Consider the following 144,179-nt stretch of genomic DNA (forward strand, 5'->3'; position numbering starts at 1 on the left):
AGCTTCATGAAGAGAAGGAGAGAGAGCAAGAGAGGGAGGGAGGCTAGAATGAGTACAATAAGAAGAAAATGTTTCTGCGTCTTCACTTGGTGCTTCCTTGTCACAACTTTGTGCTTCTACCCTTTTAAAGCTGATATTTTTATTGTTTCATGTGAATGTGCATTTATATATTATTTGTTATTTCTTGTTGTATATCAGCCTGTTCAATCTGTGTCTGTTCCCACTGTATAGCTTGAGTCTGAAGTTAATGAAGGGAATGATACTTCTATTGAGGGGTTTGGGCTGGAATTAAGTGTTAACGAGAGGCCTGAGCAGCCAGAATCAAGTGTAGATGAGCAAGGTTCAGATGAGAGGCTTGAGCCAGGTGAAGTGTCGGGGGAAGACCTTTCACCGAGTTCTGCAGAGCTACAGTCTGATAGTGACTCAGAGGCTGTTTCCTCAGGTGGCAGCGAGAAGATAACCTTGAAGCAAAGGCAGTTTTACAGTAAAGATAGGGAAGTCTCTCAAAAACTCAGGCGCCCTGCTCGTTTACAACAGAAAAGAGATAATAATCAGTCAGCTGCCTGGAAAGGCAAAAATAATGCCTTTCTCACGGTCTGGGATTTTGGAGAAGGCTTTTACTAATTGATGTAGCTTTTGGTTTTCAGTCGAGGCAACTTTGCTTTACCTCCAGGGTCCTGTTTCCAAGTGCTACATGTTTCCAGGGATATTTTCTAGTTACAGTTGGCCTTTGGGATTTACTGTTTTTTTTTTTTAAATTATTTTATCCTAGTTTTGCCTATGGTTTTGTTTTGCTATGTTTTCTGTTTTCACCTGCCTTGCTCCATGGAAGTTCTACAGCTTGATGGTTTGGATTTAAACTGAAACATTAAAGGCATTCTTTACTGACTAATTTTTGGATTGTACTTTTTACTATTTTTACTGTTTTGCTATATATATATATTCTACAATAAACTGCTTGCTGATTTACCAATTGGTGTGCTGTTTACAGCCAAAGGGATTTCTGCCTTGAGTGTGACATTTATAAAGAACATTTTCTTATTTAAAAAACATGTAACAAAAATGGAGGGGGGATGGTTAGGGGCCGGAATGGGTTAATATTTCACTGCATTTCAATGGGAAAATTTGCTTTATCTTGTTTGTAACTTGGGGACTGCCTGTATAGACCTGGCATGTGCAAACTTCGGCCCTCTAGGTGTTTTGGGCTACAACTCCTACAATTCCTAACAGTGTATCGGCTGTTAGGAATTGTGGGAGTTGAAGTCCAAAACACCTGGAGGGGCCCAGCTTGCCCATGCCTGGTATAAACACACAAACTAAAATCCGGCATCACACCAGAGCTGAAAGAGTAGGCAAAGAGTCTGCATCCTGTCTGAACTGCTGTGGCTGCCTCCTGCAGGACTCTGGGGCTTGTAGTTTAGGGAGGCGCCTTTGAAATCCTCAGCCAGAGAGGGCCTGGGTCTCAATAAACTACAAGACCCAGAGTGCTTCAGGAGGCAGCCACAGGATTTCAGATAGGACACAGACCCTTTACTGACTCTGTCAGTACTAGAGGAAGTTAATGTAATACACAATATTGTGCATCACTGTGTTCATGAAGCAAGGTTTGTAACCTCAGGAGCCCCCGGTGGTTCAGTTGGTTAAACCTTTGTGCCAGCAGGACTGATGACTTGAAGGCTGGGTTGCTGACCTGAAGGTTACAGGTTCGAATCCAAGGCGGGGAGAGCGTGGATGAGCTCCCTCTATCAACTCCAGCTCCATGCGGGACATGAGAGAAGCTTGCCACAAGGATGGTAAAAACATCAAAGCATCCGAGCATCCTTGCAGGTGGCCAGTTCTCTCACACCAGAAGCGACTTGCAGTTTCTCAAGTCACTCCTGACACTAAAATGCTGTGAGTTTTCCAGGCTGTATGGCCATGTTCCAAAAGCATTCTTTCCTGATGTTTCACCTACATCTATGGTAGGCATCCACAGAGGTTGTGAGGTCTGCTGGAAATTAGCCAATTGGGATTTACATATCTGTGGAAGGTCCAGGGTGGGAGAAAGAACTCTTGTCTGAGGAAAGTTGCAATTGGCCACCTTGATTGGCATTGAATGGCCTTTCAGCTTCAAGGCCTGGCTGCTTCCTGCCTGGGGGAATCCTTTGTTGCGAGGTTAGCTGGCCTTGATTGTTTCCTGTGTGGAATTCCCCTGTTTTCAGAGTGTTGTTCTTTATTTACTGTCCTGATTTTAGATTTTTTTTTTAATGCTGGTAGCCAGATTGTGTTCATTTTCATGGTTTCCTCCTTTCTGTTGAAATTGTCCACATTCTTTTTGTGGATTTCAATGGGGGCTGCTACTTCAGCCACCCAGGTGGACACCTTTTCGAATTTAAAGCAAAAGGCCGCGCAGCCTGCGGAACAGGTGAGGCGCCGGCCCCTGAGAAGGAGAACTACAGCGCCCAGAATGCACCGCGCCCCGCCTTACCGCCTCCTCAGCGGCGAGGCAGGCGGACGCAAGAGGCAGAGGCCTGGCTGCGGCGGAAAGCGGACTACGCTTCCCGGCGTCCTCTGCGGCTCGGGGCGGCCTCGAGGAGCCTCGAGGGGAGCCCGGCGGCCTACTGAGGGTGGGTTTGGTTCTCTGAAGCGGCGGGGGGTGGAGGAGGGTTGGGGTGGCAGGCCTCGGCCTTCTCCACCAGGCCTCTCGCTCTCTCTCTGGCCTGGCGGAAGAGGAAGAAAAGAAGCCAAAGAGGGGGAGGAATTGCCTAGGGTAGGCTGTTGCTGTTGTTTGTGCCGCCGCCTTGGCAAGTTTTGGCCCGGTGGGGGCCTGAAGCGGCCTTTGCACCTGTCACTCCATCTCCTGCCTTAAAGGTCGCTCTCCTTCTCTGTGTGTTTCCACTTTGGCATCGCTGCATCTTATCCCATTAAGGCTTGTGTGGAAGAAAAGTGTCCAACTTTTACCTGGTTGTGTTACTTTGGCCCCTTCCGAAATGTCTTTTTGTATGGCTTCAAGTCACCTGCCCACTTGGGCCCCATCATGTCAAAATCCAGATTATCTGCTTTGAACTGGATGATATGGTAGTGTAGACTCATAATCCAGTTCAAAGCAAATAATGTGTATTATCTGCTTTGATAATCTGGATTATAAAGCAGTGTAGGACCCATCTAGACAGCCATTTTAAATCCAGATTATCAGTTTTGAACTGAATTATATGGCAGTGTAAACTCATAATCCAGTTCAAAGCAGATAATGTGGACTATTTGCATTGATAATCTTTATCAAACAGTTTAGGCTCTACCTACACAGCCATATGAAATACAGATTATCTGCTTTTAGCTGGATTATATGGCTGTGGGGACTCTCGCAATCAAGTTCAAAGCAAATAATGTGGATTATCTGTTTTGACAATCTGGATTATATGGCCATGTAGAAAGGGGCGTACATCCAGCCTTAGAATCTCTCAGGGTTTCCTTTGGCAAAGAAGACCCCTTCCACACAGCTATATAAAATCCACATTGATCCACACTGTCCCTATATCCCAAAATCTGATCCCACATTATCTTCTTATCCCAGATTATTTGGCAGTGAAGGGCCCTCCAGGCCCCTTCCACACAGCTAAATAAATTTCCACATTATCTCCTTTGAACTGGAATATATAACAGTAAGACCTGAAGGCCCAGGAATGGCAATGCAGTGTAGTGTAGCAATTAGATCTTCATGGAGGATGGTATTTGACCAGTTGTAGTGTTATAATTAATAATAATTTTTATTTCTTACCTGCCTCTTCTCGTGGTAGGGTGCAACACAGATTTCTCTTTAACCCTTATGCCTGCCTCCTATGAAGTTCCCCTAGAGTTGGGTATTTATTTATTTATTTATTTATCGTGTCAAAAGCAAACCAAGGGTATAAGTTGTAATGTATTTGAAAACACAAACCAAGTAAAAAAAAAAACCTTGGCATTATACTAAATGTCCTTTGACCAGTAGCTGGCCACTTGGAGTGCCTCTGGTGTTGTTATAAGAAGACCCTCCATTGTGCATGTGGCAGGGCTCTGACTGACCTGACAGTATAATATCTCCAGTGATGTAGGGCATAGACACCCGGTGATGATGTGGCATGTCTCGTTAAGAGCCACATTCACTGTTTTAATGTGGTGAGATGTATTCCACACTGGGCATGCGTATTCAACAGCAGAGTAGCAAAGTGCAAGGGTAGATGTTTTCACTGTGTGTGGTTGTGATCCTCAGGTTGTGCCAGTCAGCTTTCATATAATATTATTTCTAGCACCCATTTTTTGCTTGATAGCCCACCTTTTGCTTGGAGTTGGGTAGTTTGGTCAGACACACCAGAGGAATATTATCTGACTGAAGATATCAAAGTCCTTTCCTTCGATGGCCTATCCCAGCATCTCATGAAATCATGGAAGTTCAAGTGGAATAATAGCATTATAATTTCCTGGTGTGAATAAGCCTGTGGGGTCAGTCCAAGTGGTAGTAAGTAGTCAAGCCAGTGGGGTTTATATCCCTGTGGAATAATGTCCAGGGTGGGAGAAAGAAATCTTGTCTGTTGGAGGCAAGTATGAATGCTGCAATTAGCCAGAATGATTAGCATTTAGTGGCTTTTCAGCTTCAAAGCCTGGCTGCTTCCTCGCTGGGGGAATCCTTTGCTGGGAGGTGTTAGCTGGCCCTGATTGTTTCCTGTCTGGAATTCCCCTGTTTTCAGAGTGTTGTTCTTTATTTACTGTTCTGATTTAAGAGTTTTTTAAATACTTGGAGCCAAATTGTGTTCATTTTCATGGTTCCCAGCAACACGATAATAATATTAATAATAACAATAATAATAATGACTCTGATAATACACACTATTTCTCTCCCTGCTCGGCTTCCTCCTTGGGGGAATCTTTTGTTGGGCGGTGTTAACTGGCCCTGATTGTTTCCTGTCTGGAATTCCCCTGTTTTCAGACTGTTGTTCTTTATTTACTGTCCTGATTTTAGAGATTATATGTTCTGTTTTATTATACCACAGTAATTTTTTATAATAAATTTATAATCTTATATTATCTGTTTTGAACTGGATTATATGAGGCCCCTTCTACACAGCTATATAAAATCCACACTGAATTGGATTATATGGCAGTGTAGACTTAAGATCAAAGCGGATACTGTGGATTATCTGCCTTGGCATTCTGGGTTATATAGCTGTGTGGAAGGGCCTTGATTCTACATTGCTATATAATACAGTTTAAATCAGATAATCTGTATTTTATAGGCAATGTGGAAGAGGCTTAAGTGAAGCCTGCCTGTACCCCAGGTGTCGTTATGGCTAAGGGGGTTGCTATGACACTAAGTGGGTAGAACCTAACGGAGGTTGACTGGCAGCCAGGAGGAAATGGCTCTTCGTCATCTTTCTCAGCCCCCCCCCCCCCCCGCTTTTTGGCGTTTTTTTTTTATTGGACTTTATATTCCTAGGTTTATTTGATTGAAAGACATAGATTGGATGACTATGTCTTTTGTGGTCAAATTTGGTGTGATTTGGTTCTGTGGTTTTGTTGTTTACTCCATGGGAAAAATGCACATTACATTTATATATATCTATGCAACCCTGTGCATGTCTGTTTAGAGTTAAACCTCATTCAGCTCAGTTGGATTTCCTTTCTCTATGAAGATGTATCAGTTCAAAAGTTGCGCGTATGTTTTAAATTTTTCATGGTAGTAGCATAACCTATGTGATGAAAATACAAAATGCTGCAATAATTAACTATTTTTATTTATTTTTATTTTCAAGGACTGTGTCATAAATTCGCAATGTTTGGGGATTTATTTGATGAAGACTTCTCTATTTTGTCAAGCAATCAGTGTGGGAAGCCTAAGTCAAAACGCAAAGATCCTGAACTTCCAAATCCTAGAGAAAACACCAATTTAAGTGGAATAAAAAATCAGGGTGGGACCTGCTACCTTAATTCACTTCTTCAAACCCTGCTCTTCACACCAGAATTTAGGGGTACAGTATTAAAATTAACTCCATTTAAATTCCAGATGGATCCATAGTAATTGAGATTAGTTTGTCATTTATTGAACTCAGGAGATAAGTAAAAAATCTCTTTCAAAAATGATACTTTGTGTATATTGTTTGTTACCTTTTGGAATTGATTGCAGGCCAAGGATTGTAAATAAGAATTTACAATAAGAATTTACAATTTACGGCAAGCAGGGCAAATCAAGCGCTATGTCCTAGCACACTGATTCTTCACGTCAGTCCAGGGTTTATGTGGATCAAGTTTCATGGGGCTTGTGGAACACTCCTTGTGTGAAGAAGTAGAAGTCCATGGGCATATATAGGGTTACTACAAAAGAATTCCCTGATTTCAAAAATGGTAAACATTTTAGTGAATGTTTTAGTGAAACTACATCCATGTAAAGGGGAAGTCTTCAAGTTTTTTTTCCACATATATGTGCCCCTTGGACGACCAGCCACCAGGCAGCATTCGTGAGTCAGGCAGTGCAAAATGGCTGTAACCCAGCAGGAGAAGGCGTTCTGTGTCCAACAGTTGCGAAGCACGAGGTCCGTAATTACCATGGAACGGGCATTTAGAATGCACTATCGGAAAGTGGTGCCAGATGGAGAGGCGATTAGATACTGATTCACACAGTTTAAAGAAACGAGCTATTTGCGCAAAAAGATATCACCCGGCTACCCGAGCTATGAGTGCCATTGACCACAATATGTTGCAATGTGTGTGACAGGAGCTGGACTACTGTTTAGATGTGTCCTGTGTGACTGGTTGTAGCTATATTGAAAATATTTGAACGTGGAATAAAACTTGAAGACTTCCCCTTCACATTGGTGTAGGTTTTATATGTGTGCGTTCGCTAAAACGTTTACCATGAATTTTTGAAATCGGAGCATTCTTTTGTAATAACCCTGCAACATCATATGTCATTTCATTCTGGTTTGATTTCAAGCTTCTTTTCCTTAGTGCACAGCTGATCACCATTTCTTTCGCCCTTGGATAACATTCTCCCACTGTTTCTTAATTGTTGTTTTGGTGGTGGTGTGCCTTCAAATTCATTTCACACTTATGGTAACCCAAAAACAAGACTATCACAGGTTTTCTGGAGCTGAGACTTGCTCAAGGTCACTCGGTGGATTTACATGGCCAAGTGGGAATGCAAACCCAGTTCTCCAAGTTGTAGATCCATGCCCAAAACCCTACACTACTCTAGCACTTTTGCATTATGTCAAATTATATGGAAATATACATTTCTCTACCGATGCATGAACTGTTTACTTCAAGCCCATTCAAACTTTCATATTGTTTCAAATCTTTTAGAAGAAACATTCTTACTGTATTGAAATATCATAGTTAAAACATATTATTGGATTGTAAAAGGAACAACAACAAAGGCACAGATGTGGAAGATACTTGTTTAATTGTTCTGGGAAACAGATAAAAACAACATGAAGAAATGTTCCTCTCCTGTATGAGCCTGCAGAATTAGTCGGATCATTCAGGATGTTGTAGTTTACAAGGACATGTCTTTTCTTTGCACAAGAGTGCTGGTGTCTTGCCAAAGTCCCAGGATTCCATTGCATTGAAACATGGTAGTTCAAGTGGTATCAAATTACATTAATTCTATAATGCAGGCGCATCCTCAGTGGCATGTTTCTTGTGAACATGAAAGAAGTCGTTCTTAGTTGTTCCCAGGCTATGGAACTGCTTCCGTAGCAAGGGTCATTGACCCTTTGAGAGGTTTTTTTATTCGGGCAAATATTTGGCAGCTAGTCTAGGTTACTTAATTTGGGACTGGCATCCTATCGGTTATTCCTAGTTATGGTACACTCACTCAGTTATTGAATGGTAAATCAACACAGTGGTAAATCCGATTGATTGAGTGAGTCTGTTTCTCTTTATCTTTCCAGAAGCGTTGTTTTCCATAGGCCCTGAAGAACTTGGCTCCTTGGAGGACACGCATAAGCCTGAATCAAAGGTGTTGAGTTCTACTTGAAATATTCTCAGCTTCAATTACTGCATAAAGAATAAACATCTTGTTATTGCAAAATGCATTTTACTTCACGTGTTTGCCTGAGCCTCAGAACAAAGATCTTTCATTATTGATACTTTTTCAGTATATTCAGGATAGTTTTTACAATCCCCTATTGGGCATCAGAAAGATTTATAGTGCTGCAATCCCGGTTTTGAATTTATGTGTTCAAGCTGCTTTTTTTTTTTTTTTTTTTGGTGGGGGGTTTGTGTCAGTTTATCTCTCTCTGCATGTAAGATAGCAGTATTGAGGCATCCTGACCAGAGATACCTTGCATTGCAAAGGTTTCACTAGACAGCAGGAGTGACTGTGTTTGTTTCCTGCCTTTTTTATTTTTAGGAAGAAAATTACCTTTAAATAAGTTTGAATCTTTTTTATAGTTACAGTTTTTCACTAGTTTGTGTATTTCATTTTGATTGTTATAACTTTTCATAAAGAAACCTTATGGAGTAGTCATACTTTAAAGAACAAGATTTTTCACCTAATTCTAGAATATGAATACATTGACCTCAAATAAACGGTCTCAAGGTAAGAGATACATAGTTTTTTAAAAAAAATTCCCAGTAAAATGAGTGGAAGTTTAAAAGTGTTTACTTTTGCCTGGATTGGGTTCTAAATTTCTAGGTGACTGTTGATTCATTTAAAATAAATTAAATGTATTTTATGTTTAAAGTATGTTGTCATTTCTGTTTAGGTTAGAGTAATCCCATTACAGCTGCAAAGATTGTTTGCCCAGCTTTTGCTTTTAGACCAACATGCTGCATCCACAGCCGATCTCACTGACAGCTTTGGGTGGAATGGTAATGAGGTACAATCTAACATTCATTGTTCACTGCTCAGTGGGGCTTCTTTGAGTTACTTAAATTGTAATATCTCCCACTTCAGCACTATAGTTTCTTCCAATTTTTTTTACACTGAGATGATGCTAAGTTTTGTTTGCTCTTCCTTTTTTGCAGGAAATGAGACAGCATGATGTGCAGGAGTTAAATCGGATTCTGTTCAGTGCTTTAGAAACTTCCCTTGTGGGAACCTCTGGCCATAATCTTATAAACCAACTGTACCATGGGACATTAGTTAATCAGATTGTTTGCAAAGAGTGCAAGAATGTCAGTGAGAGGCAGGTAAATCCTTAGACAAATACTATCATTGTGTTTCTCTGTAAAGGAGAATGTGGAATAAGGAGAATCTCCATGAATGTATCATGCCACCATCCCTTTTACTTTGATCATATGTGTGTCTCTCTCTCTCTTCGTGGAAAAGTTTCAAATATTTAATGAAAGGCACTTCAAATAGTTCCTCTGTCACAGTGAGTTAGCTTTAATGACCTAGCATGAATAGATTTTTGATCATTTGGAATGTTTGCATTTGCAAACAAGTCCAATTTCCAACCTTTCAGTTGTCGTGTTGCTGAGCTGAAGCACAAACTTCTATATTTAAAAAAATGCACAGAAACAGCTATAATGTATTAAGATAATGGTTAATTGGTACTAGACCTTTGTTTTATTTTAGGTTCAGATAAATTAATCACAATTATCTAAATATTTTTCAGGAAATTATATCACACTGTGCATTTAGAGGTCTACTTTAGGCCACATGACAGCAAAATAAGGAGAATGATTTTTAAAATGCTTCCAGTGGTTAATATTAGAATCCCCAGTTCTAGCCACACCGCATGCTGACTTTTATAGTATGCTGTAATGTTCTGCTATGATTAATTAACACTTTCATACTGAATATGCAAAATCTTGCAGTGTTTTAAAAATATGTGGCAGAGAAGATAGTTTTTAATAGTTTGCTTCCTAATTTGACATTTGAGGTGAAGTGATATGCATAGGGCCATCTATCATGGTATTTAGACTTTTACTGCTGAATTGTAGATACTGACAGAGACACAGACTGCATCTTTAATAAGCTGTGTCAGAATGTCTTCCCATTTCAGCTAAATCAAGACACTATGGATAAAGCTTTGGAACTTGCCGGAAGATTAAGACAGTTTCAAACTGTAATTTGATATCCTGGTTTCTAACAAAACTATTAGCAATGTTCATTCAGCATGGTTGTTCTTTAAAAGTTTTTTTATTATTGCTTTTGATCTTCGTAGATATTGTAATATTTTTCACTGATATTTTAAAGGGGCTTTTCCCCACCCCCCTTCCCACAATTTTACTTTATAGGAGGATTTCCTGGATCTAACCGTTGCTGTGAAGGATGTGTCTGGGTTGGAGGAAGCCTTATGGAACATGTATGTGGAAGAGGAACATTTTGAGAGAGAGAACCTGTATCGATGTGGAGCATGTAATAAACTGGTTGAAGCCATAAAGGTAGTATTTTGTATGTATTTTATCTCTATGTGTGTTATTTACTTAGCAGAGTATCTTGAGACAGCTGCTCATTTTTTGTTCTCTACAAAATTCATTTAAGGGTAGAATTCATCTGTTACATCATGCAGGCATACTCTTACATTCTAGATGAAACTAATAATTTCTGTAATAGAGGAAATAACCAGTGAACCAATTGCTGTACCAGTGAACATATCAGCAAAACTCAGTGGTGAAAGCTGATTGTTGCTATTTACTTTTACTTATACTGTACTATTTTTTTCTCCAAGATTGCTTACAGTTTTTTTAAAGCCACATACAAGTACATTAAGCCTTTGGCATCCATTAAGGTTTGGATTTATTTATTTATTTATTTATTTACTTACTTACTATATTTATATACTGCCCTTCTCATCCCGAAGGGGACTGAGAGTGGCTTATAAGTAGGCAATAATTCAATGTTGCATATACAAAACATACAATAAAATAAACATATATTTAAAGCCATAGAATTATAAACATCTAAACATTAAAACCGCATAATCTAAAATCATAGTCCAGGAGCCGTTCCAGTCATAATTGCACTTATTCCATATCGCTGTTGCACTGAATTTACTGTCCAAAGGCTTCCAGTGCCTACCATGGATACCCAAATTCTTGGATGCTCAAGCCCCAGTCTATACAATGGAATAGTAAGATGGTATTCCCTTATATTAAATAACAAAATCAAGGTTGATTTTTTTTGCTTTTTTTTAATTGAAAAAGAATTTGGATCTTTGAATTTATGAATGCAGAATGCGTGAATATGGAGGAGTGTCATTAGAACATACAAAAGAGATGTGTGTTTATTAACCTTTGCCACTTTTCTTTGTATATAAGAAAAGAACCTGCCTCATAAAAATCATAGATCTGTAGCAGTGATTTGCATCCATTCATCCTCCAGATGTTTTGAATTTCAGCTCCCAGAGTCCATGAACTTTGGCCAATCTAGTGAAGACCTTTGGGAGCTGAAGTGCAAAACAGCTTGAAGACCAAAGATTGATCTAGAAAGCTGGAAAGTTAGAAGGGGCCTCAGCTAAACTGTATTTGACAGATAGTCATCCAACCCTGTTTAAAACCTCCAACAAAGGTTCAAGTAGTAATTTTCCTTTTTTATGGAAGAGCATAAGATGCTTCTGTTAGTTTCATGTCTGATACAATAGGTTGTGTTTCCTAATTTAATTTTAGTTGTTAAGTTACAATGTGCTTATATATCTTGAGTTGTCAACTTTCATAATTTATATGTTTATTACTTGTTATGCTCAGGTGTTGAATGTATGCTTTTTATGATTGGAATCCGCCCTGAGTCCTTTCGGGGAGATAGGGCAGAATATAAATAAAGTTGTTGTTGTTGTTGTTGTTGTTGTTATTTATTAATCCTCAATTGCTTTGCTGGCTGTTTTACATATTTTCATACACTAAGGGCAGGTACTTCAGCTTGGTTTTTATTAATAAAACCATATGTTCCATATCCTTCCTTCCCTAAAATTACCTTGCTGCCTTTAAGTTTTGTCTTCTTGAATTATAACTGTCGGTGATGAGCTGCTTGACTTTCTGTCATCTGCACATCGATCATGGATACTTAACAGTATTTGTGAACATTGACTTCTTAAGATTTGCACATTCTTTAAAGAGTTTCATGGGATAGATTATGAGCAAACCTGGATTTGCCTACAAAAATTGCCTCCAGAAATAAGGAACAAATTGCATGGTTAATTCCATCAAAAATAGATCTGTAGAAAGAATAGAATTTGTATTGATTCAAATAGTTTTCTTTAGTTGGTATTAACAGTTGGATTTAGGTCATGGTTTGATTTTAAACTCATTTTATGCAGGATATTTACAAAGTGTTTCGATTTTTAGAAACAGTATCTGTTAGTTTTGATATTTTGTTTCGATTTTGATGTATGATAGATTTACTTCTAGTCTGATATATTTGCTGTGGATTCTTTCTTAGTATGGAAAAATCTCTGTATTTTTTAGAAGTATCTTTAAATTCTGAATTTCCTTAAATGGACCTCAAGCTGTAGAAATTACTATTTTTCAAATGTGAACATATTAAAAAACATTCTGGTCATTTTACAGTCTGCTAAACTACGCAAGCTGCCTCCATTCCTCACCGTCTCCCTCTTGAGATTTAACTTCGATTTTGAGAAGTGTGAACGCTACAAAGAGACGAGATGCTATACATTCCCAATTCAGATAAACCTCAAGCCTTTTTGTGAGCAGGTTGAACTTATTTTCTCTTTTGATATCTAAATGTTCTTGTGTATTTGTATAACTATTTCAGATTTGCAGTAGATTGACTCAGTAGTACTTCATTCGTAATTGCGTACGATATCCTCACTTAAGCCTGTGCCCTGGTGTGATTGTGTAGCACAGATCCAATTAATTCGTGCAAAGGTTAACAGAGTTGTGGTGTTCCTTAGCACTGTTTAGCCAGGTATTTCAGAGTTCATGGCAATGCTGACAATTTCTTTATCCCTTTATGAAAGTTGGCTTTCATTTGATATGCTAGAATTAAACATGTATATAGGGCTGCAATCTAGCTGAGCAAACTTAGATCCTCTCAAGCTTAATCTTGTTATGCTCCTCATAAGGATATTTGGACAATGAGAACTGATATAGCACAGATCTCTCATAACTGGAGACTAGAGACTTGCAGTGGTTTAAGACTTTAGGGAGTAAGTAAGGATGTTTTCCAGAGAGCCGATTCACAACCAGAGGAGCCATAGACATACACTGATGCAGCATCCTCTAGTGAATTGATGCATAAGTCATGGAGTTTAGAAGCAAGAGGCTGAAACACATTCCCCTCCACCCCCGAATGGCCCCACTCATCTGTTGCCTGCCTGGCCAAGAGCAATTGCATCATGAGACTAGAAGTCACCCTCAAGCTACAAAGCAGCTCTGTAATAACTCAGTCCAACCAGCACAGACTATGCACACGTGCCACACAACCCTAACGCAGTCGATTTTGCACACTTCATGTGGGATTGGTCTCTCCTACAATCCCACTCTCAGTCATAGCACAGAGAATGCAGGAGGAGCCCTAACTTGCATTTTGTGATTAGAGAGCCTTCAATCTGAATTTTAAAGCATAACCTCAGAGTAGAAAATGTATAAGAAAGACACTCATATGCAGATATAACTGAGCCAGTGAGAAAGAACATTGCATTGAGCTATATTCCGACATCTGAATAGGTCAGCTAGCCTTTTTGTCTCAACTTCCCCTTCCACATCCTTTACCCATCCCCCCCTCCCGCCTCCAATCATCTGTCTCTGAAATAGCATTCAGCTTCCTCAGTCTGTTCAAGTCTTCCTGAAAATGATGAAGATTGAACATCAAATCTGCTTGAAAAACAGATTCTTCTCTCACACAGTTCTATTCGCACAAGCAAAATTAATGACCAATTACACCATGTAATACAGTTTTTGTTCCCGGGTTATAAATGTAATTTCCTGATTGGTTCAATCATAAAACATGGGAAATTTTATTAAATTGCAAAAACTTTGTTTTAGTGGAACATTTTGCAGCACATTTTGCTATACTTTTTCAGTGAATAGTCTCATTGAATCTCAACCAATTCAAGAGAGTTTGTGGCAGCCACAAAAACAAAGTTTCTGGAGTATAACAACTAGCTACCTTCAACTAAGTACCGCACAATTAAACAGGAAATAACACTTTCAAACCAGGAACAGCAGTTTTTTCAAATTTTGTTACATAGTGTTATGGTTGAAATACATACATCTGGGATGAAGAGGATCCAGAAAGAGAAAGATTGATAGTGGGTTTGCAATAGAGGTCCTGTATCTTATAATAATAATAATAATAATAATAATAATAATAATAATAATAATAATAATAATAATAATGTATTTATACCCCGCCACCATCTCCCCGTGGGGACTCGGGGCAGCTTACAATGTTACAAAAGTAACAGCGCAAATACATTAACAATATACACAGTTTAAAACACTAGAAGATGATAAAACAGAAGTTAAAACAAAGGTTTATACAACAGTAATAATATCAAACAACCACCAATGCCATTCAGTCAACTTCAAAGGTGGGGGGGGGAGTATAGCAGCAATATAAGATAAAATCATTAGATTTTATCTACAGTGGCTTGAACAGTGGCTTGACAGATGTCAGGGTAGCAAATACAGTGTATCTTGCCTTCCACGTTAGAAAGACCATCTACGGTATTACATAACTGCCTTACATAAAAAGTGCAGATTTGCACAATCCTGGAATAAGTAGTTTATCAATCTTATGGAGAAGGAATTTGGCTCGTCCTGATCACTGGTGGTGGTCGCAAAAGTTTGTGGGATGAATTCTGTAGCTATTGGAGTCTGAATTGTGTAGAATAAGTGAGGCAGGAGGATGGACAGGAGAGAGAAGAGGAGAGTGTATTAAGCAATGGCAGCTGGATCAAATCGCTCCTGAGCCTGATGGCATGGTGCATGTTTGAGAAGGAGTCAAAAAGACATGGCAAGGGTATTGGAATAAATGAGCAACCTGTGTTTACACTTCCTCCCAAGGGAAGACTGCAGTGACTTTCAGTATATCTGGCCACTCCCCTGCAAGTGGAATGCTGGCCCCTTGGAGCCCTGAACCAATGTTGGCCTCATTTCATCACCCTATTAAGATCTGTCTCTTCACTCAAGTATTTGAGCCCTGGTGTTCACAGCTTGGTTTGATATAATTCAGTGCACTATTTTTAAGTATGAGTTTGCTTTAAAATAAAATAGGCTTCCAAATAATACTTTCTTAGAATTGCATGTGTGATGAGATCTATTTTTCCCCCTCCACACATCTTCACTGCCTCCAAAGCTGATCTCCAGACACTGACAGGACTGTACATTAAAACGCAATCCTACAGATGTCCCCAAAGTGTTTAAAGTTTTGAGGGTCTTGAGGCTGTGCTCTCTGAACCTTCATTTGCTTTCTGATTTTTAGACTTTTAACCCTTCTTTTGTTCACAAAATTAGCACATTTATACTTTATTCAAAAGTGCTTGTTCTTGAAGGAAGGCTGGGGATGTTGAGCTGTACTTTATAGAGCAGGCCTGCATGACATATACCTCACGGGCAGCATGCAGCCCACACAAACCATTGGTGAGGCTTGCCACCCCCCCCCCTTCCAGCCACTTCCCCTCTTCCCCATTGCTCCAACCACTCACCTCAGCTGTTTTCCTTCCCTCTCTTCACCCCTGGGAAGGAAGGGTGGAGTGAAGGAGAAAGGGAAAGAAAGAACAGAAGGCAGGAAAAGGAGGGAAGGAAGGTGGGTGGGAGAAAAGGAAGAAAGAAAGTGAGGCAAGAAACAGAGAAGGAAATAATTCAGAATTCAGAAACCTTGATGTAGTGGTTTGAACCTTGGACTATGACTCTAAACCCACTGGGTGACTTTAGGCAAGCTACATTCTCAGCCTCAGAGGTTGACAAAGGCAAATCCGCTTTGACTAACTCTTGACAAGAAAACATCTGAGGGCCTCCCTAAGTCTGGAACATAGGCACAACGACAACAATCCTAATTAATAATTAATAATTCTCCCTTACTTGGAAAGTGAGGTGATTAAAACTTATTTGCGGCACCAAGAAGCTTAGCCTATCTAATTTTGGCCCCTTGCTGCTCACAAGATGTGCAGGCGTGTTTTAGAGCAATAATATATGGCGGGCCGGGGCGGGGGGGGGGGGGGGATGGCTTACTCTTGAAATGTTTTCTCCATCATGAGAATTTCTTTTGACTTTATTATTGCATTTTGTTTCTAGACTCAATTGGATGATCTGGAATACATGTATGAACTCTTTTCTGTTATAATACACAAAGGTGGCTGCTATGGAGGACATTATCATGTTTATATCAGAGATATTGATGAACTGGGAAACTGGCAGGTGCTAGTAAGTCTACCTGTTTGTCATCTGATATTTATTTCTGTTGATAATGGTTGGTAGAAATGGGGAAATCAAACATCTTTGCATCCTTTATAAAGTAAATGTAGAGTTCTCTGTTCAAACCAATGGCATGAGTTTGAAAAGTATTGTGTAGAAAAATGCCCAGCTTTACTTTCCTTCATGTTTACTAGATGACGTTTTTGAGTCTAATTATTGTAAAGTTGTTGCTTTTTCTCCATCTTGTAGTCAGCACTTCTTTGATGTTTTTTAGTGTATTTATGATTATGACATTCCATATGAGGCATTTTATATGAGATTATTTAGATAAGAAAAAAAATGATTTACATGAAAGTCCATTGAGAGGAGAGAGAGAAAGTGGGATATCAGTACTACTACTACTCATCAGGACTGAGTATGATTCCAAGTGTAGAGTCTTGGTGGTGGGTCCATAGGTGACTGTAAAGATCTATTCTTGATCCACATGTTCTTTTGCAGAGAGGACATCCGTTTTCAGATGGAAGGTGGTCCCGACAAGGGTTGGCTTGATGCGCGTTCCTCTTCTACTGCTACTACTATTAATATAATTAATGGTTTGAGTGTTGAACATAGACACTGGGAGACCAAATTCTGCCCATAATAGGTTTGCCTTAGGGTTGCTTTAAGTCAGAAATGACTTGAAGGTGCACAGCAGCAATTGCTGGTGTTAATGTATGCAGCATTTCCTAAACTGCTTCAGCATCAAAACTTCATTTTATGTAAACTGTGTGAAAGAGCTGAATCTCTAAATTGTAGAGTTTGGGGAATTGTAAATGCTAGATTTTATACAAATGTAAAAGACTGTGAAATAAATAGTAACACTTTCTTATGTTTAAAATGGTGTTCATCTGCCAGTAGAATGAACCCTTCTGGTGAAATTGACTCCTCCTTGTCCTATGTGTCCCACATATTTGCTCCAGAAAGACTGGGGCAGATTTGGGGGATGGCATAGAGGGAGTCCCATGGATGACCAGAAATTTAGCATCATGAAATTTACAGTTTCTTTCTTTTTGGTTTTCAATATGATTCTTTGTTTCCCTTGGAGGAGGATGGCAGCTTGAATGATGAAGATAAAGATTTGAAAGAAACTGAGAATGACAAAGAAAAGGACAACCCATTAACAATTCTGAAAAACATATTATTAGAGGTATTGTATATTAGAATATGCTTTGCACTCTTTCATGACATTTGAACAAATACATGTTTTAATGTTTCTGTTTAAGTGCAGAATGTCCCCACAATTTAGTGCAATGCTATGCCTGAAAATTCTGGAGTAAAAAGTCAAATCTGCTTTTGCAACTCACAATGGATTATAGCAGGTTAAAGGGGCCCTTTTCTGTCTCAGAATGGGCAAAATGATGGATAATTCATGCTTGGGACTAGCCATATTGCCTCTTTTTGTCCCCACTTTTGATAGTAGTTCTTTTTTTTCTTGCAGGTAGAGTCTACAGAAATGGCTGTGGATTGCTTGGCACAAAAGTTTTGGGAAAAGAAAAGTGTGTCCTGGAATAAGAAGTATCGCAAGCAGTATGGGCCAATTCGGAAGGTATTGTTTTATGGGATCCTCTTTGTACATAGATCAATTTGTTGTTGTTGTGTGCCTTCAGAAGCAAACATAAGGTGTTTTCAATATTTGATCCCCCATCCTATCTCCCCCCCCACCTTTACCTCCCCAGTATTTACAGAACAATTCCCAAGATTTTCTTCTTAGTTCTGATGGAAGCAAAGTCAGGTTGAATGACCAAAGCCACTACCTCAGTTTCGGATCACAATCTCAAAGCCATTTGCGGAATGAAGATGAGAAGATGTCATTGGGAAAAGCATCAACAAATTTAAAGGAACATTTCTCTGAATCTCATTGGTTTGATTTGAACGACTCCAAAGTTCAGCCAATCAGGGAAAGAGAGATTCAGAAGCAGTTTCAGGGTAATGAGAGTGCCTACATGCTGTTTTATCGGAAATCCCAAATGATGAGACCATCTGAAGGTAAAGTTATCCAGATGCTTGGAGTTTGCATATTGTTTGCTCTTTATTAAGCAGTCATGGAATTTTATATTTATTTAAGCTTGAATAGAAGACGTGTGAAAGTTGTTGCTGCATGATAGCAGCTCCTTTCCATTTTATGCTGACCCTATCACAGGGTTTTCTTAGTAGATTTGGTCACAGTGGATTTTTTGTTTGAGGTTGAGAAATCTGCCCAGAATCCATGGCTGAGTGACTGTTTGAATCCTATTCTCCAGAGTTAGTTAACTACATAACATAACGTCCCCCATTCCTTGCATATTTTCTTTGCTTCCGAAGAAAATTATGCTACAGTAGGGTCTCACTTATCCAACATAAATGGGCCAGCAGAACTTTGGATAAGCGAAAACGTTGGATAATAAGGAGGGATTAAGGAAAAGGCTATTAAACGTCAATTACATTGTGATTTTGCAAATTAAGAACCAAGACATTATGTTTTACAACAAATCGACAGAAAAAGCAGTTCAATACACGGTAACATTATGTAGCAATTACTGTATTTATTAATTTAGCACCAAAACATTGCAATGTATTGAAAACATTGACTACAAAAATATTGATTACTGAAAGGCAGACTGTGTTGGATCATACAGAGTGTTGGATAAGTGAAGTTTGGATAAGCGAAACTCTACTTGATTTGTGACTAATGTATCATCATTATATCATAAATGTATTGTTACTCCAAAGAAGAGGCCAGGCATCTTCTGTTCCATCAAAACCTACTTGTCCTTTTAGTGTAATTATTTTGTAGTTGATGCTCAGTCAGCTTCTTTTGAATGCAGCTCGAGGAAATCCAAGGTATCGGGTTCCAAGCCACCTCTTGAATGAAATGGATACTGCTAACATCAAATTGCAAAAAAAGCGGTGAGTAAATTATTTCCACTCTGTTAAATGTATAGGCTGTAGTCTCATAAAGAACATTAATATTCTAGATATGAAAAGTGGAAGTTATCTGCAGTTGTGGTAGTTGTGTGACTAGCAGTTAGAGAGAAAGTGAGCAGCAAAGCACTATACGCAGTTGGTTTAAGGTCCAAGGGATGCTCTCTAATTCCTTACATAGTCTTTCCTTTACCACTCTTACATGCCAGTGAATAATGTTTTAGAGAACTCAATTATGTGTTTTTAAAAACAAGAGCATAGAATCCTAGAATAATAGAGTTGGAAGAGACCTCGTGGACCATTCATTCCAACCCCCTGCCAAGAAACAGGAAATCACATTCAAAGCACCCCCGACAGATGGCCAATCCAGCCTCTGCTTAAAAGCCTCCAAAGAAGGAGCTTCCACCACAGTCCGGGGGAGAGAGTACTACTGCCGGACTGTGGTGGAGGCTCCTTCTTTGGAGGCTTTTAAGCAGAGGCTGGATGGTTCTCTAGTTCCTTCCATAGTCTTTCCTCTTCCACTTTTACATGCCAGTGAATAATGTTTTAGACAACTCAATTATGTCTTTTTAAAAACAAGATATTTTAACTATAGTGTTATGTTATGATTTGAGAAGCATTATTCTGTGGGAAGGAACAGTGCCTTTTATCCTTCATAGCTACTTTCCCAAGAGACAGCTAAGACGTCTAATGTCAAATGTCAAGATTCTGTTTGCAATCAGGATGCTTATGTGTAGAGTGATGGATTTTTTTAAATCACTGGAAAAGCAGGCACTATACAAAAATATAAAATTTCAAGATCTCCAATAAATAATCCGCATTGGTTTTATTATATTGTAAGTTATTTTGAGAGCCAATGTTTGGGGGAAAAGGCAAGACTTAAATGAGTAAAAATATTGTAGTAATAGTTACAATTACATTTATAATTATTTTCTGTGATAATTGGGGGGATTCTCATTTTGACTCCCCTAAGTACATCCCTAGTATATACATGTTTTTTAACTTATGAATTATATGTAATACTGGTGACTTGGCAGGAAGGGCTTGAACAATATTTCTTAAGATGCTCATGTTTTCATCAGTTTTTACAGTGGGAGGTTTCTAAAGATAAAATATGTACTATGAGAAACTGAAAGTTTTGTTCATTTAAATTTAGACTTTTTTCTCCTTTACACGCTAAAGGGAAGAATGTGACTTGGCAGACAATAATATCGATTTGCATCTCCATATATGTTCTCATTACAAATTTTGCAATGGGGCTCTTCATCCTTTGCATTCCCAGAAGGAAAGTGTTCTAGATCTAACATTCGATAAGAGAAAAACATTGGGAGAACTTCAACAAGCAGTTTTTCAGGTATCTGCTCTTATATATTTTTTTCAAATCTGCTGGGCTTGTTTTTTTTCTCATAACAATAATAAAATTATACAAAATTTGTTATTCTGTTTATTCATATATACGTCTAGAATTTTTTGTCAAAAAACTCAAAAACTGGGTTAACTTATTTATGTGTCAGTGTGATTACTGTACCTTAACTCTTATAAAAAAGAAATCATCCCCTTCTCTGCATAGAGTGGCAAAGATGAAAGCACAATCAATCCAGAAAGGACCTAATTGATGCACCAACCCCTCTGCCCTCTCCAGCATGGCACTATTTTTTGGCTTTGAACACGTGGGTGGGAAAATGGTGGGGGCAGCCAGGGACAACTAGCCCCATAAGGCTATGCTGGCATTTTCCCTTCATAGAACAGTGGTTCTCAGCCTGTGGGTCCCCAGATGTTTTGGCCTTCAACTCCCAGAAATCATAACAGCACATAAACTGGCTGGAATTTCTGGGAATTGTAGGCCAAAACATCTGGGGATCCACAGGTTGAGAACCATTGCCATAAATAATCCTCTATTTATCCATTGGTCATACCAAAATCCATAATTCTGGCCCCCAAACCTACCCTCGACTTACACATGAGGTTGACTTATACACAGGTTAATATGGTAGTATGCGAAGCAAAACAAACCAAATTTGCGTGTGTGTAATATATGTGTGTATATTTATGCTTTCGGGTGATGTGCATTGCTGACATCTGGAGCAGATTTCCTACCATGTTTAAAGGTCATATTAAAGTTTAGCTTGACCTAAACTTTGTCCACAAATATGTACAGTAGACTCTCACTTATCCAAGCCTCGCTTATCCAAGTTTCTGGATTATCCAAGCCATTTTTGTAGTCAATATTTTTAATACATCGTGATATTTTGGTGCTAAATTCGTAAATACAGAAATTACAACATAACATTACTGCGTATTGAACTGCTTTTTCTGTCAAATTTGTTGTAAAACATGATGTTTTGGTGCTTAATTTGTAAAATCATAACCTAATTTGATGTTTAATAGGCTTTTCCTTAATCCCTCCTTATTATCCAAGATATTCGCTTATCCAAGCTTCTGCCGGCCCGTTTAGCTTGGATAAGTGAGACTCTACTGTACCTACAAATCTAGGACCTCTAGTTCTGTTTGCCAAACCACGACTTGCCCTATTGTCAAAACCAGAATCAATGTTCATATAAGCTATTTTGTTTCAATGACAACTGTCACTAAGCAGACTCTTTAGGTGCAAAATAAACTCTGTCTGTGGTAGCCTGGCAGTACAGGTTGAGCATCCCGTATCCAGAAATTCAAAATCAGAAATATTAAGAAATTGTCTACATATGTAGCTAAGAGGGTTAAACTTTGCTTTTACATTGTTCAGTATATGCAAACTTTGTTTCATTCACACAAAATTATTAAAAATATTGTGTATTAAAATTCTTTCAAGTTATGTGGACAAGGTGTATATGAAAAGTAAATGAATTTTGTGTTTAGGCTGAGATGCGATCTAGCTATCTCATCATGTATACACATATATTCCAAAATCTAAATAAATCAGAAATACAAAAATACTTCTGATTCCAATCATTTCAGATAAGGGACACTCAACCTATACATGGTAAGATAAAATACCAACCCTATAATCGACCTTTCAGCTGCAAATAAAATATGAATACATTTTAACTTTAAGATGATATGTCCCCATTCACTTCAGAAATATTTCAATATTTTATTATTAGTTGCTGGAATTTTGGGAAGGAGATCTGGTTCTCAGCCTTGCAAAGTCTTTTCCAGCTGGACTGCATATATACCAAATCCTTGAGGGTAAGATATATATATTTAAAAGGCATTAAAATTCCATACATGGACATAAGCATGAACACATGTCATAGCATTACCTCCTCCTAAGTATAAAGCAGAATACTTATGTGGAAAAAGCACAAGATTGCTACAACTGACGAGGAACATGTTTGTACTAGTCCCTAGTGCTTTATTTCTCAGTCCCTGATGGAAAATTTGATCTTAATATTCCTTTGTTTCATGACTAAATCATTTGGAGAAAGAATTCTAAATTTAGGCACAGTTGATACTTCTGAATAAATTAAGCAGTTGAATTCAGTAGATCAAATGGTATGCATATACCAATATTCAAAGTGTATAATTGTAGTTTTGAATCATGTTGTACTGAGTTGTTGGTGCAGAATTTTTCTTTCTTTTTGTTTCATAGGGAAAGATTGTTTGCTTAGATTTGTCTTTAATACAGTTACATTTTGCTATGTTATGAATCAAATCAAATGTCACTGTAGAGTGTCTTTTATGCTGTAATGAGCCAATATAATTTAAAAGGCACTGATTTTTAAAAAATTTAAAAATTCTTGTTTGATCTTGACAGGTGATGATTCCACTTTAAGTAGCACTGGGCTTTTCGATGGAGCTGATATATTTGTGTGGAATGGAAAAGAGGTAATCACACCCTGCATTGTGGATAAGATAACTATTTTAAGGCTTCTTTAAAGCTCGTGGATGCTTTTGACTTATTTAAATGAATGACAAAAAATAATTATAAATATCTATTTATTCATGAAGGAAGTGCTTTTTTATCCCTTTGTATTAGGATTCTGATTGCTAAGCAGCAGTCATTATTGAGCGATTTACTTGATTTGGGAGAATAGAACTTTGCAGATGAATTTGTATTATTTCAGTTTCCACAAAACTAAATTTTTTAAAAAAATAATCATAATTGAGCCTTACAAAAGAGTGGCACCCACAAATCATTCCTTGTAAGATCACATATCATCTTTTGATGGAGAAACGATATTCCAATGTAGTCCAGAAAAATCTCCCATGCTCCAGTGCCACCCTCTTTTTTGTACTGTGCAGTTCTTTTGAAACCTGTATCATGAGGGAAGACGAGTGAGACATATGAGAGAAATCCACAGCTGCTTTCTTTCTGGGCTCACTTTACTATGAGCACCCAATATATCTGAATATTTACAAAATGAAAGATATTATTTAGAAGTCTGGATCATGATATGTTCCATGGAGTGGATGAGGAAAGCCATGTGTCATCAGTGACAAGAGTCCTGCAGTTGAAAAGTTCATCTTTTGAAATGTGCCCCTTATTTGTTTTCAGACTTTTACATTTTCTTTCTGTAGGTTGATGGAGTGGAAGTTCAGACTGGCATTGACCATGAACCTTTTCTCATAAATGTTCTTCGTTTAGCTGGACATAACGAAGGGCGAAAAGGGCAACAGTTTATGGAGTCCCAGCATGTTTTTTCATGTAGTTTAAGCCTGAGAATGATTTGCGAAGCTTTAACGTCTTCTAAAGGGATAATCTTAAAAAGTCACTCAGGGTCTGAGAAAGAAGCTGACAACTGGAAAGTCATTCCTGAGGAAGATATGGAAAAAACTCTCAGGGCAGTTGGCCTTACTGATGGATGCTCAATTCTAGTTTTAGACAGCCATGACCAAAGGTACATGTCACAAATTGATCTCCCATTACATGAGTGTTTCTAATTTCACTGTATAATTCAATTCATGATGCTTGCTTGGCAAGCCAGATAAGCTATTTGTTTTTGTTTATTTTCTAGAGCAGTGCTTAAGGCTAGAAATATTTTAGAATCAACAGATTCAATTTCTTGTACGATGGCATCAGGTGTATACCATTTTTTCATAGAAGATTGAACCTATAAAAAAATCTGAGTTGATTTTTGCAAGTTGCATAGGCATTGTGTGACTTTTACAAAATCCTACTAGGATTTTTCTAACAACCTTAGCCAGTAGTAGTTGTTTGAGATCATAATTCATCCCTAATCTAAACTTGATCACCTGGCATTTGCTAATTTAGCAGCAAAGCAAGGCCGCTGGTGAAGATACTCTGCTTTTTGTATCTTGTGAGAACAGGTCAACTACAGTTGGCCCTCGATATTCGTGGGCTTTGCATCCACAAATTCGTACCTTAATAAATATTAGGAAAAAATAACCCTCAGAACTCATTTGAGTTGCTTGATGTTTTATAGAAGGGATACCAATATATATAACAGGACTTGGGCATCCACTGATTGTGAGCACAAAGGGTCCTGGAACCAAACTCCAGCAGATACTGAAGGGTCAGTGTATGTAGAAATTAGAAATAGAAAGGCTGGAAACCCCCCCCCCCCCAGAAAAAATGGGAAAAATGAAAAAAAAACTCAGAAAAAAGTGCAGAAAAATTGGGGAAACAAGTGGAAAATACTGGTTTCCCCCAGTTTTTTCTGGTTTTTTTTTCCAGGCCTTCCCATTTCTAGTTAAAACACATAAATATGTAAGTTCAAAAGGACAGGAGAATCCAGCATAGTATAGTGCAGTGTCTTCCAGGGAAGTTGAGAATTGTAAGTATTCGTTAGGGAGACAGAACAAAACAATGGGGATTGGCATGTTCAGGTCCTTCATAGTGTTAGATATCTTGAAAGAGAACCAAAATGGTAGTGGGTGGTTCATGCTGAAGTTAAAAAGTTCCCCTGTTGATTTTATATAGGCAAAAAATAGTGGCAAAGAGGCTAGGGTTTTCCTCCCTATGCCAAAGATGTTTCCTGACAAGAAACAAGGGATATGAAAAATTAGTGTATCTAGATGTAACCAGGCTGATCCGCTCTGAATGAGGCTGACATAACTAGTTTTCATAAGCTAGTTTTTTAAAAGCTGATTTCCCTTTGGAACTAGAGTTGCCTTCCAAGATGTTCCTTTCAAGGTTATGGTGCTACTTCTTTCATTTTCCCCCACAGACCTTTTTCTGAGAGGGAACGTACATGTCATTTTGTTCTTGCGTTTATTTTGTAAAAACATGATTACAATGTTTTTGATATTTTATAGTTTAATTTTTTCAGCAACAAAGGTGTAATATGCAAATGTGTATGCTGAAATATATATTTCTAGAGATTTTTGATGACACTTTGCAATGATGATAATATAGATGTTATCATGCTTTGGATAGATCCAAAAATATATCCCACCCCAGATGATGTCATACTTGAATTTAAGCAATATGAATTTCTTTGAAATTAGCATTCACAGGATACACTTTTAGAAATTCTTACCAGGATGTAAACAGATGCATTAATCCAGCATGGGCTGAGGTACATAGGAAGTTACCTTATGTGGAATCATACCATTGTCCATTTATCCTGGGATTGTTAATTTTGGCCAGTGATATCTGGGGTTTTAGGAAGGATTCCTCCATAACTGTACATGGGCTCTGGTACAACCTAATGGTTTGACTCTACACTTCCAAAATTAGATGAGATTATGAGTACTTGGGAGGTATGCTGCTGTATGAAGGAGCATGCCTCCCAAGAATGTCTTTCAATGATCACATTCACCAAAATATTTCAAAAGCCAATAGTGTTCTTAATCACACAATCAGTTCATCCAGTAGCACTGTGCCTGGAAATCACCATGAACAGAATTGAAGCCACAGCTGCCATGTTTTCAGTATGGTCTTCAATTTTTTACTTCGAACATCAGCTCCCTGTGCTGTGTTAGTTATTTGATATGATCAGAAGAGAGATTGCTTTGCAGTGGACTAGGCAAGGTTTAATATTTAGATAGGCAAACAGACACTGTTTGGATTTGCAAAAGTATTTATATAGTTTGGATACCAACCTATAGGTTGAAATGCTATATGAATTTTCCTTCGGCATATATACATGTATTGTTTTCTTTAGTGATCTTGATAGGGAGTTCCTTTTGTTTTCTTCCCTATAGATAGTTTGTGAGACATGCCTTTTAGAGACTGGACCTCTGTCTCACATTTATATTAGTCACATTAGTACTCATTTATAGCAGTATCGAGATAACAGGAGGAGAAGGGGAAAGGTGGATGGAAGGGCATCTTACAAGAACACAATATTGACTATATTCAGATTTCTGATACAGTAGAGTCTCACTTATCCAAGCCTCACTTATCCAAGTTTCTGGATTATCCAAGCCATTTTCGTAGTCAATGTTTTCAATATATCATGATATTTTGGTGCTAAATTCGTAAATACAGTAATTACTACATAGCATTACTGCGCATTGAACTACTTTTTCTGTCAAATTTCTTGTATAACATGATGTTGTGGTGCTTAATTTGTAAAATCATAACCTAATTTGATGTTTAATAGGCTTTTCCTTAATCCCTCCTTATTATCCAAGATATTCGCTTATCCAAGCTTCTGCCGGCCCGTTTAGCTTGGATACGTGAGACTCTACTGTATTTGTATATCTATTGCCTGTCACTTGGCATTGAGGGAGAGTATTGTGCTGTGATAGTTATTTGTTTCAAGAGCTGTTTGCATAAGACCATATCCTGCTGGATCTTAATTTGCGTACATTAGTATAGTTGTTCAGAATACATTTCCTTGCATTTTGTCTTACATGTGGTGCATAATTATGCATTCTAAGCATGTGTTGTTTGCAGCATGGTGAATGTGACAGGCGGCAATTTGACTGCTTTTACGCATGATATCAGCTGGTTACAAGTTAAAAAAATCTGTAATTTGGAGGCTGAAGAGATGCAAGTTAAAATTACTGCAACCGTTGAAACAGTAAGTAACAGACATTGTGATTGTGCATGGCTCTGAGAAATTACATCTTCTGTGATTCACTGCCTTCCATTCTGGCCAGTCAGTCCAGCTACTTTATTTTGTTTTCGTTCTTAACTTGTCCAGTTCCAGGAAACTGCTTCTCCTGTTATTTTTGCTGCTTGTGTTCCTAGGTGCTTATAGGGAAGGAAGCTAGGACCTAAAGACGTCTCTGTGTTTGTAACAACATCTGGGGCTGATTCACACTTTGCTTCCTAAATTGATATCAAAACTACCCAAATTTAAGGTGAAAAATATATGTGCAGGGGAGATATTTACCTGACTGGGTGGGGTTCTCTAGATTAATTTTTTTTGTTGCTGTGCTTACTTTATGTACTCAGACAACTGACAGCACTCAAGAAAAATGTGTCAAAATTATACTGCATATTTGCACCCATATTTTTACTGGGTATTTTACCAAGTTGGCATGCAAAAAAGAAAAGCGTAAATTATAGTCTTAGGATGCATAAGAATGTTCATAATGCCATGACATGTTGCATAGCACAGAAAAACTATGCAAGTTAAATTGAAATTAATTGACTAGTCGATATCTTATGGTGAAAAATAGTAAAATACAAAAAGTGGGGATTTTAATAGTCAGTCGACCATATTTGCTAGGGATAGCAGCACAGGATCCCCTACAAATACTAAAATTGCTATTTTTCCAGATTTTCCAGCATGGCTATGGTTAACCTCTGCTGAAAGTTTACCACAGAAACATACTGCAGGACCTAGAGATTCCTAGAGAAATATTTCTTCTATGAATCTATAGATCCCTTCAGCATCACCCTATGATCAACTTCCAGTAGAAATTGACTGTAGAATTGCCTGTACCCCTAATAATCCTAATGCCAGATCCTTCTTTCCAAATTAAGGTGAGTTTCTTCACACATTTAATTTCTTTATGACATCGATGATACAAAAGTGATTAATCTGATTTCTGCTTTCACAATGAAAAACAATGTCTAGATAAAAAATACTGTCTGTACCCCTTCAGCTTATTATCTCTTGGAAATAGATTATTTTTTTATTTTTAGATGATGTCAGATATCCGAATTAAGGCCATTGAGGAAATGCAGTTGGACAAGGAGCTAGGTAAAATAGTTTTCCATATGTAAATTAAGTTAGTTGCCTTTGTTTTTCAGAGTTGGCATTGAACAGTTGAACTATTGTAAGAGCACACAGGATGAGATTAAAGTTGAACCCAGAGGGTCCCTTCTAGAAACAGAAATACTCTTTCTGTTTGCAAAAGGCTAACTTACTCTCTAGATGGGAAAACAGAAAGATACCTATTTTTTTCTATTGTCGAAGGCTTCCATGGCCGGAATAAATTGGGTGTTGTGTGGTTTTCAGGCTGTATGGCTATTTTCTAGCAGCATTTTTGCCTGACATTTCGCCTGCATCTGAGGCAGGTGAATTGTCAGGAAAAAAATGCTGCTAAAACATGGCCACACAGCAGCTTGGAAGCCACACAACATTCTCGCCTATTCGCAGCCTCCCAGAATTCCCCACTTTAGTTGTGACAAGGCCCTGTTGCGCAAAGGCACCTGTATGATACAGAAACAACCTTCTGCCATTTTCATAACAGGAATAGGGAACTTTTGACTTGCCAGGGTGGCCCATCCAGCCCCTGGAAATTCCAAGTGAGGCTCCTTTCCCAACCCTTTTATTAGTAGGGTAAAAGGTAGGAGCTGCAGGTTTGAAAAGGGCTTATTGAAGTGGTAGCAGTGTTTGCTTTGCTCTGTGCTGTCTTCCCAAATCGGTGAAGTCCCCACAGTAAAGCTGGCTTGGGATTCAGTTGACATCTGGAGGAGGGTCTCCTCCAAGCAAAAACAGAGTCCTTGGCCCAGTATTTAGCATCCAAATCAGACAGCAAAGCTAAGCAGCTGGGAACTCCCCTCTACTTGGTATCAACTGAGTCCATTTACCCAGGATACATATTGGAGCTTGACAGAGTCCAGAAGAGCTATGAAAGAGATTAATTAATATTGGAAATCTACATATCGCTGTCACAGGAATTGTATAGTAGTTGAATAGATATTAGAGATGCATCTATTATTTTCCAGAACACAATAAAGAGAGAAGTTGGACATACTGCAAAGTACAATGTTAACATAACTAGCAGAACGAAGAAAGTGCTTTGCTTTCTAGTTCAGTTTCTAGAGCATTTCAGTCCTTATTTCCATATCTTACCAGTTGTCTTTCTAATGCTTGCAATCTTGAGTTAAATTGATTGCTATTCCCCACATGGATGTATTTATTTCATTTTAAAATTCTTTTTTCAAATTTCAGTTAATAATAGCTGCCTCAGACCCATTGGCAAAAATGGAAAACTCCTCTGTCCAGGTAATGTAATGTATAAATCAGAGCCATCCTGGCCCTGTTGGTGGTTTGGAACCAGAATTCCATAATCTCATACTGTTAGCTATGCTTAGAGATAAAACACATAGAGGAGAGTCCAAATTTTTGTAAAGAAATGAAACATAGTTCAATTGTGTCATGAAATAATTAGGATTTTTTATCAGATTAATCACATGAGACCTCAATCAGCCATGCTTTTGTCTGCTTTAGATTCTTTCTGCATTCTCTTCTTAGGCTTTCCTCCCCAACACAGCCATTTCTATATCATGGTGGGGGGACACAAATCAATGCAACATCAGGAGCTAGTTCCCTTTTTCTGGAGATGTTGAAAAGACGTCATCTGCAGAGCCCTCCCAAGGACTTTTTGGTGGTCCTTTTGAGTGACTGTTGTAGTGCTAAAGGGATGTAAATGGATGTACATGTTACAACTGATTGCCCTGATAGAGAAATAACTGTTCAGGGAGAGTCACAAGAATGAAAATGTGGGCTTTGTGGAGGATTGTGTTGAATAGACTTACATAGTTCTGTAAGTTCTGAACTACATCTCAATGCAAGATTCTGGCTGCTATTTTACATGGTTTTAGCTTTCTAATATGTATTAACATATATTTTTGTGATTTTTAAAAATACTTTCTGCACCTATTTTTCATTTTTTAAATGTATGTTTTTTTTTTAATTCTGCCCGTTAAGTGCCTGAGGACTATACGGTTAAAGAAGCAGAACTCAAAATGGGAAGCTTACTAGGCCTTTGCTCTGGAAAAGCTCCAACAGCCACTCAGGTAAAATAAGCAATATAAGTAATTTTTGCAAGAGTATTCCTATTTTAAGTACTTTAATTTATTTATACTTTGTTGTAAATATTGAGACTAAAGTTAGTATCATTAATTTTCATTTTGATAAAAAAAATTATTACAATGTGATGGAATTTCATAACCTCAGACTTAATTTGTTGATATGCACACTGTTTGTAATGTATTTAGGCATAGGCTGATTTTGAGAACTATAGTCCAAAAGTAATTTTCCTTAGCTGTGATCTCAACTATCTTGATTCACAGCTAGAGTACTGTGAGTGATAATATCTGTCCTGTTATATATCTAGCCCTCTTAAATACCAGTTGTAACCATTTTACTTTGAAATATTATTAAAACAAAAGGATCCAGATTTCAAGTCAATTTTTGACATACCATTACCTATCCTCTTACGAGGGGGATTTACTTTAACACTGTCTTATTAAACATTGCTTACTATTTATTGAACCTATGAATTAACAGAAGCTACTTTTATTATCAATATTGTGAATTATTATGCACAACAGCTCCTGCTCACAATAGTCTCAGAATCATAGAATCATAGAATATTAGAGTTGGAAGAGACCTCATGGGCCATCTAGTCCAACTCCCTGCCAAGAAGCAGAAAATTGCATCAAAGCACCCCCGACAGATAGCCATCCAGCCTCTGCTTAAAAGCTTCCAAAGAAGGCACCTCCACCACACTCTGGGGCAGAGAGTTCCACTGCCGAAGAGCTCTCACGGTGAGGAAGTTCTTCCTGATGTTCAGGTGGAATCTCCTTTCCTATAGTTTAAAGCCATTGTTCCGCGTCCTAGTCTCCAGGGCAGCAGAAAACAAGTCTGCTCCCTCCTTCCTATGACTTCCTCTCACATATTTATACATGGCTATCATGTCTCCTCTCAGCCTTCTCTTCTGCAGGCTAAACATGCCCAGCTCTTTAAGCCGCTCCTCGTAGGGCTTGTTCTCCAGAGCCTTGATCATTTTAGTTGCCCTCTTCTGGACACTTTCCAGCTTGTCAACATCTCCCTTCAATTGCGGTGCCCAGAATTGGACACAGTGTGATTCCAGGTGTGGTCTGACCAAGGCAGAATAGAGGGGTAGCATGACTTCCCTGGATCTAGACACTGTACTCCTATAGATGCAGGCCAAAATCCCATTGGCTTTTTTAGCTGCCGCATCACATTGTTGGCTCATGTTTAATTTGTTGTCTACGAGGACTCCAAGGTCTTTTTTGCACATACTGCTGTCAAGCCAGGCGTCCCCCATTCTGTATCTTTGCATTCCATTTTTTCTGCCTAAGTGTGGAGTATCTTGCATTTGTCCCTGTTGAACTTCATTTTGTTAGTTTCAGCCCATCTCTCTAGTCTGTTAAGATCATTTTGAATTCTGTTCCTGTCTTCTGGAGAAACAGAAAAGGAAATTCTAACCTACTGCCTGACAGCTTTTATTTAGCGAAGATAAGACAGTTGAATCTATATCATTTGCATGGGAAGTCAATATGCAAAACAAAAGAATAAATAACCTTTGTTTTGATAATGAATCTTAAACCCAATTCAATATCCGTAATAATTTTTTTAAAGTCAAGTATTCATATTTTAGATACATATGTAGATTTTTTCATAACTAGGATGTGTATTCCTCCTCAAATGATCAGGCAGGAAAGCTGTAGTAAGACGAGCAGATTGCTTCTTTGTCTCAGGCTATGAGTTATTCGTTTTCATAACTTTCATTTGTGAGACTGCTATATTGCATGCTGCAATATTTGGACATAAAGGGTCTCTTGTGAACAGTCCTGTACATAACTAATTCAGAAGTAAACTCTACCAGATGGAATTGAGCTGAACTCTGTATCTGAAAATGTTCCATAGTGAGCAGCCGGCAGCTTTCTATGTGTTGATGGAGTCTCCCGGTCATTTCTGGCTTTTGACATACTGTCTTGGGCTGATCGAAGCTGGAGTCTAAGTTGCCCCACTTTGAATTTATTATTTATCAAATTAAAATTTGCTTGAAGAATGAGGAAAACTTATTTTTTAAAATTTGATATGTTATCTTTCTCTTAGCTTTTCCTGTATTTTATTGTTGGTCATGATCTTCAGTGTAGTCCAGAAAAAGAAATAGTGGTGGAGGAGACTGCCACTGTAAAAGAGGTAAATTACATGAAAATGTTGTAGAAAGCTTCCTGTTCTTTTACTATAGCCTCTACATTACCATACCTTACCTTCCTACACTGTTCTTGAAAATGTCAAAATAAATAGATGTATTAGGACTACCATGCTAATCTGTCTAATCAAAGTGCAGTTAACTAAAGTCCCTGTTAACTAATTTGTGTGGGAAGGGATAATGCACGAGATTGTTTTGGCATTTATGGTTTTAAATCTGTATCTTCCATCATAAACTACCATATCGAGCCTTATTTTTAATCCACATGATATGTTTTATTACATATTATTATAAAATAACACTGATCATATTAGTGAGAAGTATATTTGTTTGTTTATTAATTATTTATTTCTATTGTGGTGATGGAATCAAGAGTGAAAAATAAAATAAGGGTCCAACTAGCCGAAATGGGGGAGGGGGGGGCTCTTTGCAATTCTTCAATCCCACTGCTACTTTCCACTCTTGTAAGATGTGCCAGCTGTATATTGTGAAAGCAGCAGCCACCTGCCTATTCCCCTCTTTGAAACAAGAAGCACTTTGCTAGTAACACTATGTAACAAAATTAGAAACATTTCTAGGAAATGACATTTATAACCCAGGAATAGAAATCATGTTGCATAGTGTAATCAGCGTTGCTTGAGAAGTTGGAATCTTTATTTGTTTGGGGCTCAAATAGCAGTAATGGCTGCTGTGCAAAAATACATGTATAATAATTTATTTGTATTTGGAACCTTTTTGTAATTTTTTCATAAAGTAGTTTGTGCAGAAAATGTTTTCTATTCCAAAAGTTTTCTTTTGAAAAATGTTATTTTCCACAAAACACTTGTTAAGCAAAAATAATGTGTTTTTGTATAAGCTACAATGTTGTTTTTTTACTCAAACAAATCCTTTGCAAAATTTCCACAAAGGGCTGAATTTTCAGGGGGAAGAAAAAAGTTTATCTTAGCATTTTCCCCTATGGGGACTATCTTATAGTCTTGAGGCACCCATTCTCATTAAAGATGAAAAGTTTTCTGATTATCTTTACATCCTTACAAAGAAGTATGGTATAAATGGGCAGCAAATGCAATTTCACATTAGAACTGAAAGGTAGCCATATTTCAGAGTTTTATACATGCCTGTTTTATTGTCACTAAATATTCAGAAAAGAATATTGTCAGGATGCACTTGGTTTCTAGTGACGAAATTCTGTCATATTCAGTACGTAAATTGTACAAATTTCACAAACTGTTTTTTTTTTCAGTGTCTAAACCTAATACTGAAGAAATCTGACTTAACAGGTTAGTATAACTATTATGTAGAAGCCTTTTAATAGAAAATCATATATTTTTTTGTAATCTCATGATGCATTTGGATTGCTCAGTGATGGATTGAATAAAATTGAAGAAAATAATATTATCCTTTGATAGCAGTCAAAGATTACAACAATTCTGAACTTTAGCAGAATTAGCAGGTTTAGCTCAGATGTGAATTGCACCTCACACATGAAAAATCTAAAACTGAAGTATAAACATCTCAATCATTGGTTAATGCTGACAAAATCATCTGAGATATTATCAGTTTCTAGAATTTTGTCTACTAAAGAATCCCTCGTATCTATAGTAGTGTTTTTGTAGATTCAATACTATTGAAAAGGAGGCAACAGATCTGTCTCAAAACCTCTGTGTATTGTCCTTCATAATAAAATAATGTGTGCTGCTGTGTGTCTGTCTCTGACACAGCTCTGAAACTGTGAAGTCATCTACAATTTTGGCCTCGACTTATACATGGGGTCAGTTTATACATGAGGATATATGGCAATTACCTCAGGTTCCTTAAAATCCAGCCTGTGGCCTTTAGCCCTGTTGTCAATGGTAAGCAGCAAAGCAGAAAGTGCAGTTAGGCCGAGAATATTAATTGCTCCATAAAGCCTTTGGGCAGTTTTTAGTACTGTACTTTCAAAGCTGTATACTCTTGTGGGCTTTAATATTGATATATGTGTGTATGCACATGAGAGTATATTTTCTGTATGAATTTAAATTGTCTGTTTTGTATTCAGGAGACGACTGGCATTTGAGAAAGATTGATTGGTGTTATGAAGCTGGGGAACCATTAAACGAGGAGGTAAAAGGGATAATTGTTTTACACATAATCAAGTGGTCATTTCAGTGTCATTTTTAGAAGACTTCATGAAAATTGCACTATGCAACAAAATTTGAAAAAAAATTCTGTTCCTTGTTTAATAGTGCTATTTCCTGTTTAATTGTGCGGTACTTACGGTACTTTGAAAGTAGTTATAGACTCCAGAAACTTCATTTTTGTTGCTGCCACAAACTATATTGAATTGGTTGAAACTCCATGCAAAATGTGCCATAGGATGTCCCGCAAAAACAAAGTTTTTGCATTTTATTTAAAAAATGTCCATGTTTTCATGATAGAACCAATTAGGAAATGATATTTATAACCCAGGAACAAAAACCAGGTTACGTGGTATTATTAGCTGTAAACTATAACACAGTTCAATAGCTGATTATTCAGTTAGTTGAAAACAAAAATAGTGTCCTGTATCAAATAGGTACCTGCCATGGAAAAATGCAGCTCCGTCACTGTACTGTTTTGACTTTTATCTTTAAAAAAAAAATCATTTGTTTGACTCTTATTGTGTACACTTTTGTACAATTCTTTTGTCTTCCTTTTGTTTTCACAGAATGCTACACTAAAGGAACTTAGTATCTGCAATGGAGACATTTTGAATGTTGCTGAGGGGAAGCTTCCACCAAAGGTAAAGTAAATGTGTTTGCATTGTATTACAATAGTTAACATTTTAATCAAGACTAGGGAGACTTGTGTTCAGCTTACTTCTACTACTCATCCTTGAAATTCATTGGGTGACTTTAAGCCAGTCACTAATTGGGAGAGGACACTTCTCTCTCTTTTGCTCACCCCCTTCCCTTTCTAACACATTAAGCCCACCTATTTTATAAAGGAAAGAAGCAATATTAAGCTTCTTATTAAGCAATATTAAGCTTTTTTCTTTGAAAAAAATTAGTCACGAAATTGAAGCAATTACAGCTTTAGGCTGGTTCATTCTGTGTGGCTTTCTTCACATAAGCTCTGTTTCTGGACTTCGAGTATGTGTCTACAAGTTGCCTGTTGACCTATGGAAACCCCGTGAATCCCATAAGTTGGTTTTAGGCAAGGAATACTCAAATGTGGTTTTGCCAGTTCCCTTTCTCAAATTCAGCCTACACCCCCTGGTGTGCATTGATAGCCTCCAATCGAGGTTCTGGCTCTGCATAGCTTCCAAAATCATTCTTTTTTCACTTCCTCTGATTGAACCCAGTGTAAATGAGATCAAGGCATTGGGAGATATTGACAGCCTCTCTATGTTCCTTCTTATCTATGATTCTCTCCACTATCATGTTCTCACTCAAATAACAGAAAGGGAAGTTCCTGAGACTTGACTGCCATTAAGTTTTTCTCTGTAAGATTGCTTTAAAAAAAAACAGAGAGTACCCATCCCCACTATCCCTTACAGGTAAAATATGCCATTGAAAAAAATTCTTTGTGGAATTGGACAAGGATCATAACTGGAATATAGTCGAGCAGAGCAGCTCTAGGAATCTTCTGCAGGAGAATATGCAGATCATGTACGCCCAACCCACATCTCAGATCTCACTTCAGAAGGGTTCCATGTTAGAGTTTAGTAAAACAAGTCTGTGGGATATGTTCTGTTTGGTCCCTTCCACCACAAGCTGACTTGCAAAGACTTGGGGAATTCGCTTCCTGTAGAGCACCCATTTGTTTAATCTTTTGTTCAGATGTGTTGCAGCCAGTATCTCCTCTAAAGCCAAGATCTTTTGCTCTAGTTAGCTGTACATCATATATATTTTTTATTAATTCTCAAAGGGATTCTTGAAAGTACCTGTCTGGTGGTACAGACCTTTCTCTCAGGTGAAGCATATAAATAATATTCAAGACCAAGTAAACTGTATCAGCAAAAAAGTGGGACCATCTGCATCTAGAGGTAAGCTATAAATACATGAAGGGAAAAACTGTAGCAATGTTTCCAGAATAGAAAAAGCTATTGTTTAGCTAATGTTGTTTCATTGTTGCAATACATAATTTACTTGTATGAGTATTTTGGTGTATCTTAGCTGTATTTTAACTTGTATCCATGACACAAATATTTAATTGGGGAGGGGGTTGTATTTGCCATGTGCTTAAATTTATTGGGTTGTGCCATGTTATTGGACAATGGTGGGGTAGAAATAAAGTTAACAATAACAACAATAATAATATAACAGTTACTACAACAATAGAAATAGATAATAAATATATGTCGGTAAGGCATCTCACACAATATTAGGAAATACAAAGTCATCCAAAAAAAGAAGGTATACACACAGAACACACATCTAGCCTATTTTAGAGTAGAGGTTCTCACTTATCAGCATGGTATGCGCTAGGAAAAGCATTATCAGCATCAAGGAATAGTTATCTTGGTATTTGGGAGATTGGTGCTTAGATCAATCTGACCACTTTATCTTAAGCCGGTTCTATATACTTCCCTGCCTCCAGTTGTTCAATCAGTTCAGATGTCTTAACTGTTTTCCATTTATTTATTTATTAGCAACATTTATATCCCATCCTTCTGACCCCGAAGGGGACTCAGGGCGTCTTACAAGTTATAGGTACATACAATATATTATTTTATTGGTATAGCACAATATTAGCATTATATATTACTATATTGTACTATACCACTATGCTGCAATATTATTAGTAATATTACATGTTAATTAGTAATATTTATGTATCAAAATACTCTCTCCCAACTAGACCAAAAGAACTAGTCCTTACAATATAATGTTACACTTGGAAGACTAGTTTCTCTTTTCTGCCTAACATCAGACTGCTTCGATCAATAACCCTTTTATGCAGTACTAGTAATCTTCTAATGCAGAGCTCCTCAAACTTTAAACAAAGAACCAGTTCACAGTCCCTCAAGACTGTTGTGGGGACCAGACTGTAGTTTGGGGAAAAAAATGAACAAATTGCTATGCACACAGCACATATTTTATCTGTAGTGTAAAAACATGAAAGAACAATACAATATTTAAAGAACAATTTTAACCAACATAAACTTACCAGTATTTCAGTGGCAAGTGTGGGTTTGCCTTTGACTTGTGAAAGAGTCAAGTAATTAGGATTGTTGTTATGTACCTTCAAACCGTTTCAGACTTAGGGCAACTTTAAGTCTAAATTTTAGGTTGAGGGCCAGATTAATGCTCTTGGACAGCCGCATCCAGCCCATGGGCCTTAGTTTGGAGAATTTGCTCTAATGCCCTACCTTTCTCTTATTAATTAGAAGTCACTCGTTTTTGGGTTTTGTTTTTTTTTTACTTTCAGACCTATTGTTTTTCTTTGGTTGCCTTCATTTCTGGAAGTACCTAATAGTTATATTCTTAGTGTTACACCCAAGTATTGCTGCTTTATTATTTATGCTTTATACAATCTTTATACTTTACAAACATTCATTTGAATTTTACAAGATATAAATTCCCAGTTGGTGCTCAGCCTGAGACATATAGGCAGTCCCAAGGTTACGAACAAGATAGGTTCTGTAGGCTTGTTCTTAAGTTGAATTTGTGTGTAAGCAGGAACAGAGACTTTTTTTAAGTTAATACAGCCAAAAACCTTTTTTTAGTTTTCGCTAGCTTAGGGATGGGTTAGCACCCCCGTGACATTAGTTTGCTGTCTGTGTCCCTGACCAAAAGATTTCATCTCATTTTCTGCCCCTATAACAACTGGATTTTGAAACTTTTGTGTTGCTGTGGAAACAAGGGTTCAGTGGAGATACTTTTTTTCCCCATGATAACTTTACAAGAGTGAATTTCCTCTGACTTCCTGTTGTCTGAACCCCATTTGTAACTAGGAGTCATATGTAAGTCAGATGTTTGTAACTCGGGATTGCCTGAACTGAAATATGAGATGAGCCAATACCTCAGTAAATGATGTGTGGGAGGGATGATATCCAAATATTGCAAATAAGATTTAAGTTAATCTTTGTTACTGTGAGATGCCATGTGCCTTATAAGCTATAGTTCTGTTGACATAATATGCCTAGACAGAAAATAGACATAATGTGATATGATGATCCTTCACAATGAGGGGAGGGGACTCGATAAACATTATTTTATACATGAGAAACATATAATCCCATTTCGTTCTCACCCACCTCAGCAAACTAACATGCAAGGGAACATATGAGTGCTTTTCCTCCTTACTTTCGCCCATCCCACACGAATGCACAAGGAAGCAACAGTTGCAAGCATGCAGCCTTCGTTCCACCCTCTTCTCCCCATATACTCTAGTGAATGAACAAAGGAATACACACATCCTTCCTCCATTCTTGCATTCATGCTTCTCACCCATCCTCACTACCCATTATACAAATGCAGCTGTTGTGTTTACTGAGATATTATGACAGTTTCTGTAAATGAGTAAAATCTGATTTGTTGTGATAGTAAATAATGTGGGGTCGGCAGGTGGCTTGGCCATTGAACCAAAGGAGTGTTTGTACATTTTACTAACTATAGCTGGGAAGAAACCTACCTTTCTTTATAATTACAAACTTCTGATATTTTTTTAAAGATTTACCAACATTTTTGCAAAGTGAAGTTGACCTATGTTATGTGGGTGACATAGAAATCTCAGGAGAAGCTTTTTTAGAAGACTTGAAGATTCAGGTTAGACATTATTTATTTTTTCCTGAATGCTACCTTTCCTTTATATATATTAAAATATTGATATATAGATGTCTAGGTGTAATAAGATTCTAATAACATATTTTCTGTGATTTTACTTTCAATGCATTCATGCATTCCTGACTGTAAGATTAATGAAAAACCATAATCAGAAAAGCTTCTTAGGGAGTACAGTTGTTACACATCTTATCATATGTGGAAGTTACTTATTTTTAAGGACTTTCTTTGTATGTTGCAATTGTTCTTTTAATAGCTGTGGAGGGCATCACAAATGTTGTATTGTACCATTGAGAGCGCAGTAATTATTAAATAGTTTTAAAAATGAGCTTTCACTGATTTGGCAGACATATTGGCTGTGCCATTGAGAGCCATCTCTTTTAGTGTGACTCAAAGCCTAAGTTTTTCATATTGTGTGGAAAAATACATAAATTACAATGTATAAAGCTGAGTATTCCTTATCATAAATGCTTAAGACCAGAAGTATTTTAGAGGTTTTGGATTCTGAAATACTTGTATTTGTATATTTGTACATAATACAATACCTTGAAGATGAGACTCAAATCTCAACACAGAATTCATTTACGTTTCATATACACCTTATATACATAGCTGGAACATAGTTTTATACAATATTTTAATGATTTTGTGCATGAAACAAAGTTTGCATATACTGAGCTGTATTCATATCAGAAAGCGAAGATGTCACTATCTCAGCCACTCATGTGGACTATTTGGAATTGCTATTTCAGATTTAAGAATCCTGAATAAGGGATGCTCAGCCTATATTTGAGACATAGCTAATCAAAGTGGGAAGCCCACTGGGCATTTCTTCCCAATAACAATGTTTATAAGGCTCTTGGCTTAAGTTATTCAAAGAAAGTCTTTGAATCCTTAAAGACAATATTCCTTGCCTTTGAATGTCTGAATGCTGTAAGCTTGGAGTATAACATGAAAAACATGGAGATTCGTGGTTCAAATCAATATGGAACATATCTTTTGTAGCCATGTCCCAGTTGCACACTTACACCTGTTGATGGAGAATGAATGTAATATGAAAGAGAATTATGTTAACAAAATGCCCTGGGATATGCATTTTTGGATTTTAACAGAAAAAATGATAACTTGATGGTGGTGATATGCCTCTTTGTTAATTTCACTTTCCCTGTTGTGAAACTGTCAACAACTCATGCATTGAGTAGATTGGAAAACTACTTAATTTGTGAAAAGCAATGTAACATTAAACACATTTATACTGTGTTAGAAAATTCCCAAGGATGTAGTCTTTCATTTTTCAAATAAATTGTAATTGCTGGGAAACCTTTTTTCTTTTCAGGTGATGACTTTGCCATCCATTCAAGAGTTTAGTATTCCACTGCCAGAATTCCTCCGTGTTTGGACAATGGAAAAGAAGCAGCCTTGCAAACTTTTACGAAGCAACAAAGAGAAACTCCAGTAAGACCATAATTATTTCCCCTATTTCTTGGAAGTAAGGCCCTGCAACATAATGGGAGTGACCTCTTGATAGGCATGTATGAGAGTACACTCCAAATTAAATTAAATGTTACTGTAATAAGTATTGAATTGAAATACGCTAAATCTCATCCCAAACCAAATAACTTATTGCCATGTAAAATCCAAATTATCTGCTTTGAACTGGACTATGTGATGTTGTAGACTCATATAATTCAGTTCAAAGCAGGTAATCTTGATTTTATATGGCAGTGTAGATGGGGCCTTAGTTTTAAAGACACTGCTTGATTCTTTCTTTCCTCCTTCTCTTTTATATAATAGAGTTTTATCAATAGTTTCAAAGTTAGATATTCTTCCCCATTTTTTATTGTACAGTAGATTTATATTTAAATTCAACTGATTTCTGCTTAGACTGATGTTTGAATTGTAGGTCTCAGGAAGGAAAGCTAGTCTTTACATGGGTTTGAAGATTATTTGCTTTCAAACTCTTACAATGTTGGCAACACTAATTTCATAACACCACCTTTTTAAACATATGACTACTTTTATCGCCTACTTTCTCCCTATTGTCTACTGAAATTAACTTGCCTATTGTATTTATTTTTCAGTAAGCTCAAACTAGGAAGCAGAGTAGAAATTTGTATAGAGCCTTTATTCAAGGAAGAGAATCTTGGGTAAGATATTTTGCTTCTCAGGTTTTGGGCTGTGATACATTTTAACTATTTGTCAAAAAGAGATATTAATATAAAATTGCAGATTTACCTCGTTCATTATTTTCCTGAAGAATCTTCCTGTAAAAGTGTAATGAATATATAAGCCTCTGTAAAATGTATGTAGACACATAGTTTGAGAATGGTAATTGTGTATTCCTGACCACAGACCAAAGGATTTACTTCTACGAGTACTGATGAGTGTACCAGGGGAGAGAGATTATTATCATCCAGTTGATTTAATATGGGATATTTCCAAAGAGTGTACAGCATCTGCATTGAGGGGAAAAATTGCTGCATATTATTCCTTGCCAGTGGAAAAAATTGAAATTGCTAAATATTCTCCTGGAAAATTTGAATGGATGCCAATAAGTAGTTGGGTAAGTTAAGACATGATTAAGAAAAGAGATCAGACATGTTATATTATTGTCCATAATTCTTTTAACTGAAAACGTATTTCATATGCTGTGAATGTAACACAATGAATACTAGGCTAAAAGATTGCCAGTGAAAATTTCAGGGTAAAGAGGAAAGTTTCAGAAGTTAAAGAAACTTCATGTTCCCTTCCTGTTAATATGTAAGTCTATCCTGTATGGCTCCGCATATCATAGTCGTCCTGCATGCGGAATTACAGTAGATGGTCCTTCATCGCCCTCCAGATTTATTATAGAGCACTGCTTTTAAAACTGGGATTGGTTTCCTTAGCTGAATATTGGGGTCGCAAAAAATTGGCAACAGTAGAACATTTATGAATGTCAGATATTGATACAAACAATATGCAGTGGTTACAGTAGACTCTGTAGAAAATACTTCAGCTGTACTCCACAAAAAGGAAAAACAGCCTGTTTATCAAGCCTTGCAAATGCTGCTTTATTATCAGGAAACATTTTATTTTATACCTATTTTGTATACCTATATACCACATTAAAAAATTATTGGTGAGAAAGGAGTTATGAGTGGAAAAAGTTTAAGAAGCCCTGCTTTAGAGCTTCAGTATCCCATCTGCAGCCATTCTATGTCTCATGGAGAATTTTATGGAACAATCAAAGAAGTGTCTGGCTATGTCCTGTAAGCAATATTCAAAATTATTGCAAAATTTTCATCCACGGGCAGAAGATTGACTTAGACCTGTGTATGCCACTAACAGAATGGCAACCACAGTTAGTAAAAAAGAAAAAAGAAAGCATAATGGCATTCAACTGTAATCTCTGTACATCACTACCTTGGCTGCTGTTTCTATGAGGTCCATACAATGCTTTGCTGCTTAGAGTCACAAGATATTTATACACTTTTAAAGTGAGAGAATAGAAAAGTCTAGGAATGTAATAGTATTAGTAAGGAAATGTCTTATACCTCGGCTTAAGAGCATCCCAAAGTGTCGTAGATTGATCTGGGTTTCACTTTGACATACAAGCAGCATTTTGAGTACAGGGATAAGGGAATAGCCTCAGTGCCTCATGCTCTTGTCTGCTTTGACAAACTTTGGTTTAGTTTATTTTGTGTGGGTTTTTTTCTTAGTATGTTTGGCTTCATGAAGAGGGAGGGGGAGAGAGAGCAAGAGAGGGAGGGACGCTGGAATGAGTACAGTATGAAGAAATGGTGCTTCTGCCTTTTCACTTTGTGCTTCCTTGGCACTACTTTGTGCTTTTACCATTTTACAGCTGATCTTTCTTTTTTATTGTTCCATTTAGAAACACGTAACACAAAAAATGGGCAGGTTTTCGTGGGCCGGAATGAATTAATAGCATTTTAATGCAAAATTTTGCTTTGATATAAAAGTGACTTGAGTTAAAATATCAGTCACAAAATGAATTAAACTTTTAACTCAAAGTATCAATGTATATAAGCTTCTCCAACAAAACACTTTTTTTAAATGATACAGTACTCTCTACTAAGAATATTATCAGACTCCCCCCCCCCCCCCCCAATCACCAACACTGTTACTACAATGTTGACAATTTCACACAATTTATCAGGAACTGGATCATTATATTTAAAAAACTATTTCCTTCATCTTGGTAACTTTGAATGCTCTCTAGAGAGTGTAAAGTCTTTGGGGAATGTTTTTGATTGTGATGAGGAGGAGAACTGATACAATTGATTAGGGTTTAGGGTTCTTGAAATTTTGTTCAGAGACAGAATGACGGAGCCTTCCTATATAGGTAAAGTCCTGGCTTCCACATATATTTATTTAATTCTGAAAGTAATCACATCAATTGTCCCTAAATAGGGACTTGAATGTCCACAGATTTTGGCATCCACTGGCGACTCTGAACCAATCTTTTGTGAGTATGGAGGGCAAACGAATAACATTTAACTTAGGTTGATGTAAAACTCTGCCCCCCAAAACAAAACAAAAATCTATTTGCTCATTTATGGTGTTTTTGCCATAACAGTTTCCATTTTATTCAGACACAGCAAATGTCAAAGAAGAAGAAAAAGAAGAAAAGTGACAGCTTACAGTCGAGCCCCTACAGCTTGAAGGATGGAGACATTATTGGTGTGAAGGTAAATGGTTAGTGAATATGGCAGCTGTTTTCACTTGTTATTTAACAAAAGTCCCTTGCTCTTCCTTATTGCTGTATATAACATGATGAGTAGAGGGAGTGGGGCATGCAGGAGTTGGAAGAATGAGAATGCTTTGAATGGAATGGAAAAAGCAGTTGGAAATGCATAGTGGTTGGCTGGATAATGTTTTCAAAGGTGTATGAAATGGGATCAGTTAAAAATGTAAATAAACCACTAGACAATTGTAAAACATATGTATTCAATATATTGTTTTAATTAGCATAGTATGGTCTGTGTTGTTTTACCTTTTTCCCTTGGTTTGTGTATCACTGATATAACAACTCAAGAAATCATTCATTGTTTGTTCATTTAATGTATTTATATCTGGCCACTCCCTGACTTGGAAATGCTCTGGAGGTTAGATTATCCATCTCTCCACATTTTTCTTTTGGGATCTTCTTCAGGACCATCCTTACCGAGCATCCTATTATTTTATTTGGTTGCATTGAAAGGCTTTTGTCTGATAAAACATTATAATTTGAAAGCACATTCTGTGAAAAATATGTTGCTCAATGTTTTGGGAGAAAACATTTTCAAGAAGTCTTGATTTTTTTTCTCATTTTTCAATGGGATTGAAGAACCTTTGATGTTTCTGAGGTTTTGACATGTAACTGTCATTAGTCTTATGTAGAGGACTATAAGAATTGTGGTCCAAGACAAAGTTTACTCAACTGTCTTCCAGAACCAAAAGACTTCATGTTGATAAAGATATGGGCAAAAACATGGCACTGTTTTAGTACCACCAAAAGTAAACAAAAATGTCAATTGAGTTGAATTTTCAGTAGCAAGATTCAGATTGCTGCCATTAGTGAAATATTAGTGATGGCTCTATCTCCCATTATGCTATTTTTTTTCAACAGAATCTCCTGATTGATGATAATACAGACTTTAGTACAATTAAAGATGATATCGGAAAACAAATGCAGAAGCAGCTTACTATTGAAAAAACAAGGTAAATATATTTTATGGATTTGTTGGATTTGTATAACATCCCAAAAAGATATAATTAAAGAACAGCACAATAAAGCAGTGCAATCATTCAGGGTTCTGAAATGTGCAAATAATGTTGTGTTATCTCACCAAGAAGAGCTTCTGAATAAAGTAGTCAGGGAAAAGAGTCATGTTTTATATTGAAATTGAACTTGCAATATTTGTTTATTTATTTGATTTATAGTCCTTTTTTCCCCAAATGGGAATGACAATGGCTTTCTACAAGCCCTTAATCCCCATTAACCATTACTTGCAGTATCAATTATGCACAAGAGTGTTTTGTTGAAATCACTGACAAAATATATATTGTAGAAACTCCTAGTGTGAATTTATAGAGTTGCTTTTGTTTGTTGTAAAGTATTCTTAAATTACTAGGTAATAACTTTGATGAGGTATGGACAGACAGTTAACTGGTATTCTATAACAGTGCTTGTTATGGATAAGTAATGTCCTCAGTTAAGTGTTGCATAATGGGTCAGATGAAACTATTAAGAACCTCTATCCACAACAAATTGGACAACAAATTATTATTATTATATTGAAGTTTTATATTCATATATTATTTAATTGCACTTGATGGTTGTTTTGTGCAAAGAAAATAGCCATGATATTTTTACAAAAACTGTCCTGCACAAAAGTTGTGAGCTGGTAACTGTAACATTATACTCTTTGCCCCATACTGTCATGAAGCATAATAGTGATATCTTAAACCTATGTTTTCTAAAGTATACACTAGTTTTCTTCTGTTTTTCCCTTTTATGCTAATACAGACTTGAATACATAATATATTTTTAAATCATTAAGGAATATATGTCTACATGATAAAAACTATTTTAACATAATATATGTAAAAACTGAATACGTATTAAGAAATATGATATCTTCACACATTTAGTTTTGAAGAGATTATTATAGTTGTATCAGCTGGAAGGGTTTTTTTTAGCTAAATAGTTAAAAATCACAAATTTTGTGTTTCTGTTTTGTAAGGGGTGTTGGTATGAGGGTTAAATTGAGACACTTACAGCTCTCCGTCTCAATCTCCCCTCTGTCGGCAATCTAGCATCTGCTTAGACGCACGAACAAACATCCACACGTAGCTGTCTGCCGATCTCGGCGATTCAGAACTTTTACTGAAGTTATTTACAGCTATGTACACAAGCGCAGCCAGAGCAACTAACACACATGTCCGGCAGGATTGATGGTGACGGGGAAGAAGCTTATCAGTTAATTTGTCACTGCCCGCATTCCTTTCCAGTGACTGATGTCCAGCTACATAACGGAAGCTCCACAATGTCACTCTAGCAGTAAATCTAACTCTGTGTTTAACCATTTCTCTACTGGAATGCTTACCGAAGCATCACACACACTCACTTTAACAATGAGTGACATTTCACACTATACAAACCATCACTTTGACAAGGGGTCTCAGAGACAGTGTTGATTTTCTTTGTGTCTATAAAACCTTAAATGGGGAAAAAGAAAAAAGAAATGTGATGCATTTAGGCATTCACTCAAAGGTCTGTTTTCAGATGCAGACTTGTCTTGTACAAATTCTTGGTACACAAATCAACCTTTTTGCTTTTGTTTTCTTCTAATAGGCAAAGAGAGAGTGTACAGAATGATTGTTTCCATGAAAAAAAGGTGACTAAGCATCGTAAGCCTGAAGCAGCACTCTCCATCAGTGTAGGGGTTTTCAGCTGACTCTTTGGGATTTGGCAAACCTCACCAATGCCTTCATCAATAGCAACGGACTTGCTTCAGCTTAACTAGCCAAGGAATAATCTTCCCTGGCACTGGCATGTTTGATACAACAGCCGGCAAAGGAATGATGGTGGTTGGGATCTCCTTATTATATCCTTCTGAGAGGAAGTGCTTTAGTTCTTACAGTTTCAGTGCTTACTCTCAGGGTGGATGTCTGCACTTTATCAACAAGAACACATACGATCACTTAACCTTTCAAAAGACTTGTTTTCTAATAACCATGTGCTTTAATCCTGATTTTGTGTTGTGTCATCATTGCAAAAGTGGTTTATCTGCTCATACATCTATGGAGATGGGGGGGGGGGAGAAATCTAATGCTTGCACTTTCCCTTCCATGCTGAAGTACTCAAAGATATTTTTAAAAGTCTAGTCAGAAGCATTGATGTGTACAGCCTATTCAAAGGGAAATTTCTCTGACCCCTCAAGACAGAGTGTAATGGTTATTAGCGAAATTTAATTTTGTTCTTCCTTTTATTCCACTAATCCATCTGTATCTCATGCTTTATTTAATAGAAAAATGCTAAATGTAAGATATAAGCATATTCATCTGTGATATAATTTTACCATTACATTCTAATCACCCAGCAATTAACACTCTGATTTGATTTAAGGAATGCCAAAGTTGATATAGTTCTAAAGACAACATAAGATACAAAAAGGGAAACACATACAGCTATGATGTTTATTCGTGGATAGCACATTACACGTAGACAGTTTGTGTTGAGCACAACATGAGCTCATCCTCATTTGCAGCATTTTTGGAAAAATTCAAGTCTGCAAAAAATTCTTGCTTTGTGCCTCATCCCTGGAAGATGGGAGTAGAGGTGGATAGAACACAGTCTCTGTGTAGAGACATCTAAGGCATAGATACAATGTGTTTTCTTAGTTCGTGATTACCATACATTTTCCTAGGCAAGGCTTTGTGCAGTAAATAAAGTGAGAGCATGCCTTTTTATCCCTCTCCCCTGGCTTCTTTGTCCCACAAGATGTTCACACTTGTAAGCATAAGCATACTGGATTTGTATCCTGTCCAAATCTTGCATCCATAGATATCTACCTGCATTGTGTGATGATGGAAGGGCCACCTCTTGCTTTTCCCCACATGAATGGGGAAGGGGGGTGAGAGAAGGGAGAAGTACTATATTTCTTTCAGGTCTTCGTATATTAGATTTGTTCCACCAAAATTCAGTATAATCCTGACTAAATAACAGTGGGTTCTATAAGGAATTATCCCTTCATGAGCAGAAGGGCATTTTACGGGCTCCCCAAACCACCCAGAGCAGATTTGGGGAGACTTTGGGATTGTGGCTGCTAGGGGGAATCAGTAAAAATGCTCTGTTCTGTGGGGTGGTTACAGTTTGTGCAATTATAATTATAAGTACTGTGAGGTATTATATTACCAAAGTGAATAGATGGAAAACAGTAAAGGAGAGTGAGAGTAGGCCACTGGCTTTGGCATATCATTTCCTAAAAGCAGCTAATATATCACATATATTTTGCTTATGTAGATCACAAAAATGCTTCTCGGGCATAATCATATTTCTGCATTATCCCCAGTGAACAAAATCCACCATGATATATTATGCATAGAATATTAAATATAGAAATGTTTCTCTCAGATTATCCCACAGTAATGGATAACATACTTACTGTTCTTGCTAAAGTAACTTGAAGAACTGGTGCAAGAAATTGTTTTATGCTGGTACCTCTGTGGCCTATTTCCCTGAAGTATTTATTGTAACAGATACTGTACACTTTGTTTTTTATGATCTGTAAATGGCGGGCGTAACCCTTTGTAAGGTTACATTGTTGGGGTTTATAACTAACAGTAAATAATATTTGCAAGTTATTTCCATAAATTGAGGGTTTGGGCTGTTTTGCTTTTTGTGTTCTTGGTCTCTGAAACAAATTTATTTGGAACTAATGCTGTCAGATAAATATGTTTTAAAGAGCCAAATGTTGCAATCACATATAGAAGAAACTAATGTAGTGATCTCTACAACCAATTTTTTGCTTATTCATCTCCTGCTATGGAACCCTGATGTCTCACATACTGCAAAATGTACCCAAGATGTCACAAAAATCTGTTGTCTAGAAAACATTACACCTAGGAAAGGGGGCAATTATTTTTATATATACACACACACAAAGAATGTGCCTTTACTACAATGTACTGCAGCGATTGCTGCTTGATTGTTTTTTTTCAAAAATATGGGAAGTTCCATAAATCAGTGTGTTTTTTTTAAGGAATACCTTTTGAATGGGATGTTCAGGGTCCCAGAACAATGGTTCTATTAACAATGCAAAGGTTTTTTTTAATTATTTGATTTGTTTTCAAGTCTGATCTTTCTTGTAGTTGCAAAAAAGAATAAAGAATTTAAAGGTTTCACTTGCACTGCTTTTGAATGTTAAGTAAAAGTGAAAGAGATTCTAAGCAATGAAGTCCCATAAATTTAAAAAAGTAATCTCACTGTCTTAATATTGGTTTAACACATGGATGAATCATGAACCAGGATCTAACAAAATGACATTGGTTCTGGGGGCTTAAAGTCATGCCCCTTCCACCCATTGATTTTTAGTAAATTATTTATTGCATAAGAATTGGTTTTTTAAAACTGTTTGTCTTTGAGTGAAAGAGAATCCCCATTGGTGTTTGTAGTACACTCACTAATCTAAGCTAAGCCATGCTTGCAAACACATCTTGAAATGCTATAGGTGCTGTTTTAAAACTGAATGTACTTGGCTTGAGCCTAATTGTGCCATAAACCATATTTGTAGTAATCTTCTGCTCTACCCCAATAGACGGTGAAATACCTCATGTCAGTGAATTTTCTGTTTTTGACAATGTTTCTTGTTTCATTCTGGATTGGCTCATCCTAGAGTATTCAATGTAAAAGGCTTCAGGAACGACTATTACCTTCTGTACAAAACTAACCGACCAGCATTAGCTATGATGTCACTGCCATTGTCTCTCACAGATCTTTCAACTGAGTCACTTTCCATTTACTGTTGCTGCCAAGGAGCTGTTTGGTAGATTTGGGTAGGATCTAAATTGCCCTATATTCCAGGAGCTGATTCCAGATTATCTGATTTGAACTAGATTATGACTCTACACTACCAGATAATTTGGAATAAGTGGATAATCTGGTATCAGATCCTGGGATATAAGGCAGTGTAGATCCAGCCTTAGGCCCTTTCTGCACTACCATATAAAATTCAGATTATCTGCTTTGAAATGTATGGCAGTGTAAAAGTGGCTTGACATAGCAGGTCCCACTTGTATCACTGCTGTCATCAGCATAGCCTCCTGCCTTCATAGAAAATGCAGTAGTATGGGAAGAGCATATACATACCTAATTGTACATACCTAATGGGAAATCATAGCTTCCTACTGAATAAGCAGGGAATGTTAATGTCATGCTGGGTGAAGAAATTCATCCAGTCTACCATTAGTTGCAGTAGACATACTGAATCAAGTGATGAATAGTTCCATATTTTAAGTATGCCTCTTCAATTTAGGTTTGGGATAGAAGAGTATAGGATCTGGTTAAGTTGTAAGGCATTAAGAGCCATTAGCAATGGGAGCAGGGCAGGCTGTCCACTAAAGGTAACGGAGAGCAGAGCCTCTCAGATAGTGAGTCCCCTCCGTGAGAAAGTGAGAAAGGCGGGGTATAAATGGGGCAAATAAATAAATATGCAAGAGCAGGCATCCTCAACCTGCAGCCCTCCTGCTGTTTGGGCCTCCAACTCCCAGAAACTTTAGCCAGCTTGTTCAATGAATAGAAAGTCAGAGGGCCACAGATTGAGGATGTCTAGACAAGAGCAACAGAGTCATATGCCATATTTGTACCCATAGGCTACAATGGTTCCTTTCATTTTGGGAAACTTGAGGAAGAAGAGGACCCCATAGCTCCATGAGCACAGCTGATATAAAGCATTTATGGACCTTGGGATGAGGGTCGATTCTCCTATTAAATGGTCTGGAAGTGCCCAGACTCCTCTGTGTAGTTGAGCCTCAAGCATTTTACTTCAAGTGTGCTGAATGATTAAGCAGAAAAACATCAAGACATCCATGCCCTCCCAGCAATAAAGGCACTAAATGGGGTCAGCCCTGGTTGGTACTTGGATGAGAGACCACCAAGGAATAACAAGTTGTCTTTGAGAAGAAGACTGGCAAAAACATCTCTGAGGCTGGATTTACACTGCCCTATGTCCCAAGATCTGATCCCAGATTTTTTATCCCAGACTTTCTGGCAGTGTAGACTCATAATTTAGTTCAAAGCAGATAATCTGGGATCAGATCCTGGAATATAAGGCAGTGTAGATCAAGCCTAAGTATCCCTTGTCACTTTGAGTCTCTTTTGTAAAAAGAAAGCAAGATATAAATTGTTGTGGTAATCTCTGAGCGGTTAGACTCAATTTAACCCTCTCTGGGGGAGATTCCACCAAAAATCAGCAGAGTAGCAAAAGCAAAGCTTTCAAATGCAGCAATTACTTTGACCATTTAGGATTGCAATGGACTGCAGAATCTCAGTAAAAGTTCAAAAAATATTTATTCAGGTAAAAAGAACTTCATTGTAAATAGAAAGGCTTGGGAGCTGTCTAGTCTACTCCAGACTGGTTTCTAAGGAAAAATAAGAAAGGAAAAATAACAAAAATCTAAATGGTTACATCTTGCCAGGAGAGACAGCAAGATGCTTCTTGTTAGCTAGAAGAACAAAGGGAGAAGAGAGAACCAAAATGGTTCCAACCTCATGGTCCAGTTTCTTGGGGCCATAAAACATTCTGACCAATGAGAAGTTAGTGTCCCTAGAGATTCACATTTCTACTAACTTCAAAGTAAGGGATGTGACGTAAACAGGATAGAGTGAAACACAGTAAAGCCTGTCTAGGCATGCTTTGGAAACAGGGAAAGTATTCCCTCAATCTAACTCTATCATCTATCTAACTACATCTAGACTTGAGTAATCCAGGATGATTTCCAACATAAATAAACGTAATAATAACACTATGTAACACAATTTTTATTCCTGGGTTATAAATGCCATTTCCTAATTGGTTCTATCATAAAAACATGGGAGTGTTATTAAACTGCAAAAACTTTGCTTTTGCAGGAAGGACATCCTGCAGCACATTTTGCTATAGTTTTTCAAGGAATATCTCTAGTTTCGACCAATTCAATATACTTTATGGAAGCCACAAAAACAAAGTTTCTGGAGTATAACAACTGTCAAAGTAAGTGCTGCACAATTAAACAGGAAATAACACTTTCAGACCAGGAACAGGATCTTTTTTTTTTTTCAAATTTTGTTACATTCTTCTTCATTCACTCAGTTGTTTCTGACTCTTTGTGACCTCATGGACCAGTCCACGCCAGAGTTCCCTGTCAGCCGTCGCCGCTCCCAACTCCTTCTTCCTTTGCTACATAGTATAATTGAAATCCCTATTTATTTTATTTATCGTGTCAGAAGTGAATAATGTATAAAAGCAAACAAAGTTAAAACTTGGCATAAACTAAATTTTCTTTGACCAGAAGCTGGCCACTTGGAGTACCTCTGGTGTTGCTGTAAGAAATTCCTCCGTTGTGCATGTGGCAGGGCTCAGACTGCCTTGTAGTAGATGGTCTGTGGTTTGCTCTTCTCCACACGCGCATGTCGTGGACTCCACTTTCTGACTCCATTTCCTAAGATTGGCTCGGCATTTCGTGGTGCCAGAGCACAGCCTGTTCAGTGCCTTCCAAGTCACCCAGTCTGCTGTGTGCCCAGGAGGGAGTTTCTCATTCAGTATCATGTGACTAAAGCTACTCAAGAAGGGCCTTTTCTGAGAAGGCCCCAGATTTGTGGAATGCCCTCCCTAGACAAATCAGGGCCACCAACACTTTTATCATTTAGGAAAGGAGTGAAAACTTCGGAGGAAATTAAAATTGTAGATGGACCAGGTGTCTCTAGATCCAAGAGTACGGGAACTTGGCTCCCAATGTTTTTTAGGTTTTTTTTCATGTCAGGAGTGACCTGAGAAACTGCAAATTGCTTCTGGTGTGAGAGAATTGGCCGTCTGCAAGGACATTGCCCAGGAGATGCCCGGATGTTTTGATGTTTTATCATTCTTGTAGGAGGCTTTTCTCATGTCCCCGCATGGAGAGCTGGTGCTGACAGAGGGAGCTCACCTGCTCTCCCGGGATTCGAACCCCCGACCTATTGGTCAGCAGTCCTGCCAGCACAAGGGTTTAACCCATTGGCTCTCCCAAAGGGGTTAATTAATGGTTTTAAATATGTATATTTGTAAATAGAATTTTTATCGCTGACAGTTTTAGATTCCCCCAGGCAGGAAGCAGCCAGGCTTTGAAGCTACAGTGCTATTAAATGCTAATCAAGGTGGCCAATGGCAACATTCACACTTGCCTACATCAGACAAGAGTTCTTTCTCCCACCCTGGACATTATTCCACAGGTATATAAACCCCACTTGCCTAGTTTCCAACAGACCTCATAACTTCTGAGGATGCCTGCCATAGATGTGGGCGAAACGTCAGGAGAGAATGCTTCTGGAACATGGCCATACAGCCCGGAAAACTCACAGCAACCCATTGATTCCGGCCTTGAAATCCCCCCCCCCCCCCCCTTCGACAACAGAAAAGCAGCCTCAGTTAACCGGAACACATGCAACCTGCGAAAAGAAAATCGAAGGCCTATTTTTAACCGGAATTGTGGGAATTGAAGTCCAAAACACCTGCAAGGCCCAAGTTTGGCCATGGCTGGCCTAACCGGTCTACAGTACACTAACAGGGATTGCCCTGTTGACAGGAGTCCCAGAGACAGCGAAGAGGCGGGGCCGTCTCTGACGTCATCGTCCCCGCCCCCTGCGTCCAATCGGGAGGGCGAGGAGGCGGGCCGGTCCACGCGCCGCCCGGTTGCTAGGCTGGCGGAGTTGGGTAGCAACGGCGGCGGAGGAAGGAAGGCGGGGGTCGAGCGCGAGGCGCGCCGGGAGTTTGCCAGGGGCCTGGTCCGGTCCGGGGCGATCGGGGCGCCGCCATGCAGGGCTCCATGGTGCGGCGGACGCAGGAGCTGCTGGGGCGAGTGATACGGAAGCCGCCCCTCACGGAGCGCCTCCTCAGCAAGCCCCCCTTCCGCTACCTGCACGACGTGATCGGGGAGGTCAGGCCAAATGAGGGAGGAGGGCGGCCGCGAGGGGAGGGGGCTTGCGCGCGTGCCCCGTTGCTAGGCGACCAGAGGGAGGCCTTGGCCCTAACAAAAGGCATGAGTTCAGACTGCAAGGCACTTCCTGAGTTGGAAATAGAAGTGCCCTAGCCTACAGTCTCCGTCAGATGTGCATGCAGTGGAGATGGTTATGAAAACGCCCTTGGATCTTCAATGGAGTAGAAAAAAGCTCCGAGTTGTGTTGTCGAAGGTTTCATGGCCGGAATCACTGGGTTGCTGTGAGTTTTCCGGGCTGTATGGCCATGTTCCAGAAGCAATCTCGCCTGACGTTTCGCCTGCATCTGTGGCAGACATCCTCAGAGGTCGTGAGATCCCAACATGGAATTTCAACATGTCCATACAGCCTGGAAAACTCACAACAACCCGTCGAGTTAGTTGTTGGCAAAAGAAGTCCACTGTTAATTATTAGGCCAGAGCTTCTTAAACATTCTCCACTCATGACCCCTTTCTGCCCAAGAAATGTTTATGCGACCCCTTGTACGTATATAGGTATACATTACAACTATTGATAGTTTTAATTATTGAATCCCATTTTAATTGGTTATTGTCCAGTTATGTAGTTGTTTAATTTACTGTCCGGTTCTATTATTATTTGATATTGCTGTTTAATATGTTCTCAACTGTTTACCATTGTTTGTTGCTTTCCTGCACTTTACGGTATTGAATATTTGCCGCTTTATGTTGTAAACTGCCCTGAGTCCCTCCGGGGAGAGAGGATGGGTTAGAAATAAGGTATTATTATTATTATTATTATTATACAGGCAGTCCTTGAGTTACAAACATCTGATTTACAAATGACTCATAGTTAAGAACAGGGGTGAGACTACAGAAAGTGAGAGAAATCTACCCCTGGGAAGGGAAATTCAACCCTGAAATAATTATCAGGGAAAAGGTGTTGACACTGAAGCTACCTCACCAATCCTTGTTTCCACAACAAACCATGTTTTTCAGAATCCAATTCTCACGTGGACAGAAAGTGAAATGAAATCTTCTGAACAGGGGCACAGGCAGCAAAGCAAACCCCACAGAGGTGTTAACACATCCCTATGCTATCCAAAGCTACAGAATATCTATTTTTGGATGGAGTTACACCTGTACCTGTTCTGACATACATACAAATTCAACTTAGGAACAAACCTACAGAATCTATCTTGTTTGTAACATGGAGATTGCCTGTACTTGGAAATAATAATAAAAAGAAGAAAATTTTATTTTTATCCCACCCTATCTCCCCAAGGAGACTCAGGGCAGTTATAGCTTATAACTTTTTTTCTAATTTATGTATTTATAGGCTGGAACAGTGTCACTCAAAGTGGTTTCTATGGACATGTATGCTTTCTCTGGTACTGGTCCCCAGTAAAGAAACAAATTCTAGCTAATGGGCACAAGTATGAGACAGGTCCATGAAAAAACACACTGAAAAACCCTCCACATCACCTAGCTTACAGAGAAACACTGGACTAGAGTTCACCACATCAGATGCATTTTATGCTCCTTTGGCAGATATAGTTATGATGGGAGGTCCATAAAATGGAAGAGACCACTGGTATAGTGCAGTATAGTGGAGACTGGAGAGAATCAGGTTCACATCACCATATAGCCACACAGCTTACTCTAAGCCAGTGGTTCTCAACCTGTGGGTCCCCAGATATTTTGGCCTTCAACTCCCAGAAATCCTAACAGCTGGTAAACTGGCTGGGATTTCTGGGAGTTGTAGGCCAAAACACCTGAGGACCCACAGGTTGAGAACCACTGCTCTAAGCCAATCCAATCCTTCTTTCTTAATCTCACCCTTCTTGGTGGGTTGTTGTGAAGTTAATATCGGAATGAATCCTGTACTCCCCAGTAGAAGGGTAGGGGAAAAGAATAAAGGATTATTATTACCTATGTAAAGCAGTAAAAGAGTCTGTCCAATTCCCACAGTAGACATGCTGAATGGCTAAGTTATCACTTAGTAAATTGCATTGACTTACATAAATGTCTACTACATATATGGGATCAACATTGGGTTAGACCCAAGAGTCTTATGGTGTTGTAAAACTAATAGATTCGTTATTGTTTAGGGTTTTATTAAGTCGATCTGCTTTGTCAGAAATATGTATTATCTTAAAATTTCATCACATGGATACAGAGGAGGGAAATGTGTAAATAATGGGGCTGAATAAAATATTGGAGGCAGCTGTAGGTCTAGAGCAGGCCTGCATAATTTGCGGCCCTCCGAGTGTTTGGGCCTCCAAATCCTAAGAACCCTAACCAGCTGTTCCAAGGAATTCTAGGAATTCTGGGAGCTGAAATCCAAAACACCTGGAGGGCTGTCGGTTGTGCAGGCCTGGTCTAGAGAATCCTGGTGTGAAGGAGAGAACATCATAACATCAGCCTGACAGCGGCACTCATTTTGGAGGGCTCTGGCCCTCCAAAGGTCATATGCTGCTACAAATCTAGCTGTTTATAAGCCTGTTGTTTTGTGTACATTTCTGGGAATAAGTCCATTGAAGACATAGGAACATGCCTCCAAGTAAACAACTGTATGATTTTATGGCAAGATGCAAAAACTTATCAGGCAAGATTCTTACTTTGTAGTAAGAGAAACAATAAATGTTTCTACCTTATACAATGTATGTAATGTCTTTGACATATTAGGGCAGCCTGAGGTCAGATATCCTTCCTTTTGAATTTAAATGAAGTAATGTTTAAAACAGACAATTGGTTTCAAAAAATAGAGCAAAACCACACAAGCTTAGAGAAAGGCAGAGGATTTAACTTTCACCCATCCTTTTTTTTTTTTTTTTTACCTCTGAAGCCTTCTGTGTCCCCTGAAAAGCTGCAGAGACAGATTGGGGAACCTTTGGGACTGGCAAGGATAGCTGTCAAACAGCTCCCAGAATCCATGTGCTAAATGTCCAAAAGAATAACTTTTTCAAGCCTTGAACTTTAGTTGGAAGGAGTAACTAAATTCTGTCAGTTCGTTAGCTGTTGTCTGTGACAGTGTTACTCAACCTGTTCTCCTCCAGGAGTTTTGCACTTTAACTTCCAGAAATCCCAGCCAGCTTACCAGCTGTTAGGAATTGTGGGAGGTGAAGTCCAAAAGCATCTGGAAGAGCACAGTTTGAGAAACATCGGTCTATAAGATACAAGCTTTCATTCATTGATGTCAGTAGGGGGGTCTCTGTTAGATCCCGGGCCTTCCTTTTGTTTGGAGCCCAGATAGAACAAGCATATTCTTTTCACTGCATGAATTTCATGGAGAAATTTTAGCAAGAGTTAGAATCCAACTTCATAAACCCTAAAGTATTTAAAATGTAAACCAACTAGTAGCTTTTAAATTAAATAGTCTAACTATTTTTTCTTATTTTCATGTAAACTTTGTGTATTTTCCACCCTGTCCTCCCCATTTCAACATCTCTGAGCGTATCTCCCTATTTTTTGAGTGGGATATAGGTGAAGTTTCCTTCTCTGTTTTGAGCCAATTGGTTTTGGAGCAGATGTTGTGTCTGTGTGTGTACCTTATGAAGGATTTAATGCAGATATTTCTGTTTGGGTTATTTGCCTGCCTCTAGAAGATTATGCAAGGAGAAGCTGTCTCCTCTTAAAATTTCACTGCTCTGCAATAGTAGCTTTTGTCATTTTGGAAATTTGGCAGTTATGTGTGTTATTAGCCAATAATGTAACTGACTCAAAATACTCTCATAATCCATTTGTGGCCCCTACTCTGTATGCGATTATTACCATCATGGCCTTCTAAGTGGTAAAAAAAAAAACAGCCTTAACTGCCTTCAGCATCTAGCTATCACTTCTTCAATTCTGGAGAACACATACCTGTCCATGCACCTGTATGTAATAAATGAGTTGTTGAAGAATTCATAATGAGAATGGTAAACACTAAATGGAACTTTGCTGGACTGTAGATAGTGTGAATCAATGAATTTGTCATAAAAACATTCAAATCCTAGAGAGAGGAAAAATACCTCTGGAGATTATAATGATTAACTCTTACTATTATCCAAACAAAGCAATTATGTGAGCTTTGGCAGATACTTACATTAGACATCTGGAACACACCTGAAGTCTTGTTGAAAAGTGGTAAATATGTAAACATTATAGTCTTTGTGGAAGTATGAATATATGTCCAAAACCACAGTACCTAGGAAACTCAGAAACATAATACTCTTTTTATTGTTTCAAAGGTAATTAGATCAACTGGGTTCATGAAAGGATTATACACAGAAACAGAGATGAAATCTGATAATGTCAAGGTATGTCTGCATTCTCATTATTTCTTTGGATTTCTTATTTAAGAAATATTTCTCATACATGCATAAATCTCTTAATTATGATGGATGTAAAGATCATAATTTATAGAGAAATCTAGACAATGTTCCCTAAAACCATATTGTTCTACCAGGATAAAGATGCAAAAATCAGCTTCCTTCAAAAGGCAATTGATGTGGTCATCATGGTGACAGGAGAGCCACTGGCAGTGAAACCGGCACGTATTGTTGCTGGGCACGAACCTGAAAGGACCAATGAGCTACTTCAAGCAATTGCCAAATGCTGTCTTAATAAGGTAGAATCTGAGTGTATTTCTGTATGAACAAGACAGGATAAAGTTTCAGTGGATACACCTTTTCCCCCATGATAACTCTTCCAAGAGTGAATTTCCATTCCTAGGGATAGATTTATTCTCACTTCCTGTTCTCTCCCCCCCCCCCCCCCCCCCAAGATTTATAACTATGACTCTGACGTAAGTTGGGTGTTTCTAACTTGGGGACTGCCTATAAATTGCAGGATGAACATTGCTCTTATTATTTATTCATTTCTATCTGGCTTTTCTCTCATGGGTGGGACTCTTTCATTACTCTTTGTTGTTCTATAGAAAAATGTACCCCTCCCAATACTATAATATAAAGTTCTTTTTTGGACATGAGAGAAAATAGAAAGAGACAATCAGAAATAGACATAAGAGAAAACATGAGCAGGAATATTTGAAAGACTGGAACTCCATACTGAGATACAAGAAACACTGACGCCTCATTATTGTCTTTAACGTGAAGGTGATATATATGACAGGGGGTGGGGGCACTATATTCCTCCGTGGGATAATGCTAGATAGTAGTAATGCAGGGGAAGTCTGCAGCCTAGTAGCATGCATGTTTACCTAGAAGTAAGTTACATTTAATTTAGTGTACTCCTTAGTAGGTTTTGGCTGTAGTCCCGAAAGAAATTAATATGATGAATGGAAAACAGAGGTAGCTGAATTTTTTTATTCTTGTTGTTAAAGCACAGCATGTAGGTTAGCGAAACAGACATGGCTGTTGTGAGTTTAAACTGCACAGGATATTTTCTCTCGCATTTTATCTTTATAGCTATCCAGTGATGAAGCTGTTCAAAAAGTTCTTGCTGGAGAGAAAGCAGATATCAAAGGAAATACTTCATCATCTTCTAAATCCCAAAATAAAGAATCTAGATCAGAAGACCATCGTTCCTATAAAGAGGTGCTGTGAGCCATCTTTTAGATAAAGGAACTTTTTTCTTGTTACATGGAAAATGAGGGAGGATGTTCTTTAGAGTTTAATATTTCTCTATTTTAATTATTTAGGGAAGAGGTGACTCCGAAACAAAGGAAAGAGCCCCACGCCAAGACCAAAAATCCAAAGAAGAGTTAAAAGAGGAAGAGAGCAAGAGAAAAGAAAGCGACAAATCTAAAGAATATGCAAACCATCAAAAGAATCCTGAAAAAGATCGTTTTAAAGATGGGGAAAAGCATGAAAGAGAGAAAACTAAGAACAGATCTTCCAAACAGGGCAGAGAGACTGAGAAGATCAGGGACAGAGAAAAAGGAGAAGGAGAAGGAGCTAAAGAGGAGCATGACAAAGAAAGGGATAGAGAAAGGAAACAACACGACGTAGGAAGAGAAAAAGACAGACTAAGAGAAAAAGACAGAGAAAGGGGTAGGGAGAAGGATAAAGAACATGAGAAGGTCAAAGAAAGGGGAAAGGATAGAGAAAAAGACAAACGAAAAGAGCGAGGCAGAGACACAGAGCAGTCACGAGAACAAGGAAAAGACAAAGATAAAAAGGTAAAAGATTTTTTTTAAAAAGCATGGAAACCGACCATTGCTAGAAACTATACTTAACACCTTTGTGTGTCTCTAAATGTGTACATTATCTAAACTTATGTAATTTTAATTTTATATTAAGGAAAGCCAAATTTTCTTCCCTCAATATCTGTAGTATTTACAGAAAATTGATAAATCACATTTATATTTTGTAAGACAAACATCAGATAAATAAAAAAATATTATTTACATTATATTAGGGTACTTATGTATTGTATTCATATATTTCACTGATTTTTGTTTCATTTCAAACTACGGCTTTAATAAGTTGTTAACTGAGTTCCATTATTGGGGAAATGGCAGTATATTAATGAATAAAATAACAAAAATAGCTAAAGAAACAATTTCCAACTTACCTATGACCATTTGTTTTCTGAAATGATAGTCATCATATCATTTAATTATTTTGAACATTTTGTCATCAAGAGGTTTTATTTTAACTGGACCATGTCATACAAACTGAATTTACTTCCAGTTTTCACAATGCAAACGTTGAGACCAGAATTACATATCCATATTTGAACTCTTTGTCTTAGAGAGCCATAAGAAAAATAATGCTAAACATTTCAAGGATTAAATATATATATATATGTATATATTCTTTAGGCCACAGGAAGTGAGGAGAATGTGGTTAAAAAGTCAGAACGATCTGAAAAAGAAAAAGATAGTACGGAGCCAGATAAACAAGTAAGGAATAAAAATATTTTGCTGGTGACTGTAGTTTTGGAGAGAGACTGTAGTTACCTATAAATCAGTGGTTCCCAACCTTTGGGCCTCCAGGTGTTTTGAACTTCAACTCCCAGAAATCCCAGCCAGCTTACCGGCTGTTAGGAACTGTGGGAACTGAAGTCCAAAACACCTGGAGGCCCAAAGATTGGGAACCACTTCTGTAGATGCTTTGAAATGTATTTATTTACATATGAAAGATCTACCTGACTTGATTGCTTCATTTCATATGTACTTGTTGTTGGGTTCAAAGAAAAACATGTCCAGAGGAAAGTAACTGAAATGATCAGTGGTCTGGAGACCATGAATCCCTATAAGGAATGGCTTAAAGAGCTGGGAATGTTTAGCCTGCAGAAGAGAAGGGTGAGAGAAGACAGATCAGACTTGTTTTCTGCTGCCCAAGGAAACAAGGACTCAGAGCAATGAGTTCAAATTACAGGAAAGGAAATTCCACCTAAAGATTTGGAAGAACTTCCTGACAGTACAAGCTGTTCAACAGTGGAACTCTCTGCCTCAGAGTGTGGTGGAAGCTACTTTGGAGGCTTTTAAGCAGAGGCTGGATGACCATCTGTCAGGGGTACTTTGATTATGCTTTTCCTGCATGGCAGGAGGTTGGACTGGATGACCCATGTGGTCTCTTCCAACTCTGTGATTCTGTAAACTACTTATCTTTTTGTGGTATAATAATCTGTCTATATTTTTCCCATATTTTTTTCTACCTCTAGTATCAAACTTGCTGTTCAAAAAGTCAACATATTTTTAAGAATTAAATCATTAAATAAGATACCCCTGAAGTTGTGTAGGAATGAATTGCAGCTCCTTAAATTGAGAGTTGTGTTTTTCAGAATTCCATCTCATTCACTTCCATCAACCCTAACGATCCTCTCCTTCCTATTTGGAAAAAGCTATAGCCCTGATCCCAGCTACATCCAATTGGTGGTATCATATACATGTGGCCTTTCATATCCACAGATTTGACCATCCACATCTTGAAAATATTGTTCAAAATATAAGCCTTGATTTTGCCATTTGGACAAAAGGACACCTTTTTACTATGCCATTGTATATAATGAGACTTGAGCATCCAAGATCTTTGCTATCCACAGAGGTCCTGGAACCAAACTCCACCAGATACCAGGGTCCCAATATTCCCTTCTGAAATTAACTAAGCCCCCTTCTACACTGCCATATAAAATCCAGATTACCTACCTTGAACTGGATTATATGGCAGTGTAAACTCAGATAATCCAGTTTAAAGCAAATAACGTGGATTATCTGCTTTGATAATCTGGATGATATGGCAATGTAGAAGGGGCCTGTGCAGTATCTCTCCAACCGTTTCTAAGCAGGTGCAAACAACGCTGATAGTGCTTCATCATATTGATGCTTATTTGAAAACTGTAGTTGTGACTGTTATCATTGCATATTAGGGTAACATAAGTATATGGAAAATTGTGGATCATTGGCTTTTCTCTGTGTGCATTTTTTTCAAGAGTGAGAATGCAACAAGATTATCAAGACATCATTCAACTAAGGGGCCGAGACAACGAGATAAACCCGGAGGTGAAGGTAACTTAAACAAGACTGTTGGCGATCTCTCATTCATAGGATCACCATGAGTCAGATCTGATTTAATGGCAGTTGACAACAATAACAACAAAGCATAGCTACTCCTGAGGTGGTAATGCTACTATATCTGGAAAGTAATGATATTGTAGGCATAGATTATTACCATAGCATACACTTTTATTAGCTTTAAGAAATAGCTCCAAACCATACAAATAAATACCTTTTTCTCATTTTAAAGTTATTGAATGATTTTTAAACTAGTAATCGTGCATATCTTGCTGTACATTTTTTTCATGTCAGGACGAAAGGAAACTAGTAAAACCTTATCTAGTGGTACCATTGAAAGAGCAGGTAGTATATTGAAAGAAAAATTTCAGCAATCTGTTCAAACACAGGAGCCAGGTAAGGAAAAGCAAAGCTCTCTTGCTTGATCTTTGAGTGAGAAATATATGTTAAACATTGGTAGTTAAGTAGCATAGCCATACAGTAATGGGACTGTAATTTTAACTAGTCTGATAGTATCAGTTATAATAATAATAATAACTTTATTTGTAGCCCGCCCTATCTCCCCGAAGAGACTCAGTTCTATACAAAAACTTTCTTAAATATTTTAGAATCCAACAAGAATGATCTTGGGTGGTCGCTGTGGCTAAGACAATTTTTTTAAAAAAAATCCACAGTGCATAACTGTCAGAAGTTTGCTTAGTCTAGTGGAGCCTCTGGTGGTGCAATGGGTTAAAGTCTTGTGCTGGCAGGACTGCTGACCTGAAGGTTCAAATCCAACCTGGAGAGAGCGCAAATGAGCTCTCTCTGTCAGCTCCAGCTCCATGCGGGGACATGAGAGGAGCATCCCACAAGGATGGCAAAACATCAAAAACATCTGGGCTTCCCCTGGGCAACGTCCTTGCAGACGACGTTTTCTCTCACACCAGAAGTGGCTTGCAGTTTCTCAAGTCGCTCCTGAAAAAAAGAAAAATAACTTAGTCTGGTTTACTCCTTTTGTGTAGAATAGAGAAAAATAATACTGACTTATGCTATAGACATCCTGTGGTGGGTATTAGTATCATTGTTTTTAAGTGAAAAGTGTAGACTGGGTTTAGAGCAGACATTTGTTTACTTTGTCAGTGGCAAATAGATAGGAAAACGCAGTGCTGATTTGTCCAGAAGTCCAGAATACCCCAAAATTGAAACATTTTGCTGCCAGCCTCCAAGTTGCACTTTTCGAGAAAGGGGGCTAGTCCATATCGTGTGCTGAGTTTTTCCTCAAGGAGTCTGATGATGGAAGGAGAAGTGTGTAGACTCCGCTTATGCAAGGCCCCAGTTAAAACATGTTTGACTCTTCTGCATTTGAGTTCCACTCGGCCAATCAGGGCAGGATAGACACCCTAAAAAAACATCAGGGCATTTACAGAGCATCCCATTTGCTGCTGCGTGTATCCAAGCAGTGTATAATAAAAAAGATTGGCAGACGCTCTTCAAAAATTCTAGCTTTACCTGAAGATACCTTTTGCTGCCATTCAAGTACTCACCAGACTTGACTTTTCTTTACTTCCAAAATAAGATGAGATCAAGTGCATTCCAAATGATATGTTGGTAAAATAATTAGGAACTTGGAAAATGCAATAATTCTTCATTTAAATAGGAAGACATGTAGCAGATGTACTGTGATATTTAGTTCCAAATATGTTAGGAAAGAAATGATAAAGAATGGAAGGTGCATGTTGTAAAGCTGTATATCTTACGTTAAAGTAATTTGAAGTAATTCCTACAATAGCACATCTTGTTATCTTTTAACTGGTGTAACTAGGCTTCCTACTATAAACTTTTATGCTAGGAATAATGAAAGGTAATAGCAGTGCAGCTAGACATGCAGATGAGAAACTGACAACTATTTTACACAGAAAAGTTGAAGCAGAGATTGCAGTAAAGCAGAGAGGTAAGCAAACAAGAGGCCTTCAGTGAGTTTTTTGGAAGGTATATAAGTTGTATGGTTGAGTATTATTTCCCTTTTTAAAGCCATTTTTCTGCTATAATGTCTTTTAAGGAGTAGGTTGAACTAGAGACTGCTTCATGATCAAACTTAAAAACTGTCCAAACGTAATTATCAGACTATTTTGGGGTTTCTGTTCAAGTTATAAAATTTTATCTTCTCCCTCTTTACCAATGCTTACCAGAAGGGTAGCCACATCTGTCGGCTATTACAAAAATGACAGGAAGTCTAATGACACCCCCAAGAGTGAAAAACTGATTGAGTTAGAAGCTTCTTTGTCACAAGGCACCATTGTTTTGAAGAAAAGCAAAAGAAGTTAGTGATGGCAGCAGTCACTGTGTGATTATTGAACTGTTGCAGTGTTCAAATGATGTGGTGTTTTTCTGGGGGTCATAGTGCAACATTCTTGGGAAAGATGGAGAGAGATAGGCACCTTCCCAGATCCCTTTTTACCGTCTTTCCCTAAGATCCTCATCCAGACTGCGGAAAAAGTGGGCTTATCGCTTTTAGCATCTTTGTGGCAAGAATATTTTCTGCTACTGTTTTGCATACAACAAACATTTTTAAATCTGAAAATAATTGGCATGTATTTCTTTTGCAGGTGAAACAGTCAATGATGCAGGTAAAATTAATGATGAACTAATACAAACCATAGCCTCTTCAAGTAGTGATTTCCAAACTAGCTGATTTGGGGGGGGGAGGGGGCATTTTTTTCCTCTAATATGCAAGGACTGTACCATATTTGTGCTCATTTTTTACATTTGGTTGTTCCTTTCTTGGAAACTTACCAGGGATTAGCAGTGAGCAATTTGCAGACTATCACCTGTCCCTAGATTGCCAATTTGGTAGCATTGGTTTACAGAGTATTTTAACTTTGCTAATATGGAACTTGGAAATCTTGCTTTCTAATTAGTTTAGAGAGCTCCCCTATAGTTGATTTGTTTAATGTCATTTTGGAGAGAGAATTACACATTGACATTGCTTTCCTATGTAATGCTGGATTTAATTATGAGCTGCAGTAAAGAATTCAGTCAAATTAACTTCATTAGCACTTCAAAATATTTTATATGCATTTGATGTAAGCACAGCCTTCAAACTCTAGATAACAAACTGTTTTCTTTAACAGAAGGTGATACCGTTCACATTGCTGCCTCTGAAAAAATAGTTGTTTCAGAGAATAATGAAATTGCTAGTGAATCTCCTACCCAGGTTGCCCAAAGGTGGGTCAGTGTGTCTTTTCTTTCATTAAATACATATTGATTTAATTACTAAAGGACAGGTAAAGATAAAGGTTTCCTCTGACTTTAAGTCCAGTTGTGACCGACTCTGGGGGGTTGGTGCTCATCTCCATTTCTAAGCCGAAGAGCCGGCGTTGTGCATAGACATCTCCAGATCATGTGGCCGGCATGACTGCATGGAGCGCCGTTACCTTCCCGCCAGAGCAGTACCTATTGATCTACTCACATTTGCATGTTTCGAACTGCTAGGTTGGCAGGAGCTGGGGCTAACAGCGGGCGCTCATTCCGCTCCCGGCATTTGAACCTGGCACATTTTGGTCCACAAGTTCAGCAGCTCAGCGCTTTAACGCACTGTGCCACCAGGGGCCCCCACTAAAGGACAGATACACTGTCAAATGGTGAAATATAGTGGAATTGGGTGGAAAAAATCCCTTCTCCAATTCCCCCCACCCCCGCACCCCCCGCAAAGCAGTTCCAATGTGACTGCAAATGCAATTTTGGATTCGGTCTTAAGACTGAACAGTTGAGATAACAACCATAGTTAAGCACTCTAGTAGCACTTTTTCATTTAAAAAAGTCAGGTATGCAAACAGAAGTAGGTTCCTGTCCTACCAAAATTCACTATATTTCATTCCCAGTGATTTCACAGTCATCAAAATCAATACACTTTAATGTCCTGAAGTTTGGTTAGATTTTTTTCTTTGTGTATTTCTTCCTTGTGTATTTAATATAATTAGTTTAAAAATACAGGTTTTTGTTATTCTAGTAAGTGCTCTTTGTAGAGGAACAAATATCAGGTTTGAAATTATAGTGTTTGGGAAATTAAATCAAATTATCTATGTAAATGATTGAAACACCTTTTATTCTACGACACAGAAGACTGCCACGACCAAGCAGCGCAAGACCAGCTCCCCCTCGGATAAAACGCCAAGAAAGTACGGAAATTATAGTGCCAGAGAGGTAAGGACAGCATCTCTGCATTATGAAAATGCATCCAAGCAACACTCTAATGTAGAGGATGCAGATTCTGTTTCTGCTTGAGTTGTTGTGCCCCCCCCCCCCCAGACTTTAATTGTGATGAAGATCAAGAAAGACCCTAAGGGGATCATTTGGTTATGCGCTTGCCCCGGCAGAGATTGGAGATCGTGATCAAGATCATCTGAGCACTCATTTGTTTCTGAGCCGCCTCCTTTGCCCCCACAGTATAGGCATCAAAGTGGAGCCAGGGATCTATCCCCTTGAGCCCAACATGTGTCTCGGTACCACAACTGAACTTTGACTCAGTGACTTGTTCTTTCAATAAATGAAGAGCATTTTTACTTAAAATGAAAAAAAATAGTTAAATTTTGACCGACTTGCTTTTATTAAATAGATCTCCATTTTCTATTTTGAATGATCACTGATTATAAGATTATTATTGATTTTTCTTTCTCACCTTGATTTCTTTTAGAAATGGTAGTGCCAAAGTAGTGTCAAATGTAATTATAGACAAAGAGGATGAAGAGGATGACCAGTTTGTAGTAGAGGCAGCACCGCAGCTACCTGAAATAACAGAAATGACAATGGTTGGTTAATTAAGTTTTTAATTCACATATGAAATAGCTGTTTACTGTTCTGTTTCTTCTCTTGTATGAATCCAGTAAATTGATTTCCAATTAATTTATGAATAATGCAACTAGTCTAGAAATAGAAACATCCCCCAGCTTAGTTAGTTGAGGCCAGAAAAAAGGGGTGCCTTCTGGGATGAACCATCACTTCCAAGCCTATTTGCTTATTCCTTCAAATTGTCATGCTTATGTTCTGAGCTAGATACATGAAAAGGCTTGCCATGGGGCTATATTTTGTACCGTATATTAGAAGAATCTTATTGATTTATATTCTGCCTGAATTGAACATATTCTTAGCAGAGTACCAATTCAGAGTTTTCAGATTGGAGAAATTTGCTTGTTTTATTTCCCAGGGGGAAAATAGGCATATTTTTTGTAAAATACAACAATTTCTTCCAAAACGAACTGAACATTATAGTCATCTTTAGTAGAACAGACCACCAATTCCATACCCTTATGTGTAACAAGCCTCTGTACTCTTTAAGTCATGGTAACACAAAGCTTCTTTCCATTTTCTCTTCAATTGCTCTCACTTAGGAGGCAACAGTTGAGTTGGAAGGAGATGAGAAGCATGGTAAGTATTTTTGTTTTAGTGGTGTTGCATTCCTCCTCTTAGGCTTCCTGTCCATAAATCATAACTAATTTTGTAAAGCAGTGAGATTTGATCAAGATAGAATCATCTCATCTCTTCTCCATCTTTCTTTTCTTACTTAAAAGCCATTTTAGTGTATTTATTGTATTTTAATTCTGTTTTGATTAGACTGTTATTATTTAATTGTATTTTAACTTTTGTATTGCACTTTTTAAACATGTCTAGTGTGGATTGTTAGCAGCCATGAGTCCCCACAAGGAGAAAGGTGGGGTATAAATAAAGCTAATATGATTACTACTACTACTACTACTACTACTACTAATAATAATAATAATAATAATAATAATAATTCCCATCCAAGTCAATCAGTCCTGTCACTGTTGATATTCTTGCCCTGCTAGCTCCCCGCCCCATTGTTTTCTTGCCATCTGCTTGCCTTCCTTGATTTAAGATAACATATGAATGTTCACAGTGCAATTTATTCTTCTTGAATTTGTTGAGGGAATTGTTGTTGTTATTATTATTATTATTATTATTATTATTATTATTTGTATCCCATATTTTCTCTCTCAAAACAAAAACTCAAAATTACTCACAATAAAAGAATACAATGCAATTTAAAACCTAAAAATAAGCAAATATTGAAATAGAATTAACATATTAACAGTATTAAAATATAGTTAATAAATCTATTCATAGCTAAAAACACAGCACCCCCCTGACTTGATATCAAAAACTTCCATCTTTTAAAGCCTGCCTGAATAAAAAGGTTTTGTGATCCAGTCAAAAGACAACTTTATGTGATGGATCATTTCATTCCCCAACTCTCTTACAATTTTTACAATCTCCTCTATCTGTTTGGAGCAATATACCAGACATTGTAAACTGCACTCAAATAAGGAACTTTCCTCCCAATTTTGGGCAACTTTCTCTTCGTATTGGTCTATTGTAAGACACATTCCATGATGATCTCTAGAGCTACCTGACTCTCTAGAGAGGTTTTGGGGATGGGCAGGAATCTGCAGAAGTCAGAAAGATCTGTTACACAGAGTTACTCTCTGTCTGCACAGTGCTGGAACTTACCCATTGAAGCTTGACACAATCCCTCTTTGCCTCTATTCAATCTAAACCAGTTAAGGAAATTATCTTTACATGGTACCTATTCATTATTATTATAGTTTAGTAGCCATGAAAGCATCATATTGGCACTAGGTAAAGAATCAATGCAGTATGTTACTCAGAATAAAACTATTTCAATCAACCCAAACTGAGTTACTCTTAGCCCTACACTTTTTTGTATTTTCAGATAGAACCCTTTGTAATTAATACATTAATGTTGATGTTTCACAGGGGGGCTTGTCAAAAAAATATTGGAAACAAAGAAGGATTATGAGTCGTCACAGTTGCCAAAATCTGCTGAGAAGGTAAAATGCTAATAATGTTCACACAATGTGAGCAGGCCAAGTTCTTAGCAGCTTATTTTTAATATCTGTAATCCAATTCTTTTTTTTCTTTTTTCTTTTTTCTTTTTTCTTTTTTTGCATCATTGCATAGTTGGTCTCTCACAAAGAAAATATGTATTTTGTGTTAAGTCTTTGCAGTGACTGGTCCATAATTACTCAAATAGGTTCATGACAGAAAAAGATTTAAACAGAAAAAGATATGCTCTGTGCGAGATTCATAAGCACAGAGCACCCAAAGAGACATCCAGAAGCAGAAAGAGGACATGTCATTCTTTGATGTAGATCATTGGCTCTTAATCCTCAGCCCTCCAGATACTTTGAATTTCCATTTCCAACAGTCCCTGGTCAATATTGGTTGGGCCTTCTGAAAGATGAAGTCCAAAGCAGCTGAAGGACTATATCAGCCATGGGCAAACTTCTGCTCTCCAGGTGTTTTGGACTTCAACTCCCACAATTCCTAACAACCGGTAAGCTGACTGGGATTGCTGGAAGTTGGAAGTCCAAAACACTTGAAGGGCCGAAGTTTGCCCATGCCTGGACTAGAGGTTACAAAATACTGGTTTAAATCTTCCATTCTTGTACATTTATGAAGAAGGCATAGTTCTGGTGGGTTTGGTTGTAAAAACTTTTTTCAACAATTAAAATATTGTTTCATTTGTAAGCTCGTGTCTGCTGAAACATATATTCATGTGATCCCTTTTGCATTCAAACACTCCTAAACAAAGACACTGTTGCTGTTCATAGATAAATCAACAAAGAAAACAAAAAAATGAAAAGAAATTTAGCTTCCGGCAAGGTGAATATATATGCACTTTGTATGAAAATACCTTTGTGAATATTGCATTTAAAAACATTCCTCTGTTAGCCTCACCAGTGGAAGTTGGGAACTAGCAGGATTGGCAGCTCTTACCTGGAGCTCTGTGTGGGAATGATTCCGTGTGTGTGTGTGCGAATGGGACAAATGTACCCCAGGTCTGTTTGATTTACTTTAAACTGCCCAAATATGTTTTCATGAAGAGCTTTTCTTACACTTGTGTTTTCTTTAGATCACACTCAACCACTATTGTCATGCTAGGAGTAAACAATACAGTTTAATTGCTGTGTCTTAAACATGGTTGTTTTCTTTTTCCCCCTTTTCATGCTGTCCCAGTATATGTTAATCTCCTCTTTTTGGTGCTTCCATCTCCTTCACTTCTCACTGTTTGTTTGTTTGTTTTTAAATAAAATAGGAAAAACCACTTCTATCAGAAGCGACAAGGAGGAAGGAAAAGGACTTAGTAGCAAAAGAAATTGATAAGTTTCGTGGATCAATTCAGGCTCTTTGTCGGAGTGCTCTCCCTCTTGGAAAAATTATGGACTACATACAAGAGGATGTGGATGCCATGAAGACTGAGCTCCAGATATGGCAGAATGAAAATAAACAGCTTGAAGAGGCTCTGCAGAAAGAGCAAAGGTAAGGATAGGGAGAAATGTATCTAATCCCTATGTAAAAATTGGTTAATCTAAATCATTCAACACAAATTGAATATCCAAGGCAAGATTGAATATATTTCTTACGTCATATCCAGGGATGATGGAGAAGACAGGACTAGAGAAATGTCCACCAAATATTAAAAGCCCACTAATGCTGAAAAAATAGTGAGGAAGGAGTCACTTCCCAAACTGCAGTGGGGTGAGAGAAATATGTGCACATGTATTGTTGAAAGTTTTCATGGCTGGAATCACTGGGATGTTGTGTGCTTTTCTAGGCTGTGTGATGGTCATGTTCTAGCAGCATTTTCTCCTGACATTTGACCTGTATCTGTGGCTGGCATCTTCAGAGGATTCTCTCCAGGTGAAATGTCAGGAGAAAATGCTGCTAGAACCTGGCCCAGAAACCACAGAACACCCCAGTGTGTGCCTACTTTAGTCAAATTGCTGGGGATGCCTATGGCAGCAGGAACAAATGTGTGGGTTCTTCGGGAATATCATTTTGCATTACGTTGAAGATAAATAGGAACTCAGTGCCCTCTGGTCCAGCCTCAGTTTTGTTGCATAAATGGTTTTCATACTCAGCTGAGCATCAGCCAGACCCGCAGGTCAAAGAGATTGCAATGGGATTTTCTGTCTTCTGCTCATTCCCAGCTAGAGAGAATTGCTGGAGAAAAAAACTGTTTCAGAGATGGTGAGCCTCTGCCTCAGCAGATGTTGCTGAACATCAATTCCCTATAACCCTAGCCATTTATCAGGAAAAAGCATCATAAAAGATAGCATAGGACAACAATGTCCAGAGGACCACAAGTTCGACATCCCTGCCCTGACCCCATAAAGATCAATGAAATAGTGAGAAAGAAGCAGGATTGTAAACAGTTTACAACCTAACCCTTTCTACTTACACATGAAAATACGGCTTGGGTCCAGGTTATTTGAAGGACCATACCTCTCTCTATGAACCTGTTAGAAATCTACAATCCCCTGAAGCACGTTTGGTGGGAACACGGGAGTGAGTATTTTTGGTGGCTGCTCCCAGACTTTGGAAATCCCTCGTAAGAGAGACCAAGAGGGCCCCATCCCTGCTAGCTTTCTGCAGGCAGGCCATGACCTTTCTCTGCAAATAATTAAGGGAGTGAAGGTTTTTGAACAATTTGAACAATGTAGGAGGGATTTAGTCAAATTTAAATGGAATTTATATGAAATGGGGGAAAAGCTAGAATTGCACATAGAAATTTAATAGATGCCAAAGACAGGGGGAGGGTTTAGTGCTTTTAGACCTTAGGTATTACTATGAAGCTGCAGGATTCAACTGGATAAAGGAGTGGATCAGATTAGAAAACCTTGCTTTACTTAACTTAAAAATATATAATTTTAAGATTTGGGTGGCATGGAGCAACTATGGCTGCGACCTCTGGAAGCAGTGTTAGATCCAGTATTTAATGAGGGGAGAATATATAGGGAGTACCTAAGCAAAGAAAAAAAACTTTATTCTTTATCCTGTCCTCTCTGTCCCCCCCGGGGGGGGGGGGGGGAGGGACTCAGGGCGGTTTACAACATAAAGTGGCAAATATTCAATGCCCTAAAGTGCAGGAAAACAATAATCATAAACAGGTGAGAACATCTTATACAGCAGCAAAAAGAGCAATGGAAATTAAAAGGGAGAGAGGAATTAGAGATAAATGTTATTTTCAATTACAGGATAAATGTATGAAAAATAATAAGGTAGAATTTCTCCAAAAAAAATTGGAATTGGAGAATATTTTGGAGAAGGAATAAGAGACTAATTTTCAGATTATATAAATAAATCTTAGAACACAATTTAGAAGATAATCAAAGAAAAACAGTGATGATTTCATGGGCTAAAGACTTAGGGAAAAATATTGATTTGGAAAAATAGGAATATTTATGGAAAAGAGGTTTTAAAATTCTCAATAGCTGGATCCACCAGAGAAAATAGTACAAAATATTCTATAGAAATCATATAATTCCTGAAGTGATAGCCAAAATAGACAAATTTTTTTTATTTCCAATATTTCTATCCCGCCCTTCTCACACGAAGGAACTCAGGGCGGCATACAATTGGCAACAATTCAATGCTGACACATCATTAAAAACAAACAGCATATAAAATCTATTACAAATAGTTAAATACAGTATAAAATATAAAACATATGGTTAAAATCAGTTCATCCAATATCCTTGTGCTTTATTCATACATCAGTCTGGGTCGTCTTTACCACCAGGGGGAATGCTGGAGATAAAGGTACTTTCTTCCATGCTTGGTGGAGTTGTAGGCTGGTACAAACCTTTTGAGGAAAGGTAATTAAAGAAACAAATAAATGATTACTAAAAAGGTTTAACAAAAACTCAGAAATGTGTCTCTTAGGTTTATTTCGAGAAAGTATTAGTAAGCAAGACATTTAAATTTGTCAATACAGTGTTGTTGCTGCAAGATTGATAATAGCGAAACCATGAAAGGGGGGGAAAGAGTTACTTATAAAGGACTGGAGAGGAAAATTATTAGAGTATGTTCAGATGGCCAAGCTCTCCAATGGTATTTGGGGAGGAAATAATAAAGATGTTGCTAGAAAATGCAGACTAGCATTTGAATATTTAGAAAGGAAGGCAAATGTAGATTTTAAATTAGTTGCAAGAGGAATTTATTAATATAAAGATAAGGGTAGGTTTTTAATGAGATATTAGGTTCACACTGAGTGGTGTTGGAAGTCATGGGTGGTGGTTCATGGGTGGGGGGAGGGAGTGGGTTTGGTAGACAGGTGTATTTGTATTATGTGCATTTGATTTTTTTTCTCTTTCCTTTGCATTCTGTATACCACTTTTACACAATATTATTTTTTAAAAGACCTTTCTGTGCCAGCAGCCATTTGGGGAAGGATGAGGGGCACACTTTTGGGGAGGTTGTGGGGGGAGTTGGGGAGGATATTTAATTTTATAATGCATTAGTACTTTTATTGCATCTTAAGTGTATTTTAATTTATATCCATGACACAAATATTTAATTGCTTTTAATTGTTATATTGGCCATGTTTTCAAATGAATTGGTTGCGTAAGCCACCTTGAGTCCCATGAGAAACCTAGAAAGGATGGTTCCCCCCCCTCCCCATATACTATTGTCTTATATGGTTACATGCCCAAAATGGCCTGTAATAATGTGCTGCTTGTTTCTTTTTCTCCAAGTATCACAGATGGTGTTGTGGAGCCCTTGAAAGCAGAACTTGTGGAGTTGGATCAGTTGATCAAAGACGAACAAGACAGGATTTGTGCGAAAAGGGCAAACATTTTAAAGAATGAGGAGAGAATTCAGAAGATGATTCATAATATCAATTCCAGGAGGTGAAGACAGGGATGAAAAAACAAAATTACATTGTGTGCAAATAAAACTGTTGCATACAACAGTACATACAATTTCAAGTTAATTTATTCACATGATTGTGTATAGCCTTGGAAGATTGACATAGTTTAGATGAAATTTGCCATTCATTCAGGTTAAAAAAGCATTCAATACAAAATACTCTCTATATTTAACCTATTGTGATAGGTTTTCTGGTCTTTTTGGAAGATATTAGCATTCTGTATCATTTCATACCAGTATCTCCATGATCAAGCTTTATAACCTGTATTTCTACTATAATCTGTGGCATTTTTGAGCAAACAGGAGTTACTCTGTTGGTATTACAAGATATGAAGTTTTGTGAGTTTATAGTGGGCAATAACACATCCTCATCTTGACAAATTAGGAAAATGAGCAAAGGATTCCTGCAAAGCAAGATCCGAAATCCTGTTTCATGTGTTTCCTTAAGTCACACAACATGACAGATAACCTAAAAAAAGAAGCTTTGATTATAGTTGTATGGCCTTTGTGTCCTTGAAATGAGTTGGTTTAAATACTTATGTTACAATTTTAAGTTAGAGAAGTAGTATCAGGTATATGTGGGTATGTTTATGCATTTAAAGCATATATTCAAGGAGGATGTCCAGATTTTGTTACTGAAGGGTCCCTACCAAAAACACATTCCCAGTGCTTCATATATATTGAACACCCTTCAGAGCCATTTGATGTGTACAATTCCCAGAATTGTACAAGAGAAGGAATAACCTGCCTTTTCAGCTTCAGAAATTCCTTGTCATGGTGGTTGTCTGTGTTCCAGCATAATTCTTGAATATTAGAAGTGTCTCCTCTCATGTTTCAGGCAGTATAGAAGGAATATCTGCAATTGAAATGTGGTTCTGAGATGCCCCAACTGCTTTGCAAGGAACCGTAATTTATAATAGTCCCATGTTTCCTAATTCTCAGGGATATAGACCATAGTTCCTGCAAGGTGCCTCTGAAGTGTAGCGTGGGCGCTATGATGATCACCTACTTGGAATTTCAAAGAAGGATGGAAGCTCAGCTTTGTGACATTGTACTTTAAAATTCCCTCATTGCATAGTTCAGTTGCAATTTTTTTCTCTCTCCACTTCTTAACTCCCAAGTTTGCAAGGGATAGGCAAAGATACTAACTGTGACAGGTGAATTTGGGCACTTCTGCTAATGGATTTTGAAGTAGTCAGTCCCATACTACATGAATGCACAAATTTAATATAACCTGAAAGTCTGTTTCTTTTTTCAGAGCTATCTATTGTTTCAGTCAAGCATAATTTCTTCCCCTTTCTTTTATGTTCTTTTATGTTACTGTCTTCCCATTTACAAACTGATCATCTCAGTTACATTTATTGTGGGTTGAGTATGGTTTACTAGATGTGATGTATGATAAATGTGATTTTGAAACTTCAAGTCTTGGGTCATTCAGTAATATAAGAACATGGCTTTCTGCAATACTTCAGGCATGGTGCAATTTGGTATCCTAACATCATGAACAAAACAGTTGCTTAGAAGCATTGGATTTTAGTTTGAGTAAATAACTTTGCTTAGGATAGCTGCCTAAGCTTTTGCTGAGCTGTGTATGATTTTGGTTATATGTATGCTGGCAGGTAAAGTTTTTGTTCCTTCTTTCCACTAATTTGAACTCTCGTGACTTTTCTAAAACATTATGCCAGATTTCCTATCACAGTTGTTTTGACAAACATGTCAAAGGAAGCACAACAGGGGTATGTTTAGTATATGAATATAATGAATTCATTGTGAATAAAATATTAATTTGAGATCTAGGGAAAGTTATATCAGAAAGGGTTTTTTAAAAAAAGCTGCTCAAGTTACTGTCTTCTCAAAATGCACATTATAGTACACATGCAGCTTAATTCAATTGGTGGTAGCTCTCATTGAGTTTTTTCTGTGAATCCATATAAAGGGTTAGGCCAGTTTATTTTACAAGAGTCCAGCATGGTCTCTCGGTGAATAAAAAAATGTACAGCATAATATAATTTGTATTATAACTTTTATTTTTATTTTTATATGAAATAATTAAATGATCTATTTTTAATAGTGGTTGGATTGTACAGTTATTTTGGAAAAAAAATCAATAAAATAAGAAACCAACTGTCTGTTTTATATATATGAGGGTTGTGAAGTATCCAAAGACAAGGGATAGGCAAAGTGAAGAAGGGAATGTAAACACCAAATAGAAGATTTTCCCATGGAGGCCATTTTCAGTGTCGCTACAATGCTAGAAATTTGGGGGCCAAAGCAAAATTAATTCATTTTGCCACCCGAAAACAACACCCTTGGGTGGATACACCCCTAAAAACACATATTGAATGCTAACAGACTCTGTTCTATACTAACCTGTGCTGAATTTCTATGGTTCACAATGTTGTGCATTCTGGTTTTGTATCCCCAGTCAACATGGCACTTCTGCTTTCTGGATTTTAATCAATGCTATGAATTAAGATGATAAAATATTTACAATCTCCATACTTTCTTTTTTTGCAGTACACATTTAAAACCAATTCATGCTGTGACAAAGCTCATGAACAAAGCAAAACAAGAACACACTGGAAATAATTTAAATAACTAAGTTTAAAAATGTGCTTTGAAAGCCAAGAGAGAATGAGTACCATTTGTAATTTTGAAGGGAATAAATTCCACAATTTAAGATTTATGCAGAAGGAAACCCTTCCCTTTATGCCTCTGGATAGAAGTATCTGTATCGATTTATGACTACATTTTTTAATTTAATAGCTTTATAGTACATGTTGCCATATAAAAACTGCAGATTTATTAAACTTGGAACCATAGTTCTTTGGACAAGGTACAAAAAATATGAGACAAATCATAAAACCAAGCTAAAATCTGCAGCAGAGTAAAAATGCTATAGCATATAAAATCAAAATAAGAAGTAAAGAATTAGCAGATGGGGTGGAGGAGGACCAAAACGAAATGAAATTCATTAGAGATCAATACAAAGTTTGACAAGATGACAAAGTCTTTTTAAAATGTGCAAAAGGTCTCTAATGGGTTTAGTGCATCTCAAGTGAAGGATGAGTCAATCATGAGATGCACTGACAAAAAGAGACATACAATTCCTGATGAGCTAATCAAAGTATAGCGTTCATACTGCAGGGAGTGTGTATGGGCCTTGAAATTGCCAATTGACCAACAGTGACCCTAAAGTTAGCCCTATCTTCAATTTCAATTTATGTAGTTTTCACAGTGCTGATATTTACACCACAGGAAAAACATTGTGTAGACTTCATTCATATGAGTATTAATAATTCAACCTTGGCAGCAATATTTCATTTCAAAGCTGCTAAAATTCAACATCCACGTGTGGCAGGGAGGGGAAAAAGTGTATACAGGCAGTCCGCAAATTACAAACAAGATAGGTTATGTAGATTTGTTCTTCAGTCGAATCCGTATGTAAGTCAAAACAGGTGCATTAAGTGCAACTCTAGCCCAAATATGTGTGTGTGTGTGTGTGTTTGTTTAGCTTTGTATAGCATAGGGAAGGGTTAACAACCCTGTGGTGTGTGTTTTGCTGTCTGGGCCCCTGTTCAGAGGATTTCACCTCACTTACTATCCCTGTGATACCTGGATATTAAAAAATGTGGCTTGTTGTGGAAACAAGGATTGGTGGTAAAGCTTTAGTGCAGTGGTTCTCAACCTGTGGATCCCCAGATGTTTTGGCCTTCAACTCCCAAAAATCCCAGCCACTTTACCAGCTGTTAGGATTTCTGGGAGTTGAAGACCAAAACATCTGGGGACCCACAGGTTAAGAACTACTGCTTTAGTGGATACACCTTTTCCTCATGATAACTCTCAGGAGTGAATTTCCCTTTCAGAGGAGTAGGTTCTCTCACTTCCTGTTGTCTCACCTCTGTTCTTAAGTGTGAGTCATTTGTAAGTTGGATGTTTGTAACTCTGGGACTGCCTATAGTTCACAAGGCATTCTCTTGAGCCACATGCTTAAGAAGAATTCAAGTCACTTTCCATTGCATCTCTAAAACTAGTTTTCTGGGGAAACCATATCAAAGATAAATCTATAAAAGAAGTAACTTTAGGCATGGCGTTATGTTATATGTGATTCCTATGACATTATGTTTTATTCAAACCCTCCCTTTAAAACAGATGTGAATACTGTTGACAGTAACTTCTGGAATAAAGGTACTTGTGGATGTGTAGGGCATGTGCCATTGGGATATTCACTAGAAGGCCACAGGAACTGAAATGGATATTCACCAGACTTAGGTCATGGTACAGCTTTTCTGATTTAGACTTCAGTCACCTTAGCCAGGCAAGGCTCCAAGGATATTCTTCTGTCAAAGCCTGAATCAAGAGGTCTCTGGTATGCTAGCTGGCAGATAAAGACGCCACCCCTGGCAGTGCAACTATTGCACTAGGCTCCAGAAATCCCATCCTTTTTGCCTTGTTTTTATTTATGTTGCACTTTGAAATGGTCGTATGACTGGTCAAACAATTATTATTATTATTATTATTATTATTATTATTATTATTATTATTATTGTAAAATCCACATTGAATTGGATTATCTGGCAGTGTGAACTCAGATAACTTGTGTATTATCAGCAAGCAATTTATTGAAGAATATATTAAAAAGCCAAGCAATAAAAAGGATTAAAAAGTAAAGTCCAAAAAGGTTACTTTGGTACATGAGGAATAGTCAATCACTTCCAAGGTACAGGAATATAACCCAGGAAACAAGATTGTAAAATCCAAAAGCATAAGGCAGTTTAAATCCCCAGACAAGGCATAAATTTGGTAACAGGAACCAGGAAAGAGTACACTTGAATTCAAAAAGAATAACTTGACATGACAGGATCCACACAGCAAAGAAATTTAGAGCATGAAAAAGCATGACCGTCTTGAAACACCAGTGTTGACCCCTATAAGCAACAGGCTGAAAATCTTTCTCTTAAAAAGCCTCCCGCAGTGAGAAAAATGCATTTCGTTTCACTTTCTCAGCAGATCATTTATCTGCTCTTTTTTCTCAAAGACAAACTGACTGGCGAAAGACCTGGGAATTTTCTCTTTGTTTACAAAAGTTTCACCCCCTATCTGCCAGCTCATGAAACTCTGCAGCTGCATCTGTATCTGAAGAAGAAGCCCCTTCAGAAAAGTGCCCCTTTCAGAAATTTGACCTTGAGGCTACAGCCTCTGTTCTGCAAAGGCCTCTGGCCGTAAGGCAGGCTTGACAAGACCATCATCCCCATTGCAATCAGATACAGGACCTGAATCAGACAGAAGCCCAGGCCCAGAATCCCCATTGACATCAGGCACTAACAGAGATGACCCAGACTGAACTACAACACACGCCCTATCCCCACGAAATGACTCGAGGCGGCTCACAACATAAGTACATACAATAAATAATATACAAAATAAATGACAAGAGCGTGGCGGCTCAAAAGAGGCAAAATGGATACGGTGCTTCTTGATCAAGAAGAGAAAAGGATCGATTAAAAAAGTTTAGAGAGTCCAGAAAAAATCACATATGTGCGATCTATTGGAGGAGGAACAAATGGCATCTTTTAGAACAATTGTTTTATAATTCATCTTATTACCAGCTAGCATCATCTCATGATTCTTCTGGTCAATGAGACATGTGTCTTTCCCACACTAATCTGGTCAGGATGGTATGGCTTTGCTTGATCATATCATTTCCTGCCCTCTAAATATGGGCAGTTGGGCATTTCAGGCAAAAAACAGCTATCAATCATGCACCGGCCACTATTTGGGCCAAACAATCAAAGGAAAGAGAAGCAGGACAAAAGCCTGGCATTCTTTGCGTATCTCAGCAATTTCTGCACAATAGTGTTTTGAAGAAAAAAAATTCGATTTCCTTCTCGCATTATTATCCGGCCTTTTCTCCAAGAGCAGAACCTAAAATTCCTTACAGGAAAATGCTACAAAAATATTTAAATCAAAAACATTTCGGTGGACTAAATGGCCATTTAGTTTCATTCTATCTAGGGCACATACTTGGGAAGTTCCCCAGTGGCATTTTGTTCTGTATGTAACTCCTTGCATCAGGGGTCCCCAAACTATGCAGCCCTCCAAAGTCGTTTCCCTGGCTCCTGCCCTAAACTTTAGACTTGGGATCACCCTAAGTCTGAAACAACTTGAAGGCACACAACAACAACAATCCTAATTAACCTATTTCTCCAATCAAAAGCAGGCCCACACTTCCCATAGAAATACTGGTAAGTTTATGTTGGTTCAAATTGTTCTTATATTAAATATTGTATCGTTCTTTCATATTTTTTTGCACCAGAAATAAGATTTGTGCAGTCTGCATAGGATTTTGTTAATGTTTCTTTCAAGCTATAGTCTGGCCCCCACCAATCTGAGGGACTGTGAACCAGCCCTCAGTTTAAAAATGTTGAGAAGGAAGCTCTTAAACTTTAGTTTCTTCTTTCCCACTCCAAAATTCTAGGATAAAACTAGGGCATCTCTTTGAAATTATCCTGAAGATAATAAGTCACATGAGTTTCCGTTTTATTCTAATTTGATGCCCATTTTACATTCTCTGTAGCAACGCATCTTACACTGGAGGATATCCAAGCATTTGAAATTCTTTAATTTCCTCTATTTCCCCCAAGGAAATGCTTCCAGTAGTCTCTCTATCTTCAGGGAAAACTGAGAGCATTTATTAGAGTGGTCCACCTTTTAATCTATTTAAGGAAGGCTTGTTAGATGTCCCAGGTCAAAATCTATGCTTGGCATAAATGAAATCTGTACGTAAGAAACTGCAGGATCCCATTAATCCTACAAAGGAAATAAGAGTACTCACTGATGCCCCTTCTACACTGCCATATACCGTATATACTCGAGTATAAGCCGATCCGAATATAAGCCGAGACACCTAATTTTACCCAAAAAACTGGGAAAACTTATTAACTCGAGTATAAGCCGAGGGTGGGAAATGCAGCATCTACTAGTAAATTTCAAAATAAAAATAGATACCAATAAAATTGCATTAATTGAGGCACCAGCAAGTTAAATATTTTTGAATATTTACCGTATTTCAAAGAAAAACAGTAAACTAGCTTTCTAAGTGGAAAAGTAGGGTCAAAAAAAACAATATGGTATTAACAATAAAATAATAATAATAATAATAATAATAATAATAATAATAATAATAATAATAATAATACTTCAATTGTATCCCGCCCTATCTATCTCCCCATGGAGACTCAGGCCGGCTTCCAACATAGTAACAGGCAACATTCAATGCAGATATAAACAATGCAGAGCTAGATATAGATCTATAATTATATATACTAATTTCACATATGCATTTCCCCCTGAAACGTTTGCAAATCCTCTCTCTCTATATGTGTATTTCCCTCCTGCATCTATCTAGAAATCTCTATATGTGTGTGTGTGTGCATTTCCAAGCCCTATATATCTATATTTATATATATCTAGATAGACATCTCTCTATATAGATATAATTATATCTGCATAGGATTTGCAAAATTAATGTATACACATAGATACAGATATACAGGTATATGGAAATATCTAGATATCTATATGTATATAGGATTTACAAAGACTTGCAAACCTATGAGGGGAAATTCATATATAAAATTAATACAAATAGATACAAATATTTAGGTACATAGGGATTGCAAAGTCTTGCAAGGGGAAATGCTTATATATCTGTAGCAGAGATAAACAAATATTTCAGGGGAAAATGCTTTTATAAGATTAATGGGTATATATATATTCTTCTTCCTGACTTGCAAGGGCTTATTTTCCTTTTCAAAACATTCCCTTGGTTAAGAGCGAGGAAGGCTTTGGAAAAGTAAACACTGATAAGGGAAGGTAAGATGAGAGGTAAATATATCATATATTGCAAGCAATGCCTGCAGGCTCCGCTGCCGTCTTGACCCGATTATAAGCCGGGGGAGGCTTTTACAGCTCATAAAATGGGCTGAAAAACTCATCTTATCTTTGAGTATATACGGTAATCCAGATTATAAAATAATACAATCTACATTATCTTCTTTGAACTGGATTATCTGAGGCCCTTTTCACACTGCCCCTATACCCCAGGATCTGATTCCAGATTATCTGTAGTGTTTATCCCAGATTATTTGGCAATCGAGACTCCTATAATTCAGTTTAAAGAAGATAATCTGGAATCAGATCCTGGGATATAGGACAGTATAGAAGGGGCCAGAGTCTACACTGCCATATAATCCAGTTCAAAGCAGAAAATCTGGATTTTATAAGGCAGTGTAGAAGGGCCCCCAGAATCTGTTCTCTGCATTAATCATTTCAAGTTTCCCCTTTCAATAAAGTACAGCTATTTTTACATGTCTAATGTCAGGTCTGTTAAAGGGAGAGCTCAAACATAGAAGTGTCTCCCAGATCTGGCTCATCTTCTTTCTTCCCTTGTTCTCTGCAGATTTCCACATCTATTCAAGTCTGCTACAACAAAGACACACCTTCAGATTTTTCTTAATAGGTGTTAATCACTCAATTAGCTTTCCAGTGGCAAATTGGAGAGGAAAACAAGCCGTCTGATATTTTCAACTCCTCTTCCTCCTCTTCTTTGCTGGCTGCCAAAAGGCATGCAATCCTCTCAGTACTCTGGGGTTCAAGATTCCTTAAGTCAGTTGTAGACTGGTCCTCTGGCCCACAAAACCCAGAGAAGACAATTAGGAAAGGGACTTTGTGTAGCTATTTTGGGAGGAGGCTGTGCTATGATAGAACATTTTGTAGGCAACCGGAAAATGTATGATAAAAAAACAACATCTGTGAAGGTTACATCTGGATTTTGCACAGACTTCTTCTGGGTGGAATTTGTATTTAATATTTTTTGTCTCTTGTTTTGTTTTGTTTGATGCACATATTAAAAACATTGTACATAAAATTACTTTCAGGCTATGGGTATAGGGTATATATTAAGCACAGATTAATTTTGTTTAGACTTAAATCCCATTTCCAAGATATTTCATTATGGATGTATATGCAAATTCTGATATTCCAAAACCTGAAACTATCAGAAATTCAAAATATTTCTTGTCTCAAGCGTTTCAGTGAGAGATTCTCAATCTGATTCTAATCATTACGTATTTTAATGAGAGGGATATTGTCATGTATCATGTTCCACAGTTGATGGTGGTTGTTGGTGTCAGGCCTAATAGCTGGTGATGGAAGGGGTTAATGTCAGTCCTAGTTCTAAAGGGCAGAGTCTTCTGTAAGTAAGAATTTGCAGGGAAAAGCAATTAAGAGTGGAAGCATCCAAGAGATAGGATACAGCTGGGCTGAACTCGTTATAAGGAGCTAGCCTGGAGACTGACCTTTGGGAGAAAAGTATTTGTCCTATCAGATGCTGCTGATTTCCCCCCCAGGTTTATGGATTTTTGGTATGGTGACCTGTCTGTCTCCTGAACTCTTGGAACCCTGGAACCTTGAATCTCTGGACTGGCTATTGACTGCGGTATAGACTCTTGATCCTTGGACTTGAATAATTGAATTCTCAGTGTTTGACTACTGGACTAAACTTTTGACTACAGCGTTCGCCTGCACTGGCATTTGCTATTGGTCTTTGTTTTATATTCTTTGTGGCCGAGTGCTATCTTTATGTTTTGTATTTGGACTATGAAAACAGCCAGACAGTAAGTGCTCCTTTAATTAAACAGTTTGACACAAGCTGGGCGTTTGTTTTGCGTACTGGCAGAACCCTGGCATTTGTGTATAAACATGGTTTGTTGGGTTGCCAGACTAAGAACCAGAGCTTCAATAATTGTATAGTAAAGACAATTGCAGCAGGGATTTTTATAAACAGCACTTGCTGAAACTCCCTTTATTACTCAATCATTAAGGTAAAGGTTTCCCCTGACATTAAGTTCAGTTGTGTCCGACTCTGGGGGTTGGTGCTCATTTCCATTTCTAAGCCAAAGAGCCGGTGTTGTCCATAGACACCTACTAGGTCATGTGGCCAGCATGACTACATGGAGTACCGTTACCTTCTCGCAGAAGTGGTACCTATTGATCTACTCACATTTGCATGTTTTTGAACGGCTAGGTTGGTACAAGCTGGGGCTAATAGCGGGACCTCACTCCGCTCCACGGATTTGAACCACCAACCTTTTGGTCAGTAAGTTCAGCAGCTCAGAAGTTTAATCCGCTGTGCCACCAGGTGGCTCAATCATTACTCACCCCTTAAAACCATGAAGATCATCTTCAATATTAGACCTGGCAAACTGCATCTGATATCATTTTACAAGGTACATGGGGTAAGACTCTATGAATGACCAGTAATATTCTATTTCCAGGTGGAGGTCACTAGGGGGCACTAGAGAGAGAAATATAGTCCATTTTAGGGAAAGAGGGAAACCATTTCACCAGTATTTGCTGGTTATTCCCTCTCCTCACTTGCCTTATTTTTTTTTTCGTGTCAGGAGCAACCTGAGTTGCTTCTGGAGTGATAGAATTGGCCGTCTGCAAGGACGTTGCCCAGGGGACGCCCGGATGTTTGATGTTTTACCATCCTTGTGGGAGGCTTCTCTCATGTCCCCGCATGGAGCTGGAGCTGATAGAGGGAGCTCATCCGCACTCTCCCCGGGTGGGATTCGAACCTGGCAGCTTTCAGGTCAGCAACCCAACCTTCAAGTCACTTAGTCCACTACGCCATCTGGGGGCTCCATTATCATTGCCTTATCATAAATTAGGATTGTTTTCACGACGCGGACATGGGTGAGAGGAATACCAGAAAAATGGGGAAATGGGTTTACTCCTTCAACACACCCTCCAATCTGTAAAATTGACTATCCTTCTCTCTCTAGCACCCCCTTGTGGCCTCCACCTGGATAATGGAACAGTACCGAATGTCCAATAGCCAATTTCTACCCTCCTGGGGCCCACAAAACAACACATGCACACACCAAAAGAAAAGAAAAAGAGAGATGAAAGCTAAGCCCGATGCCCTTTCCTCCCCAGAGCAGGGAGCAGTGGGTGCATCTCCTCATATATAACCATGTGCCTCTGTGGGTGTGTGTATATATACACAATAGGGATTCACAACACACAAACACTTTCCCCACAGCCTTGAAAGCAATCCCTTGAAGCCATTTGTGAAGGATAATCTATTCTGGAACATTTTAAATCAGCAGAAGCAAAATGAGAGCACTGCACCTCTGAATGAGAATTCTGCTGCTCACATGGATTTTTATTTTCAGTAAAACTCAGGCTGGAACTGCACTGCCCTATATCCCAAGATCTGACCCCCGATTATCTGCTTTGAACTGGATTATACGAGTCTGCACTGCCAGATAATCTGGGATAAACAGAAAACCTGGGATCAGATCCTGGGATATAGGGACTGTCTGGAAGAGCCCTGAGAATCACAGAGTTGGAAGAGACCTTGTGGACCATCCAGTCCAACTCCCTGCTCAGCAGGAAAAGTACAAAGTACCCCTGACAGATGGCCATCCAATCTCTGTTTAAAAGCTTCCAAGGAAGGAACTTCTACCACACTTCAGGGCAGAGAGTTCCGCTGTTGAACATGTGTGTTGGAACTCAATGACAGACCCAGTTTTTTAGACTCTGAACTCGCCAATCTGCATATTTATAAGTGTATTTTTATGAATGTCTAATGTAATTAATTTTAATTTTAATTGCAATGTATTGTATTATTTTTATATATGTGCTTTTATTGTAAGCCACCCTGAGTCCCCTCTTGGGTGAGAAGGGCGGGATACAAATGCTGTAATAAATAATTAATAAATAAACAGCTCTTACAGTCAGGAAGTTCTTCCTAATGTTCAGGTGGAATCTTCTTTCCTGTAATTTGAACCCATACCTCCATTGAGTGGTAGTCTTTAGGGCAGCAGAAAACAAGCCTGCTCCCTCCCCCTTGTGACATCATTTCACATATTTATACATGGCTATCATGTCTCCTCACAACCTTCTCTTCTGGAGGCTAAACAGACCCAGTTTTTTAAGCCGCCTTCCACACAGCTCTATAAAACCCTACATTATCTGTTTTGAACTGGATTATATGACAGTGTGGATTAAGATAATCCAATTCAAAGCAGACAGTGTGGATTATCTGCCTAGATGTTCTGGGTTATATGGTTGTGTAGAAGGGCCCTAAGCTGCTCCTCATAGGGTTTCATGGTCTCTCCAGACCTTTGATCACTTGAACTGCCATGGCTCACGGCCCTTCCAGACAGGCCCTATATCCCAGGATCTGATCCCAGGTTTTCTGTTGATCCCTGATTATCTGGCAATATGGACTCTTATAATCCAGTTTAAAGCAGATCAGATCCTGGGATATAGGGTCTGTCTGGAAGGGCCCTCAGTGCTATGGAAGGAGAGTGACAGCTTTGCAGCACCTTTGTTCCTCTAGGTCAGTGTGTCTCAACCTGGGTGTCCGGACCTCTGGGAGGGTCTTGAGAGTGGTTTCAGAGGGGTTGCCCAAGACCATAAGAAAACACGTATTTCTGATGTTCTTAGGAACCCAAATCCCTCCAGTATTTTCTGTTGGTCATGTGGGTTCTGTGTGGGAAGTTTGGCCCAATTTGATTGTTGGTGGGGTTCAAGGGGCTCTTTGATTGTAGGTGAACTATAAATCCCAGCAACTACAACTCCCAAATGTCAACGTCTATTTTCCCCAAACTCCACCAATGCTCACATTTGGGTGTATTGAGTATTTGTGCCAAGTTTGGTACAGATCCATCATTGTTTGATGCTGACAGTGCTCTCTGGATGTAGGTGAACTACAACTCCAAAACACCAAACGCTCCCAGTATTTTCTGTTGGTCATGGGAGTTCTGTGTGCCAGGTTTGGTTCAATTCCATTGTCAGTGGAGTTCAGAATGCTTTGATTTTAATCCCAGCAACTACAACTTCCAGATGACAAAATCACCCCCCCCCCCTCCCGGCGCACCCTACCGGTATTCAAATTTGGACATATGGGGTATTTGTGCCAAATGTGAATGAAGATACATCCTGCATGTCAGATATTGACATTATAATTCATAACAGTAGCAAAATTACATTTATAAAGTAGCAACAAAAATAATTTTATGGATGGGGGTCACCACAACATGAGGAACTGTATTAAGGGGTTACAGCATTAGGAAGGTTGAGAACTACTGTCGTAGATCGACATTGCAGGACCTAGAGAGGCCACAGACACCTCTGGAAGAATTTTTTTTTTTTTGAGATCCTATAGGTAAAACTGTGAATATCAAGTCCATGAATAAGGGGTCCATGACGTAGTCAATTCACATAGCACACAAGGTAACATTCACTGAGTATCTAACATCATGAGGAACTGTATCAAGGGTTCGTGGCATTTGGAAGGTTGAGTATCACTGCTCTAGGACTCCGTGGTTCTCAACCTGTGGGTCCCCAGATGTTTTGGGTCTTCAACTCCCAGAGGCCCTAACAGCTGGTAAACTGGCTGGGATTTCTGGGAGTTGTAGACCAAAACACCTGGGGACCCACAGGTTGAGAACCACTGCTCTAGGTATTTGGACTTCAACTCCCAGAAATCCCAGCCATTTTACCAGCTGTTAGGAATTGTGGGAGATGAAGTCCCTGGAGGACCAAAGCTTGGGAACCAGTGCTTTTAGCCTTGCCCGTCCCAAAGTGCTGGTGCCTCACCAAACTACGACTCCCATGATTCTTTAGCCCGGGCAGTTAAAGTGGAGTCAAGGGGCCTGCATTCGACAGTATAGGTATATTTATATAGATGCGCCCACTTCCTCCAAGGAAATGAGGGAAGATGCTGGCGTGTTTTCTGTGCCAACAAGGGGTCAAGCCTTCCTCCGCTGGATCTTGGCCTTTGCGGGCTGCCTTAACAGCGGAGAGAGGGAGGCTACCTTAAGAGAGAGAAGAGGAGGAGGAGGAGGAGGAGGAGGAGGAGGAGGCGTTGCGTTGCCACCGAAAGGCCCGGCCCCGGAGAGGGACCCCGCGGAAAGCAGAGATGGCGGATGCCGGGGGAGAGGAAGCGAGTCATGGCACGGAGCCAGAGACCAGCGGGAGCCCGGAGGCCCCCCAACCGCCCGGGCCTCCTCTCGGCGCCACAAGTGGGCAGGCAGGTAATGTCAGGGAGGCGGCGCTTCTCCAGCAGCCCTGGGCTGGCTAGGCATGGGAAGGAAACCCTTGGGACGCTTCTCTTTTGACTTGGGATATATGGCAGTGGGGACTCAGATAGCCCAGTTCCAAGCAGATATTGTGGGATTCTCTGCCTTGATCTTCTGGGATATAGGGCTGTGGGGAAGGGCCCTTTGTTCTGCCTGGTTTTGCCAACCCAGGCAAGCCCTAGGCAGCAGGTGTCAAGCTGAGGCTAGTCGTGATCAGAATCTTACAATCACACTGTGTAACACGAGTGTTGTTATCCATGCCATTTCCTAATTGGTTGTATCCTAAAGGCATGAAAAATGTTTGTTAAGCTGCACAAACTTTTTTTGGCGGGACATCCCGCATCACGTTTGGCTCACGTCATCCAGGCCCCTTCCTCACAGCTGAATAAAATCCCAAATTATCTGCTTTGAACTGGAATATATGGCAGTGTGGACTCAGATAACCCAGTTCAAAGCAGATGCTGTGGATTATCTTCCTTGATATTCTGGGTTATATGACTGTGTGGAAGAGCCCCTAGAGAAACAATCATGTTGCAAAGCTATCACTCTCCTTCCATAGCACTGAGGGGCCTCCCAGACAGGCCCTATATCCCAGGATCTGATCCCAGGGTTTCTGCTTTAAACTGGATTATATGAGTCCACACTGCCAGATATAGTAGAGTCTCACTTATCCAACGTTCTGGATTATCCAACGCATTTTTGTAGTCAATGTTTTCAATATATCGTGATATTTTGGTGCTAAATTCGTAAATACAGTAATTACAACATAGCATTACTGCATATTGAACTACTTTTTCTGTCAAATTTGTTGTATAACATGATGTTTTGGTGCTTAATTTGTAAAATCATAAACTAATTGGATGTTTAATAGGCTTTTCCTTAATCCCTCCTTCTTATCCAACATATTCGCTTATCCCATGTTCTGCCAGCCCGTTTTTGTTGGATAAGTGAGACTCCACTGTAATCTGGATAAACAGAAAACCAGGGACCAGATCCTGGGATATAGGGCCTGACTGGGATGGCCCTGAGCCTTGGCAGTTCAGTCTGGAGAGATCATGAAACCCTATGAGGAGCACCTTAGGGCCCTTCTACACAACCATATAACCCAGAATATCAAGGCAGATAATCCACAATATCTGCTTTGAGTTGGAATATATGGCAGTGTGGACTTAGATAACCCGGGCCAAAGCAGATATTGTGGGATTTTCTGCCTTGACATTCTGGGTTATATGGCTGTGTGGAAGGGCCCTGAGTCTCAACCAATTCAACATACAGTAGAGTCTCGCTTATCCAACATAAACGGGCCGGCAGAACGTTGGATAAGTGAAAATGTTGGATAATAAGGAGGGATTAAGGAAAAGCCTATTAAACACCAAATTATGTTATAATTTTACAAATCAAGCACCAAAACATCATTTTTTTTACAACAAATTGACCGAAAAGGCAGTTCAATACACAGTAATATTATGTAGTAATTATTGTATTTACGAATTTAGCACCAAAACATCGCAATGTATTGAAAACATTGACTACAAAAACATTGGCTACTAAAAGGCAGACTGCGTTGGATAATACACAATGTTGGATAAGCGAGACTCTACTGTACTTTGTGGCAGCCACAAAAATGACGTTTCTGGAATATAGCAACTACAGTAGAGTCCTGCATATCCAACCTTCTCTCATCCAACATTTTGTATTATTCAATGCAGTCTGCCTTTTAGTAGTCAGTGTTTTGTAGCCAATGTTTTCAATACATTGTAATGTTTTGGTGCTAAATTCGTTAATACAGTCATTACTACATAACATTACTGTGTATTGAACTGCTTTGTCTGTTGATTTGTTGTAAAACATGATGTATTGGTACTTAATTTGTAAAATCATAATGTAATTTGACATTGAATAAGCTTTTTCTTAATCCCTACTTATAATAATATAATAATAAAAACTTCTGAGTTACACTTAAAAATGTACCAGTTTTGACTGACATACAAATTCAGCTAAAGAACCTATCTTGTTAGTAATTTGGGGACTGCCTGTACTTTCATTGTAAGAGTGAAATGCATGGAGACACAATGTATGTCATGAAAATTTTGATTTACATATTTTAAATTATATGATTTACTCTTCATTTCACATAGACTCAAAGTGTCTTGATACATTCGTGTAGCATGCCTATACACTGTAGTGGACATACAAACATGTTGCGACACACAATTGGAGAAAAGATGTATGTTGTGTAGTTTGATATGAATTGTTGTTAGGGATGTCTATGTTTTTGTATGCATATTGTTTTTTTAAAATGTGTCTTTTTCTCTGTCAATGTTTTTAATGAACAATAATTAAAAATTTATGATTTTTTTCAAAAAAAATCTCTGTGCTAGAGGAATATGCAATAATATCCAAAGTGTTAGAATCATAGAGTTGGAAGAGACCTCATGGGCCATCCAGCCTCTGCTTAAAAGCCTCTAAAGAAAGAACCTCCACCACACTCTGGGATTTTACTTGGGATGTTTGCTCGCATTTGTTGTTGTTTTGCATGTCTTCAAGCAACAACTATTTACAGCATATACACAACTGATATTGCAATGTTACTTCCAACCTTTTGAGTTATCTCACCCTTAGGCAGTAATACATGAGTTACAGTATCATGTCAATGTAGGAAGAAGAATTATAACTATATAATTGCATTGTGGCTTGTTGGTTGGTTGTGTTTGTATAAAAACAGGCAAATCCGGTGGCATAGGCCAGGACCGTCAAGGACCGCTGAGTGTCTTTCCTGGGTCAGAAGTCATGCGCCTGAACTGTATTCTGCGCTCAGCTGCCAGATGGATCTGGTGGAGCCCTTCTGTCCGGCCATTTGTGTCTGTAAAAGAAAGGGAAAGCTTTGTACCTGACTTGATGCCTGCTTTTATTTTATTTTTATTTTTTGAAACAAACACTGATAGCAAGATCTAGCAAATAACGAGTACAAAAACAATGCATACTGTACACAAACACCTAGCCCGGCCCATTGCTCCCCACCCCAGTGAGGCTTTCCCCTCCCTTAGGGAAGGTCCAGGTTTGACTTGCATTGACTCATCATTCTCAAATATTGCTCTTTAATGTCATCATCATCAGTTCAGTAGAGACACCCTTACTCCGTTCTCAGCTTAGGAGGCAAGCAAACGCCACACACTGCATGAATAACCAGAGAGCAATATTATGGCAACCATAATTGGAATGTCTGATGCCTTTTAAGGGTTGTCCGAAATGGTATGTGGGCAGAGCTTTAAAGCTCTTGCTTCTTTTGCATATTTATAGTTGTCTTCCTTTTTTTAAAAAAAAAAATCAGCCATTCCATTACAGCCACTGGGATAGATGCAGATGGATCAATGCTTTCTGGATGTGTGCCTTCCAGGATGCCAATCCTACCCCATTTTGGGGGGCTGTGAGTGTGTGATTCACCCAAAGGCATGGAGTAGGTTCCATAGCTGAGTGAGGAGTTGAATCCTGGTATCTACTATTCCAAGCTGGGTCTCAGGTAGATATACACATCTTACAAACAAACTTCCTGCAAATATGTTGTCGAAGGCTTTCATGGCCAGAATCATGTTGGGAGTTTTCCGGGCTGTTCCAGAAGCATTCTCTCCTGAGTTTCGCCCACATCTATGGCAGGCATCCTCAGAGGTTGAGGGGTCTGTTGGAAACTAAGTAAGTGAGATTTATATGTCTGTGGAATGTCCGGGGTGGGGGGGGAAAACTCTTGTCTGCTTGAGGTAGGTGATAGCCGACCTGATTGATTCTTGTCTGGAATTCCCCTTTTTTTGAGTCTTGCTCTTTATTTACCATCCCGATTATAGAGGTTTTTTTAATAGTTTCCAACAGACCCCTCAACCTCTGAGGATGCCTGCCATAGATGTGGGCAAAACGTCAGGAGAGAATGCTTCTGGAACATGGCCATACAGCCCGGAAAACTCACAACATTCCTGTAAATAGCTTGGCATGCCCTTGTTACCCTCCATTTCAAGATAATTAGATAATAGGTTTCCTCGCTTTCACTGTATACATTACTTATATATTACAATAAAAATCACTATTTAAAAAAAGATAATTAGATAATAGGGATATGATACAAAAAGAATCATTCATTGATCATGGATTCCTCAGCTTCTCCAGAAAGGTGTAACAAATGAGGTTGCAATTTGTGTAGCAAACAATTGTTCATAATTCATTTTGTGCTGTTTTCTATACATGTTAATAACAATATTTATTTTCTGCAGAATTATTAATTCTTTACAGTGAATAATAATAATAATAATAATAATAATAATAATCTTTATTTATATCCCACCACCATTTCTCCAAAGGGACTCGGGGTGGCTTATAAAAGCACCAGAAGCAGCATACAATATAAAATAGTACATTAATATAAAACAATATGATGTAAAAATTATAATAATAGCCACAATAATATCACTTCAGGACAGACTACTTGCTGCATGAGTTTATTATTAAACTGCATATTTGTGGTGCTCTGATCTTTTAGGAAAAAGTAACTTGAAAAATGTACTGATGGCTAAGATGAGAGACGAAATCCATTTTTAAAACTAATTTATGTATGTTGGTAGTTTTAGAGTTGTAGATAGAAATGTATGTGGGTTGGGCTGTCATTGTCAAACTATATCTATGTTTACATATTTATAAGTATTGTTGCTTTTCTTTTTCTGTGTTTTTTTTATAATGATTTTAACTAAAATATGTTTTGAAGAATCATAAGTATGCAATAAGACCTGCGTATGAGCAGGACCACTAACCACAGTCTGGAGCCCCTGGTGGTGCAGTGGATTAAACCCTTGTGCTGGCAGGACTGAAGACTTGAAGGTTGGGTTGCTGATTTGAAGGTTGCCGGTTCAAATCCAACCCCGGGAGAGCACGGATGAGTTCCCTCTGTCAGCTCCAGCTCCATTCGGGGATACAAGAGAAGCCTCCCACAAGGATGGTAAAAACATCAAAACATCCAGGCGTCCCCTGGGCAATGTCCTTGCAGACAGCCAATTCTCTCACACCAGAAGTGACTAGCAGTTTCTCAAGTCGCTCCTGACACGAAAAAACCCAGTTTTGTGTACCTGCATCCAATAAAAAAACATCATCTCAAGGAATTTTCTAGGTCCCCAGAACAACTCTATGATATATGTCCTTCTGTCTGAAATTATCATGGCGTCAACCTAGAGGACATAGCAAATTCCTAGAAAGCAAAGTCATAAAAGCCTGAAGACAGTTCAGGCTGGGCCACTCCTTAAGGCTCTCCCACTTAGGTAATGCCTTGTCTCTTCTTCCCTTGGGTTTATCAGGACTGTTTCATGGTCTAACAAAGCAACCGTCTCTCCAGCACAGGTCGCAATCTGAAGGAGTGGCTGAAGGAGCAGTTCTGTGACCAACCCCTTGAGTGCTGTGAAGACACTCGGCTGCATGACGCTGCTTACGTGGGGGACTTGCAGACCATCAGAAGCCTGTTGCAGGAAGAGAACTTCCAAAGGTGAAAACTTCTTGAACCTCATCTAGGATTCTCAGGTGGTAATCAATTGCATGCTTTTGCCATATGGGTCTAAATATGAGGCTCTTTTTCACTCAATATGAAGAGGAAAGGATTGGAAGAATGGCCTCTCACATTGTGGGGCTTTTTCACTACACAATTATAGCACTATGATTCCATTCCAACTGCTAGGGAATCCTCCACCGGATGATTCCTAGACCACTGCTTCAATTGCCTCAGGAGTCCATAGAATGGTACTGTGGATTTTAAACTCGAATCATGATGTTATAATGGGGTAATGTGAAAGGGCCACAGGTTGTGTTTGCATGTTCTTTCCATACATCTGATCTGGATTTTCCAATTTTTGCAGAATACAGATTAGTCATAGTCTTCTTCTGCTAATAAATTTGGTATTCCTCTGTGCAGGTGTGAATGAGTAAATGAAGACTGCAGATAGTTCCAGGTTTATATATGTACACTCAGTAATAGAATATATGCAGTTGGTCTCCTTAGAAGTCCCAAAGTCAGAGGCCTCAGATGGATCTATCCATTCATAGCATTGGGGTTCTGCAAAGCATAGCTTATAGTTTTCAACCAGAAGATGAGAAGGATAAATAGTCCGTCTCGGATGGTTCTGGGCATAATACTCACAGCATGGGGTTTCACCCAGTTCCTAGGTTGCCCACATATTATTTGGAGACATGAAGTACAGAAAGACATATTGAAACAGATGCTTTTAGCATCTAGTGCCAGACAAGCTGAGTTTTGCCCCATATTAGTTCAGAAGACTGCAGGTTCATAGGGTGAAAGCAAGGACCATCCATGGATAATGTTTTGAGTTCTTTTTGCCTTTCTTCAGCCGCATCAATGAGAAATCTGTCTGGTGTTGCGGCTGGCTGCCTTGTACACCTCTGCGAATTGCTGCCACAGCAGGTCACGGACATTGTGTGGACTTCCTGATTCAGAAAGGGGCAGAGATCGACCTGGTGGACGTGAAAGGGCAGACCGCCCTCTATGTTGCTGTGGTGAATGGGCACCTGGAATGTGCTCGGATCCTCCTGGAAGCTGGTGCGGACCCCAATGGGAGTCGTCACCATCGCAGCACCCCAGTGTATCACGCTGCTCGTGTGGGCAGAGCGGACATCCTGAAAGAACTGATCAGGCAAGTTGGGGAGATGCGTTTCCCTTCATCTTTGTTTTGGAAGTAGACCTGTATTATATGTTTGTCATCAAAGAAGTTCCTAGTTACACTGACAGGGAAAGGGAACAGTCAAAGAGGGCAAGGATCAAAAACTAGAAAAGTTATTTTCTTGGACTACAACTCCCAGAGAATTCCCCAGTGAGCATAGTGTTGTAGTTCAACAAAGTAAAGTTTTCCCACTTCTGGGAAAATTCTTAAGACAGTGGTGGAAGACTTTAGAAGTTTTAAGGAGAGAGGTATTCAGAACCCTCCCTAACTAATTTTCTTTTGTTCTTTTCAACATTTAGTGAGCCACATTTCCATGTAGAAAAGTACTCAAGGCAACAACAATCTTAACTCTCTTCATTCAGATGTTTGAATTATTTTTTCATTGACTGCAACATCTGAGGATGGCATACATGTGTGAACAGTTATCATAAATCGAAGCACAAATCAAACCTTCACATCCACCCCTGCCAAAGTTAAGCATATTAATGTCTGCATTTTTATTTTGTTTTTGAAAATATATTGACCTGAGTTTTGCATCTGTGCAGACCTTGAAGTCTGCTAGCAATGAATCAGTCATTAAAACCGTCCATCATCCTTACAGCTGAAACTCTGATCAGCAAAATTCGAAAGAAAGGAAGCAGCAGAACCTAAATCAAACACACAATCAGTTAGAGCCCCACAAAGTGCCTTGAAGTAACATTCTCTCTCTCTCTCTCTCTCTCTCTCTCTCTCTCTCTCTATATATATATATGTATATATATATATAGATATAGATATAGATATAGATATATAGGGTAAAAAAGAGGGGCGGGGAGGTGAAGGCAAGGGAAAGAGAAAAAAAGAGGGGGAGAAAGGGGAGGGATTTTTTATATTACAAGTAAAGTGTGAACCAATAAAGTAATAGGATATTAGGAAATTCATAAAGAAAAATTAAGAGAGAAAAAACCTGATGTTGACTTCCATCTAGTCTTTTGCGTCTTTGTTTTTTGGTCTTCATAAATGTTCTTTGTTGAAGGTAAAGATTCTTAACCTTAACATAAAATAAACAGGCTCTTCTTGTTCCTCAGTTAGTAAGAGTAAGGGAAAAAAATACATCCTTTGATGTGCTGTTTATTTTCCCTTTCTTTCATATTCCTCTACCTTGGACCAGTCTGTATATCTAATAGGATTTCCCGAGTTTTTCTTTAATAGAAAGATTAATTTATCCATGTCCTTGATCTCTCTTACTTTCTGAATCCAATCCGCTATGTTTGGTATTTCCTTCTGCTTCCACTGTTTTGCATAGTAACATTGTCTTGAAGGCAGTTGAGGAAGAAACCATCAGGCATTCTAGGGCAGAAACATCCATGAACTTGGAAAACACCACTGAAAAGGCCCGTTCTATAGACCCGCGTTTCATATATCAGCCAGTAATGAGGAAAAGAACAGGGCCTCTTATGAAGATCTAAGCTTGCAAATTGATTTGTATAGACAATATGATCTTCAGAGTTATAGCAGTTTATGGAATCCTGGTTTATGTAGCTTCTTGTGACACCAGAGCTCTCTGACAGAGAAGGGTAACTATATTGCAAAACAATAAATTTCAGAATAGCTTTGAGCATGGCAGTTAATGTGATGTCGAACTGCTGTAATTCTGCAATGTACAGCCTTGATTTAAGTAATAGGGGTTCAAGCATGTATCTGCATCCCCTTCCACACAGCTGTATAAAATCCACACTGAACTGGATTATATGGCAGTGTGGACTCAGATAACGCAGTTCACACCAGATATTATGGATTATTTGCCTTGGTATTCCTGGTTATATGACTGTGTGGAAGGTCCCTGGGTATCTTCTATGGAAACCAGTAAGATTAGAATGTGCTTTGCTTCAGTTAAATGCTATCCAGCATGGATTGGGGCCAGTCCTCCATGATACTACACAGCAATAAACCTGGTGTATATGGGCATCTGATCAGCAGCCATAATAATACAATTTCTGCTTCAGTTATATGTTGAGGAGTGGGGTGTCACCTGTAAGCAAACAAGTATGCATGTCTTTGTGACCTATGAAGTTGTATAATATTTAATATGCAAATATAATATGTGAAATGATTCACAGTAAAGGCTGTCCATTCACTCAGTTTTGAGTGCCAAATGTGACAGTGATGTCAAAACAGTTTTGTATGTCCGAATCAAATTGCTGCTATGGGATGTCCATTAACAGGGATGGTTTGCTTGCACTGGGGTGACCAGTAAGGGATTACTGGCTCCTTCTCCCTCTCCATTCTGCCCTCCTGAACTGCTATTCCCCAAATATTCTTTTAGAAGTAAAGAGTTACTTCTGCGCCTAAATCAATTCCTAAATCCCACCTAGAGTAGATCCACTGAAGCAGTTGTTGAATGATAAGTCATTAGAAAGAGAGGTTCCACCTAACCATTAGGAAGGACATCCTGATTGTAAGAGTTGTTCAACAGTGAGAGATATGCCTCCTTAGAGCATTTCCTTCTTCAGAGGTTTCTAAGCAGAGCCATTTGTCAAGAAAGCCTTGATTGTATTGTTCCTGCGTGGCAGAAGGGTGTTGTACTGGATGGCACATGTGGTCTTTTCCAATTTTACGATTCTATGACTTACATGGATCTTTCAGTTTCAGTGTGTCTAACTAGCACTAGGAAATGGATTTTAGTCCATGTTTTAGGATTATTCAGGAGGGATAAAGCTGAAGATACCAGTTCATGGTAGGTCCAAGAGCAGTGTATCAACCATTGTATTTTAAATCCACTTCATCTCATTATCCTCCCACACCCATCTGTAAGTATTGGTTGCAATCCATGCTGTCTCATTTCATTTGGCTTGGAGCCATCAAGAGACAGAACTGCTTGAAGCATGAAAGTTGGGACAAATTATTCAAATGACTCCAGTTCTGAATGACTGATCAGTGTGCTTGACTTTGGCATTTAGCGCTGGAGAAATATGCACTGTTTTTCTTAATTCAGTATAAACTCTAAATTTCCTACACGAAGCTACTGGCAATCTATGTGAATTTATGTGGAACTATAGGCATTTGGCGTAAGGTAATGATGTGAGACTTTATACATCTGCTAGCAAGGACACTTGGCTGACAATATTAAAATGCAGACTTTGGAACATTTTCAGGTTTAAAATTAATTGAAACACATCCAACTTTTTCTGGTTGTAGAACACCATCTGACGATGACTATTCCAATACCAGATAGCCACACTGAAAGCTGATTATTAGAGAGTTTAAATTGCTCTTTATTTTTTTAAATGCCCATTAATACCATTGTTTGTCGAACATACTTCAGACAAAGGTGTTGCCATGCAAAGCTTAATTTAATGTGGATTAGATTCTGCCTTTTCTCTAATGTTTGGGCTAATCTCTGTATCTCATGTATCCCTTACCTTTACAGCTAGTTCTCATTCCATTAATGGGGAACTGGAGCAAAGGTGAAGGGCTGTTTAACCCAATATAAATGTGCCTCACTGGAGCCTGGATTCAGAATCTGGGGCCATTGTTTACAGAGCCAGTGAGTCCAGAGCCTTCTCTTGGATAGCACTCACCATCTCCCCCTTGTCACTCCTCACTTGTCATGGAGCTCCATGGGAGTCTACTGTGGACATCTCTGCTGGCATCAGAATGGGGCACCCATCCTGTATGGACAGCATGAAAAAGAGAGAGGATCCTCTGCCCTATTCTGACATTGGTGCGTATGCAGGAAGAATGAGGGGAGATCGCCTATTCTTCCCGGTCTACATGCTGGTTGTGTGGGCACTTTGTTCTAGTGTCAGCAGAGGTGTCTGCAATGGCCTGTGCTGATGAGTGTGGGGAAAGAGTGATTGCCAGAGGTGTCTTGTTTAAAAATCAGATCAAGCTAAATTGGACTGGATTCAACTCTTTCGGCTTCCCTGAAGCTGTGGGATACTCTGGAGTTTGCTGGAAACTCCAGAATATCTGTCAAAGTAGAGCAAACCTGGTGAATACTCATGGGAAGTGGTTGAGTGAAGAAAGGTTTCTTTCATTTTCTGCTATATCTAGGGTTTTACAGTAGTGTAGAGCTTGTATGGGATGACACCGATAATTCTGGATTCATTTCATTACTCCTTGGAGACATCTTAAGGGCTGCTTTACAGAGTGCAATCTTCTTCTTGGGTATGGCAAAACCAAATGCTCTGATGCTGATGTATTTGGGCTGAATTCCTTTTCCCCCAAACATTTTGTTGCTATTAGGGCCGGGCTTTAGCACAGCTGGTTAATCACCAAGCTGCAATAATCTTGCCAACCAGAAAATTGATAGTTCAAAGCCCGGGTCAGAGTGAGCTCCTGATGTTTAGTCTAACTTCTGCCAACCTAGCAGTTCAAAAACAAATGTGATTAGATAAATAGGAACCATATTAAAAGTGTGGAGATATTTATTTAGGCTTGGTGTTTCGATCAGAAAAAGGAGGAAGTTTATGAACAAAGAAAGCTCTCGGCAGGGAGATGGAGCAACAGCACCTCTGGTGACCAGAACCGAGCGAAGATGCCGAAAGATGGGAAAGCCTATATACCTCTATCTGTTGTCTGTCTTGTCATTGTTATAATTGAGATTGAATGTTTGCTGTATATATGTTCAGTTATCCTCCCTGAGTCCCCTTCAGGGTGAGAAGGGCAGAATAGAAATGCTTCAAATAAATAAATAAAATTAGGGCTGTGCAAAGCTTCAGAGGTCCATTTCATATTTTGGACATTTGTATGATTCGTTAATACAAATCTCCAAACTACTAATTGGAATGGGACCCCTATGAAGTTTTAAGAAGTGAAACAGAAGTATCCGAAACGTTTCAGACAGTTTAGTAAAGATTTGTTGTTCCGTAGCATTTCAAGCTGTTTTTTCAATGTATGGAGAAACAAGCCTTGAAAATTTCCCCATTGCTGCTAATGGAAGAAATCCTGATGAAATCATAGAAACATAAAGTTGGAAGAGAACTCGTGGGCCATCCAGTCCAACCTCCTGCCAAGAAGAAGGAAAATAGCATTCAAACACCCCCGACAGATGCTTCAGTTATGAAGCTTCGGAGATTCAGATTATGAAATGAAATGGGACCACTTTGAATCTTTAGGAAAGAAGCTGGAGCCATCCGAAACTCCAAAACATAATACTAATGGGATTTCAGCCACTCCAAACACCTCTAGTTGCCTTTACAATTCTTTAAGCTTTGCTATAAAGGAGTCCTCGATGGTGCAGTGGGTTAAACCCTTGTGCTGGCAGGACAGATGACTTGAAGGTTGGGTTGCTAACCTGAAGGTTGCCGGTTCAAATCTAACCTGGGGAGAGTGCGTGTGAGCTGCCTCTGTTAGCTCCAGCTCCATGCAGGGACATGAGAGAAGCCTCGCACAAGGATGGTAAAAAGATCCGGGCGTCCCCTGGGCAACGTCCTTGCAAATGGCCAATTCTCTCACACCAGAAGCAATTTGCAGTTTTTCAAGTCACTCCTGACACAAAAAAAACTTCCATTGCTATACATGGAACGGTAGCAAAGTTTGAACACGGGTTTCTATTCACATATGTTTCATATGTTCAGTGAAATAATGTGAGCCTTTTCTCCACTTCTGACTGTGGCACATTAAATAGAAGGTTTGCACAGAGGTTTTAAAAAAATCTTTTGCAAGCTTTAGATCACACAGAAATCATTTCCTTGAATATCAGAGTACACCCATAGCTGACACCCTTTACAGTGTCAGCTAAATTCACAGGGATATAAATAGGAACAGCAAATGCAATCCACTTTTCTCCATTGATAGAGCTAAATGTTTGACTGTGCCTTAGCTCAGCTGTGTCCTTCATTCATTTTGGGAATATGGGGGAAAGCAAACTATATTTTTCATTACAGTGAAAAGCAATGAAAAATTGCTATTTTTGAAACTGTTGGAATCTCTAGGTACTCTGGCATGACTCTGCTATATAATTCAGTTCAAAGCAGATCATCTGGATTTTATATAGCAGTGTAAATGGGGCCTTAGCCCCATAAAGTGAAAAAGGATTTAGGAAAGGCACATGTTTGCCCTGTTTCAAGCTGCATAGAAACATGTACCTTCTTTGTAATGCTATAGGGAGATCATTTCTTTTAAAATACAGCCCCGTTCCCTAGCAACTCACAATAGTAGTTTACAATAGCCCCACAGTAGCCATCACTACTAGGACTCTGTTGAACAATGACAAAGAGAGCAAGGCAGCTCAACTGCAATCTGAATGTGAGGATATCAGGAGCAGGTATAACAACTAAAATCAAAACCTGACAATGCTGATAAGCATCCCTCCTACAACTTTTAGTAACAATCTGAAAATTGCCTCTAATCTAGAAAGGGAAAGGTGTGCACGACAAACAGAGAATATAACCAGTGGCTACCTTAGATGCATAGCTTCCTGGATTGTTATTACGTAGTTGATCCGATCATTCATAGGACTTTATTAATGTCTTCCCATGTCCAAGATGAATATATGACAGGGCAGTTAATAATTTCCTGCCTTATTTATTCTATAGCCCTTGTCATACTTTTGTCTATTATAAAGGGTTCTAAGAGGAAGACACAGGCAGTTCAAGCCTATCCATCCATACAGGGTTAGATTTAGAAGAGTTCACACCTGGAGATGGCAAAATCTATAAGGGTTGGGTACTGTGTGTCTGCATCTATGGTCCTGTTGACACTGCCGTTATAATGAAGATTGAACTAGATTATATGACCGTGTAGATTTATATAATCTTGTTCAATGCAGTTCAGTCTGCGTTATATGAGCCAACATTGACCGTTGGAATTGTATTATATGGCAGTGTAGATGGGGCCTATGTGAATTAAATTTTGTGCTTGTCAAGCAAACCCCAGGCTTTCCTAAAAAAGGATATTTCAAAATGGATTTTTTTCTTCTCCTCAGATATGGTGCTGATGTGGACATCAACCATTCCTTGGCCCCTGGGATCACCAGCCCACCTTCTCGGCCCCTCACATCCTTGGTGGTGTGCCCTCTGTATATCAGTGCTGCTTATCACAACCTGCCCTGCTTCCGGCTGCTTTTGCAAGCAGGAGCCAACCCAGATTTTAACTCTTGTGGCCCCGTAAACATCAAGGGCTTCTCCAGGGGCTCTGCAGTGTGTGTGCTGGATGCCGTTTTGCGACATGGCTGTGACGTAGCCTTTGTCAACCTCCTGATAGACTTTGGGGCCAACCTGAACCTGGTGAAATGGGAAACACCAGGAGAAGAGACTACAGGAAGGGTCAAAGTCAACCCAGAAGCTATGCAGGTGTTCAAAGAAGCCAGGAGTGAGTACAGTATATTAATTGAGTGTTGACTTTTCATTCTAACAGATGAGAACTTCTTCAATTGACTGAAGGCGTTCTTTATTTAAATTGTTTGTATGTGTGTGTTAAATGGTGGGAATTAGTAAATATAGACTGAGTATCCCTTATCCAATTTTGGGGGGACCAGAAGACTTTTAGATAACAGAATTTTCTGGATTCTGGAATATCTGTATTTGCATATATATACATTATGAGGCATCTTGGAGATGGAACCCAAGTCTACACACAAAATTCATTTGTTTTATAGATACCTCATATAGTCTGTGTATAATTTTGTACAGTTTTAAATTCATTTTCTATATGTAATAAAAATTTTATGCATCAATCATTAGAAAGCAAAGACATAATTTTGTCAGCCACTTATGTATACAATCTTGAATTTTAGAATATTTCAAATTTTAAAATTTCAAATAAGGGATGCTCAACCTGCATTTTCTACTATTTAACCAAAACGCTAAGTAACATTACAGAAAATGAATTTAGGGGAACCTTTTCTATTTGAAAAGGCCAACTGAAACACAAACATAATTCTGTTTGCAGAAAATAGGAAAGAAGGCATAAGAATTGTGTTATTACAGAATTACACCGGTGACCTAGAATCATAGAATCATAGAATCGTAGAGTTGGAAGAGACCTCACGGGCCATCCAGTCCAACCCCCTGCACGAAGCAGGAAAATCTCATTCAAAGCACCTCCGACAGACCTCCTAGGTAAAGGCAAAAGTTTTCCCCTGACTTAAAGTCTAGTCATGTCTGACTCTGGGGTTTGATGCTCATCTCCATTTCTAAACCGAAGAGCCGGCATTGTCCGTAGATGCATTGTCCGTAGATGCCTACAAGGTCATGTGGCCGGCATGACTGCATGGACCTCCTAGTGGGGATGAATTCAGCTTTCTCAGATCTCTTTCAGAAAATTGTAGTATGATAGTGGAGAGATAGTCCCCAACATACAGAGTGTCGGAGTGAGTACAAAGAATTAATTGTCAACTTTTCATTCTATCAGATGAGGACTCAATTAGCTCTGTGTGTGTGTGTGTGTGTGTGTATACACACACAATAAAAATATAAACTGTATAATAATAAACCTAGGAATCTCAGTGGAGCATTCAATAAAAAATCATTCCAAAACATTTAAAATTAGTGTAATGAAAATAATTTTATAAGGCTGAAAACATGTTAAGCAATTCAAGTTGGAAAAAAACAGATCAAACTCACTTGAAATAGTTTAAAGCCATTTATATCAATGTTGATACAATGATCAGGGAAGTCAGTTCAGTCCCTATACTTTTGTGAATAAATGTTGTTCACTTGGCATTTGAAGGACAGCAATGTTGGGTTTCCAAAGGGAGAGAGGAAGATATTCCATAACTGCAACGACAAAGAAGGCTGTTCTTTCCATGCCTACTGCAGACACGATTTCTTTCTGTTTGGTTTCTTTCTCCTCCCACTACCGTGCCTTATTTCCATGCACCCATTCTTCATTTAAGCTCCATGTACAAAGCAAGACAAGCCTATGGAGGTGAAAAATAGGATAAGGTCTTTGCTTTGCAGTTGCCCAACTCCGATCCATAGGATCCGGCTGTTGGAAAGACTTTTCTCTCAGATAACTATTTTGTAAACCAGTGGTTCTCAACCTGGGGTCCCCAGATGGTTTTGGCCTACAACTCCCAGAAATCCCAGCCAGTTTACCAGCTGTTAGGATTTCTGAGAATTGAAGGTCAAAAACATCAGGGAACCCCAGGATGCGAACCACTGCAAACAGAGGGCATTTCCAATCTACTGAAAATTATAGGCATTACCGATTAAAAATATTTCCAAGCTTTGCCTTAGGAAAGGTTAGAATGTTTTTTAAAAAACACTCCCAGTCTCCTTTACAAAATAAATGGCTTCACTGATCATAAACATCAGTTGTGGATCTGCTCTTGCACTGTAGTTTGTTTGATTGTTTGTTTCCTTTTGCTTTCTCAGTGTGTGCTGACTCTGCTTTTCTTTGCAGGCTGTCCTAGGAATTTGATGTCTTTGTGCCGGATAGCAGTGAGAAGGATACTTGGCAAATACCGCCTGCACCTGATACACACTCTTCCGGTTCCAGACTCCATCACATTTTTTTTACTTCATGAACAATAGTAAGATCCAGTTGGAAGTTCTAGACAAACTTTCCTTTCTTTCCTCCCCTCTGCTCTTCTTCTTTTAAATAAGTGAGCAGAAAATAGCAATGCATCCCATTGCTCGTCAGGAATATGTTGTTTGTTTAAAGGCCTTCTTTGGGATACTACTACCCTCATACACTTTGTAATTTGGATTTTAGTGAGTTAATATAATGTGAAAAACATAGGATACTGGCCCTATAATTTAGCAGAAGGGGCATGTACTATATTTCTTTGTTTATGTTGGCTTATTTATTTTTATTTATTTACATTTTTTACATATATCTTCCATCAAAATAGCTCAAAGCGGTTTATGAATTTATTTTAACTTATAGCTCCCGGTGGCACAGCGGATTAAACCACTGAGCTGCTGAACTTGCTGACCAAACGTTCAAAGGTTCGGTATCCGGGAAGTGGGGTGAGCTCCCACTGTTAGCCCCAGCTTCTGTCCACCTAACAGTTTGAAAACATACAAATGTGAGTAGAGCAATAGCAGGAAGGTAATGGCTCTGCATGCAGTCATGCCAGCCACATGACCTTGGAGGCGTTTATGGACAATGCCGGCTCTTTGGCTTAGAAATGGAGATGAGCACCAACCCCCCAGAGTCAGACATGACTAGACTTAATGTCAGGGGAAAACCTTTACCTTTACTTATACTCCTCCCACATCTGGAGATACAGGATGAATTAGATAATTTTACACAACTGAAAGTATTTCTGACCTCTAGAGAACTGCAATAAAATATCACACAGTTTTAATATTTCGGTTCTAGTTTGGTTCCAAGACTTCCTTCATGCCATGTCACACAGTCAGCCTAGCATTCCACCCGTTATCCCTGGCTCCCAGCTCTTTTTTCCTTTCCAGTACAGCTTATTTTTTAAAAAATCCCAAATGTATTGTTTTAAAAGCCCTCCAAATCTGTCCACACTCCTGAATTTCTTTGACAAATCTGCTTTATATGCAGCAGTTCCCATAGAGTCAGAGCTATAGCTATGGACGCAGAAGAGGGCAAACTGAGGTCATTGCCCCTCCAAATAAGAATTCTGCTCCCCAGTGAATTTTTCTTTTAGTCCTCAAATGTCTAGTGTTGTGGAGAACAACATACTGAATATCATTCATGCCTAGAACAATTTTATTTGTTGTGTTTACATTTCCTTGATTGCTTTACCTGCCCCTTTTCTTTGGATGGCTAAACTGCCTTTCTCGGTGCTCAACCAGGGTTTCAAGTTATATTACAATTTTTTGGACTGAATGAAAATTTCATGAGAGAGAAGAATTCTCAATGAGAGAATGAACTCACCCCAATCTCAATAACTCCATGTCTGCATAGCTTGGAATGATATTGGTTTAACAGCTAGTCTGCACAAAGAACCATTGCAAGTTAGGTAGGAATCACCTGATAACACTATGTAACACAATTTTTGTTCCTGGGTTATAAATGTCATTTCCTAATTGGTTCTATCATAAAAACATGGAAAAGGTTTATTAAACTGCAAAAAACCTTCTGTTTTTGTGAGACATTCTGCAGCACATGTTGCTATAGTTTTTTTAAATGAATATCTAATTGAGTCTCAGCCAATTCAACATAGTTTGTGACAGCCACAAAAACAAAGTTTCTGGAGAATAACAACTAATTTCAAAGTAAGCGCTGCACAATTAAACAGGAAATGACACTTTCAAACAAGGGACAGAAAATTGTTCAAATTTTGTTACATAGTGTAATGTGTAGCTTTTGTCACAACTCTTTAGGTAAGTCAACAACAAAATGAATCATATAATTTGACATTGAATGTGCAACCACCCAAAGTTATTTGCATAGTGATAGCCTGACTGTTGTTCCTGGAGGCATTCTTTGGGAGATGTTAACTGGCACTTGATTGTTTGTTGTCTGGAATTCTCCTGTTTCTGAGTGGTGTTCTTTATTTACTGTCTTGATTCTGGTATTTGACTCTGATCCCTCCAGGAACAACAGCAGGGTTACCTCTATGCAGATACCCTCACTGATTGATTTTGCAGCTGCAAGGCTACTCAATGCTAATCAAGCTTGCTAACTGCAACATTCACACTTGCTTCAAACAGACAAGGGTTCTTTCTCCCACCCTAGACATTCCATAGATAGATAGATAGATAGATAGATAGATAGATAGATAGATAGATAGATAGATACACACACACACACACACACACACATATATATATATATACACACACACTCCACTTGCCTCATTTCCAACAGACCTCTGAACAAACATCTGAGGATGCCTGCCACAGATGCAGGTCAAACATTAGGAGAGAATGCTACTGGAACATGGCCATAAAGCCCAAAAAACTCACAGCAATCCAATAATTCTGGTCATGAAAACCTTCGACAACACAAATATCAGTTTGACTGTATATATATTTTTCTCCTATATCACAAAAGCTTACAAATCTCACTGCCTCTTTCTCACTGTAATCCCTTTGTATTAATAATATATGCTGTTTTCACAGTGTTCTCCAGGATGAGGCATTGCATTAACAAATCCTCAGTCCATGGTGGATTTTAAAAAGCCTGATACTTTCCATGCCTGCATTCCATTACAAAATGGCATGAGACATTCGAAGGTGAGCAAAATATTCGAAGATTACTGTGTCCAAAGTTGCTATACACAGAGGCTGGATCTACAAGACCAAATAATACCATTTGTACTGCATTGTATATGTAGACCCATATAATGCAGCTTCAACTGCATTGAACTGGATTGCATGAATCTACACTGACTATATAATTGAATTTAAATGGCATTATTTGTTAGTGTAGATCCAACCCGAGTCCACACAGCCATATAATCCAGTTCAATGTGGATTTTATACAGTTATGAGGAAGGGGCCTTAGTATAAATAAATACATAAGTATACCAATTTACAATACAAAAAAACCCCCAATAACTATAGTATATATCTTCTCAATTCTTATAATCAAGTGATTCAAACTATATTGTGGTTAAATCCTCTTCTGTTCAGATATTCTGCAAATAAATTGTATTTTTTGGCATCTCTTTAAGAATGTATCTTAATCCAGTGTTTCCATGAACCATTTCCCCCAGTCTGGTGTTAGAATTGCTATGTTAATTTTTTTAATTATTTGAATATTTCATGCTATTATCTGTTCACCAAGTGCACTTGAGAGAACTTACCACCAGCAGCTATTAGACTGCACCTTGACAAATCTGTTGACAATTGTCCTGTTTTGTCATCTTTACTCTGATGGCATTACTAGCTAATATCGATTAATATGTTGTTTTCTTTATGTCCCACCCATTTCTTTTTTTGAGTCCCACCCATGGGAGAAAAGCAGGATAAATAAATAATGTTGGTGTGGGCCTTCAAGCTGACTGACACAAGGTAACCCCATCCTAAAGAGTTGATCAAAGGGTTTGCTATTGCCTTCCACTGAGGCTGAGAGATGGTGACTTGTCCAAGGCCACACAGTGGGAATCCATGTCTGAGCAAGGATTCAAACCCTGTCCTGGAGTCCTCATCCAACACCTATCACATTCACACACTTATTCTCCTTGGCATTGTCACTGCCATCTGAACTATGATTTTTGTCATTTACTCTTCCTTGTGATGATTATTTGACTATTGTGTACGCTACTGCCACTATTTTCAGGGATGGGGAAAGATCTAGGGTATCTTATCCCCATTTCTCCAAGGAGTGATATGGGGAACACAACACAAATTGTGGTTTGGTTTCATTAGGAGGGAAGTTATTGGGGATTTACTAGCTTTTCGTAGTATCCATCACCATTATGAGTAACAACTTTGAATTTGTATGCAAGTTGGAACATGTATGTTTTTTAACTCCAGCCAAATATATATGTGTGTGTACCCTTAGGACCCCTGTACTATATATATTAGCTTTGGATAGCATGGGGAAGGGTAGTGTGGTGTTTGTTTTGCTATCTGTGCCCCTATCAGAAGATTTCACTTCAATGTGTTGTCGAAGGCTTTCATGGCTGGGATCACAGGGTTGTTGTATGTCTTTCGGGCTGTGTGGCCATGTTCCAGAAGCATTCTCTCCTGACGTTTCACCCACATCTATGGCAGGCATCCTCAGAGGTTGTGAGGTATGGATAAACTAAGTAAGGGAAGGAAAGAATATATGATTTCACTTCACTTTCTGTCCCTGTGACAACTGAATTTTGGAAAATGCAGCTTGTTGTGGAAACAAGGGTTGGTGAGAAAGCTTCAGTGGAGACACCTTTTCCCCATGATAGTTGTTATTTGTTGGGCATTGAATGTTTGAATCATAGAATCATAGTTGGAAGAGACCTCCTGGGCCATCCAGTCCAACCCCCTGCCAAGAAGCAGGAAAATTACATTCAAAGCACCCCTGACAGATGGCTATCCAACCTCTGCTTAAAAGCCTCCAAAGAAGGAGCCTCCACCACACTCCGGGGCAGAGAGTTCCACTTCTGAACAGCTCTCATAGTTAGGAAGTTCTTCCTAATGTTCAGGTGGAATCTCCTTTCCTGTAGTTCCATCCTAGTCTCCAGGGCAGCAGAAAACAAGCTTGCTCCCTCCTTCCTATGACTTCTCCTTACATATTTATACATGGCCATCATGTCCCCTCTCAGCCTTCTCTTCTGCAGGCTAAACATGTTTGCTCATTTTGTTATTTTTGTAAACCGCCCTGAGACCCTTCGGGGAGAGAGGGTGGATTATAACTAAAATGTTATTGTTGTTGTTGTTCTTGTTCTTGTTGTTCTTGTTGTTCTTGTTGTTGTTTTCCCTGGAGTTAATTTCCCTTCTGAATAGTAGATTTCTCTCGCTTCCTCTTGCCTCACCCCTATTCTTAACTGTGAGTCATTTGTAAATCAGATATTTGTAACTTGGGGACTGCCTGCACTCATTCAAGCCTCCAGGTCTCCTGAGTAGTAGTTCAACACTCAAACCACTACACCACAGAGCATTTTATACCTCTGCCCCCCACATCCTGGACACCTTCATTCGTTCTGTTTTCTTTGGGACAGATTTGCTTGTGTTTTCGTCCTGTGAATCTGGCTCAGAGTCAAGCAGCTTTATAGTGAAGGAAACTTGTGCCCTCTGGTTTTTGAATTATAAATGGAAAAGCCATACTGTTTTGGAACAAACAGAACAAGTCATTAGAAGATCTGGCAACTTGATTATTGCCTTTCTACAGAATGAGGCATTATTTTAGTGGAGGAAAAGACCCCAGAAAAAGCCAACCAGTTGTCACCTTTTCCAGGGTGGAATTCTTGCATTTTCTTTTAATGTCACGCAGGCCACAAATTAGAATTCCAGGTGAGTGACAAAACTACATTTCAAATGCAATTAATGACAATTTTGTGAAAGCTGTCTGAAGATAGTTGCTGACATATCACCCCAATTAGATGCTGTTGCTAAGAAGCTGAAAACCACCTGAGAGCTCATGCTAACACTTGTGCTTCCAGCATATTGGATAAGCAGATTATTTGATGACAACTAAACCAGGTTCACCTAAACAATTAACTTCAAGTTAGCAGAACTTTAATACTCTTTCAGGTCCTGCTGTGTGCCCACTGAAGACTGTATTCTTGTATACGCTGGAGGTCAGTTTGCACCTAAAGAAACAAAGAAAACCATTAATCCAGGAATCTGAAACAAACATGTGGATAGAATTAGTCTATTGGTACAACTAAAAACCCTTTTACACTGCCATACAATCCACATTATCAAAGCAGATAATCAACATTATCTGCTTTGGACTGGATTATATGAGTCTACACTGCCATATAATCAAGTTCTAAGCAGATAATCTGGATTTTATATGGCAGTGTGGTAGGGGCCTAAGTGGATACCAGCTCCACAAACTAACTAAGGCATGATGGAGTTGTGCCCTAGTGGCTCTTTTCTCCCTCAGCGGCCACAACAGTTATAACAAATAACTTCAAACATCTGTAATTTTTCCCGTATACACATAATTACATTTCTTCCCCCAGATACATTTTAATTTTGAGCTTGTATTGAAAAAGTGCTACCATGGAATACCATGAACTACTGAATGGCCTTCAGAAAGCTAATTGCAACCGCATCCCAAACTATATCAGTGGCATGGCAATGATATATAGGATTCCCTTCAGATTCATTAGAAGACCTCTCTATGTGGGTGCTGTTACCGTACCACACCTCCTGCTGCCACTACCTATCAATCTCTCTTTTGAAGGTGCCTTAAAATATGGTGTGATTTTGTGTCACCTGGAATCTCACTTTGCTTCATTGTGGATTGTCTTTATTACAGGGCTTTTGACACAAAATGTATTCAGAAGTGGTTGACCTTCCTCACAGCAGTAACCAAAGTTTGCTGAAGGACCTCTACTGTTGTCTCCAAGAGATCGTTTGCCTTTGTCAACCTGCCATTACACAATCCTTCCCTCCTTCTGTGGGTTAAGGTCATTGGTCTGAGTTATAAATAATAAGATTAAACCTTAGATGCTGAGTTTACATGTAATATTTCGCTTACATTTAGTATTTAAAACATAACAGTAGCACGTTAGGTTAAACATCTAACATTTATAGCTTAAAAGTTTCTTGTTATGCTGCCCTGGTGCCTCTCTTCCCCAATCCAAGTCCATTTTTTTTTCAGTGCAAAGTTATTTCCTCTCCTTCCACATTTTCATAAAATTATGACCTTATCTGTCCCTAAATTTCCCTGTTTTATACTGGCGTAATGGAGTCCCACTGAGGTTTTCCAACAACACACAGCCACTTCTGGTGGCTGTTCGTTGAAATCTGTCTCACCAGCATGCTAAGATGGTCAGAGGAGTCAGTTTTCAGGAGTAGGGTGTTCCCCTGACTCCCGATAGAAGACAGCAGCAGGAATTGGAGGACAGCTGGGAAACGTGGGATGGCCGGCCATCCTTGAAGATGGATCTTGCTGGGGTAGATCTATTAAGGACGCTTCCCCCCACTTTCCTCCCCTTCCCCTCTCCTTCCCTCATTCCCGTGGGATAAGGTCCTTAATCTGAGTTAGGAACCTGTTCTTACAATTACTATTATATTCTTGGGTGTTTTAGGTTGTTGTCCAAGCAGATCCTCTTGAGGACAGTTTCATTTTTCAACTGCAGATGTTTCCCCAAACCTTCTGCACTACACTGAGGCTGGCATTTTACAGGCCTTTATACGAACTCCAGAATTGGGTGTTTTATTATGTATTTGCTTCTCCTAGACTGCTGTAACTTTTCCCCAGCTGTGTTGCAGATCCAACTTTCTTTTCCTTGAGTTTTCAAGTGTTGTGCCATTAGTGAAAGAATAAAACGTTTCACTAGGGCTAAAAAGTATGTTTTCCAGGTCACCCTTTGTTTGGCTGGTATTTTGAAATGCAGCATGGAGACAGAATGTTGTTAAGAGTATGGGATAGCCTTTAGTTTATCTTTAAAACACCATTCTTTGAGGGCTAAAAAAACAAGATGACCAAAATAGTTCTCCTGATGTTACAATTTAAACTTAAAAGCAGCTGTGAGTTCTGAACTGGATTGGAGACAGATTAGTTTTTTTGCACTGCTTTTCCATTAAACCTCTCTTAACTGGTTATTGGTTCACAGGCATGTTTATGTATTTAAATTATATTATTATAATATAATATATTTTTAATATATTATAATATAGCTTGGTCACACGAAGCTGCTGAAGCACATTTACAGCAGTGTCTTTTGTTCAGGCTTATTGCTTAATGCCTTGGCTGTCCTGTGGCTGCATTGTATTGAGTCATCATTGGATTGCCTCCTTTCATTGATGGGGAAAAACCTGTCAATGACTCCAAGATCAGTTGTTCCACTATTGTTTTCTTTTGGGAGAGTTCTTTGCACTGTAGTGCTAATATTCCAAAGCGAAGGAAGGTTTCATAAGAATACCAAAATGGTGTGATTGTGCAGATCCTGCAAAATTTGGGGGGGGGGGGGGGTAGCACACACATGTTAAGATGGATAGAAAAGCTGATATTGGGAATTTGCATCACCAAGGCATCAGCATAACGCAATTGCAGTAACGTGTGAATGTGATCATTCTAATAACAGTATATTCCCATTTGCCTAAACAACACAGTTGTTGCGAGACTGCACAATAAAATCCGTAAAGCCAAAAATACAGAAACACTAGAATTCGAAGGACAGTAAGTTGATAATTAGAAGCTGTTTTTCCTTCAGTAATGCAATTGCTTTTGAAACACAAGTTTAGAAAATCAAACATCTGGCCTATGTGTGCCTGACAAGGGGCAATCACTAGGGGTGTGTGATCCATTTAAAAATGGTTCAAACGTCACTACAAAACTGGGGGGCATTGATATTTCATTTCTCAAGTCTTTCTAAAGTATAGTTAGTGAAAAATTGTTACTATAATGGAAGTAACAAAATTTCGTTACTATTTCATTATATTAATTGCACATAATTACTATAATTTAAAGCTATTGGAGTAAAAATTGCTACAATGATAGAACATGTTTACCATGGTTAGCCCACCAAATTTCAGAACATTTCACTTATCCATGGATTTTTGGGGAATTTTCAAAGTTTTTATAAAAAACATTTTAAAAAACTTCAAGAGCTATCTACTGGAATTGTATATTCATTGCCAAGATAACCAAGGCATCAATCCCCAGAAGTTTCAGACAGATTCACACATCTACAGATTTTTGGAAATTTTTTAAAATTTAGACAAAAACCATTTATCCCCCCCCCCCCCCAAAAGTGACAACAGCAACCCGCTTGAATGTCTGTCTTATGACACACAACCACATAACTTCAACTTAGCACAGATTTTTACTATTGCTTACTTTAGTCCTCTTTGCAGATTCAGTAATTTTATTTATTATTATTAGGCTGACTCTAAATGGCTAGTGCCATTAGGACTTTCAGATGCTAAGCACTGCATTCTGGGAAATGTAGTTTAGGGCAGGGCCTTTTGCAGTCTCTGCCACAGAGAGCCTTCCCTTCCCAAACTACATTTCTAAAAATGCTGTTGTCTCAGTCTCCCGCTCAAGTTTGCAAGACTCTTCCCCCGTGCCTTCCTTATGCTGATCGGGCCAAAATAAAACAGGATTGGTATTTAAAACACTTTATGTTCTCTTGGCTTTACCAAAGTTGCTTAATGCTTATACTGAAAATCCAACTGACCTTGGAAGGCATCCAAATGTTATAGAATCTTAATGAAAATGATTGGTGTTTCATTTCTTAAATTCTCCCTCCCCACCTTCCCTGCATGTTTCTAATATAGATTTGTATGCATGAATTTAACGAATTTGATATGAAATACAAAGAGTAATGATAATTTTGCACACCCCTAGCAATCACTTTTCTCACCCCCCCAAACAAGCATTTCTCTAGATTATATTTAGATTTATTGTTTATCTCTGTGGTAGGAAACTGAGAGCTAATATTTCAGAATCATATGGTGAAGCATGGGAAATACAAGAAACATAATGCGATTGCAGGGGAGAGAAAGAAATGTTTTTCTTTTAATTGTTAGACAGCTTTCACCACTTGAGGGTGCACTCTTTCTAAATTCAGCTTCAACAACTGCTCTGTTTTGACCACTGTTTACACTTTCAATTTCACATGACTTAAAGCAAACAGGAAAAGGGGGAGATTTTGTCCATCCCTTCAAGCTATAGAGTCATTCAAAGATCTGTGCTGTCCAGGAACAGCTACATGCACATATACCTCTCCATCCTGATGACAATGCCTCTTTTTAGGGTCCCTGAAGAAATGGAAAGACCCCTTAAAACATCCATGAGTTATTTATAAACCCCAGGTTAACAAACATACAGTAGAGTCTCACTTATCCAGCATAAACAGGCCGCCAGAATGTTGGATAAGCAAAAATATTGAATAATGAGGAATTAAGGAAAAGCCTATTAAACATCAAATTATGTTATGATTTTACAAATTAAGCACCAAAACAACATGTTTTACAACAAATCAACAGAAAAAAAACAGTTCAATACATGGTAATGTTATCTAGTAATTACCGTAGTTCCGAATTTAGCACCAAAACGTCACAATATATTGAAAACATTGACTACAAAAACATTGGCTACTAACAAATTGACTACAAATAAAGATAGAATTGCATAAAATGAACTTACAGTGACAACATTGTCGGACGTTAAATCCATAAAAAGCTCAATCCCTGCTGCCTAGAGAAACAGCTGTGGATCCGGGCGGGAAGCAGGCTGTGTTGGATAATCCAGAATGTTGGATAAGTGAATGTTGGATAAGTGAGACTACTGTACATTGGCAAAAGAGCCTGTCTGTGGGATAGTATAGCATGCTCTTACATTATTTGCCACATAGGGTAATATAATAACATCTATCTGCATTACTTGAGTCTACAATGACCATATAATGCAGTTTCGCACTGCATTATATGGCAGTGTAGAAAAGACCAAAGTTTATATGTGTTGTCAAAAGCTTTCATGGCCGGAATCACTGGATTGGTGTGTGTTTTCCGGGCCATGTTCCAGAAGCATTCTCTCTTGCCGTTTCGCCCACATCTATGGCAGGCATCTTCAGAGGTTGAGGGTTGGAATGATATGAAATCCAGCATATATATCTCATTTGCTGTGTCATACTATGTCTTTGTGATAATAATAATAATAATAATAATAATAATAATAATAATAATAATAATAGCCATCATTATTACATTTGCCTCTAATAGTCTTCCCTCCAGTGAGCAGCCGGACATTATTTCCTGGAGGATGGATTGGTTGGATCTTCTTGCGGTCCAAGGCATTTTCAGAATTTTCTTCCAACACCACAGTACAAAGGCATCAATCTTCCTTTGCTCAGCCTTTCTTATGGTCCAGTTCTTGCATCCATAGGTTACCACTTGGCTTTAAAAGTCTCCAAAGAAAGAGCCTCCACCACACTTCATGGCAGAGAGTTCCACTGCCGAACAGCTCTCACAGTTAGGAAGTTCTTCCTCATGTTCAAGTGAAATCTCCAAAGTTTTAAAGTGACAGATACTATACTAAATATCTGTCTATATAAAGTGACAGACACTATATCTAAAGTTGAATGGAACAGGGCTGAAAAAATGAATGTTTCCAAATAGGTTTGAAATAGTAAATAGAGAAATAGAGAAAATAGAGAAATAGGTACAGTGGCAGGAGGAAACAAAATGACAGCAAGATCAACCAAATGTGTCTGTTCCGGACTGAACAGAGTACACTTTTCATAGAATCATAGAATAATAGAGTTGGAAGAAACAGAATGGGCTATCCATCCAACCCCCTGCTTCAGAACTCTGCAACATGGTGGTGAAATTAAAAATTGTAACGTTGTTGTTGTTGTTGTTGTTGTTGTTGTTGTTGTTGTTGAATATCCTTATCCAAGATGCCTGGAAAGCAGAAATGTTTTGGATTTCAGATGATGATGATGATGATGGATCTTGAAATACCTGAATTTACATATATGTAAATAATGAGAGATCTTTCAGATGGGATCCAAGTATAAAAATCATTTATATTTTATCTCAAACCTATCCACATATACTTTTTAATGCATAAAATTATTTAAAACTGTGTATCTGTTTTTCTCGAATTTATACCCAATATTTTAAATAATTTTATGCATTACAAACACATGTGTTAAGCCAGTGGTTCTCAACCTGAGGTCCCCAGGTGTTTTGACCTACAACTCCCAGAAATCCCAGCCAGTTTGCCAGCTGTTAGGATCTCTGGGAGTTGAAGGCCAAAAACATCTGGGGACCCCAGGTTGAGAACGAGTGTTAAGCCATCGGAAAGCAAAGGTCTCAGCTACCCATGTGGACAATTTTGGATTTTTGAGTATTTTAGATTTTGGAATTCTAAATTATTTCACCAATAATAATAATAATAATAATAATAATAATTATTATTGTTATTGTTATTATTATGCGGTTTTCTGGCATTGTATATTTCTGCCGCTTCTGTGACTGTTCATTTGTATTTTGATTCCGTAGCCCACTTGTCGATGGATGTCCAGAATCAGCAGCATCCATCGCGGTCCTTTTTATCCTGGGCGACAACCGAGCCAGTGTAGACTTCGTTTTGGTTTGATTCACCATAATGCTAATGGGTTAGGTGCTCTTGGTTCCATTCCTCAGCTGAGACCTCTCTGGCTTGGTTGGACCTGCCGGTAGTTACACTACTGCCAGCACAGCTCTCAGCGTCATTGGAATGGTTAAGCCCCCCACCATGGCAAGGGGGGGGGCAATTAAGGCCAAGATCGAAAAATCAGCTGATGACCCAAAATGCAGACTGTGCAAGGAAGCTGACGAAGCCATTGATCTGTTTTGCAGTTGGCAGATTGTAATTTTGTCAATGACTATTGTTTCCAAATGCCGGCTGAGATCTTTTGGCACGGCACCCAATGTGCCAATCACGACCGGGACCACCTGCACTGGTTTCTGCCAGAGTCTTTGAAGTTCAGTCTTGAGGTCCTGATAGCGGCTGAGTTTTTCCTGTTGTTTTTCCAAAACAGAGGATTTCCAGACATGAATCAACCAAGGGCAGTTAACGACTCTAAACAAAGGATGCCCCAGAGGCAGGAAGAAGACAGCAGATAAGCTTTTCAATGCTAATTTAAGTGATTAACTACACTACATTCATACTGACCTCTCTCACCCTAGACTTTCCACAGATATATATTAACCTCTTTGCTTAGTTTTCTCCATACCTCACAACCTCTGAGGATGCCTGCCATAGATGTGGGCGAAACGTCAGGAGAGAATGCTTCTGGAACATGGCCACACAGCCCGAAAGACATACAACAACCCTGAAGCCATTGATCATATCCTCAGCTGCTGTAAGAAAATTGCACAGACAGACTACAATCAGAGGCACAACTATGTGGCTCAAATGATTCATTGGAACTTATGCCTCAAGTACCACCTCTCAGCAGTAAAGAACTGGTGGGATCACAAACCTGCAAAAGTATTGGAAAATGAGCACGCAAAAATACTGTGGGACTTCCGAATCCAGACTGACAAAGTTCTGGAACACAACACACCAGACATCACAGTTGTGGAAAATAAAAAGGTTTGGATCATTGATGTTGCCATCCCAGGGGACAGTCGCATTGACAAAAAACAACAGGAAAAACTCAGCCGCTATCAGGACCTCAAGACTGAACTTCAAAGACTCTGGCAGAAACCAGTGCAGGTGGTCCCGGTCGTGATTGGCACATTGGGTGCCGTGCCAAAAGATCTCAGCCGGCATTTGGAAACAATAGTCATTGACAAAATTACAATCTGCCAACTGCAAAAGGCCACCCTATTGGGATCTGTGCGCATCATCCGAAAATACATCACACAGTCCTAAACGCTTGGGAAGTGTTTGACTTGTGATTTTGTGATATGAATTCCAGCATATCTATCTTGTTTGCTGTGTCATATAATAAAATAATAATAATACCATCATTATTGTTTTGTAACCACCATGTGACTTGAAAAAGGGACCTGGAAAAATAATTCTGCACATGCTAAAGCAGAATGAGACCTGGAAAAATGTGTCTTCCTGTGTCTGTGTCCCTGCGAAAGAGCTGGCAGGAGATGTCATTCCCAAATCCTTCCTAGAGGCTCTCTGCGCTCCTCCTTGTTTTTCCCCCATCAGAAACCAGCAAAAGACTGATTCCTATTCCAGGCTTTTGGGCTTCCACGCTAATTTAACCTGAACCATTTCCTGCTTTATGAGAAGGAAGCAGGGATGAAGGCTGTACATTTGAAGGGGAACTGAAAAGAATATCAGCATTTTTACGGCTGTTCTTTTTCTTGGCAAGACATCAGGGGAATGCCTCCCTGCCCCCAAGGGGAGAAGGTGGAAGAATGCAAACACTGGATCAGGCTAAGTTTGTTTTTATTTCAAGTTTGTCCTTGCGGTGTTTCCTCCTCATCCTTGTTTTATTAATATTCATGCAATTCATTCCCAGACCCTTGTTTATGTGCCATGCAGCTCCAGACCCATTCAGCCGAAAACTAGGAGCACTGTGAGACAAGGGATATCTGAACACTTCAAACATCTTCTTCCCGATTAAATCAAAATGCACATCAAAATTAGAAGAAGGTGTAGGAAGGCAGGCACAATATCCTGCCCCAAAAGTAAGACTACAAAGTTGCAAGGAAAACTATGCTTTCTGGAATCAAGTTTTTCAGTTGCTAGCTAGATTCATCACTGGAAGTAAATTACTCTCAGTAAGGGCATGCACTTTGGTGTGTGGTGTTGTCTATATGTTTGCAGCTAGCCTCATATATCCAAGAAAAGCCACAATTTGCAGTGTCATTCTTTGACCAATTTGGATGTTGAAATAAGAACATGCAACCTTTCACTTTCATAAAAATGTTTATTTGGCAGAATAAAAAACGAATTCCAAACTCTAAAAATGAATAAGAGAAGGGAAATTATTAATGCAAACTTCATCATCATCACCGTCATCATCATCATCACAGTGAACACTTTAGGTTCAGAAAACTAGCAATCGTACATGTTAATCAATAATTTGATCTTGTGTTTAAATCAAAGGCAAGTTTGGGGGACAACATTATTTTGATATAACGCAAGGAACGTTTTTAAAGTACAGACTAAGCTCTTGCCTTTCATTCCTATACTCAGAGAAGAGGATGGTTCTATCTATCTATCTATCTATCTATCTATCTATCTATCTATCTATCTATCTATCTATCTATCTATCTATATCACAGAGTTAAGGTATGCACGCATATTGAGCTGTAGATAAATCAATCCACGGTATTTTGGGATGATTTTTTGACAAAAATTCTTGAGACTTATAGATACAGTAAAGGTACAGGTTCCCCTGACGTTAATTCTAGTCGTGTCCGGCTCTGAGGGTTGGTGCTCATCTCAATTTCTAAGCCGAAGAGACGGCGTTGTCTGTAGATGCCTCCAAGGTCATGTGGCTGGCATGACTGCATGGAGTGCCGTTATACCTTCCTGCCAGAGCGGTACCTATTGATCTACTCACATTTGCATGTTTTTGAACTGCTAGGTTGGCAGGAGCTGGGGCTAACAGCTGGAGCTCATACTGCTCTCTGTATTTGAACTGCCAACCTTTCGGTCAGCAAGTTCAGCAGCTTAGCAGTGTAATCCGCTGCACCATCGGGGGCTCCTACACATAGGTATATAAAACTTAATTTTAATTTTAAAAAATAAAATAAATAAATGTACTGGGCTATTGTTTTAATTAAAAGATGATCCAGGCCAATTTTGCAGCTATTCCAATCAGTACAAAGAGATCCTTTCAGTAACACCACATTAGCACTCACATTTCTATGTGAACACATGGAAGATGGGACTTGGTAGTCCCAAAATATAGACCCATTTTCCTTGAGAGAATCAGCAGAAACTGAACCTGAAAAATATCTAAGATCACATCTGTACTATAGAATTAATGCAGTTTGGCATCAGGTTAAGTGCCATGGCCCAATGCTATGGAATCGTGGCAGCTATAGTTTATCTTTCTGTGCCAAAGTGTGTTGGTGCCTCACCAAACTACAAATCCTAGGATTCCATAGCATTGAGCCATGGCAATTGAAATGGTGCCAAACTATTAATTCTGCAGTGTAGATGCACCACCCAAAACAGTATGATTTTTTTTCCTGGACCAGCATTTTGACATAGCAGCTAATATTGGTGTGGGTCTAGATTTCAGTATTTAATACACTTTCCAGGTTACCTATCTGATCTCTGAAAGTTTGAAAGGAGGACGAATAACATCACAATAGTGGGAGTGAATAACGTAAACATCTGCCTGATCGGAAAAGGGTTTGTATATCTTGGAATAATTTGATCTCTCCAGTTTTTAATCCTGGGTTTGAAGCCAAACTGGCAAAACATCTCTTCTGTGAAACGAGTACTTGAAATACTTGCTAAAAGAAGACAATCTGTCTTCAGTGAAATGACAGTTTTCTCTCGCCTTCAGTATTAGTCCTGGCAATACCTTTCTCCAATGGAATATTCATTTGGTATAGTGAAAGTTGGGTGCTTCCAGCTGGTCTGAATGTCATGTTTGACATTGACTTTTCACATCCTTTTCACATAAATAATAAAGTCCACCCAGCAATTGTGCCGTTTTGTGGTGGCGGCTGATTGCCTGGGAAGTTGCTAGCAGTTCATCAACTGTCGGGATATTGAAAGAGGATGGAAAATATGTGTGTCAGCGGGTGCTTCTGGGTTCATTGCAGATGAAGTTGTGTTCCGGCTACGCACGGCTGCAAAATCAGCCATTTTACCTAGTAGGAAGCACTCGGTCCCCCCCCTGCTCCACCCGGCAAAGCTACTGTCACAGACGATCAAAGATCAAAGACCATGTTCGAAATAGTAGAAAGGAAAGAATTTGTATTCTACATCTGGAGGCCAGAAGGAGTGCCAGACAATTCACAGAGCAAGAAGCAAGGAGGTAAGGGCGGAAACGGCTGTGCCAAGTCCTAAAAAATAAGAGTGCCATGACACAGGGCCGGGACTTCGGAGTCCTGCATATTAAGTCAGGTTTATCGGATCTTATTGATGATTTTATGGGGAACCCATGGAAATGAAAAACTGTTGCAAATTGGACTATAAGGAATAATGGCATAGAGGGTAGTTGTCGGGATTGGGTTGACACATTTTCCACCATACCTACTTGAAAAGGGTCTCTTAGGGTGAAACTGCACTGTAGGATTAATTCAGTTTGACTCCTTTTTACTGCCATTGCTATGGATCCATGGGAGTTGTAGTTTTTAGTATTTAGCCTTTTCTGCCAAAGGGTAACTCAACAAACAGTTAAAATGGTGTTAAACTACATTAATTCTACAGTCTGGATACACCTTGGAGCCCCTGGTGGGACTGTGGATTAAACCACTGTGCTGTTGAACTTGCTGACCGAAAAGTCAGAGGTTCGAATCTGGGAATCAGGGTGAGCTTCAGCTGTTACCTCCAGCTTCTGTCAACCTAGCAGTTAAAAAACATGCCAATGTGAGTCGATCAATAGGTACTGCTCCGGTGGGAAGGTAATGCGTTCCATGCAGTCATGCCGGTCACATGACCTAGGAAGCATCTATGGACAACGCTGGCTCTTCAGTTTAGAAATGGAGATAAGCACCAACCCCCAGAGTCGGACTTGACTAGACTTAATATCAGGGGAAAACCTTTACTTTTACTATAACATTCTGTTTCTTAGACCCATTCATTTTTCCACTTCATAATGGCATTACACAGTTATGATGCTCTGGTTCCAGTTTATCTGCCAGGGCAATCTCCTATGAAATCTTGGGACTAACATTTAAGGAAAGGACTTTTTGAACCCTGAGCCAGAGAATTCTCCTCTGGTGCCTTTGAACAAATTTTACAAACCCTGGGAAGATTCCATAGGAGATAACCATGGCAGTTAGAGTGGAATCACAATTGCGTAATGTGGAAAGATCTACGATCACCAGTGTCAAATAAGAAGACCCAAAGGATTCAACAAGTGCAGTTTCTAACACTGTTGCCACTAACTTCCATTAAGATCGCTCCCTGCACTAAGTCAAAAAACATAATATCTGAAAGACATTTTCTGGCAATAAGATGTATCCCTTCCTTTGTATATTATTATTATTATTATTATTATTATTATTATTATTATTATTATTATTATTATTATTATGTTTACACCCTTTTTCTCTGCAACAAAACGGCAGTGCATCCTGACATTCCCCTTTCTGCCAGCGATCCCTTGTACCCAAGAGAGAGATAATAATACTCGTAATTTGATCTGCCTTATAAGATTGTGGTAAATATTACAAGGTTGTAATTCTTAGTTGCAAAATTGGGCTAAATACCCATGCCCAGAAATACTTAGCATGGATTGTAAGCAAATCTCTGCAAATTGGGGTAATGGGGTGAAGTGGGTTTACAATTCTGTGGATGATCTACTGTTCTTGGTCCCCACCACAAATTTCTTTCTTAACCTTTTCCCCACCTGGAAAAAAATCCTAAAGCCTGGGTAAAAAATCCCGTTTCTAATTTTGATTAGATACACTGAAAAAAAAAAAAGGATTCATGTAAGCCCCAGAAGCATAGCGTTGAAAAAGATCACAAAGGCCATCCAGTCCAAGCCCCTTTTGCTGCATAGGAACAACAAAGTACTCTCTACAGATGGCTATCCAGTCTTTATTTAAAAACTTACAAGGAAGGAGATGCCACCACGCTCCCAGGCACGTATTACAATGTTGAAAAACTTGTACCAGCAGGAAGTTCTTAGTAATATTTAAATGGAATCTCCTTTCCAAAAGTTTGAATCCACCTGTGTCCTGGTCTCTATTGCAGAAAACAAGCTCCCCAGCTTCCCTATGGCATCCTTTCAAATATTTAAGCATGGATATCGTGTCCCTTCTCAACCCCGCCCCCAAAGTTAAATACATCCAGCTCCCTCAGCCACTTCTAGGACTTGGTTTTCAAATTTTTTCAATATCATTCTTGAAATGTGGCATCCAGGACTGGACACAGTATTCCAGGTGAGGTCTGATCAAAGGAAAAAATATGTTTCAAGGATACTATCAATCCATCTTGCCCTTGGTCAGCTCCTCTTCCCTTTTCCTTCCTTTTTCCCCAGCATCATGATCTTCTCCAAGCTTTCTTGTCTTCTCATTATGTGGCCAAAGAACTACATCTTTGCCTCTAATATCCTTCCCTCCAATAATGCCTGGCATTATTTTCTGGAGTATGGACTGGTTAGATCTTCTTGTGGTCCAAGGCACTCTCAGGATTTTCCTCCAACACCACAATTCAAAAGCATCCTTATGGTCCAGTTCTTGCATCCACAGGTTACTACAGGAAATACCATTGCTTTAACTATGTGGACCTTTGTTGCCAGTGTGATGTCTTTTCACTATTTTATCAAGGTTGGTCATTGCTCTCTTCTCAAGAAGGAAACATCTTCTGATATCCTGGCTGCAGTCTGCGTCTGCAGTAATCTTTGCCCCTAGAAATAAAAAGCCTGTAACTGGCTCCACATTTTCTCCCTCTATTTGCCAGTTATCAATCAGTCTGGTTGCCATAATCTGGGTTCTTTTGATGTTTAACTGCAATCCAGCTTTTGTACTTCCTTCTTTCACCTTGGTGATAAGGCTCCTCGGCTCCTCGCTTTCAGCCATCAAAATAGTATCATCTGCATATCTGAGGTTGTTAATGTTTCTTCCAGCTAATTTAACTCCAGCCTTGGATTCATCAAGCCCCGCACGTCGCATGATGTATTCTGCATACAAATTGAATAGATAGGGTGAGAGTATACAGCCCTGCCACACTCCTTTCCCAATCTTGAACCAGTCTGTTGCTCCATGGTCTGTTTTTACTGTTGCTACTTGGTCATTATACAGATTCCTCAGGTGACCTGGTATCCCCATACCATCAAGATATTTCAGTTAATAAATAAAGGATGTGAAGCATTGTAATTGCCTGAAACAAATAGTGTTATCACATGAAACATTATTTGATCCCATGTGCACATGTGAAGTGAAATTTTTATTTTGAACAGTTTCAAGCATAAAATCTTTTCAGTTGTCCCATTCTCCTAGTCACCTCCTAGATGCAAAATCTCTGGCTCCCACTCTCTGTATTAGAGATCACAGGCTCTCAAGACTTTGCAAACAGGTGAGAAGATAGGAGGAAAAGAAGAAACAGGCAATGCATACCATGCCGAGCGCTGCATAATTTAAAGCATCTTTAGCAGAGTGGTTCAATGGAAAGGATGTGGCTAAAACAAACTGTAAAAATGAAAAAACCACAGAGAAGGATCAAAGAATGCACGTAAATTTATTCCTTGTGACAGTGGGCTTTTTTTCTCCACTTCTTCCTCCACCATGAAGGTTGATTCATTTGTGGTTCAGCCTTTCAAATATGTCTGTATCTCTGGATTTGATCAGGGCTCTGTTGCTGATTGATGGGGATGGAAGGCAGCAGATACCGCCAGATACTGCAGCTTTGGATCAAGATCTAAAGAGCATGTTTGCCACCTCTGTTTTGTGAATAATACATACACGTCTTACAATCCGTTCTACTAATAAGCATTACAAAACCGTGTTTCCTAACTAAGTAGAGAAAATTCACCCTTACACTGTGAAATTAGAAATCAAATGCAGTATTTTTTTTCATATCTCATGTGTATGTGGATTTCAATCATGAAGGAGTACAGAAAGGCTCCCATATAAGAAATGATTGATTTGACAAATAAGATGTGAACGAAGCCTTTGATGAATTGAGAAGACACAGCAACATTTCCCAATAACTCTGCCCGCTCACTTCATGACCCTTTTTCAATTTTGTTTCTCGGGCAGAAAACCTCATTAAAATATCTGTGAGCTCGTTCACATTTCAAATAGTCTTCCAGTGCAATTTATCTTCAAAACGAATACAAATACACGTGTTTTCGTCCAAAATGGCAGTCTTCTGCAAATATATTTTGCAATATTTCTGCAAGGAATTTTTTGTGTGTGTGTGTAGAAAACTCACATGTGTTTCTGTAAAAATAGTTCTTTCAAATACTTCTATACAGATTCTCCAGCATTTTTAAATTTTCTAATGTTTCCCTGTCTCATGCGTACCGGGAAAACTCTCTCCTTCCTTTTAACCTGCAGAGGATTTGGCCATCTCATTCATCACTGCCCTGGTATGGTTTCTACAAAAGCAGGGAGAGGAAGCCAAATTAGAACAGGATCCCCTTCGGAATGATTAGACTTGGTTTTTGCTTTATTTAAAGAGATTACTCTGCTTATTTTACTGTTAGGAAAAGCTGCCGACATTTCTGTCAACAGCCTTATTGAGTTAATCAGGAGATTTATTTATGTTGGTCCCGAAAGATGGTTCCAACTGGGACAGAAATCAATTACAAACCAGAGTACAGCTTGCACATAGATCCCCACATGAACTGTGCATGCACTGGAGACCCTCTGCTCTATCACAGCAACTACGCTCTGTGCTATTTGCGAGATTTAAAGTTTGTGCATTTGGAAAGTTTGCAGAGCTATACACTCATTATGTGCGTTGATTTTCCAATTAGATAATGACATAATCCCATGATCATTATGTTCTTGTGCATTTGGAGGCGGTGGAGATATTTGTCACTTTCTAGAGCAGTGGTTCTCAACCTTTGGTTCTCCAGTTGTTTTGGGTTTCAATTCCCTGAAATGTTGGCCATCTTAACAGCTATTAGGAATTGTGGGAGTTGAAGTACAAAACACCTGGAGGACTAAAGGTTGAGAACCATTGTTCTAGAGCAGTAATGGCCAACCTATGGCACGCGTGTCAGCACTGACACGCCTAGCCATTTTTGCTGACACACTGCCGCATGCAGATTGATTGGATGACTAATGTCTTTTGTGGCCAAATTTGGTGTGATTTGGTCTAGTGGTTTTGTTGTTTACTCCATGGGAATTATGCACATTACATACATACATACATACATACATACATACATACATACATACATATATAGAATCATTCTATTATTATTCTATTATTATTGTAGTATATTATTATATTATTCATTATTTATGACTACATTGAAACTGCAATAGAGAGAAATCAACGTGGAAATTGCAAGAGGTACCATAGATTGTTGTACATGGAAATAAGGGTAGTAAATAGTTTTTGATTTATTAAATACAGTTATATATTACAATTATGTATTTTTGTTATTTAAACTATATATATTGTGAAATTATTGGGTGGGTTTTCTCAAAGTGACACACCACCCAAGTCATGCTAGGTTTTTTTGGTGAATTTTGACACACCAAGTGCAAAAGGTTGCCCATCATTGTTCTAGAGGAAACCTTTCCATTCCTAAAAGGCTGGTTGGTGAGATTACTCATACATTGAGTGCAACAAGCAACCAGGTCTTTGAAGAAAACCATGGAGGTTAATATCATTCACAATATAAGCTGAAGAATGGTTTTATAGTCGTCCTATCCTTTTCCTTATCCCTGGTCACGCAGGCACTTTTACTGATGTCAAAACAGGGCACCTGCAGTTGCCAGAAGCTATCCTGGAACTTGGTGGCCATCTGCAGCAGCAACAAAGGCAACCCAGACCTGATCTGCCCCTTTTCCCAGATCTGATTAGTACAGGGAAAAGGGGAAGGTGGTGCCAAGCCATGTGGACAACAGACTGTTTTGTATCAGAGATGGGACAATATCACATTAGAGTTCTAAAGCGCTGGTCCATGTTTCCATATCGCCCAATTGGCAGAATTCTGGAAAATGTAGAATAGGAAATATAGTTTGGAATCGTCAGCCAGAGACATACTCAGCTGACCTAAACTCTATTTAGGGCAGTGCTTCTCAACCTTCCTAATGCCACGACCCCTTAATACAGTTCTTCATGTGGTGCTGACCCCCAACCATAAAATTATTTTCATTGCTACTTCAGAACTGTAATTTTGCTACTGTTATGAATTGTAATGTAAATATCTGATATGTAGGATGGATTTGCATTCACCGGACCAAATTTGGAACAAATACCTGATATGCTCAAATTTGAATACTGGTGGCGTTGGAGAGGGATTGATTTTGTCATTTGGGAGTTGTAGTTGCTGGGATTTATAGTTCACATACAATCAAAGAACATTCTGAACTCCATCAATGATTGAACTGAACCAAACATGGCACACAGAATTCCCATGACCAACAAAAAATATGGGAAGGGTTTGGTGGGCATTGACCTTGAGTTTGGGAGTTGTAGTTCACCTACATCCAAAGAGCACTGTGGATCTGGACCAAACACACTGATAAATACTCAATGTGCTCAAATTTGAACATTGGTGGAGTTTGGGGAAAATAGACCTTGACATTTGAGAGTTGTAGTTACTGGGATTTATAGTTCATATGCAATCAAAGAGCCCTTGAACCCCACCAATGATAGAATTGGGCCACACTTCCCACACAGAACCCTCATGACCAACAGAAAATACTGGTCTTTGGAGACCCCTCTGACACCCCTCTTGCAACCCCCCAGGGGTCCCGACCCCCAGACTGAGAAATGCTGATTTTGGGAGTAAAAACCTTTGGGAAGTGTCAGCTTGCATTTCAGGCTGGATGTACACTGCCCTATATATCCCAAGATTTGATCCCAGATTATCTGCTTTGAACTGGATTATGTGAGTCTATATTGTCAGATAATCGGGATAAGAAGATAATCTGAGATCAGATCCTGGGACAAAGAGCAGTATAGATCCAGCCTCATATAATACAGTTCAAAGCAGATAATCTGAGATCAGAGCCTGGGATATCCTGGGATATAACTTCAAACGCTATAGAGAAGTGGGAAAAAACCTCACAAAAAGTCCTGGAGATCTTTCTGAAAACTTGCATCATGGGGACACTTCCACTTCTTCCATTTGGTATACGCAATCCCATGTCATTACTTTCCATTTCTCTTTAAGTGGCTGGATCAAAGTATTTTTAATTAATAATTTTTTAAGTTTTCATTTTGTAACTCTTTTTTTCTACTTCCCAACAAATTTCCTCATCCAGCATTTCTTCACTGCGCTGCTTTCCGTGCCTGCAAGTGACATGTTGAACTCATTTAAAATGGGCTTCAAAACGTCGTATGAGTCCAACCCATCTGATTTGGGGGAAGTCTGGGTCTGCAACCTGGACCAGCTCCATCTCTGGTTTCCTTTCTTTTCTAGTAAATTACAATGGCATGGTAACATAAACATTTGTTTCCGTCTAACAAACAGTTTTAAATGAATCATAAAACAATTGCCATAATTGTAGAAAGACTGCAGGAGGAAAAGAAATTAACCCTGAGTTAATTAGCAGAGTTCTATTTTTATGTCAAGCTATGAAACACACAGAGGTTCAAAGAACAGTTCACACAGTTAATCAAGCTGCACAATAGCTTTCTGCATCTGCCAAAGAAGCTGCATGTTTGCCATGATGCCCGTACATGCACTGTTGCCTCTGTGGTTTCCAAATAATGAATTTTAAGAGGTAAAAAACAAACATGGATCTTATTGTAAATGCACCGAAGAATGGCTTGTTTTGCATAGTGGTGATGTATGAAGTGAGTGAGTTCAGAAGCACTCGGTGAAACAACAACCAAGAGAAGACTAACAAGTCTGAGATCCACCTTTCTGTGCCAATTGGGAGAATTGTTCAGTAAGTTCATCCAGTTTGTGATAAACATCCACACCACTGTAATCTGATGGCAGTTTTATCATATGTTGATGGCACTCAATTCTGTTTCTTCTTTCCAACCCAATCCAAGGAGGCTGTCTTGTTCTCAAACTAGTATCTGTCATCAGTAATGGAGTGAAGGAAGGCAAACAAATTGAAATGTAGAGACAAGAGATAATAATAATTTATTTATTTAAAACATTTATATTCTGCCTTTCTCACCCTGAAAGGGACTCAGGGTGGAGCATAACACATATACAGCAAACATTCAATGCCGGAACATACAATAAGCTATAAATACATAAACATTAAAATCAGTTATCTCCACTTAAAATCAATTGTGTAAAACCATATCAGGTCAGCCATACTGAATTCGGACAGCAGAGAGAAATTTCCTATTGCTGCCATCATTGCTCTGTTCCAAAGGCTTGGTCCCACAGCCAGGTCTTTATCATCTTCCTGAAGGACAGGAAGAAGGGGGCTGATCTAATCTGACCAGGGAGGGAGCTCCATAGCTGAGGGGCAATTACTGAGAAGGCCCTGTCTCGTCCCCGCCAATCGCGCCTGTGATGGTGGCGGGACTGAGAGAAGGGCTTCCCCAGTTAATAACCTGGCTGCCTCTCGTTGGACTATTTGAAGCTTCCAAACAATCCTCAAAGGCAATCTCACATAGTTCGCATTGCAGTAGTCTATCCTAGATGTAATGAAAGCGTGGACCACTGTGGCCAAGTCCAATAAGGCAGAGGTGTTCCTCGTCAGCTGAAAGACAGATAAATTGTACTGGAGAATTGAGAGAAGCCCACAAACACTCCTGGCAGGGAGGGAGAGATTGTTTTTCACACACAAGTAAGTGAAACCATGGCTATCAAATCTATGAATAAGGGGAGATGGTCATGTCAAAATCCTACTGGTTGGGTAAGTGGCAATCAACCAGGCATTTGAAAACAATTTGGTGACTTGTAATTTGGTTTTTATAAATCTAAGACAGCTATGGGTCATAATGCTGAGAGTCAACCTATAATATTCCCTTGTCCAATCACCATCTTCCAAAGCAGTTGCTATACTCCCAACTCAAGAACGGGAAACAGAAGGTTGATTGTCAGGAAAAGAGATTTAAAGATGGGCATAAAGCCAAACTTAAAACTGTGGCATAGACACAATTTACCGCCGCCACCGGTAAATTGGGGGGTGTAATTTCGGGGGGGGGGGGTGCGTGGCCCTAGGTTTGCTTACATAGTGAAAAAACCTAGGGCCGCTCCTGGTGTCAAGCCAACCCTGACCGGGACTGCCTACTGTCTGGAAACTGATGTTCTCACTGTGGAAGAACATGCGGATTAAGAATAGGTCTCCATAGCCACCTACGCATCCACTGCCAAGACACTACACTTGAAGGGCCATCATCCTTGAGCTATGAGGAATTGCCTAAGAATGACTGTGTACAGTCATTTCTGCACCCAGTCCTAATTCCTCTTTTGCTAGGTAAAGCAAATGCACAGGGTAGTCATAAGAAGTCCAAAAGACCGCAGATATGTTCACAAGAAGAGTGTTAGATACTCAGTGAATGTTACCTTGTGTGCTATGTGAATTGACTACATCATGGACCCCTTATTTGTGGACTTGATATTCACAGTTTCACCTATAGGATCTCAAAAAAAAAATCCTTCCAGAGGTGTCTGTGGCCTCTCTAGGTCCTGCAATGTCATAGAATCATAGAATCATAGAATAGTAGAGTTGGAAGAGACCTCATGGGCCATCCAGTGTCAATCTACGGCAGTGGTTCTCAACCTTCCTAATGCTGTAACCCCTTAATACAGTTCCTCATGTTGTGATGACCCCCAACCACAAAATTATTTTCATTGCTACTTCCTAATTTTTATTTTGCTACTGTTATAAATTGTAATGTAAATATCTGATATGCAGGATGTATGTTCATTCACTGGACCAAATTTGGCACAAATTTGAATTTAATCAAACCTGGCACACAGAACTCCCACGACCAACAGGAAATACTGGAAGGGTTTGGTGGGCATTGACCTTGAGTTTCGGAGTTGCAGTTCACTTACATCCAGAGAACACTGTGGACAATGATGGATCTGGACCAAACATATTGTTAAATACTCAATATGCCCAAATTTGAACACTGGTGGAGTTTGGTAAAAATAGACCTTGACATTTGGGAGTTGTAGTTGCTGGGATTTATAGTTCACATACAATCAAAGAGCCCCTTGAACCCCACCAACGATAGAATTGGGCCAAACTTCCCACATGGACCCCTCATGACCAACAGAAAATACTAGTCTTTGACAACCCCTCTGAACCCCCCTCGTAACCCCCTCCCCCAGGGGTCCCAACCCCCAGGTTGAGAAACACTGATCTATGGTATGCCTTTGGCCCAAGTATAGTCAAAACACTGTACAGGGAGTCCCTCGAGTTACAAACATCCAACTTGCATATGACTCCTAGTTTAGAACAGTGGTGAGAGAAATCTACTTCTCGAAAGGGAAATTAACTCCTAGAAGAGTTACAGTAGAGTCTCACTTATCCAACACTCGCTTATCCAACGTTCTGGATTATCCAACGCATTTTTGTAGTCAATGTTTTCAATATATTGTGATATTTTGGTGCTATATTCGTAAATACAGTAATTACTACATAGAATTACTGCCTATTGAACTACTTTGTCTGTCAAATTTGTTGTATAACATGATGTTTTGGTGCTTAATTTGTAAAATCATAAACTAATTTGATGTTTAATAGGCTTTTCCTTAATGCCTCCTTATTATCCAACATATTCGCTTATCCAACGTTCTGCCGGCCCGTTTATGTTGGATAAGTGAGACTCTACTGTATTATCATGGGGAAAAGGTTTATCACCACTGAAGCTTTATCACCAGTCCTTGTTTCCACAACAAGCCACATCTTTCAAAATCCAACTATCACAGGGACTAGAGGTGAAATCCTCCAAACGGGCACAGACATCACAGGGGTATAACCCTTTTCTGTGCTATCCAAAACTAAAAGTTATATTTTTTTGCTGGAGTTATATTTAAAAATGTGCTTGTTCCGAACTTCCGGCTTACATACAAATTCAACTTTAAAAGAAACCTACCTATCTTGTTCATAACTTGGGGACTGCCTATATTTGTTATTATGTATGGTTTCAGGTTTCCACGGGGGGTCTTGGAACATGAATATGGTCTTGCACTGCATAATGTTATGCCTTCCTGTCCTCATTCCTTCCTACTTTCATTCCTTCTTTTTCTCTTTCTTTTATCTTCATTTCAGAAAAAAAACTAAATTGAAGTTCAGTCACCCAAAATATTTTGTGACGAAGAGATATAACACCAGAAATGCAAAGTTTCCCTTGTGATTCATAAATGAGTTTTAATCTCACTGCCATAATGAGGGGTTTCCACTAAAATAATGTGACCTCTACAAAATAGAAACTCAAATAATTTTTCAAAAAGTGTTTCTCCACCATTTGGCCAACATAGCTCATTTTTGCTAAAAGATGTGCAAAGCTTGGCAAGCTGCTTTATTAACTGCTGAGCCAGGCTTTAAGGAATCTTCCCAGAAGGACTGATTGGCTCGAAACCAAGCAGAGCTCAGCGGCTTCATTACTTGGACCTGGGAAGTAGCCAATATTCTGTAATCTGGATTAGCAATATTTCTGTTAAAGAAAGGAATGGTGCTCTGGAGTTTCTCAATCACTTCGAGAGAGAAGGGAATGAGAGGGGTTTTCTGTAAGTTGTTTCCAATTTCACATTCTCCATTTACAGAGGACTTTCTCCATATTTGGATTGTAGTGCCCTTCCTTTCCTCCCACTTATGGTGCCCTTCAAAGACAGAAAAAATATGGGACAAAGGAGGAAGGACACTGGAAGGCGTCAGTCAAAGTCAGTTTAGGATAGTGAGGACCTTGGTATAGTTTCGAAGATAGGATTTCCTTCCTACAGTGTGTCATCTATTCTGGGAATAATGACATATAATTTGAATAAATAAATAAATAAATAAATAAATAAAATACTAGTGTACATTCTCAGCGATGCCTGGGTATTGGAGGCGCTGCTGCCCCCTTCTTTTTCCCTTCTCCAGTTCTGAGAAGGCCTGCCTCACAATGTCTCCATGACGATGCTGTGATAACAGTGGGCAGGCTCTTTTTGTGGCTCTTTCCTTCCTTTCTCCATTTCTTCCACATACCTACCTTTCTCTTTTCTTCCTTTCTTCTTCCCATGCTTTCCCTCATAAAGGGCCGGTCTGTGGTGCAGGCTGGTTGGTAGCCAGCTGCAATAAATCACTATGACCAAGAGGTCATGAGTTCGAGGGCAGCCCTTGGCGGAGTGAGCACCTGACCATAAAAATTAAAAAAAAAGAGCCCTGCTCGTTGTTGACCTAAGCAACCCGAAAGATAGTTGCATCTATCAAGTAGGAAATTTAGGTACCACTATGTGGGGAGGCTAATTTAACTAATTTATGACACCATAAAAATCGTCCAGCAGTGTTTGGAATGAGGAAGTCGGCATCACAGTGGATGATGAAGCAGCTGCTCCCCCTGTGGGCGGAATTGAGCATATACTCAGGAAGCTGGAAGCTGGAGAAGGTTAAATTGTCTCTGTGTCTGTCTCTGTCTCTATGTTCATATGGCATTAAATGTTTGCCTTGTATGTCTACATTGTGATCTGCCCTGAGTCCCCTTCAGGGTGAGAAGGGTGAAATATAAATACTGTATATAAATAAAATAAATGTTTCCCCTCTTGGGTTGTGGTGAGTTTTTCAGGCTGGATGGCCATGTTCCAGAAGCATTCTCTCCTTTGGTCATACGACCTGAAAAACTCACCACAACCCAGTGATTCCGACCATGAAAGCCTTCGACAATATGTTCCTCCTTGTCTTTCTTTTCTCTCTTCCTTCCTTTGTCTTGCTTCTTTCATTTCTTCCCTCCCTTCCATCATCCCTTCTCTCTTTCTTTTCTTTCCTTCCTCTTCTTTCTCTTTTTTCCTCCCTGATTTCAACCTCATGCCTTTCCCCTTTCCTTTCTCTTCATTCCTTTTTTCTTCCTTCTCCCTTCCTTTCTTTTCCTTTCCTTCCTTCCTTCTCCTCATACATATGTCACTTAAAAACAGCCAATTTGCTTCGCTTCTTTTATTTCCCAGTCACGCCACCTAGTTGCTTTACTCCTTTTTCTTTCCCTCTGCTCTGGGTCTGAAAGAGGTGGGTTTTTTTTTTTTAGTTCAGACACCTACATTATTTTAAGTTTGATAATGTAAGATATGTGGTCTAGGTTTGGTCAGATCCATCAGTCTGTGTAGAAGCTTTTGTGGTACAAACCAACCAACTGTTATTGAACACTACTACCCCCACCCCTAATAAAGGAGCCTCTGGTGAATTAAAGCCTTGTGACTTGAAGGTTGGGTTGCTGACCTGAAGGCTGGCAGGTTAAAATCCAACCCAGGGAGAGTGTGGATGAGCTCCCTCTTTCAGCTCCAGCTCCATGCGGGGACATGAGAGAAGCCTCCCACAAGGATGGTAAAAACATCAAAACATCCGGGCGTCCCCTGGGCACCATCCTTGCAGACGGCCAATTCTCTCACTCCAGAAGCTACTTGCAGTTTCTCAAGTCGCTCCTGACACACACAAAAAAACCAACCCCTAATAAAAAGGGATTTATAGTTAGGAATTCATAGTTTTCCAAGGGCAACAAGCCAGAATGGGACACAGTGGTTATCTGTCTTTTGCCTAAAACTCCCAGGCCTCACCATCACTCCCAGACCTCCCTCTCTTCTCTGTAAACTATATTTCATTCCTCTTTTATTCCTATAAATCTATTAAAACATGTTCTACGAGGGATATCAGGAAAGTAAGGTTACTAGACTCTTTTAAAATACAAAGAATGAATAAATTTCAACAAAACCTACATGGATCATAGCATAGGCACTACTATACCACTTTTCCACATAATCACCACTCTGCTCAACACACTCTGTCATCCGTTGGACGAGTTCCCTATGCCTGTGTCATGAAGTCTCCCGCTGGAGGAAGCAGCACCAACAGAGCTTACTTTCTGCATTTCCCTTACTTTCTGGATATCCCTCGTATTTTACTTCTGGGACGGAAAACATTAACCTTTACCAATATAGATCCTACCCAGTCTCTTTCTCTGGCCTACCAGAAACAGAAGAGGGATGATTCAAACTGGAATACTGGACCTGGTTGTATAAAAACTGTTGTGCAGAGCACATGCTCTCTTATGCTTGTAATTTTGGAGCAGAAGCTCGCAAGAATATATCTTGGCCAAGATAAAATAAAATGCCTCTGTCCTATGTCTCCACTTCACTAGTTAACATAAATGCTTGACCAACCTACATACATACATACATACATACATACATACAAACAAACACACTTAGATTTTCATATATACAAGCAGTCCCTGAATTACAAATATTGAACTTACAAATGACTCACAGGGGCAATACAACGGGAAGGAGAGAAATTTACTCAGAGGAAGGGAAATTCACTCCTGAAAGAGTTATCAAAGGGAAAAGGTGTCTCCACTGAAGCTTTATCATCAATCCTTGTTTCCTTGTATAGATGAGAAACAGTTGAGAGCAGCACTCAAAGGTCTGCATTGTCTGAACCTATTTTCAATGTTGCAGTTTCAGTAAGACTAAGGACTTCATCCCACTAGTGGGACCTGTCTTACCCCATTCCCTCCCATCTTTCCCTGTCTTCTGAGATGGCCAGCCAGTCTTTACCATGTCAAGAGCTGTCTTTCTCCACTTCCTCCTGCTTTTTTCCACCTGACTTCTGAAGAGGAATTTAGGGCTTCATTTCCATGCACTTTGGAAACAGAGCCCCATGGAGTCCCACTGGTAGTGCCCTTATATCACGTGATGGCCTTCGTGGGGCTCCAATAGGGCTCCATTTCCAAAGCGCATGGAAATGGAATCTTAAACCTGTAGGATGAAATCCTTAGGGTCCACCTACACAACCACCTAAATTCAGATCCAGTGCATTGCTGCATCGGACCAGCCCTGGATTCCCTTCTCAGCTCACAAATTTCGGTCCTTTGCTTGGGCTGAACTCAAGTTTGGTCCCACTGGATGGTTGTCCACCCTTACGTTTTCTCTTTGTGTTGCTGTGGCAGTAATCACAGATTTCTGGAGCATCCTCTGATTTCCGTTAATGAGGGGTAAAATCAGCTTAGATAGTTCTACCCTGTGTTAGATGACAGAAGTCCAGGTATGACTTTTGACTCGATCTGGGGTATGTGTCCCATGTAGATAGGCCCCAGGCACCTGTATTTTTACATATACTTGAAATGAGTTGAATGTTGTCACGCAAAATCAGAGTGTGGTCTGGATGGCAACAGTTATTAGTGGGAAAGTACACACAGGCTAGCAGTTCGTTTTTGCCTGAGCTCAGTTCAAAGGAAGATATTCTGCCCCCCCCCCCTTCTCCTCCACCCAATTATATACAAATCTACTTTTTGTACTTTGCACTCAGTTTGAAGGAATTGACATGAATAGAGTATAAAGGGGACACATGGTAGAAGGGGGAAAAACTGAGTCATTTAAAAAATAGTTGGAAAAGTGGTACAACAAAGGGTTAGCTTGGACTGCCCTTGCTGAATTGGAGGGTGTGTTTTTACTCAGGGACTTAAGAAGCACACAAAAGAGCACATGTCAGAATTTCTGCCAGAATCCCAGTTTAGGGTTGAAAGGCCAGAGGCATCCCAGACCCTGCAATTTCAAGTCCAAAGTCATGTCATAACGGTTGAGCCCTGGTGATATCCTAAGCATAAAGCATGAAATGCCAACTGGAGTTCCTCAGAATATATCATGTAATTGGAAGACAAATAAGCAAATGTTTCTCAGTTTTGAAAATTTTCCAAGCAATGATTATGAAAAAAGGAGGGGGGGAGTAATTTCCCAGCTGATCACTCTTAGCCACAGCATGTACTTTTGTAAGCACTGATCTTAACACATGGGAGTTACAGTCTAGCAAAAGAAACTCTTATATGCAAAAAGGAAATTGTCCAGATTGAAGCAAAAAAGAAAATGTTGAATAAGTGCACCTATTTGCCAGGGTACTTTGCTAGCTGCAATTTATTTTCTTTTTTCTAGTCAAGTTTTGTAGTTTTCTTGTGTCTTCCATCATTGTTATCATTATCAGAGATGATGATACTAGACCAACAGGACAGCCTTATATACAAGGGCTACTCATATAACTCTATGCAGAAAAAAGCCCTACTGAATTTATTGGGATTTACAATTTTAAAATTGGAAGAATCTTAGGGTGCATCTATACTATAGAATTAATTCAGTTTAACACCACTTGACCTTTCATGGCTCTGGGAATACTGGGAGTTGTAGTTTGTGGAAACAGCAGCAGTCTTTGGAAAAGAAGGGTGAAGATCTTGTAAATCAATCCCAGGATTGGAATCCCAGAATTCCATAGCATTGAGATGTGGCAGTTAAAGTGATGTAAAACTGCATTAATTCTACAGTTTGTTATTCTGTTAGGTGATCCCTCATTGTCCGAGGATGATTGCCTTCCAGGTGTAGCATCCTGACGTTAGATATGTAGGTGACTGTGAAGCCTTATTCTTGACCTGCATGTTCTTCCACAGTGAGGACATTGGTTTCCAAGTGAAAGGCGGTCCTGATCAGGATTGGCTTGACACACGTTCCTCTTGCAATATTTCTCCCTTTTGCCCTTTATTTGTGCCTCTTCGAATTCCAGTGCACTTCTGGTCACAGCTAACCTCCAGTTAGAGCGCTTAAGGGCCAGGGCTTCCCAGTTCTCGGTGTCTGTGCCACAGTTTTTAAGGTTAGCTTTAAGCCCATCTTTAAATCTCTTTTCCTGAGTGGAAGTACAGTAACTGTTTTGGAAGACGGTGCTCGGGCATTCGGACAATGTGGCCAGTCCAGCGGAGTTGATGGCATAGGAACATCACTTCAATGCCAGTGGTTTTTGCTTCTTCCAGCATGCTGACATTTATCCACCTGCCTTCCTAAGAGATTTGCAGGATTCTTCAGAAGCAACGCTGATGGAATCTTTCCAGGAGTTGAATGTGACATCTGTAGACAGTCCATGTTTTGCAGGCATATAACAAGGTTGGGAGGACAATGGGTTTATAAACAAGCACCTTGGTATCTCTACGGATGTCCCGATCCTTAAACACTCTCTGCTTCATTCAGAAAATGCTGCACTCACAGAGCTCAGGCGGTGTTGTATTTCAGTGTCAACGTTGACTTTTGTGGAGTGGTGGCTGCCAAGGTAGTGGAAATGGTCAACATTTTCTAGTGTTACACCATTAAGCTTTATTTCTGGCATTGCAGAGGGATTGGGTGGTGCCTGTTGGAAGAGCACTTTGGTTTTCTCTATGTTCAATGAGAGGCCAAGCTTCTCATATGCTTCTGCAAAGGCGTTTAGAGTGGCTTGTAGGTCTTCTTCTGAATGCAAACAGACTACGTTATCATCAACATAACTCTGATGCATCCTAACACAACATACCAGTAAATGCATCCTAACATACCAGTCCTGAAAAATACATTAACTCAAGGAAATAGATTCCAGAGTGACAGCTACTATGGCCTATGTAGCAAAAATCACAAAGGAGACTAGCAACACCTTAAAAATGAACATGATATTGTGGTATAATATATTATAGACTAATGCATTCCAGCAAAGTTGCTGGACCACCAAAACCTCAGCATATTTTTCAGGTGCTACAAGACCTTGTTGCGTATAATTCAATTAAAGCACTTTTCGGCAACTCACACCATTCAGATATTTTGGGGAGAAACTTAAGGGCAAGTTGCATGTAGAATCAGCATAACCGAAAGAAACAGAAACAGAAAGAGCTTTGCAGGAAGTGATGAAAGCATATAATGAACAAGAGAGTTTCCTTTGTAACAACAATAATAACATTTTATTTATATTCCGCCCTATCTCCCCGAGGGAGATGTAAACGTTTAAAAAAATTGCACTCCCCCCCCCCTTTTTTTCCGGCACTCCTCCTTCACTATCCTTCATTGTTATGTTTTCCTCGCTTTCACTGTAAATATCACTTTTAACACAATAAAACTATTTTTTTAAAAAAATTGCACTCATGACCAACCTTTTCCTGTTTTTTCAAAAACAAATGTACTGGTAATATGGAGGGAAACTGGAAGAAATACAATATATATTATCAAGCATTACAGGTCGAAAATAATTTTGTTTCTTTAGGAAGATAAAGTGTATAATATGTAACTTAGTTTGATGCAAAAGTATTGTGCCTGTTATAGTAAAAGTTCAGCTTATTTCAAAAATGATTACAACCTGGATGAGCAAATGCAGACAGGTAAAATATTGTGATTTATTCCATTAATCTTGTTTTGTTTGTATTTTAAATATGTGGAAGTGATATGTCTGAGGTCTTCCAAATAACGGATCTTACATTTTTAAAACTGAGCTTGGTCTAAAGCTACAAGCAAAACAAAATTAACCTTAAATCAGTCTGTGCTTTCTTCAAATACGAATACTTCTTTCAGTTATGTACCTTCTCAGTTGCCTTTCTGTGTATTATATAATTGTCTCCAATTCTGCATCACAGAAAGGAAGTGCAGTTAATCTTCAAAAACCTCTGAAGCAGGGAGACAGGAGAGTTGCGTGTTCATAAAATCTGGACAGTTCTTGGTTGAGCCAGGAAAATTTCTCCAAACAAGCCCTGCAAAACATGGCTGGGCGACAAATGTATTTTCCCTCAAACGTACTAATCTTAGACCATCATTAGCAATCACTCAGTATTAATGGCATTGCTCTTATATCAAAGAAAATCGGTTGGCAATAGCTGAAAGGAAAGCCGGCTCAAAATGCAAATTCCCTAGAATATATGCAGGCTGTTTACACACACTTTTCTTTTTAGTAACAATTCCCTTGGTCATGTTCCAGTTCTCAGTCGAGGCAGCTGTATTTATTGCAGTTTGTAAATACACCTCTCCATCCTACCCCACCGAAAGGGAGCAATGCTTGTCAGACCAGTTCCAAAATCCAGACTTTTGCTGTTTCCAGGAGAATCTCTGGGACTATAATACAGTAAGACCCCCATATCTGCATGGATATGTTCTTGGGTAGACTATGGTTATCTGAAACTGCCGATATGACTGAACAGAAGACCATTAAATTACCTGACTTTTGATCGCAGCATACCATAGAGTTGCCCTTGAAGAGGCAGAAAATCCTACAAAGGTATTATCTCTGGGAATTTGCTAGGAAGAGCATTTCCAGTATGGGTAGTTGAAACTATGGATATGGGTTCTACAGTTACAGGGGACATATGTATTGCCTAAATGCTTCCCCCATCTCCTCATGGGTCCTCTATATGCATACAAGTCAGTGAATCCTATCCTACTCATCCTCATGACACTTACATGGATACTTAAGGCACACCTACACTGATTATGCAGGAGCCCCTGATGGTGCAGCGGGTTAAACTGCTGAGCTGTTGAACTTGCCAACCAAAAGGTCAGTGGTTTGAATCTAGGGAGCAGGATGAGCTGTCAGTCCTAGCTTCAGCCATCATAGCAGTTCGAAAACGTGCAAATGTGAGTAGATCAACAGGTATTGCTCTGGTGGGAAGGTAACAGCACTCCATGCAGTCATGCTGGCCACATGACCTTGGAGGTGTCTACGGACAACGCAGACTCTTCGGCTTAGAAATGGAGATGAGCACCAACCCCCAGAGTCAGACACGACTAGGCTTAATGTCAGGGGAAAACCTTTACCTTTGCTATACTGATTACTCAGGACAGTTTAGAACTGGTTTCACTGTGCGTGTGATTCGATTGACAGGTCTTGGAACTGGTTTGAGGCCAGGAAGATTAATGGAACCTGGCCTCAAATCACTCTGCAGGGTTTTTAAAATTCACATTTCTGGAAGAGATGCACATCAGCACTCTAGCGGCGTAGGAGTTGAGAAGAAAAGGGAAAGTGACCATTTTGGAAAGGATATAATCATTTGTTAGCCAGCTATGCCCTTGAGGCATTTTTCAGCAGCCTCTTCAACTGCATTCGGAATTCAACGAAGTGCTTCTTCAAGGGCGGGCTCTGCAATGCACATCACCTTTTGCAGAGCCAATTTCACCCTGTGATCAGGGGTATATTGCAATCTACTCCAGTGCATTAAAAGGCTTATCTCAGGACTTTCCTGTGACTTCTTTGAATGCTTTGTATCCCCTTCAATCTGCATTCCAGCATGTATTGGTGGCTTGAATTTTGAAGCCACTGCAGCTTCAGGTTGTCTTGAAGCTGCTTTTACTCGTCAGGGTAAATGGGGACATATTAGCAATTCCCTGGTAACTATTGTAGTAATAGCATTCTACAATAGCATTTTACATCGTGCAGTTAGTTATAGCATTATGATGCCACTTCAACTATGTTGCTGCATTCTGTGGAATCCTAGAGACTGGCTGAGAATCCCGAATGTCTCTCCTTAAATTGCAAATCCAAGAGTTCTCTGGCAGTTAAGTGGAATGAAACCACCATGAACATGTAGTGTGAAAAGACTCTAAGAAATGTTGTTTTGTGAAATATGGACACAGGTACCACAAGAATGAAAAACCGTAGTATCCTAATATCCACACCAAGCATGAAATCACCTTCAGGGCATCCACACTAAAAGGTGGAAACTGTGTTTCCCAATTTGTAAAACCTCAACTTCAATCTCCATTGTATCAGCCTGGGAAAGGAGGGCACTGCCAAAGAAAGACCTCTTAAGAAAACATCACTTGCATCATTGACACCAAGTATAATAAAGAGTAATTAAACATTCAGAGGAAAGAATTGAAATCTGGTTGTTTTTTTTTTCCATTTCACTGACATCATTGAAACTTTTGTATTCTGAGAACATGAGTTGCAACTTTTGGGTCAACCACAGCCTGTTCCAGGAATTAAAAATCAAATAGGACGACGGCACAAAATATGAAGTCTGCAGATGTCTCCTGACACAGACTTTCTTAAGATTATTTATGCCCATTGGCATCCACTAATTCTTTCTTCCCTGGAGATGTATAGCAGAAAGGCAACCAAGAGTATGCACAGTACACCAGAATTGGCCTATAGACCAGTGGTTCTCAACCTGTGGTTCCCCAGGTGTTTTGGTCTACAACTCCCAGAAATCTCAGCCAGTTTACCAGCTGTTAGGATTTCTGGGAGTTGAAGGCCAAAAACACAAGTTGAGAACCACTGCTATAGACCATCCCTAATAGGAGTACTTTGCCCTAATATTTATTTTGCTGCCAAAACTGGTATTTTGCTTCAAAATCTTGAGGTTCCATTTAATAATAATAATAATAATAATAATAATAATAATAATAATAATAATAATAATAATAATGTTGATGCTTGATGTTGTCCAGCTGTAATATTGGAACTTATGCCTCAAGTACCACCTGCCAGCAGCAAAGAACTGGTGGGATCACAAACCAGCAAAGGTCGTGGAAAATGAACACGCAAAGATACTGTGGGACTTCCGAATCCAGACTGACAAAGTTCTGGAACACAACACACCAGACATCACAGTTGTGGAAAAGAAAAAGGTTTGGATCATTGATGTTGCCATCCCAGGTGACAGTCGCATTGATGAAAAACAACAGGAAAAACTCAGCCGCTATCAGGACCTCAAGATTGAACTTCAAAGACTCTGGCAGAAACCAGTGCAGGTGGTCCCGGTGGTGATGGGCACACTGGGTGCCGTGCCAAAAGATCTCAGCCGGCATTTGGAAACAATAGACATTGACAAAATTACGATCTGCCAACTGCAAAAGGCCACCCTGCTGGGGTCTGCACGCATCATCCGAAAATACATCACACAGTCCTAGACACTTGGGAAGTGTTCGACTTGTGGTTTTGTGAAACGAAATCCAGCATATCTATCTTGTTTGCTGTGTCATACAACATCGTTGTGTCAATAATAATAATAATAATAATAATAATAATAATAATAATAATAAATATTTTATTTCTTATCCAGCTCTCCTCATCGCTTGAGGCAGGTTACAGCATATTTAAAACACATAAATATTGTACAGATTCTATAAATACACATATTATAATGTATTTCTATAAAAGATACATATTAAAACATATTTCTATAAAATACATAATAAAATACACAGATTCAAACACAGGATGCAAGTTTAAAATTCATGATTCAAACTGGGTGGGTTTTACAGAATGGGTGATCCTTGGCTCAACAACAGCCCATGTGAAAAAGATCTTGGAGCCTTCATGGACAATAAGTTGAACATGAGCCAACAGTGTGATGCAGCAGTTTAAAAAGCCAATGGGATTTTGGGCTACACCAAAAGTAGTATAGTGTCTAGATCGAGGGAAGTAATGGTCCTTGTCTATTTTGCCTTGGTTAGACCTCACCTGGAATACTGTGTCTAGTTCTGGGCACCAAGTTTAAAAGAGAGATTGACAAGCTGGAAGGTCTCCAGAGGAGGGCAACTAAAATGATCAAAGGTCTAGAGACTAGGCCCTAACTAACTAGGAGCATTTTAAATAACTGGGTATGTTTAGCTTGCAGAAGGGAAGGGTGAGATGAGACATGATAGCCATCTATAAATAGTGAACGCGTGTCATAAGGAAGAGGGGGCAGGCTTGTTTTCTGCTAAACTTGAAACGAGGACTCCGAGCAGTGGTTTCAAATTACAGGAAAGGAGATTCCACCTGAACATTAGGAAGAACTTCCTGACTATTCAAGTGGAACTCTCTGCCTCTGAGTGTAGTGGAAGCTCCTTCTTTGGAGGCTTTTGAACAGAGGCTGGATGGCCATCTCTCAGGGATACTTTGATTATGCTTATCCTGCATGGCAGGAGGTTGGACTAGATGGCCCATGTGGTCTCTTACAACTCTATGATTCTATTATTCTATGGGTTTGCCTGCCAGAAGAGATAGGTCTTCAAATGTGTTTTAAATTATGACACTCATATTAGTTGTCTGAACTCTTCCATCAGGTCATTCCACAGCCTTAGGATGGTTAATGAAGAGATCTTCTGAGTGATGGTTGCCAGTTGGGTTCTGGTTGGTTGGAGTAATTGCCCCACAGAAGATATAAATGTTCAGGGTAGATTGTATGGGAGAAGGCGATCCTGTAAGTAGCTGGACCCAAACCATGTAGGGCTTTAAAGGTCAAAACCAACACTTTGTACTTTCCCAGAAACTAACTGGCAGCCAGTGGAATGACTTTAGGATAGGTGTAATATGCTTACTAATGGATGTTCCTGTAACCACTCTGACTGCCGTGTTTGGAACCAACTGGAGTTTCCAAACTTGACACAATGGTAAGCCAATGTAAAGCGAATTGCAGAAGTTGAACCTTGGAGTTACCAGTGCATGCACTACCATCTTCACGTCCTCTAAATCTAGAAAGTAGCGCAGCTGGCATATCAGCTGAAGGTGGTAGTAAGCACTCCTGACTGTCGCATCTACCTGGGCTGACATTTGGAGAGACGGATCCAGGAGTACTCCCAAGATGCAAACACAGATTTTCAAGGGGAGTGTAACCCCATCCAGAACTG

At 39.0% G+C, this 144,179-nt stretch overlaps 3 protein-coding genes across 16 annotated transcripts; all 3 read left to right on the plus strand.

Moving 5' to 3' along the window:
• The first annotated feature begins 2,459 nt into the window (after positions 1–2,459).
• Positions 2,460–49,127, plus strand: usp40 (ubiquitin specific peptidase 40). Of its 6 annotated transcripts, none has more exons than XR_010000234.1 (32): positions 2,460–2,606; positions 5,766–5,981; positions 7,902–7,969; positions 8,718–8,831; positions 8,980–9,144; positions 10,198–10,344; positions 12,466–12,609; positions 16,156–16,284; positions 17,357–17,461; positions 17,753–17,860; positions 17,991–18,300; positions 19,119–19,200; positions 20,398–20,569; positions 22,317–22,401; positions 22,970–23,040; positions 23,734–24,053; positions 27,020–27,146; positions 28,220–28,277; positions 29,475–29,528; positions 30,234–30,322; positions 32,394–32,480; positions 33,737–33,773; positions 34,532–34,596; positions 35,180–35,254; positions 36,382–36,499; positions 39,130–39,224; positions 40,576–40,694; positions 41,321–41,386; positions 41,592–41,802; positions 43,835–43,937; positions 44,851–44,942; positions 46,579–49,127. XR_010000234.1 is itself a non-coding variant. In XM_062960085.1 (32 exons), exons 2-32 carry the CDS (start codon positions 5,786–5,788, stop codon positions 46,679–46,681), a joined length of 3,708 nt encoding a protein of 1,235 aa, XP_062816155.1. In that variant the 5' UTR covers positions 2,460–2,606; positions 5,766–5,785; the 3' UTR covers positions 46,682–49,127. The 6 variants fall into 6 exon arrangements, 5 of the variants coding, with proteins under 5 accessions (XP_062816155.1, XP_062816179.1, XP_062816190.1 ...); XM_062960085.1 differs by having other exon boundaries at positions 43,835–43,930; XM_062960109.1 differs by having other exon boundaries at positions 17,360–17,461; positions 43,835–43,930.
• Positions 49,128–53,661: 4,534 nt separating this feature from the next.
• On the plus strand, positions 53,662–76,228 carry traf3ip1 (TRAF3 interacting protein 1). Of its 7 annotated transcripts, none has more exons than XM_062960147.1 (17): positions 53,662–53,894; positions 58,142–58,210; positions 58,360–58,521; positions 59,321–59,449; positions 59,554–60,033; positions 60,679–60,759; positions 62,292–62,367; positions 62,668–62,769; positions 64,202–64,303; positions 64,959–64,979; positions 65,484–65,577; positions 66,475–66,555; positions 67,046–67,160; positions 67,740–67,776; positions 69,145–69,218; positions 70,487–70,710; positions 73,929–76,228. In XM_062960147.1, the coding sequence occupies exons 1-17, from the start codon at positions 53,772–53,774 to the stop codon at positions 74,086–74,088; spliced, it is 2,130 nt and encodes a 709-aa protein (XP_062816217.1). In that variant the 5' UTR covers positions 53,662–53,771; the 3' UTR covers positions 74,089–76,228. The 7 variants fall into 7 exon arrangements, with proteins under 7 accessions (XP_062816217.1, XP_062816227.1, XP_062816206.1 ...); XM_062960136.1 differs by having other exon boundaries at positions 53,663–53,894; positions 66,472–66,555; XM_062960157.1 differs by lacking the exon at positions 60,679–60,759 and having other exon boundaries at positions 66,472–66,555.
• An 11,799-nt stretch (positions 76,229–88,027) lies between these two features.
• On the plus strand, positions 88,028–119,643 carry asb1 (ankyrin repeat and SOCS box containing 1). 3 transcript variants are annotated; one of them, XM_062960195.1, is made up of 6 exons: positions 88,028–88,214; positions 93,633–93,774; positions 94,631–94,933; positions 101,871–102,256; positions 104,291–104,420; positions 104,777–119,643. In XM_062960195.1, exons 1-6 carry the CDS (start codon positions 88,100–88,102, stop codon positions 104,805–104,807), a joined length of 1,107 nt encoding a protein of 368 aa, XP_062816265.1. In that variant the 5' UTR covers positions 88,028–88,099; the 3' UTR covers positions 104,808–119,643. The 3 variants fall into 3 exon arrangements, with proteins under 3 accessions (XP_062816265.1, XP_062816275.1, XP_062816284.1); XM_062960205.1 differs by having other exon boundaries at positions 106,933–119,643; XM_062960214.1 differs by having other exon boundaries at positions 110,726–119,643.
• The last annotated feature ends 24,536 nt before the right edge of the window (positions 119,644–144,179 follow it).

Source organism: Anolis carolinensis, chromosome 1, assembly GCF_035594765.1.
Source record: "Anolis carolinensis isolate JA03-04 chromosome 1, rAnoCar3.1.pri, whole genome shotgun sequence".
Classification (NCBI taxonomy): Eukaryota; Metazoa; Chordata; class Lepidosauria; order Squamata; family Dactyloidae; genus Anolis; species Anolis carolinensis.

Coding starts and splice junctions, on each gene's coding strand:
- traf3ip1 (XM_062960136.1), top strand. CDS start 53,772: ATGCAGGGCTCCATGGTGCGGCGGACGCAGGAGCTGCTGGGGCGAGTG. Junction 62,770..64,201: donor TGTTCAAACACAGGAGCCAG/GTAAGGAAAAGC, acceptor CTTTTATGCTAG/GAATAATGAAAGGTAATAGC. Junction 67,161..67,739: donor AAATAACAGAAATGACAATG/GTTGGTTAATTA, acceptor GCTCTCACTTAG/GAGGCAACAGTTGAGTTGGA.
- usp40 (XM_062960085.1), top strand. CDS start 5,786: ATGTTTGGGGATTTATTTGATGAAGACTTCTCTATTTTGTCAAGCAAT. Junction 8,832..8,979: donor TTGGGTGGAATGGTAATGAG/GTACAATCTAAC, acceptor CCTTTTTTGCAG/GAAATGAGACAGCATGATGT. Junction 10,345..12,465: donor AACTGGTTGAAGCCATAAAG/GTAGTATTTTGT, acceptor GTCATTTTACAG/TCTGCTAAACTACGCAAGCT.
- asb1 (XM_062960195.1), top strand. CDS start 88,100: ATGGCGGATGCCGGGGGAGAGGAAGCGAGTCATGGCACGGAGCCAGAG. Junction 93,775..94,630: donor CAGGAAGAGAACTTCCAAAG/GTGAAAACTTCT, acceptor GCCTTTCTTCAG/CCGCATCAATGAGAAATCTG. Junction 104,421..104,776: donor TTTTTACTTCATGAACAATA/GTAAGATCCAGT, acceptor TTTAACTTATAG/CTCCCGGTGGCACAGCGGAT.